The 144,179-nt window shown below is 31.3% G+C and overlaps 9 protein-coding genes, 2 non-coding genes and 1 pseudogene across 14 annotated transcripts; 7 read left to right on the top strand and 5 right to left on the bottom strand.

The window, feature by feature from the left end:
* Positions 1–12,058: 12,058 nt before the first annotated feature.
* LOC148313440 (GILT-like protein 1) lies at positions 12,059–12,923 on the bottom strand. Its single transcript, XM_088263403.1, has one exon. The coding sequence runs from the start codon at positions 12,891–12,893 to the stop codon at positions 12,267–12,269; it is 627 nt and encodes a 208-aa protein (XP_088119529.1). The 5' UTR covers positions 12,894–12,923; the 3' UTR covers positions 12,059–12,266.
* A 2,021-nt stretch (positions 12,924–14,944) lies between these two features.
* LOC148313439 (GILT-like protein 1) lies at positions 14,945–18,342 on the top strand. The gene has a single exon (XM_088263392.1). It carries the CDS (start codon positions 15,128–15,130, stop codon positions 15,758–15,760), a length of 633 nt encoding a protein of 210 aa, XP_088119518.1. The 5' UTR covers positions 14,945–15,127; the 3' UTR covers positions 15,761–18,342.
* Positions 18,343–42,333: 23,991 nt separating this feature from the next.
* Positions 42,334–42,449, top strand: LOC148313438 (5S ribosomal RNA; annotated as a pseudogene).
* A 62-nt stretch (positions 42,450–42,511) lies between these two features.
* On the top strand, positions 42,512–42,630 carry LOC148313437 (5S ribosomal RNA). The gene has a single exon (XR_015837844.1). It is a non-coding gene; the product is annotated as a 5S ribosomal RNA (ribosomal RNA).
* Positions 42,631–42,697: 67 nt separating this feature from the next.
* Positions 42,698–42,816, top strand: LOC148313436 (5S ribosomal RNA). The gene has a single exon (XR_015837843.1). It is a non-coding gene; the product is annotated as a 5S ribosomal RNA (ribosomal RNA).
* Positions 42,817–43,508: 692 nt separating this feature from the next.
* Positions 43,509–48,595, bottom strand: Vps28 (vacuolar protein sorting 28). Its single transcript, XM_088263146.1, has 6 exons — positions 48,517–48,595; positions 48,103–48,166; positions 46,819–47,014; positions 45,066–45,167; positions 44,830–44,964; positions 43,509–44,031 (listed from the first exon to the last, which is right to left on the bottom strand). Exons 1-6 carry the CDS (start codon positions 48,521–48,523, stop codon positions 43,900–43,902), a joined length of 636 nt encoding a protein of 211 aa, XP_088119272.1. The 5' UTR covers positions 48,524–48,595; the 3' UTR covers positions 43,509–43,899.
* Positions 48,596–49,835: 1,240 nt separating this feature from the next.
* elg1 (enhanced level of genomic instability 1) lies at positions 49,836–56,898 on the bottom strand. Of its 2 annotated transcripts, XM_088263134.1 has the most exons (3): positions 55,613–56,895; positions 52,759–55,522; positions 49,836–52,175 (listed from the first exon to the last, which is right to left on the bottom strand). In XM_088263134.1, exons 1-3 carry the CDS (start codon positions 56,649–56,651, stop codon positions 51,920–51,922), a joined length of 4,059 nt encoding a protein of 1,352 aa, XP_088119260.1. In that variant the 5' UTR covers positions 56,652–56,895; the 3' UTR covers positions 49,836–51,919. The 2 variants fall into 2 exon arrangements, with proteins under 2 accessions (XP_088119260.1, XP_088119252.1); XM_088263126.1 differs by having other exon boundaries at positions 52,759–56,898.
* A 631-nt stretch (positions 56,899–57,529) lies between these two features.
* Alr (Evr1_Alr domain-containing protein Alr) lies at positions 57,530–59,711 on the top strand. The gene is made up of 4 exons (XM_088263382.1): positions 57,530–57,722; positions 58,077–58,246; positions 59,170–59,357; positions 59,451–59,711. The coding sequence occupies exons 2-4, from the start codon at positions 58,079–58,081 to the stop codon at positions 59,611–59,613; spliced, it is 519 nt and encodes a 172-aa protein (XP_088119508.1). The 5' UTR covers positions 57,530–57,722; positions 58,077–58,078; the 3' UTR covers positions 59,614–59,711.
* A 1,404-nt stretch (positions 59,712–61,115) lies between these two features.
* Positions 61,116–76,024, top strand: E(z) (histone-lysine N-methyltransferase E(z)). 2 transcript variants are annotated; one of them, XM_088263087.1, is made up of 15 exons: positions 61,116–61,321; positions 61,396–61,615; positions 62,276–62,479; positions 63,020–63,377; positions 64,220–64,383; positions 69,259–69,359; positions 69,448–69,607; positions 70,199–70,279; positions 70,366–70,496; positions 72,084–72,241; positions 72,542–72,648; positions 73,582–73,756; positions 74,304–74,494; positions 74,933–75,098; positions 75,382–76,024. In XM_088263087.1, the coding sequence occupies exons 1-15, from the start codon at positions 61,247–61,249 to the stop codon at positions 75,440–75,442; spliced, it is 2,352 nt and encodes a 783-aa protein (XP_088119213.1). In that variant the 5' UTR covers positions 61,116–61,246; the 3' UTR covers positions 75,443–76,024. The 2 variants fall into 2 exon arrangements, with proteins under 2 accessions (XP_088119213.1, XP_088119221.1); XM_088263095.1 differs by having other exon boundaries at positions 69,268–69,359; positions 75,382–76,016.
* Positions 76,025–76,258: 234 nt separating this feature from the next.
* Positions 76,259–78,346, bottom strand: LOC148313431 (mitochondrial carrier homolog 2-like). The gene is made up of 2 exons (XM_088263112.1): positions 78,220–78,346; positions 76,259–77,591 (listed from the first exon to the last, which is right to left on the bottom strand). Exon 2 carries the CDS (start codon positions 77,566–77,568, stop codon positions 76,666–76,668), a length of 903 nt encoding a protein of 300 aa, XP_088119238.1. The 5' UTR covers positions 77,569–77,591; positions 78,220–78,346; the 3' UTR covers positions 76,259–76,665.
* Positions 78,347–79,865: 1,519 nt separating this feature from the next.
* On the top strand, positions 79,866–91,407 carry HDAC1 (histone deacetylase 1). Its single transcript, XM_088263075.1, has 11 exons — positions 79,866–80,037; positions 82,576–82,688; positions 82,773–82,890; positions 83,525–83,625; positions 84,194–84,437; positions 85,298–85,474; positions 86,091–86,428; positions 87,035–87,124; positions 87,998–88,181; positions 88,538–88,827; positions 88,997–91,407. Exons 1-10 carry the CDS (start codon positions 79,989–79,991, stop codon positions 88,609–88,611), a joined length of 1,488 nt encoding a protein of 495 aa, XP_088119201.1. The 5' UTR covers positions 79,866–79,988; the 3' UTR covers positions 88,612–88,827; positions 88,997–91,407.
* A 1,007-nt stretch (positions 91,408–92,414) lies between these two features.
* axo (axotactin) lies at positions 92,415–143,878 on the bottom strand. Of its 2 annotated transcripts, XM_088263051.1 has the most exons (31): positions 143,562–143,878; positions 118,341–118,558; positions 117,262–117,444; positions 114,682–114,910; positions 113,394–113,533; positions 112,354–112,569; positions 111,617–111,901; positions 111,386–111,492; positions 110,682–111,305; positions 110,402–110,582; positions 110,209–110,326; positions 109,797–109,945; positions 109,499–109,701; positions 109,202–109,416; positions 108,904–109,118; positions 108,648–108,821; positions 108,320–108,545; positions 107,989–108,236; positions 107,088–107,516; positions 104,477–104,677; positions 103,152–103,369; positions 102,900–102,979; positions 102,651–102,763; positions 102,148–102,351; positions 101,839–102,029; positions 101,594–101,746; positions 101,379–101,513; positions 100,375–100,627; positions 99,026–99,195; positions 93,486–93,528; positions 92,415–92,706 (listed from the first exon to the last, which is right to left on the bottom strand). In XM_088263051.1, exons 2-31 carry the CDS (start codon positions 118,483–118,485, stop codon positions 92,537–92,539), a joined length of 6,018 nt encoding a protein of 2,005 aa, XP_088119177.1. In that variant the 5' UTR covers positions 118,486–118,558; positions 143,562–143,878; the 3' UTR covers positions 92,415–92,536. The 2 variants fall into 2 exon arrangements, with proteins under 2 accessions (XP_088119177.1, XP_088119188.1); XM_088263062.1 differs by lacking the exons at positions 92,415–92,706; positions 93,486–93,528 and adding an exon at positions 93,893–94,151 and having other exon boundaries at positions 143,562–143,860.
* Positions 143,879–144,179: the final 301 nt, after the last annotated feature.

Below are 144,179 nucleotides of genomic sequence, written 5' to 3'. Positions count from 1 at the left end.
TGCATTGATATTCATTTTCTTGCCAAGCAAGTGACTTGAATGGCCCTCCTGAACATTTTACGGTTTGTTAGTTGATTCGTTTCTCCTGTACGACTACGATATATCAAATATTAAAAATCCCTTTATTTATACTTAAAATACAGATTCCAAAACATTTTTAGAAATGTCTATAACTTTAAGACGTGCCGGGAAGAAATTGTTTGAAATATTTGTGTACATATGTTAACGATATATGTCAAGATTAGTTAAAATGTGACATGGAGTCATTTTATATTTTAGAGTCCCTAAAAATCTGATTGCTGTACAAGATTATTACACATATGCACAATATACATACATATGTCAGGATATTACAGTCTACAGTGTGCCCTGTATGGTAATTGTATGACGGTTGGGCATATGGAGTTAAACCTCAAAGAGATCCTAATGGCAAACACAAATTGGACCGCCGACATACACGATGATCTCTAGGGGTTTCTTCGTGATCTGTAAAGCTACTGTGATTAAATTAAACTCTTTAGGTATGCCCCTTATATTACAGCGATATGCTGGTCTCAAACATAGATATTTGACCCTAGTTCGAGCACTTTTATCGAGGAAAACGTGTTTTTTTGGAAATTACAATTTATTCCTGTTTCGTTTTCGTATATGGTATTTTATGTTTTTTTAATGGGAATTGCATTTATTATTTACCTTGCTTATTATGTTCAAGGTTTAGAGATCATTAAGTGGATTTTTGTTTCTTCTAGCTAATTAAATATGTTTTATTTGAATCTGTGTTGGGAACAGGAGAGATAATCTCGTGTGTGGTATTTTATGTTAATAGGTCCCCCTGCGTGGTGTCATGATCAACGTGTTTATCTACCATGCTAAAGATTCTGGGTTCAATTCCCAAATGGGGGTGAAAATAAATATTAGTGATTTTTAATGAAGTAAATAAATATTAGTAATAATAGGGTAATTTAAAATAATATTAGTGACCTTAATATTTATTTAAAATAACCCATGACTGGTCCCTGAAGCGCAGCAGTGATCAACTTGCCTGGATGTAAGTAACGATCAAGACAACACTGGGTCAATACGATGCAGTGCCCTATGCACCACTGAGGACCGGATAAGGTTAGAATATAATTAGAATATATTTATCTTAATTGAAATGTGAAAAAAATCGTTCATTGAAAACTTTTCGTTTAAAGATAACCTAAATGGGTATTCTTGCATCATTTCCTTAAATTACCATTCGAATATCTATTACATATTGTCTTACTGCACGTTCGTCTGAGAGATCGCATAAAAAATTATGAAAAATATGTATTCAATGTTTTTAAGTCATTGTACGTTTAATGAATTTCAATAAGTATTTTAAACATTTTAATTGGGCGTATTTTATATTTATTCACTGGAAATTTCAGCACTTAATGGTTTATTAATGATGGATTTATTTATTCGACTGCGGTTATAATAGTTTGAAGTGGCCCAGTAATTTGAAGAGGCGAACGGGGAAGGAATAAGAAAAGTATCCTGGAAAAATGAAAGGTAATGGCTCCATTGTTAGGATTAAGAAGCTTTCTCAGATAAAATGGAAAATGAATGTCGTAGAAAATCTTTAGCATTCTAAAGAAATATCTACCTTTTGTGAACGAACAGTATTTATGAGATATCCCCATTGATATATAAATATATATGGTACTTTACTTCTCTAATTATTATTTTCATCCCATGTACTCGTCATTTCAATTATACAAGATTATAGAAAATACGTTTAATTTAATTAGAAATTATTCTCTTAATCCTTGATAGAATAATTGGTGATCAGCCCTGCAGCTCAGTTAACTTCTTCTTCTAACCCTTATCCGTACCTAATGGTACATAGGGCACTGCATCGTATCGACGCAGAGTTATGTTGATCGTTAATTGCATGACGGTAAAGCGAACCACAGGACTAAAACTATTACTGCTATATAAGAGAGGAAATGGAGGAGGATAAACGGTCAGAAATGGAAAATGAAAGTAAAATTGAGGACACTTTGGGTGACATATTCGTACTAGAAACATGCATGAGTGACGTAAGTACTACTGAAGTACAAGTCTCGAAATCAGAAATGTCTTAAGTCAGAAATTATTTAGGTTTAGATTTCGTATTATATAAGTGTATGAGTCTTGAGTCAAAAACTATGTAAGTTTAGCGTTCGTATTTTACAAATGTACGAGTCTTGAGACAAAAATTGTTTAAGTTTAGCGTTCGTATTGTACAAATGTATGAGTCTTGAGACAAAAAATATTCAAGTTTAGGGTTCGTTTTGTATAAGTGTATGAGTCTTGAGACAAAACTATTCAAGTTAAGGGTTTGTTTTGTATAAGTGTATGAGTCTTGAGTCCAAAACTATTTAAGTTTAACGTTCGTATTGTACAATTGTATGAGTCTTGAGACAAAAACTATTCAAGTTTAGGATTCATTTTATATAAGTGTATGAGTCTTGAGTCAAAAACCTTAAAGGTTTACAGTTCTCACATAAGCACAGTAAGTAAAGTTCATACATCGTTTCTTGAACACATGGATGCAAGACTCTCCACTTGCTTTTGCATAAAATCATTCAAAACTGGTCTTTCGTTATTCGTTACGTTGAAGTTGCTCGCTGTAAAATGTGTTTCTAATAGAATCGCGTACTGACTATTTGTACGGCAAGTTGGGCCGACCAGGTGCCATTGATTGCAGTTCAAAAGCGCCGAAAACTTTCAATAGATCCTTTGAACATTTCCCGAATGCATGAATACTAATGGAAGACTGATCACTGGTCGCTATCATTCAAGCAGTGCGAAGTTTGGCAGACGTCATGTGAACTCGATCACATTGAAAATATACATTGCTCATATATTGCCACCTTTGCACAAAATATGAACAAAGATGGATGGATAATAGAGTTATCATATCTACTCTTTGTCGTTAAAAAATTCGTTAAACGTAACGAAGTCAGTTGCATTTGTTTGGTTTGTCAGTACATGCATACTGAACGTAACGAAAGTAATTTCCATGAGAGAAAAAAATTAGAGGATTTTTTTTTATTAAGAAAAACCTTTTGTACAACGTTTTCTTTACAAGGTCAAACTTTTAACAGGATCACAACATATATCCATTTTCGAGAGTGTATAAAATATTTACGATTGTACAAGTGTAAGCTTGAAATACATAGCGTATCTATTGTACAGTAGGGTACACTGTGTACAGTAAGGTATCAACATCTGTCAACATGTCCCTTATTTACTGAATTTATATATTTAAGGATAAATAATCAGTTGAAAACATTAATTTATGATATATTGTATTAACATATATAATGAATATGATGTCGTCATAATATGCCCTAGCAATAAACATCAGCCATGTATAAACTGTTTTGACAAATGTATTTAATTTGCTTTATAAAATAGCAATTTAATATAATAAATTATTTAAGAATTTTATTTATTATATGGGACACTGGATTATTTACCCTACAGATGTATTTTTTTTGGTATCGTAACTTTATATAATAATAAAAAAGGAATAAGCTTAATACTTCACAAATTGCTTAACTGATGGCGTAACAATCGGCCATAATTCATGAATGTATAGAAAACCTCACCGGTATGCGGCAGGATCTAAGATCATTACATAAATATAAGTTTAAAAAATTAGTGCAATATGGATGTTCACTAATGGGCAGAATGGTAAACCCTACACAAGTTTATAAAGTGATCGCTTAAACCAGCAAAAAGACAGGCGTAAGCCCTGAGATTCTCAGACTTCCATGCACATGTTTCATACAGTTGAAACACTTTTTTTAACATATATTATTTTGTGATAAAATTTTGCAATTCGTGGGAAAAACCTCGTACCCTGATAATATTTTATCATTATAAGTGTAATTTAAAGACAACATTTTGAGTGTGTCCAAATACTCCAAATACATATTATTTTTTGACATTTTGAGATGTCAAAAAATAATACGAAAATAACTTCTGTAATTGGAGATAATCCAGATTTTGTGAACAAGTATTTGGACACACTCAAAATGTTGTAAATAAATTATCTGGTCAAATTATAAGCTTAAATAATAAAAATTAAAATGTTTTTTTTTCTGGCGTTTCTCATGTATGTGATTATAATCCAAAATTCGGACCTCACATACTAATATAAGAGTTTCTGCTTGATAAAAAAAAGCTTCTTTACATCTCCCCAAAAGATGTCTCTAGTGAAGTTCTACTGATTCAAGAACAAGGTTTCTAAATTGGTTCATATATATATATATATATATTCAAATATAGAACATCCAAGAATTTGAGTAGTGTGGTTGTCAATAATAGGTAGAATTGGTGAATGTTACACGTGTAAAGTGATCACTTAAACCAGCTTATGACGGTCGTTAGCCCCGTAAATGCCCAGACTTCCATATTCTTCTTCATCTTTGATGAGATGTCAAAAACTAATATGTAATTTAATGATACTCAAGCATTAAGGAAAACATTGTCATAATTACATTTTGCAATTTGAATTCCCACAACATATAATTTGAAGTTTGTTTATTGTAAAAAAACGATGTAGGATGATAATATTTTACTTTTAAATTAATATTGAATTCCGAGTGAATGGCATCAAAAACAAGGACGAGACTTTTGTTCCTCAGTGTACACAAGTGTACGCGAGTAAAACTTTGAGATATCTTCAAGTTTATAAAGTGCAGGATTTGTATTATTGCTCTTGAAATGACAAAACCTTATCGAGATGTTGAAAAGTTACGTAAAGTGTCTCTCTTGTAAGCTTACGGAAATCGGTGTCGCGTAGCAAGAAACTTTACTCACCAATACATATGAATAATAAAGAAAAGTAAATTTAAAATAATCTCTTCTTAACATATGGTTTTAAAATAGGTCGAAGAAAAAAGGAATAAAAACTGTTTATATAATATTTTAAAGAAGGCTTACGACAGTAAATATTGACAATATTATGAAATGTAATGCCTACTACAGTCAATGTTTTTTTTCATCGCTTTTTTTAAAAAATCAAGAAAGGTTTTCCTTATTTTTAAGATGTTCAAATTTAACGCGACGGGCTTATTTGAAAATATGATGGAAATGTATATTGTGATTATAAAGACAATTTTCAATCAAAAATTTTTTTTTATTCAAACTAACATAGATTCCTTTGAAATCTGTATTATTTTTTTTAAATCATGTCACAGCGGAAATTATAAAAACATGATACGCATGATTACTAACACTTTATTTTAATTTTTTTTATTATTTTTTTATTTTATTGATTTGGCGTTTAATTTGTAGTACTCCATTTTAATTTATGTATTAATTTTCAATCAAACACAGATTTTTTGAGTCTACTAAGTTGTATTTTGTTAACAAAAACACCTTGTTAGGGTACAATATAAGGGTACATACCTACATCCCCCATTAGCTACTGTTGTCTCCCAAAAATTATTGCTGCACGTGTTAAAACTGTCACTTAGAATTGTATAGCTACATAAGGACCGTAGTCCATTTGATCTTCACATTCGTTTGATAATGCTCTAACAAGGCGAAACAATTGTCACAATATAATTTTTTATGTGTTTTTGTTAATAAAATACAACTTAGTAGACTCAAAAAATCTGTGTTTGATTTAAAATTAATACATAAATTACTAACATAATTGACCCTCATGATCCAAAATGAATTATATTGATTTTGTTGAATTGATTTAAATAAGTCAATTTATATTTTCCGATTTTTATCTTTAATATAGTGATATAATCACAAGTTTTTATTTTATTTATCATATCGTAAAGATTTTCGAATGAAGATAATACAATGCCTCAATCATTCCCAATATTCATGTTATTAATTCCGATACATTGTATTTCATACGTAGTTAAGTAAACGTTTGAAAAAATCACGTCCATGCAATGGACATGTACGGGTATATCATATTACACGCGTCTTACGTGACTGAATTATGTTATAACTGGAGATTTTGTGATTTTTAAAAATTAAAGCCATATTCTTTATCTCATGTGAAAAGGCGTCATTCATATCAACACAATAATATCGTAATGAAATGATGATTGATGAAAACTTTTTTTTGAAAATACTCTAATTTTACAGTTTTATTTGACACATTGGCTAGAAAAGGTTACCCATCTAAGATGAGCCCATACGTTCTGTCTATATCTACCCATGCTAAATAGTCCGATTATTGTAATTTTTAAATTCGTACTTTGAATAGAAAATAATGCATATAGTAAAAAAAAACAACTTAAGATTTTTTCCACTTTTATTTTATTTGACCAGAGACCGAGTTTTGACGTTAACGACACCGTCAGACCGGCGAAAGGCTTGACAAAATTACACCCAACATTCTCTTTAGGCACCCATTTAAAATGTTAGAGTTTTTGCAAATATACAAAATCTATTTATAAATATATATTTACAAAGTGTATATTTGCATAGCTCTTCTAAATTAAAACGTCAATTTGCTTTGATCAAAATTGAAATCTTTGATTTAAAATACATTTTGAGTGTTCGTTGAAGAATGAACAATGCTCAATTTTGTGAATTATTAAGCACAAAGACATTATTAATACATACATTAATAACTTTTAATTTTTTTGGATCGATTTGAATGGTGTATAAACAAGCAAAGCAATTTATTAAACAATTGTAAAAACATATTCGCTGAAACTGACAAAAATACCATCGAATAATATCAAAACAGTATTTTAAATATTGGCTTGCATTATTAACCAAATTATACCTTGATTTACATTTTCACATACATAGTTCTGAGAGAAAATTAACTCCTTACATCTTGAACTTGTGCTGAACTCATGTACAATTCAGCCATATTTCAAGTTATTCACAAGAGGCACAGGACTGGAAAAAGGTAAACGATCTCGATAGTAGGAAAATTTACCTACCAACATATATTAAATAACTTAATGTGTATATCGTACATACCGCTCACTCCTTTCAAGAACGTCATAAATAAAAAATCGTCAATTTTCAGTTGTGCATTGTTTTCGGAATGCCCAGAAAATGTACTATATCCCAGCAAAAGAGGCATATTTTTTACTTTATATTTACCCGCTACAGGGCAGAAAATGTTGTTTTTGGATTTTGAAAAAAAGGTATTGTTTAATTATTTATTTAAATATATTAAACATTTTTCAAATGGAGAAAAGACCTTCAAGTTTTACCCAAAAAGATGTGTTGCACAGTAAAAAGTTCAATAAGTGGCTTGATATTTATTTTTAAAACAATGTGTCATAGTTTTAAACTTTAAAAACGTTCTCCTGAAAAATCAAGTTTTTTGATTTATGACATTCTTGAAAGGAGTGAGCGATATATGTTTATAGGAGTGAATAAATCTGGACTGAAACAGATTGTACTATTATTGTATGGGTATTACGTGCAAATTATTTATTTTTAAAGCCATTTTTTTTAGTTTGACTATGAAGTATCGACTAATCATTTAAAAAAATCCTTGAATCGATCAAAAATTTTGCGTGCTTGTGAATTTTTGTTCGAAATGTTTATATTTTTAAAACTGAGTTCGCAGTTTAAAAAATTATGAGAAATTATCCCATTCTCAAATTCTATACGCGGTGCGCTCAAATCACATGGTTTCCAATTTTAATGTACTATTTTCATATGACAGAGGATGGCAAACTTTATAATATGTGACATGTATGTATAGTTAAATATTTTTTATCCCGAGTTATGTTAATAATATAAATATTTTGCTCCAGTCATTCTTTAATAAACTTTAGTAATTATAAACTTTTAATATTTTCTTTCAACTTTTTTCTAACCCTTATTCACATCCAACAGTACATAGACCATTGCATTGTATTAACGCAGTGAATCTTATCTTAATCATTACTAAGCAAAGTAATCAGTCCTGCACTTTATGTATCAACCCAGGGTTATAATGTAAATAAATTGAGTAAAAAATCAAATACTAACCCGCTTGGGAATCGAACACGGGGCCCTATGTAGCTAACGGTAACTTTAGTCTATAGTCAACTTAACCAGAAAATAATTATTTCCTTAATGATTATTTCGAAACCAGCAGTCGTGAAGTAAATTTTTGAGTGGTATTACACAAAATAAACCATGAATGATAAAGAGAGTGTTATATTACCATACCACTACCTTTATACTCGTAATGCATTTGAATTTCAAAATACTAAACATAGGTACCTACACATAGTATATCAATGTGCACCGACTATGAATGCATGTTTTTATTAAAATTTGATAGACAAATAAATAAACAAATATTCTAGAACATAATTTAGAAATTTAATGACATTCTTTCTTAAAAAAAAAGTCATTAAAACATCCTTATCTTCTCTCAAAAAATATTTATCCTTATTTTCTATATAATACAATAAAATACGGATAAAGGAGGTTTAAGAGGAAGGTCGTCAAAATTGTGACATTGTTCGTTTGTGGGGGAAAACAACGGAATGGAAATATGGGAGATATTGTACATTTACATATGTATGTGTGTGTATAATTTTATAAACAAACATTAACTCTCGTTATATAGATGCAAATACAAAGATATAACGTATAGTCTTCGAGTAAACGTTATTTATTTAATTATTTATGTGAGGCGCAAGTGGCTGTAACATAAGAATAACTCCCTTGTTCTCTGTAGGAAATGAATTCTTCGTCACGTTCCTTTTTATATTCAAGAAACCATTATTTGTTTCACAAACCATAAATAAATATCTCATGAATCGTTGTTCTGTAATCCTTTTAGTGTAACACAAATATACGAAACGTTTATTTTTCATATTTCATATTTTTCATACACTGTTCACTAAAAGTATCAAACTTTGCACCTAAAGCAGATTTAGATTTTTTTTTGTTTATCATGTCAAATTTTTCAATTTTATACTACAATTTTTTTTTACTATAGTGCAGTGGCTAGCGCGTTTTAGTACCATTCTGGAGGTCTCGGTTTCGATTTCCAGAAGGGTTACATAAATGTGGGGAATTTTCACTCTCATATCTATCCTAAATCACCCTGGAATGGTACGAAGCAAAAACCGATCACCTTGCTTGCATGATTAACGATCAAGATAAAACTGCGTCGATACGATACAGTGCCCTATGCACCATTGAGTGTGGATAGCAGAAGAAGAAGAAGAAGTTGAATTGAGGTGATTTTTTTAAAATCATCAGTAAATACTGTTTTACTAACATTTGATTTATCGTCGTAAATAATTATTGTAATAATAATAATTGTTCATCAATATGTGTACCTGATATTTCTGGACACTATCTGATAATGCAAAATAGCAAGGTTGTATGACAAGGCAAAACAGCTGTCGTTCAAACAGAGTTCAATTCCCGCCGATTGAAAAATAAATTCAAAAATGATTTATTTTCAATTTGTCTTTGTATGTTTGATGTGTTTTTTACATTTACCTTCCCTATCTTTACTTTCCTACTTGCAGACAAGCCTTTGAAAATAGAAGATTAACGGGTTATACATTAAAAAATTAAATAAATTAATAAAATATTTTAAAAAAAACAAATAAACAAATTCAGTAGAATGATAATCATGGTCTAAACAGTTTTTAAAATCACGACAGATTTTTTATTTTGTTTTTTAACGCTACGTGTGATATCAAAACTAAAATATTTGGTTTATTAAATGCGTATTTATTATGAATCATTTTTTAAAATTATTAAGAGTTTTCATTCGCAAGTTGTGTCGAAAATGCTACGAACGAAACACTTAATACTGTCACACGCTACTTTCTCCACCCATAGATAACTTTTATCCTCCAGTACTGCAATAATGCAAGACATCGAGTGGTATACTTTCATGCATATATTGTGCAGCAGGTTGCTATTCATCACCAAGAGGGTAATTGAAGCACTTATCCATTTCCTCTTCCGGCACGTTGACAATATTAACATTAGTCATAACTCACCTCTATAGGACTCTCATTTGACGTTTCAAGCATAATGCAGTCCGCCATCTTGTCTCGGTGTATATAAAGTAGCAAGGCACAAGACAGCATTTTATAACCAACTAACTTACCATTATGCCGCTTCTCCGCAAAGGTAGGCAGAGATAATAGAAAGCCACAAGAATCTATCTTTGCAAACAATCTTCCTCTCCTTCACATTGATGCATCACTTCATACATAAGCGCGAATTATTCCAACTCCTGACCTGATCACTTTCAAGTATTTAAAAACTTGATCATGCTAAGTTTTCTTCCATTTTCCTGTACTTCTATTGCTTCCTGTACTTCTATTACTTCTATTGCTTCTATGTTTTCGGAATGCCCAGAAAACGTACTATATCCCAGCAAAAGCAGCATATTTTTATCTTAATATTTACCCGCTACAGGGCAGAAAGTGTTGTTTTTGCATTTTGAAAAAAAGGTAGTGTTTAATTTTTTTTTTAAATATACTAAATATTTTTCGAATGTAGAAAAACCTTCAGGTTTTACCTAAAAAGATCTGTTGCACAGTAAAAAGTTCAATAAGTGGCTTGATATTTATTTTTAATACATTGTATTATATTTTTAAACTTTTAAAACGTTCTCCTGAAAAATCAAGTTTTTTGATTTATGACGTTCTTGAAAGGAGTGAGCGAAGTGTCACCTGTCAGGGAAACAATGAATTATGTCGATACGTTTATTATTTTAGATCAAATAAATATTTAAATCTTTTTTTGTACTGGGCTCAAGTAACACATCAATGTTCAAGTAGCCCCGTACATATATCCTTTTAGTATGCACGTATTTTTCTTTACAAAATCTTTCAAAAAAATGTTTCAGAAGAAGTACCATATTTAAAAAAAAAAAACTGATAACAACAAAAAAATATATCATGCAGTACGATGATTTTATATCAGTGCAATAATATGTTATGGAAGTATATATATGAGATAATAATACTAAATATTATAAGAAAAGGAAGGCCAAGAAGGCATGTGGAACAGTTAAAAGAGAGAACAGGTGTCATGTTGTATAAATCTGTAAATAATATCACTGTCTGTTGTCATAATATTAATATCATACAATATGAATGACAGCTTAGTTAAAACCAGATTATTGCGGGTACAGATAATATTATCTTTATTATCACTGAATAAAATATTGTCTTTATTTACTTTGTACTCTGTACTGTGCTTAATAAATAATAATAAAAAAATACGAAATAAATTAAAAACGTTAATAAATCCCAATTCCACTCACGTGCTATAAATATCTCAATTTTTAAATAAAATTTGCTCGAAAGTAATTCAGACCATTTTAATCTATTTGATGTATGCAGTGAAAAGGTCCACATATTAAATTGAAACAAATCGAAAGTATGCAGCTGAATATTCTGGTTCATGCATTTAATTATATCACTAGTTTTGAACACGCGACATTTTTTTTTATAAAGCATTTTTTAATGCATCAAAATGACAGAAAATAAACCATTAGTTTGATTTTTTTCATTAACCATTTCACGTATTTTTTTGGATTTATTTTCTAAAATCAATTTTAATGTCCCATAAATCAAATTATTATCTTTGCAACGCCCTTTAGTCCAAAGATGAATGTATTGTGCATTTTATAAGGATTGTTTTCAAGGTATGAATTTTTATGTTGAAATGATGGTGTACATACCCAATTCGTGGATTTTTTTAAGAAGCCGTGCGCACGAACGGTTGTCAAACTTGTACGAGTGTGGGTTTAAAATCCTGAATGTCCTTAACTTTACTGCTGTACGCCTTTTCCTCTTCTCCCTTCTTAAATAATAGATCCCATAATTTGTTCTTCAGATCCTTTCGCATATAGCTGTACATAGCATATACCTTTACCCTAAACTGTTTCATTTATATCACATGTATCCCTTCAAATATATTCTACTCCCGTATTTACGGAATTCAAGACTATAATGCAGTTATATAATAAATGATAACTTCACAACGTCGTTTTTTCATTAAATAAAGTAACTCGCACTGTATACTATTGGGATCAAAGGAAGAAGGAAAAGTGTATTAAATATAACTTTCATTGAAAAATTTATTATGATTTATTATACATTCAGATTTTTCGTCGGTTTCCTCCCTTATAAAGAACAATTTTCATTTATATTTTCCTTACAATAATTTTATTAAAAAAATATCATTTATATAAATAAAAAGGTTATATTTTGATAAAAATAATAGTCGTTAAATTGAATGGAAAATATTGATATTTTATATTATTTGCATTACTGGCATGCACTTGGGTCGCTTTGCTGAAGAACACTGCAAACGAAATTCCTGAAGTTGGTATATGCTGCGGATTGAATATTGGGGTCGTATTTATTATCATGAACAATTGTAGGAACAAACACCATAGTGATCTCTCCAGTTCTCGCTTCTGCATAGGCTTCCAGCTCATCGCCGAACATGGAATCATAGCACTGCTTAGCTTCTGAATCCGTGATTCCGACTTGCCTAACACAGGTGTAGTCTAAATCGACCGAAGACAGGGTCCTGAACTCGCAGTCCATGTATTCTGCCTGCTTGGCCTGATCTTCGTGGAGGATGAAGAGAGCGCACGACTGTAGACGGTTGGCCGTGCAATCGGTGGGTCCAAACTGGCAAGTTATGGACCCATCGCTCTCGCGTTTAGACTTGCCCCATGGAATGAACTCGACGTCCAGACTATCCTGGAACTCCTTGTAGACAGGGTAGAATTGGGTAGTAATGAACCACTTAGTGTCAGAGCAGCGACTCGTGGTGTAGATTGACAACTTCACCTTGTCAGCGCGAGATCCAACATCGTTTTCACCCAGGATGCAGCTCGTCCCAATGATGAAGAATAGAACCACACTTAATGCTTTGAAACTCATCTTTGCGTGTTTCTCTCACGGAATATTGACTTCAAATAAAGCAAAAAGAACGCCATCATAATTTGTAAGTATACTTGTATGCATGACGCTTGTTTTTTTTTAACAATGGAACAATCGTTTATAATATGTAATTAAGGAACGCAACGCACGTGCATGTTTTTATTCAATAACCTTGTTTAAATACTTTACGACATTATACGTACAGCCGCATTATACTTAACTACGAATCTCCATAGAGTTAGAAAGGGTCTTAAAATAGAAGAAGGTACAATACAATTAGAAAATATTGATACAATTAGAATCAATAATGAATTGGACGAAATTGTTATTTGAATAACTTTGTACATTTCTCGAACCTATTTCTTAATGATATTAGCAAAAAAACATATATTTCTTATTCACTTATCTAAACTCTTTGCATTTTGAAAATAAACCACATATTTAATAGTCATTTTAAATCAAATTAAGACATGTCTACCACTCGAACATTTAAGTTGCTAAACCACAATCACACAACCCAAAATAAAATATTAATTAAATATAAATAAAGTAAATGAAAATAACATTTTCAATAAAATGATGACCTCTGTATTTCTTCAACGTTATAACTCCAATGATATAAATAAAAGCATTCGCAATATATCTTATGTTATAAAAAATATTAGCAATATCATACACTCGTTGGGACTCATTTTTTATTACATTTCAAATACTAACTTCTCAAGTGCATGATAGCTCTAAATCTGGTACGTCATTCTTGAACTTATTGATTAAGATCACATTATGATCAAGATTACATGCTTAAAAAATACGTAATAATTATTAACAACAATTGATAAGAAATAATTAATTTGATTAAACCATTAAAATTATTTTTATAAACAAAGTTAACGTATCCAACTATCTCGTAAGATAACAGTATTTTTCAGTAATTAACAGTTATATAAATATATATAAATATATATAAATATATATACATATATTTATATATATATATATATATATATATATATATATATATATATATATATATATATATATATATATATATATATATATATATATATATATATATATATATATATATATATATATATATATATATATATATATATATATATATATATATATATATATATATATATATATATATATATATATATATATATATATATATATATATATATATATATATATATATATATATATATATATATATATATATATATATATATATAAATATATATATATATTTATATATATAAATATAATATATATATATATATATATATATATATATATATATATATATATATATATATATATATATATATATATACATATATATATATATATATATATATATATATATATATATATATATATATATATATATATATATATATATATATATATTTATATATATATATATATATACATATATATATATATAGAAAGTGACCAAAAGCATTGTTTTACAAAAACGTGATCATTGACAATTTAATATCTTACTAGGTTAATATTGCCCTGAAAAAATCGATTTTTAACTTGGAAGTATAATATATTGACTTGTTAAAAATGACTAACTGCATTGATGTTTATTTTTTTGCCAAGCAAAAGTGACTTAAATGGCCCTCTTGAACATTTTACGTTTTTGTAGTTGGTCACTTTCTCCTGTACGACTAAGATATATATATATATATATATATATATATATATATATATATATATATATATATATATATATATATATATATAAATATATATATATATATATATATATATATATATAAATATATATATATATATATATATACATATATATATATATATATATATATATATATATATATATATATATATATATATATATATATATATATATATACATATATATATGAAGTATGCTATAAAAAATAAACTAATTGAGCCGAAACAACATGAATAACATCGTGATCTTATCTTGTAATAAAATGTTTTATTACAATTTAAATACGGTTAAAAATTATTACTTTACACATTTTTATTAACAGAGAATATTACGCAAGTGATGTATGTAAATATTGTTATTTTTGTTTGCTATCAATATTGTTCCACTAACCTATCTTCATATCGTTGTGCCCTGAAAAAATATTATCGAATGCAGTTATCAAAATATCATACGCGAAAAATTCTTCACAGTATAATAACCGATCAAACGAGTAACATCGCGAGTTCATCATAAAACTAATACAATGGCTTTAAAATTAAACAAATTTGCATCTGCTGCTCCTATTTTCCTAATATTAGTTCTGTTTTTAAATTCTTCAAATGGTTTACATATAATTAACGGACCGCAAAAGTTAAAAGTGTCTATTTATATAACTAGTTTATGTAAGGATACGAAGAAATTTCTGATACAAGATTTTTACCCTGTGTATCAAGAGCTCAAGGGTTACTTGGATGTGGAATTTATTCCTTGGGGCAAGGCGAAGAGGGATGAATCCGGAATAACCTGCCAATTTGGGCCTGCAGACTGCAAGGCCAACAGAATCCAGTCTTGTGCGCTGCATTTAATGGGCGACGATCAGCCGAGGCAGGTGGAATACTTGGCTTGTGAATTTGTCAACTTGTTCTCCACAAAAGGCAGCTTTCAGTGCGTTGAGGAGGCTGGCATTCCGTCGGGGTTGTCACAGGAGTGTGCCCACTCGGGATTGGGAGACAACTTGCAGAGTCTAGCTGAGCAGAAGACGGGCACTATACCGATGAATTTTGTCCCGACAATTGTTTACAATGACCAGTACGACGCTGTCATACAAGAAAAGGCCTTTGGTAATTTTGCGAAGACCACTTGTGAATTTCTTCCTGGTGTATGCAGACCCATCTGAAGAGGAATCCCTTATAATTTATTTTTAAAATACTATTAAAAACATTCAAGAATTATAACATTAAACATCTCATAGTTATAAAAAATAGTATAATTATTCGTATTTCAAATACTTGAAAGTGCTCAGGTCAGGAGTCAGAACAATCGTCGTGTATAAATGAGAAGATGTATGAATGTGGAAGCGGCTAAGATTGTGTGCAACGACTAATTGGTGTGGCGTCCTATTCTCATTGCCTACCCCTACGAGGAAGCGGCGTGATGGTTAGTTCGCTAGTAAGTTAATTAGTTAATAAAATTATACTTCAAGACACTTTTGTATTTACATATTTGTGCCAATGCATTTCAGACTAAAATTCGATTATACTTCATATTATGTAAGTTTTATAACAATACTTTTCAATATTTTTATTTAAAAAGAATATGTAGCCATAATAACAAAATGATATAAGTAGAGAGTTTTTATACGTATTGTATAAGTGTTTACTATGCATGTAATACTGTTATGTCGTAATATTTATTATTTATTTCTTTAATTAGACTCATATTGCTATCGCAAAAGGTCGGTCAAGGGGTTATAATATGTTTTTAACATACATAAGAATGTGTACCAAAATATGTGTAGGTTAGTTCGTATATTATAAACGCTTGTTCTCAAATAAACTAGGTCAGTGTACCACAAATGATATCATAAGGTATTCTTAAGTAACATGACAATAAAAATCATATAATGAATAAGTTACATTTGATTTTTAACTTTTTAAACAAACTCCTGTCGAAGTAGTCAAATATCCAGTCCAAATCTTTGTTCACAAATCCGGGTTTGTCACTCTAAATATCGTCAAATAATTCAGGAAGAACTTTATTTACATTTCATAAATGTCTCCGTTAATTGAAAAACTTACTTAACTCAACTATAGATGTTGCCAAGAACCATCATGTGAAAAAAGGTGTCAATTGAATAATATAAATATAAATTACGAAACTAGAGTACCTAGTGTGATTGCCAACCACAAGTATATAAAGTGATTACTCAAACCAAGCCTATGAGAGATCATAAGCCCTCTAAAAATTCAGACTTCCATAATCTTCGCCTATGTTGAGATATAAATATAAATAACCCATAAGTGGAGACAAATCCAGATTTAAGAACGAAAACTTGGTCACACTCAAATTATTTTCAAAGCATTATTAGAAATAAAGAGATTAAAGGTAAATATACATTGTACATACTTTGAACTTGATACTATATACATATCGCTCACTCCTTTCAACAACATCATATATCAAAAATCGTTAATTTTCCGTTGTGAATGTCTTCGGAATGCGCAAAAAATGTACTATATCCCAGCAAAAGTGGCATATTTTTTACATAATATTTACCCGCTACAGAGCAGAATGTGTTCTTTTTGCATTTTGAAGAAAAGGTATTGTTTTTTTTTTTTTTAAATAAACTAAATATTTTTAAAATGGAAAAAAAAAACATTCAGATTTTACCTAAAAAGATCTGTTTAAGGTTCCATTAATGGCTTGATTTTTATTTATAATATTTTTAATTATATTTTTAAACATTAAAAACGATCTCTAGAAAAATCAAGTTTTTTGATTTATGACGTTGTTAAAAGGAGTGAGCGATATGTGGTATATAAAATGTTACTTAATAATTTATAATTTTTTGAAGTAAGGGAGATCATATTCTTGTTTAATATTCTTCAAATCGATGCCAAGCAAAACCCTACCCTGTATCCTTACGAAGCAGGCAATTTCCTGAAACATTTACATCGGCTTTAAAGTTAACACTCTGGGAGAAGTTTATCTTGCAATACGTCGAAAGTATAAGGTTCATGTTAACCGGTTACTCTATGTTACAGAAATATGCCCTTAGTTTCAGGCAACTGGCATACATCTGATTACGACAGAGATTTCTAGTTCCCGGGTTTGCAAAATTCATATACTGGGGCGTGGTCACTTCCTTATTATAAAAAAAAAACATTACACAAAAAGTATTGGCAGTATGGATTTAATTATTTTTTCTATGTACAGGGACACACTTAAAGTTTTATTTCATTAGGTTTTCAAAACGACATCTTAAAGATTGTCACCGTTCTCGTTAATACGCTGAGTTAGTCGAATATTGACATTTCTTTCAAGTTTTGCGGCATATCTGTGCCTTTATCGGCAATAGCGCCACGAGTATATATATATATTTTTAATTACCTAACGTTCAAGTGACTCTGAAATCTAACTACGGCTTATGCAACACCGCTTATTGTGACCCTACTAAGGCTTCAACTTTTTAAGTTTCATAGCCTCTGCCTACTTGTGAGTGGATTTACTCTTTATGTTTGAAGTAACTATAATTTCATGTAATTCATGAGTGAAAATTCTAGGCAAAAACACTCGCTGTCTCTCTAGAGCAGTGGTTCTTAACCTGGGTTCGATCAAATCCAACATGGTTTTGAACCACTGCTCTAGAGGCATAAGTTTATAATATATCTAAGACTGTCTGTTTGTTTGTGTTGTTAATACTGTGTGTTTGATAATGTCTTAATAAGACGAAACGCATCATGTATTATCATATAAATGTAAATAAAAGTAGAATTCAATCCAATAACCTTGTTTAATTTAGGAAATATTACCCAAAAAATCAATTTTTTATGTCTGTAGGAAGGTTGTTGAAGTACTTAGTTCCCAAATATTTAAAGTTCTGTTGGAATTGTTTGATATTGCATTTTGGTATTGTAAAGTCATGTTTATATCTCAAAGATGAATATATATTTACATTAGAATATATTGTTACATGGCGTGAAACAGCGTCCGGAGTCAAACGTATTTACTAATATAGGGCTTTATTTAAGCTGGTGGATGCAAACTACGGTATTTTTGAATGTTGGATCCACGAATATTGAACCATTTCGGTCTTGGAATACAATCTATATTCCTGACATGCCCAACAACGCTTGGCTCGGGAATCTGAGTGAAAATCTGGATGACGTAAATTGACTGCATATGTTAAAACATAAATAAACCTAGATTTTGATATTGTTTTTTATACATACAAAAACGTACAATTCAAAATTGGTTTATTTAATTTTTTTTAAATACGTACACATTTTCTGTAAATTGAAATGTTTTCATATTTCGTTAGGTGTACCCGGTGCTGTGACTCAGTCTGGTTAAATGAAAAAAATAAAAGAGAAAGCACATATTTCTAATGTTTAATAATTTGTGCGTATAAAATATTTTAGCAGCTGCGAAGGAAGCACGTTGTCTGCCATGAGCAACGATTAGTATCAAGTGTATTGCTATTGTGTTAAACAGATGGCGCTGCCGTTCCCGTAAAAAAGCTGATATTCAAAAAATTTATTTTCACTTGTCAAAGCTACAATTTTTTAAAGATATAAAAACACGCGCGTATTTGAATCCCAGATTTTAAGGAAACAAATATTTTTTTTGTACATTATTTTACTACAGACGCCGTGGCGTACTTGGGTAGATACTTACTGAGAAACTGGCATCACGGATTCGATTCCCGCCAATTGCAAAATAAATTAAACATTTATTTTTCACATCTTCCTTCCCTATCCTTACTATCCTACATGTAGATAACCCTCCGAAAGTAGAGGCTTTGTGATTCCTTTTTTAAATTATTATTTTTGACATCTCTGGAATATGAATTGGTGAATATGACACCTGTATAAAATGATCACTTGAACCAGCTTAAGACGGTCGTAGGCCCTGTAAATGCCCAGACTTCCATACTCTTCTTCACCTATGTTGAGATGTCAAAAATAATGTAAAAAATAACTCCTAATTGGAGATAATCCAGATTTGTGAACAAGTATTTGGACATATTCAAAATGTTTTTAATATGTGGTTAGACTGAAAAATACATAGGTATATTTTTAAAGTGACATTCTGAAGATACAGTAATTCATTTTTGTAGAGTTTATTTAAAATGTATGATGTCAAAGTTTCAAAACTCTCTTCCATTTAAGTAAGGTTTATTCTCATTTCTCATTTCCTATTCAAAGCACTTTACTCGGAGAGCATAAGTTTACACAAAGAATAAGTAAAAAACAGCGACAATGATTATTATTATCTTCAACTGAGTTGGAAATTGAACTGAGATTTTTAGTTCTCTTTCCCACTGAGAGGTTCTTAACATTCCAATATTCTCCAGCGTCTTAACAAAAGATCGCTGTCTTTAGCAGGAAACAGGTACAAATAAATTCCGTACACAATTTCAATTCTTCGATATGAAGTAAAATGGAACTGCATCTGGCATCTGCAGTATGCAAATACGAAAATAATTTCTGACTGCCGATATGAGAGAATATTTCCATTGCGATACTACTGTACGTACTCGCAGTACTTCCAATAACATCGCAGACAATATAAAACGCTGATGTATATTTCGGCAATTTTATTTTTCAGATTCCATTTTCTGGTAACGTGGTACTAAGCGGACATGTTTTATAATCCCATATACGTATTGCAAATTGATTCCGCGGAGTATCTATGGATAAAATTGAATTTATTTATAAGTTTACTACTACTGACCCTTCTCCGCACCGGATGGTACATATAAATTAACAATTTCATCGTTTATTATATGAAGGTAAGGTAATCAGTTTTAAGAGTTTAAGTTACCAGTCCAGGGTAATGTTTAATAAATATAAGAGTGATCAAGACAGTTATATTTATTTTGGCTCACTTCTAATCGAACGCGGTGCCTTCAGCATGATAGCCAATGTGCTAACCAGTACATTTTTAAGACGGACATGGTGCATACAAATACATCCGTTGTCAACTCGAACATTTCGTAAATGATGGTAGGGTAGATCAGATTTCGTGACACTAAAGACTTTAAGATATGCGATAATACTACTTTCTAAGAAGGGAAAAGCAGGAGGATTAGTAGGTGGGAAAAGAAAAATAGTAGCAATGGTTAAGGCATTCGGGGTCGCATACCCGTCCAAGACATTTGCAATTAATACCTACAGTATCTTTGTCCGCCTCCGTAGTGTAATGTGCTACCGCTCTGGAGGTCCCGGGTTCGATTCCTGAGGGGGGGTAAAATAAATATAAGTGATATTTTTCACTGTAATATTTATTAAATATTACCCTGGACTGGTACCTGAAGCGGAGGGCTGATCATCTTTCCTTCATGTGTAAACGATCAAGATAACACTGCGTTTATATGATGCAGTGCCCTATGCACCATTGAGTGCGGATAAAGGTTTTATTATTTTATTATCTTAAATAAAAGAATTAAATCATAATAAGTATATAAATGATTACCTTTTATTGACGTTTCTTGAAAAAAAATCTGGGACTTCGTACTTAACAATTTTAACCTCTCCATTAAAAATTATAAAGGATAGGTACTAATAATGTACATTTGTATACCTACCTACCAAAAATGAAGTTCCGGAAGATTAGAATATTTAAATTTTCCATGAATAATATAGGTAGTATCAGAAATTTACAGCTTTGAAATATGATATTAAATTAAATGATTACCATCGAATATTGATTATTCAGTTTTCTCAGCCTCGGGCCTTGCTTCGGTCTGATGGGGAATTAAGGTAGGCAAAAATTGGGGGCATTGTACACGAATGGGCCTGCGGTTCATTTGAGCCCGAAGGTATCCCGAGCATGAAATGACTCGACCGGTTCCAAAACTACGAACTGCTTCACCCTACCAAGCATGGCGTGATATTAGCCCTGTTCCGTAACGGAAATCTGGTCGAAGGTCGAGCAATTCTTACAAAGGGAAAGTCAATCATGAGAACCTCGCCCGACACTCCACAATGTGTTCCGACCTTTCAGTTTATTCCTCGAAATATAATAATAATAAAACCCTTATCCACACCCCAATGGTGCATAGGGCACTGCTTCATATGAACACAGTGTTATCTTGATCGTTTACACACGAAGGAAAGGTGATCAGCCCTCCGCTTCAGGTACCAGTCCAGGGTAATATTGAATAAATATTACAGTGAAAAAATCACTAATATTTATGTGACCCCCCTGGGAATCGAACCCGGGACCTCCAGAACGGTAGCCGAGCGTGCTGACCATTACACTACAGAGGCGGACAAATCTGGTCGAAGGTCGAGCAATTCTTACAAAGGGAAAGTCAATCATGAGAACCTCGCCCGACACTCCACAATGTGTTCCGACCTTTCAGTTTATTCCTCGAAATATGGGTGACCCAATACATGGGTCCATGCAATGAAAACGTAATGATTTTATATAAAGCTTGTGGTTTCTGGCAACGGTTGTAGCGACCTTAATTTTTACGATGGTTTATTTTCCATGCTAGTAAACTGAAGTCCGTATTAATGTTTGCAATGAAACACTTTGGCCCTAGTTAATTCATGTGTTCCTGGGAGAGCGTTTGATTTTTATGTTTAAAATATTCATAAAAATTTATGCATTTAACTTATATTTCAAATACTAACTTTATGGTAGCTCATTTTAATTTTATCATGTTTTTATATTCCATTTATTTTTTAAGACGTTCAGTTCCAAAGCGGTGTCAATTTTAAAAACAAACTGATTTTTAAAAATCTCAATATTTAGGGTTTGTCAAAATCATTGTTGACGAATCTGGGTTTTTCCACTTAGGAGCTATATTTTCTTTATAACATCTCAACATAAATTGGGAACAGTTTAGAAGTCTATGTATTTATTGGGCTTATGACCTGTCATTGGCTAGTTATCTGATCACTTAACACACGTGCAACATTCACTGTTCTACCCATGGTTATTCTTTTTCTGACAGCATTTACTTCTACTTATTCTAACTTTTGAAGTTCATATTTAAAATATTTCATAACTCTTTTCAAAATTATACAATCATGCTTTAAAAAATCATAAAGATAATAATAATAATAAACCAAGACCATATATGTGGTAGTAGTGTGCAGGTATTAAGTAGTATAGTAGTCCGCGTCCGTAGTGTAAAGTTTAGAGTTTTTGCTACCGTTCTGGAGGTCCTGGATTCGATTGCGACAAAATAATATCAAGTGATTTTTCACTGTTACATTAATTTCATATTACCCTGGACACATACTAATGTGAAGCACAGATTTGATCACATTTCCTTAATGAATTTAACAATTAAGATAACATCACTTATGTATAATAAAGCATTCTATAAGGATTTGAGAGTGATATAGGTAAGAGAAAAATAAAAATAAAGGTGAAGAGTAAAGATAATGAATAATGAACATAGTTAGAAATAGAAATAAACCTCATAATTTTAAAATAATAACCTCCATTTTGAATCATTTAATAATATCAGTATGTTTTAAAGTATAAAGAGTTGCAGTAATAAATAAACAAAATATTTTTGCTTTTAGTATAACTCTTTGTACAAAGTTTGATACCTTGTATAAAGTGTTCTTTTTTGCAATGCACCCTTAATTGAGTGATACATAGTTAAACATAATGGAGGTACAATATTTTGTAGTAGATACATTTGTTTCTGCTTATTTTACATTTTCTCAACCTCTTATTTATATCATTCGTTTTATTAATATTACTTTTCTATCTTCCCAATACCAAATAACGTAAACTTTGATGACGTTTACGTTTCGAGCCCAAAATGTGGCACAATGAATTTACCGCTCCGCGAAGAATAACGTAGATTTTTATGTATCTTCGACTTAACGTTACGTTACGGTGAATTTATTACCACACAAGAGACATTACTGACGTTAATCTGTTTATTTAGGATCTGATTATGTATGTTTGTATTTACACGGAGTTAAAAAGAAAAACTTGATAACGAAAATCAATTTAAAAATTCACGTACGAAGCTTAAAATATTGAATAAACGTATTTTTAGTATTTCCTCTGGCATGAGAATCAGTAGAGTATAAAATATATATATTAGGTTTAAAAAATACTATGGGTCATCATTTTTCCAGTCTTGCATTTTTTCCGTATTTCATCATCCGAACATCCATTATTTATTGTCTTGCCGCACAGTCATCTGAGAGATTGCACTTCGACAGCATTCATTCTATTTTCATTCTTCTTTTGCAAACTTCACACTTTACTTCCATACATAAGGGTTAGTAAAAATAGTTTTACGTATCAGGGAATCGCACCCCAGACCGTTTTTTACGGTAACCGAAAGATCTAAATATAACACTACGAAGCAGGACATTTAAAAATAAACTTTTAAATCGTTTTTTTTTTTTAAAAAGAATAACCCGCAAAGCGTCTATTTTTTAGATGCTTGTCTGCAGGTAGGATAGTAAGGATAGGGAAGGTAAATGTGAAAAATACATCACAAATTCCCAGACCAATTGAAAATAAATCTTTCTTGAATTCATTTTGCAATTGGCGGGAGTCTACCTAACTACGCCATAGCGCCTGTGTAAAAAAGTTTTTATTTATTGATTTGGCGTTTGATTTCTGACTGATTTAACACTGATTTTTAGGATATACTTAGTTGTTTAATTTTTTTTTTAAATATAGGAAATAAAAATAAAAACTTAACCTGTGTGTAGTTTGATAATGCCTTAACAAAGCGAAATAATTGTCACGATTTCTTTTTAAATCAAATATATGACATAATACATCCTAAAAATCAGTGTTTGGTTTTAATATTTAAAAGATAAAAAGCTCTCTTTTTAAAGGAAGATATTATATTTTATTTATTGTTTCGGCATTAACTTTGCGGTAAGACAGGTTACAATGATTAAGGAAATACTTGTCTATATACCACTTATATATTATATTATTTTTATATATTATGTTATTAGTTATTATTCAGACCTGACGATGGAAGTTTAGCTTCCGAAACTAGTAGTCTTTAATAAAACTCAAGTGGTATAAAAACAAGTGTTTCTTTAATCATTGGAAGATAATATAATGAAAATATTAAAATTTCAATCATCAAAAGAAATGTTTAAAAAAAATAAGGATGGAAAAATTACTACAATACATTGGTTCACATTACCCCTTTTCCATGTTATCGTTTGAATACATATATTTCCCGATAAAGCCATGGGGTGAAATTTAGCATTTGACATCCACTTATTTGCAAAATTTGACATAATATTTAGTCGAATAATCATCTGCGAGGGTAGACATACCCTTTGATGAGCCGGTGAATATTCCTACATTTTCGCAAAGAAAACATGTTTCGCCAGTCCGCGACACGTTTGCCGGGCTAATTGAAGCGCGAAACATAATTCAGTAGCTCGCCGCCAGGGCTGGAAACCGGGAACATCATTCTATTTTTCTAATATTCCTTTTATAGCGGGTTTCCCTTCCACTTACATGATATGTAGAATAGTCCGTCAGGGATGGATAAATCCTTTAAGAAGCTTTATAAAAATTAATAATCGCCTATAACATTACTTTTTGTTTTTTTTTTAGATTGTTAATAGTTACATCAATCAAGTCATTCACATGAATGGGTTACACAAAATAAGTACTTGTAGTATTCCAGTTACAAAATTCCACATTTGTAGGGAGATTATTATATAGATAATATCGGTTGTTATCAAAACGAAGGAAAAATTATACATGTATATTAGTGTTTGGAATTCAAACATGAGGTTGGCAAAAGAAGGATGAAAGTAGACTGAATACAGTCGAAAAACATTCTCTCAGACAAATGTCCTGAAAAACGTTGTTTGATAGATGTTCGAATGGTGATATCAGGTAAGAATGCAAGGCTGATATAAGCATTATTGATCAAATTAATTAGAGTTGAGATGGTTTGGGCATGTGAATCAAATGAGTGAAGAAAAAATAGTAAAAAAAAATATGAAGCGAATGTGGTTGTTAATAAAAGCAGAAGAAGGCCGAGGAAAGCTTGACATGATCCAATGTTTCAAACACTCGAAAGTAGTCAGGTCAGGAGTTGGAATAATCAGCGTGTATGCATGAGCAAAAAGATTGTGTTCAAAAATAGATTGGTATGGCGTTCTATTCTCTCTGGGAAGCGGGGTGATGGTTAGTTAGTTAGTTAGCTAATTAAGGTTTATTAAAGTATTTTTAACATTGGAGGAAGTAATAGTATTATATTACTAATCTCTGTTTGAACCCAATGATACAAAGTACACCCCATCAGATCTACACGGTGATAGTTTGATCAATAATAACATAAAGGCAAGTTGATCAGTCTTGCGCTCCAGTTCCTTGGATCTAGGAATGGAGTGTATTTAAAGGGATACTGATTACGTAAATGAAAGAGATTAAGGTAAACGATATTGAAGGTGAAGAAAAAAATAGGGCAGAAATAATATACTGCAAAAAGATGACGTCGCCCACCTTATCAAGCTGATATACCTTGGGAATATTAGAAGGAGGGGTAGGGATATGAAAGAAAATTCTGCACAAAAAAATATACTTAAATTAATTTAATCAAAATTATAAAAATTATACGAAAGCGACTTTAACTTAAACTAATCTTATCTGCTATCTTAGATTAGCTTAAAATTAATTAATCCTATCTTAAATTACACTTATTCTAACCTTTGGTGGAAAAGATGCGCCGTGATGCTGGGGTGGCCGTGATCCTTTGTGAAAAAGCTGCGCCGTGGGATGCTGGGATGACGTTCTTCTTATGACGGGCCGCCGTGCGATGATTCTTGTTTCTTCTCTGTGTAGAGCGATCTTCTCCTCTTCTTTTCCTAGTAGAGCTTCAGCTCTTAATTTGAGGCTTATGACCCGGCGTGGGTTTGCTTTTCTCGCAGCGTTTTCTGCGTGGGATACTCCGGATGAGTAACTCCCTTTTTTTCTATCTTCTTTCTCCCTGTGTAGAGCTCCCGCTCTTCTCCTCACTTAAGTCTTAAAACCTGGTGTAGGTATGCTCCTTCTAACTGATTTCTCCCGACTGCTCGATCCCCCTGATATCTCTCGACTGCTCCTTCCTACTCCTCGATCCCACTGATTTCCCGAATGCCTCTTCCAATTGACTATTCCGACCAGTCCGACTGGTCGGTCTTCTCTGATCCGATGGATCCCTTCCAACTGATCCTTCCAATTGTTGGCTTCCAAGTCCCCGATCCCACTGATTTCTTCCCGTTATATTCGGTTTCTCTCCTTGAAGATCTCGAAACCATTTTTCATTGGCTGACGGTACGCTTGTATCCACCCCCAAAATTTTCAACGTCTAGACATTTCAATTAGCAAACTTAATTTTATTTGCGCTATATAATAAAAAATGCTCTTAGTATAATAATAAAGACCACCGGCAAACATCTATTATCCCTTTACAAAAGCCAGTGGGTTGGCGACAGTTTTTATGATTCAAACCTTTTAAATACATTTTAGTTTTACGACAGGTAAATTATAAAAGGTTGGAGCCATAAAACACATTTCCGCGCACAGAAAAAAATGTATCTAAGACTAATTAATTAAATGGATTGATGATTGATTTTTTTAGCCAGCCTGAAAGGATAAACGTGGTTTCACCACGTCAAATAGAACAACAGCATAATTTATCTGGCAGCTAGAGTAATCTGGGTGCACATTCGCACGAGTCTCTAGAGAGAAGGATGTATGCTTTAGAGAACATATCCAGCATTCTCCGTGTGTAATAAATTTGATCCAATATATTTTTTAATCCGTCGATACGTCCATCTTTCAAAGGACTACTTTTTACATGGCAGTGTCTTACATTTTCCATGCCTCGACCACAAATAGAATCAGAGAATTCGAAAGCGCAGGACTAAGAACGTTCTCGTTAAAGGAAAACATTTCTATTTCCAGTGTAGGCGGTGAAAGGTGCCTACGCTGAGGCACTTCTAGAAAATAGGTGGCGTTTTCACAAATGGATTTTTGTGTTTTTTAACAATAAAATACAACTTAGTTTACTCATAAAATCAGTGTCTGATTTAATATTCAAAACATAAATTAAAATGGAGTTCTACAAATTAAACGCCAAACCTATGAATAACTTGTGTTTGTTTAGATTGGCAGTGACAGGAGCATTGAAAGCTTTTAAATGTATATTTACAATTAAACCGAGATATAATTTTGTGTCACATTTTCTATAATTTTCGCAATAAAGAAAAAAACGAAAATTTGCTTTGAAAGATGTCTGTCGGTAAGCTTAGGTGCTTCTGTATCAGATCAGGGAATACGGTTGGGTCAACTTTCAATTTCTTTTTCCATCGATATCTTTACCTCATCTTCTGAGGTGGCGTCTATTTTAATCCGAGCTCCCGAGTATTTTAAGGAGGTGACATCCTTAATTAGTACCTCTAACAGTGAACTGTGTAATGTTATTAATCTTAATTAAATATAATATAATATAAGATATTAATCTTAATTAAATATCAGATAAAATCGTGGTAAAAATATACTAGGTATATGAAACTATCAAACCCTTAAATGAAAATATTTGTAGTTCATATTTTCACTTTTAATCTATTTTATTTCAGATAACTATTGTACTCTTGCCAGTGCCCTTTATAACTTAAAATAAAATGTATACCCATACACAGGCCATGCCTTTGTGGGTTTTTTTTTCATTTATATTTTTTCGTACTTGTAATTATAATATATGTATTGTGAAATGCAAAAGAATTTAAAATAAAGAAAAAAACAGGGCGCACAATGTGAGCAAACGTTTTACATTGTTATATGAAGTAATATTTTCCAAAAATTATAATAGACAACATAGTACCATAATATTAGTACTCCCTTAAAAAAATGGATGTTTTTTTATGGAATTATGTTCCGCAAATATTTTTAACAGAAAACGAGTTTCAATTAGGTAATCCGAATCAGCTTTCGAGGTATTTTTCTGTTTTGACGTTCTGAAATCGCAAACCCTGGCGATAATCCATTCGTCTCCCAGTCCGTCCCTTTCTGGCGTCACGTGACCCACTTCAGCATATTTTTCTCCCCCTCCCACTAACTCCAATCGATAAAGCTCTCACTGTTTCGCCTCTGCTATCGACAGCGAGGGAAGCTTTTCATATCTGCTATTTTAAAATTGGTATATTGTAATCTAATTACATCAAATAATTGTTTATCTTCATTACCAAAGCAAAGTCATTAACTTGTCCAACGTATGTACTTCTTCTTCTTTTAACCCTTATCCGCACCCAATGATGCATAGGGCACTAAATGGTATTGACGCAGTGTTATCTTCCACGAAGGCAAGGTGATCACTCTTGCACTTCAGGTACCAGTCCAGGGTAATATTTAATATACATAAGAGTGTGAAATCACCAATATTTATTTTCAACCCCTCCCCCCCCTCTGGGAATCGAATCCGGGACCTTGGAACAGGCTTAGGGCGCTTGTGCACTACATGGAATTTTACTCTCCGGCAGTCCGGTTAGCATGATACAACAGATGATTGGCTTGGATTGGCTTGTGCTTTTTATCGTCTTTCTTCAGATTGGTGCGCTTGATTGGTGCGTGATCACGGTGCGCGTAAATTCGATTACGCTAACTGTCGTAGTCGCTTTTATTTTTAAAAACCGGACTGCCGGACGGTAAAATTCCGTGTAGTGCACAAGCGCTCTTCGTATTATACCACGGAGATGTATGTATACTTGTATGCCTACTTATTTACTTATAATATTAATAACATTTATCAACTTTTTATTCCTTGAATGCAATATAAGGAAGTGGTTATAAATTCCCTACATTAAAGCTCTATTAGCCATTATAGGTACGTTGGACTACATTTCGTAAGCTAGTCACGTTCCTTCTTCAGCAATAGTTCCTTCCCTGAAACTTACAAATGTTAGTTTGGTACTATTCGCTTAAACGTATCCCGCTCAAATGCATTATTATTCGTATTTTCATGATCTGATCTCAATATTGCATAAAGCGTTGCATTAGATATTCGCGGAAGTCATTTTTTCTATTCAATAATTAATTTATCAATTACCCGACTCGAATTTACACCCAGACCGGCAAAAGTTTCTCAATGCAGACTCTACGAAACAGGACGGGTCACAGTAAATCGGTCCGACCCATATACGTGTATTATACTTATGTGATACATTCATTCTCGTATGTTCAGCCATTGGTCGTCTGATATGGAGAGAGAAGTTGTCTCAAACTAGATGCAAACATGTGAACTTCTGGCAGTAAGATGTGAATATTGAATAAGGAGGTCCACCATCCGAAATAAACGCATTTTAAATAAAAAGGTTAATTAACAAAGCATTATTTTTTGACATCTCATCAAAGATGAATAAGAATATGGAAATCTGGGTATTTACGGGTCTGATGACCGTCATAGGCTGGTTTAAGTGATCACTTTACACACGTGCAACATTCACCAATTCTACCCATCATTGACAACAACACTACTCAAATTCTGGGAAGTTGTATATATATGAACCAATTTTGAAACATTATTCTTGAATCACTAGAATTTCACTAGAGACATCTATTGGTGAGATGAAAAGAAGCCTTTTTATTGAGCAGAAACTCTTTTATTAGTACGTGAGGTCGAATCCTGGATTATAATCACACACATGAGAAACGCCAGAAAATGTTATTCAATAATATGAAAATAACTTATATAATTGGAGATAATCCAGATTTTGCGATCAAGTATTTGGACACACTCAAAATGTTGTTAACAAATCATTCATCAATTTTTAGTTTTGACCACCACAAGTATTTTTTCATTATTTTCAAAGCTTTTTGATAATTATCACAATTTTTACTATAAGCCCTGTAAACTCTCAGGTATCTGTGTATCTGGTTTCCACAATGATTACTAGAACTAGAATATAGTGAAGAATTGTGATAAAAAAATATCGATGGGAGGATGACATTTGTATTTAATCGTTAAATTTGTATTTAATAGTAAAGCTCATCATAAACAGAATGAAAGCCCAGATTTTGCCTCAATTTTTTTCCCTTTTTCGTTTAGATTAAAAAATACATTTCATGGTGATTTTTTATTAGCTCATTTCTTTAAATACAAATTTTTATTTTTGTATAAAATTAAGTATTTTCGTAAATAAACTAAATTCAGTGGAGTTTTTAGAAAATATTCAAGAAAAAATAAACGGTCAAAATCTTAAATGGTGAACAGGTATTTTTTTAAATAGGTGATTTGTCTACTGTTTTGTATATCGTTATTACCGTCAATTAGTTTTATCGTTATTTCCATAATGTATCAAAAAAATGATTTTAAAAAATCTTTCAAGCGAAAGAAAATTTCAAGCTTATCTTTTATTAAACTTTCAAACGAAATAGGATGATAAATTCGTTCTCTCGTACATGTATTGCTCAATGCGTTCTTATAATACTTATATATTTATATACGTATGATATAATAATAATAACAAAACCCTTATCCGCACCCCAATGGTGCATAGGGCACTGCGTTATATAAATGCAGTGTTATCTTGATCGTTTACACATAAAGGAAAGGTGATCAGACTTCCGCTTCAGGTACCAGTCCAGGGTAATATTGAATAAATATGACAGTGAAAAAATCACTTATATTTATTTTACCCCCCTTGAGAATCGAAACCGGGACCTCCAGAACGGTAGCCGAACGTGCTGACCATTACACCACGGAGGCGGACAGATATACTATACGTATGATATACTCAAATTTAATATTTTGAATAGCAAACAGCGATCTGCTGTGCAGGTTCATCAAGTCTATTCCTCGCAGGAAACTTTTTACCTTCTTGGGAGTATTTTTCTTCCATAAATATCACGTCTTTATGGAACCAAAATATTTGTTTTCATGATAGTACGTATGTAGGTACTTGTAGACTCCTTTGCACATGCACCTAGTTTCGCTTCCATCGTACGTGTAGGTGGAATCACAGATTCGCAAGAGAAACTTTTCATCTACGTGTGTTGTTTATCTATGGGTTGAACTAGAAAGCTCAAAGCTACACAAATGGAAGCAGGTTTAAGCAACATGAGGTGGCGACTGTCGGACTATTCATACTTATTCTCACATAATATCTGCATACTTATGAGCATAGGAATTTTATTTATGTCCCTATCTAGAGAGTGTTTCGACAAAAGAAGTTCTTGTCCTGATTCTACAAAAAGCGCGATACAAATTTGTAATTTAAATTTAATCAAATATCAATACCGATGAAAATAAAACCGATAGCGCACCTTTACTCAAAATCTATAAATTTTAAACTGATTGTTTTATTAATAGTAAAAACATATTGCGAATTAGTAGAAATCTGCATCATCAAAAGAATATTTTAGTTATTAGGTTTTGATATTTGATAATTGAATTAGAAATGTAGTTATTCTTCTTTTTTTAAATATACTTATAACTGTTTTAAAGGTAGGGGCTGATTTTACACTTTTTCTTATGTATTCATAATTATTTTTCAGATATAATAATAATAATAATAAAACCCTTATCCGCACCCAAATGGTGCATAGGGCACTGCATCATATAAACGCAGTGTTATCTTGATCATTTACACATGAAGGAAAGGTGATCACCCCTCCGCTTCAGGTACCAGTCCAGGGTAATATTGAATTAATATGACAGTGAAAAAATCACTTTTATTTATTTTACCCCCCTTGGGAATCGAACCCGGGACCTCCAGAACGGTAGCCGAGCGTGCTGACCATTACACTACGGAGGCGGACAAAATATACGTATTATTAAAAAGGTTTGACACCAAACCCATTTATATAAACATATCTATAAATATCATAAATAATATATATTGTGAGTATATATAGTTTGATTTGAGATAATATGAAAAGTTTTTTTTTTATATTTATTTAATTAAGCGTGTTGTACGATATCAAAATTCAAACACAGAAAGAGCTTACACTAACGTTAAAAACAAATGTACAAAAATATAATGCTGCTGTTTGATATCGATGCGCTTGCTTTCAGTAATCCAGCTTTAAAAAAAAATTAATAGTAATGAGTTTTATTTGCACTTTTGAAGTTTGCTGTTTTTTTTATTATAATTAACACTGTAAATTGACGAAAATGCGTTTAATACGGTTGAACTTCGTTGTCTGACGAATAATCAATAAATGTTATTAGATCGTCGAGATGAAATCTTACTACTGATAACATCATGTTTTGTCTGTCAAATCCGAAGTTCGTTAAATACAGGGCAATTTTATCGAGGTGAACTTCTGGCAGTAAGATGTGAATATTGAATAAGGGGGTCCATCATCCGAAATAAACGCATTTTAAATAAAAAGGTTAATTAACAAAGCATTATTTTTTGACATCTCATCAAAGATGAATAAGAATATGGAAGTCAGGGCATTTACGGGTCTGACGACCGTCATGGGCTGGTTTAAGTGATCACTTTACACACGTGCAACATTCACCAATTCTACCCATCATTGACAACAGCACTACTCAAATTCTGGGAAGTTGTATATATATGAACCAATTTTGAAACATTATTCTTGAATCACTAGAACTTCACTTGAGACATCTATTGGTGAGATGAAAAGAAGCCTTTTCATTGAGCAGAAACTCTTTTATTAGTATGTGAGGTCGAATCCTGGATTATAATCACACACATGAGAAACGCCAGAAAATGTTATTAAATAATATGAAAATAACTTATATAATTGGAGATAATCCAGATTTTGCGAACAAGTATTTGGACACACTCAAAATGTTGTTAACAAATCATTCATCAATTTTTAGCTTTGACCACCACAAGTATTTTTTTATTATTTTCAAAGCTTTTTAATAATTATCAAAAATTTTACTATAAGCCTTGTAAACTCTCAGGTATCTGTGTATCTGGTTTCCACAATGATTACTAGAACTAGAATATAGTGAAGAATTGTGATAAAAAAAATATCGATGGGAGGATGACATTTGTATTTAATCGGTTTTTAAGTAAAGCTCATCATAAACAGAATGAAAGCCCAGATTTTGCCTCAATTTTTTCCCCTTTTTCGTTTAGATTAAAAAATACATTTCATGGTGATTTTTTATTAGCGCATTTCTTTAAATACAAATTTTTATTTTTGTATAAAATTAAGTATTTTCGTAAACAAACAAAATTCAGTGGAGTTTTTAGAAAATATTCAAGAAAAAATAAACGGTCAAAATCTTAAATGGTGAACAGGTATTTTTATAAAATAGGTGATTTGTCTACTGTTATGTATATCGTAATTACCGTCAATTAGTTTTATCGTTATTTCCATGAATGTATCAAAAAAATGCTTTTAAAAAATCTTTCAAGCGAAAGAAAATTTCAAGCTTATCTTTTATTAAACTTTCAAACGAAGTAGGACGATAAATTGGTTCTGTTGTACATGTATTGCTCAATGCGTTCTTATAATACTTATGTATTTGTATGATATACTTAGATTTAATATTATGAATAGCAAACAGCGATCTGCTTTGCAGGTTCATCAAGTCTATTCCTCGCAGGAAACTTTTTACCTTCTTGGGAGTATTTTTCTTCCATAAATATCCCGTCTTTATGGAACCAAAATATTTGTTTTCATGATAGTACGTATGTAGGTACTTGTAGACTCCTTTGCACATGCACCTAGTTTCGCTTCCATCGTACGTGTAGGTGGAATCACAGATTCGCAAGAGAAACTTTTCATCTACGTGTGTTGTTTATCTATGGGTTGAACTAGAAAGCTCAAAGCTACACAAATGGAAGCAGGTTCAAGCAACATGAGGTGGCGACTGTCGGACTATTCATACTTATTCTCACATAATATCTGCATACTTATGAGCATAGGAATTTTATTTATGTCCCTAGCTAGAGAGTATTTCGACAAAAGAAGTTCTTGTCCTGATTCTACAAAAAGCGCGATACAAATTTGTAATTTAAATTTAATCAAATATCAATACCGATGAAAATAAAACCGATAGCACACCTTTACTCAAAATCTATAAATTTTAAACTGATTGTATTATTAATAGTAAAAACATATTGCGAATTAGTAGAAATCTGCATCATTAAAAGAATGTTTTAGTTATTAGGTTTTGATATTTGATGATTGAATTAGAAATGTAGTTGTTTTACTTTTTTTAATATACTTACAACTGTTTTAAAGTTAGGGGCTGATTTTACACTTTTTCTTTTGTATTCATAATTATTTTTCAGATATAATAATAATAATAATAAAACCCTTATCCGCACCCAAATGGTGCATAGGGCACTGCATCATATAAACGCAGTGTTATCTTGATCATTTACACATGAAGGAAAGGTGATCACCCCTCCGCTTCAGGTACCAGTCCAGGGTAATATTGAATTAATATGACAGTGAAAAAATCACTTTTATTTATTTTACCCCCCTTGGGAATCGAACCCGGGACCTCCAGAACGGTAGCCGAGCGTGCTGACCATTACACTACGGAGGCGGACAAAATATACGTATTATTAAAAAGGTTTGACACCAAACCCATTTATATAAACATATCTATAAATATCATAAATAATATATATTGTGAGTATATATAGTTTGATTTGAGATAATATGAAAAGTTTTTTTTTTATATTTATTTAATTAAGCGTGTTGTACGATATCAAAATTCAAACACAGAAAGAGCTTACACTAACGTTAAAAACAAATGTACAAAAATATAATGCTGCTGTTTGATATCGATGCGCTTGCTTTCAGTAATCCAGCTTTAAAAAAAAATTAATAGTAATGAGTTTTATTTGCACTTTTGAAGTTTGCTGTTTTTTTTATTATAATTAACACTGTAAATTGACGAAAATGCGTTTAATACGGTTGAACTTCGTTGTCTGACGAATAATCAATAAATGTTATTAGATCGTCGAGATGAAATCTTACTACTGATAACATCATGTTTTGTCTGTCAAATCCGAAGTTCGTTAAATACAGGGCAATTTTATCGAGGTTTTACTGTATAGTATTTTCATCAAATTGAGAACAAACTTTGCATTTCTTGGAGCGAGGTAATCACATCAATTTAAAAATACTCAAAAATCTATTTTAAATCGATTCATGTTATTTTTGGATATTGTTTTAAAATAAAGGGTGATTATTAGGTTCGGAAGAAACCACCTCATTTTCCTTTGCAACATTGTCAAAATTTTCTGTTTCTAAGATAACTCGTTTATATAAGTATATCTCCGACTGATAGTAACAGTCTTCGTCCACGTATGAACGTAGATCTACCCATCGCACCGGGAGAAATAACAGTTTCTAAGCAGTTCCACAAAACTGTTTACTTAATGAAGGACCTTTGAAGAGGAAGAACACATTTGAACTTTGCGTCGTTCTGTAACTTAATCGTTCTTAACTAAATCCCACATCTTGAAATCACAACATTACGAGACTTAAACAAGTATATCTACTCCTAGGTAGTATTTTATTTACTGTATAAAATAAAACAACTTTGTTTTTAACCACTTTTTTATTGGTACATTTTTTATCCAACCGGTTTCGACAAGAAGCTTGTCATCATCAGGGTTAAACATATACTCCGGTAGGAGAAAAAATGTTCCAATAAAAAATTGATTAAAAACAAAGTTATTTTTCTTTTTTAAGTTTATAAAATGTATCACAAAATATCTACGAAAAACATTCATCAAAGTATTTTATTTAATTATTATTTTATTATATGTGTCGGGTTGTGGTCCCGTGGTTAGTGTCGCGGACTCTTTAGTCAGAGTTTGTCGGTTTGAACCCACTTTACCACAATGTGATACCTATTTCTAATAATGAGCCGCTTAGGCTCAGAGAAATAGTATGGAATTGAAGTATTTTTATAAATAATAAAACACAGATTTTTGTCTTTTTTCTTATTTACTTAAACATATTACATACAGAAGTCACATATATATAATATTCCCGATGAGTAATTTCCATTACTCATTTTGGGACATGGGGTTTAAGGTTAACAATAATGAAAAATAATTAAGAAAGTAACAAGAAAACATAAGGCAAAATATAAAATAATGGAAGGTACAGCAAATAAGCATATAAAAACATTAGGTGGGAAGTATGTTTAAAGGAAAACATATGAGAAAATAAATCTTATCACTACCACAAAATTCTTACGTAAATAAACATCTCAAATCAGTAGCAAAATTGTATATGACTGCATAAAATGTTTTTTTTGCAGTCATGTTGGAATATTTTTAAATATCTCGGCAGGCAAGGTTTTTCATCTTAATTTAAATAAAGGGGGTTTTAATTACATTAGAATATTAGTTTTTCTTTTATTTCGCTACGTTCTTTCGCGCCAGTCTCTTCACTCGTTTCGTAGTAAATTTTCCAACCAGCAACGGAAATAATTTAATAGTGCCTTCAGGAAAGTGTAAATAAACATTTACATCAGTAAATCATATTACTAGACTATATTTTTTAAATTAACTAACTAACCATCACGCCGATTTCTCGTAGGGGTATAAGGAAAAAAAATAAACGCCACATCAATCTGTCTTTGCAAACAATCTTCGCCTCTTCCACGTTCATGCATTTCCTCATACACCTTATTCTTCTTAAAACCCTTATCCGCACCCAATGGTGCATAGGGCAGTGCATCTTATAAACACAATGTTTTCTTGATCGTTAACACATCATACATACCCGCCGATGATTCCGACTCCTACCCTAACCACATTAGGATATTTTAAATGCTTGATAATGCTATTTTTTTTCGGTCTTCCTCTGCGTTTATTTTCAATTACATTTTGATCAAAAATTTGTTTTTTATGTTACTTTCCTCGCCCGTTCGTTCCACATGTCCAAACCATCTCAACACACCATTCTTAATTTTATCGATAATGCTTATCTCAGCGTTGCATTATTTCCTTGTGCCACCAAACACTATATATCACCGTATCACTGTACTAAACCTTATATCATTATACTGAACATTATACGTCCATAAAATGTTTTTTGTTTACGTAATGTGTACTGGATGCAAGTTCGATGAGAGAGGCATTATCGTCTTAATATAAACGTTACACAAGTATAAAGTGATCACATAAGCCAGCCAAATGACAAGTCATAAGACTCGGCATGTCAGACTTCCATCTTCTTTCGTAATAAAAAAAATATATATATGGATGTTTTGTCTCGAGTTGAAACACCTTTTATATTTACTTTATAAAATAAACCCTGACGATGAGAAGGTTCTTGTCGAAACCAGTGTACCAATAAAAAAGTGGTTAAAACAAAGTTGTTTTATTTTATAAAGTTTAAAAATTGTGCCACAAAATATCTGCGAAAAACATTCAAGAAACCTTTAATATTGATATATTATACGATGGGTAAATGATCCTGTGCTTGATAATAAATAATAAATTGTCGTAAATGTTATGTTTACATTAACACTTGTAATTTAAAAAATTCACGATTAATGTACGTTGATATTGTATACAAATGGAGTCGATGATTTTAATTACTTTTAATAGTATAATTTTTAATGATATTTGAGTTGGCGTAAAATAACCTCAGCATTTTGAGTGTGTCCAAATACGTCACAAATCTGGATTATCTCCAATTATAAGAGTTATTTTTAAATATAATTTAGTTAGTAGTGTTTTATTTTGAGTAGTGTGGTTGTCAATCGTGACTAGAGTTGCTGAATGTTACACGTGTATAAAATGATCACTTTAACCAGCCTATGATGGTCGTTAGCCCCTTAAATGCCCAGACTTCCATATTCTTCTTCATCTGTGTTGAAATGTAAAAAAATAATATAGAATAACCTCGTCATTCGGTATATTTTTTTTACGTTAAAAGTGAATTATCACTATCTCATAATGTTTCAGACTTGCTGTTTTAAATTTGGTACTCTTTTACGTATTTGCATATACCTGTGCCTTGAAAAAAAATAAACGTTAGGATGTGAAATAAAACTGAAACTGGCAGCTTTTATCGGAGTTCCTACATTTTTCATCTCGGTCGTCCATCGTAACAGCATTCAAATGTACATTTCTGCCATTCCAAGCAGGTTATGTAAGTCCTCGAACCGAAATCTCCATTTTCACGTTCCAGACATAAATATTCATCGCTCATGAAGCAAGCACAGATGCAGTCTGAGTCTGAGTAGAGTTCGCTAGACATGGAACAAACCCCTTTTCCGTTATATTCTCCGCGAGTACGGACCCGGTACACAGCAAGTAGGCACCCACTTCTGCTCTGTTTTATGTAAGGAAATTACAGACAGCGCATATTTTATCCAACACCCTCAAATAAAATACAAAGAGTACAATATTTTGACTGAATTGTCCATCGTCAACTCAACACGTTTCAAATTTTACCCATAAACGAAAACTTCATTAAAATACGAATTTCATTGTATGTAACATGTAACATCTTTCACGAAAATGATTGGAATATTTCGTCACATCATTGTTTAATTGTTTATGAGGCCATAATCGAAAAAAAATGTTTTTAGTCCGCATAAATAGAAAATTATATTTTTATCAGTCTGTTTAAATTTATAATATAGTTTTAAAAGGTTTTATAAATATATAATGTGAAAAAATAAATACATTTATGTTAATTCGTTTTGGATTAGGTCATGTAGATAAAATAAAGTCCGCCTCCGTGGTGTAATGTTTAGCGTGTTTAGCTTTCGTCCTGGAGGTCCCGAGTTCGATTCCCAGGGGGGTTAAAATAAATATTAGTGATTCACTCTAATTTTTATTTAATATTATCCTTGACTGGTCCCTGAAGCGCAGGAGTGATCACCTTGCCTTCATATAAGTAACGATCAAGATAACATTGCATCAATACGATGCAGTGCCCTATGCACCATTTGGTGCGGATAAGGGTGAGAAGAAAATAAAGTATTCCTATTGAAAGCAATCCATGAAAATTAACATGTTTTGTTTTGAAAATAAATGCTTTGTTTATTGTTTTTATCAAATGCGTCATTTAAATAAAATATGTATTACAATTTTAATGATAATATTAAATAATAATAATAAAATTTCATTAAAAAAATGCAGCGTAAATGTAAAAACAGTATTTTTGACATGGTGTATTTTCTTTCACGCCGGCGAAATTAATGTATTACCTTGAATATTTTAACTTTTTTGTGACATATTTTTCTTCACGCCAAAAAAATATAACGCCGTGTTTATTTGACTTTCAAGCTTTAAAATAAATCATTTTCATTTTCCACTTAAAATTTATGTTTATGAAAATTATAATAGTGCTTGGGGGACCACTTATCTTATTCAGCCTCGCTGGCAGCAAAAAATGAAGAATTAAATAATTTGTTTTTTTACTTGCATAATGTAAGGTTTCATAATTGCCAGGAAAATTTATAATATTATATTTCAGGGTAGGATCTTATAAAGTTTTATATATTAAGTAAATTTATAAATATGTAATAATTTTTCAAGTCATTTATAATTGATATATATGTACACATTAAAATACGTGGAGTCATGATTTTTGTTCTACTTTAAAAATACAACCATTTCATAAAATCTATTAATTTAGTAATTTTATTCAATGCATTTTCAAACACGAAAACGCTTTATATGTTTGATTATGATGTTAAATGAATCGAAAAATATCTTTGTAATTTTTAAAAGAAATAGTTGTTTTGACAAACTTAATGTTAAATTAAAAATAAATGGATATAACCACAAAGTTAATTAATCACTGTTTTTATTCAAGTAAAACAAGAGTATTGTAACTAGTGTATTGACAAAAATTGCATAAATGTCTGAAGATTGTGAATTTAACCTTAAAATCTCAAATCTGAAGTTTACGATACTAACGCTGAGAATTTTTTTTACAGTTTTTCATTGATAAAAAATCTATAAATATTTTTGAAAACATAATAATAAAAAAAAGATATTAATACCATTTATTTTTACTATATTCACTCTCAAGAATGACTCTTTCCCCATTTCACTCCTTTTCCTCGAAATTCGACAATGTCACAGAAAACAAAAAAAATCACCACACACCTACATAATATTTAATAAACAATGAGATGACAAACCGTGAATTGTGTCAAATTCAGAATCGGTTTTTGGATTCCAATTGGAAACATAAATTAATTGGGGTATAATAGAAGGGAAATATTAACTATTTCATTTATTTTTCTTTTCATTTTAAACCCACATTTCATTTGAAAAAGAAAATCGAAATCAAAATATTAAAAAAAAATCAGGATTATTTTTTTTAATATTCTCAAAATTTATATAAAACTTAAGGTTACCTACATGACTTTTTTCTAACCATTTAATTAATTTGTCCTACCTGAAATATTTTGAAAAACATTTTACATATTTTTAATGATTAAAGAAAACACAAAGAAAAAACTATATTATACAGAATTATTATACAGACCTGAATGGTGGAAGTTTAACTCCTGAAACATGTAGTCTATAATAAAACTCAAAAGGTAAACAAGTGTTTTCTTTAATCATTGTAACATGTCTTACCACAAAGTTAATGCCGAAACAATAAATAACATATTTTTAAATTTAACTCAAGGATTTACCTGAAAGCATTCCTGAAATTCAAGTATTTTTAAAAACTTCTAGCTTAGATCTCGTTGCTTAGAGTCCTATTTTTAACACGGAGTTTTCTCAGTGTTGAAATGAAAGCATTCCTTTGAAAATTGAAGAGACTTGATATCATGGTGTTATTAGTTCATAGAAAGGTGACAGAGAGAGCAATCACATTCTGTAAACGAAACTAAGGAACAGATTAAACAACGAATGACATGTAGAAAATGTATGATAATGTCAGGATTCAAAACAAACAAAAAAATCTAAATTTTTATTATTATTTCGCCTTCAGAGCTAACGAACGCATTTTTATAAAAGGAATAACCCGCAAAGCCTCTATTTTAGAGGGTCTGCAGGTAAATACATTGCAAACGCCAAGACCAATTGAAAATGAATATTTCTTGAATTCGTTTTGTAATTAGCGGGAATCGAACCCGCATCGCTAGTTTCGCAGTCGACCTTCTACCCAATTTCGCCACGGCTTAGTTACTAAACATTATATTATATATTATTGCATATTCATAAATACATATTTACATAAGGGACGAGGCATCGTAAGTTTTTTATTGAATATTCGGTGCGTTACGTCTGTGTTGTTTTTTTTTACAAAAGAGAAATATTTTTGTTTTTATTGTTTACACAAATATTGTGAGACTGAGCGGCTCATTATTAGAAATAGGTATCAAATTGCGGTAGAGTGGGTTCGAACAGAGAAGCTCTGACTAAGAGTCCGCGACACTAACCACGGGACCAAAACCCGACCTAACGGTCAAGTGACTCTGAAATCTAGCTACGGCTTATACAACACCACTTATCATGGCCCTACTTAGGCTTCAACTTTGTAAGTTTTATAGTCTATGCCTACTCGTGAGTGGATTTATTCTTTATGTTTATAGTTACTATAATTTCTAGTAATTTATGAGTGAAAATTCTAAGTAAAAAACACTGACAATATATTACGTTCGGCTCGATCCTTATATTAAGACTACTTAGCGCACTGAGATTTACTTTTTACAGTCAAGTTAATTTTAAAAAAAACTAACCGATATTATTTTTTAAAAGACTAAGCCTAATATTCAATAAATTTTTGGTTCAAGTTTTAGTTGGTTTTTATTTTCATTTTTTTATGGAGGAAAATTACTACGCCTCACTTGCCAACGACCATACCATGTTGAATGCACCGGTTCTTGTCCGATCACCAAAGTTATGCAACATTGGACGCGGTCACTTGGATGGGTGACCGCTTGGGAACACCGCGTACCGTTGGCCCCCTTTTTGTTTTTATTTTTATTCTATTTTTTTTTATGAAGGAAAATTACTACGCCTCACTCGCCAACGACCATACCATGTTGAATGCACCGGTTCTCGTCCGATCACCGAAGTTAAGCAACATTGGGCGCGGTCAGTACTTGGATGGGTGACCGCTTGGGAACACCGCGTGCCGTTGGCCCCCTTTTTGTTTTTATTTTTATTCTCAATTTTTTTTAATTATGAAGGAAAATTACTACGCCTCACCCGCCAACGACCATACCATGTTGAATGCACCGGTTCTCGTCCGATCACCGAAGTTAAGCAACATTGGGCGCGGTCAGTACTTGGATGGGTGACCGCTTGGGAACACCGCGTGCCGTTGGCCCCCCCTCCCCCCTTTTATTTTTATTTCATTTTTTTAAAATTATTATGGAAAATCACTATACTCCTCCCACGTTTTGTTTAATTTAATTCGGTCCACTTCCCAACGACCATATAACATTGAATGCACCCAATTTTAGTTTTATCACCAAAAAAGTATTAAGAATGTAATATTCTTATTTTTTCAAATAAATTCTTTCAGCGAACATCCTTTCCAACATACATATGTAGTATAGGGATTACTGAGCTCTTACTGGGATATTGCAATATTGTGTGCGATATAGCACTATATTGCACTCCACATAATATAGTATGGACATAATAAAGCCACATCAAAGGTTCTACTTCAAGCGTATCTCCAGGAAGAATGAGAAGTCCTCTCACAACTAGAGAATCGTGCATCGAATGCCTGAAATTCCCAGGCGACATAACCCACAGCATCAATCAAAATTATGTGCAATATATAACTTAAAATGCCCATCACTATTTTCCAATCTTGATCACATCAGTGATTATGAGAATTATGGCAATTACCCCAGCCTTAGAGGGGATATTAGTTGTGATAATAGTTCAATAAAGCTTAATTTAAAATTGTCAAAACCCCATAGTCATTTTTTGTTTTGTGACTGACAATTTCGTTTTAAAACTATATAGATACATAAAAATAGTCAAAAATAATAATAATGAAACGCATTATAAAAGCAAATATTTATTAATATTTAGGAATCTAAAATATAAATGTACATACATAGATTATTTTATTTAATATAGAAATTACCACAGCTCTCATCGAATTAGACATTTATTATTTGTTCAATATTTTCTCAGTAAGCAATACATTAATTTTTGTTCCATTTGTTTGAATTTATTCATGAAAATCTTATATTTTACTTTTGTACTGGAAATTACAAAATATAAAGAGTCACAAATTTAATTTTAACATATTTAACAACAAAAGATACTTCTTTTTAACTTAAATTATTTAAAAATACACTTAAGTTTTCAGGAAAAAATGTATTGCGTACGTGATAAAAAAGACTTATTTATAAAAATAAACAAAGCATTATGTATAAATAAAAATAAACCCTTAGGTTTGGTGTAATAGTTTGTTAAAAGCATTGTATGAAGATTCCAAATCAAAAATCAGTTGCCGAACTTGTGTTTCAGAAAGTTCATCTGAAGCTTGCATCGCATTAAGGACATTTAGCCATGATTGAACCTGGTAAAAAAAGGTATTCTAATTAGTAAGTCAAGAAATGCTAACATGGTATTGAGATCACTTAAATCCTCATCGCTCACAGTGGGTTTTTTAGCTACCAGCACCGATTCAAGTTCTCTAAGATCTTACAGCTATCCATGTGGTGATGTTACATCCCAAGATGTCCCTCACTCGTTGGTACACTCTACCCTTTTCAGCATCCAAAGAAGGTGTGATGCAAGTTTGGATTAGGACCGATGCAACATTAAATCCATAATAATTCACAAGGAATTCACAAGAGGGTGGTATCATACATACTTGCTTATTATATCACCACAAAGTTGTAATTAAAATAATGCTAAGTATGCATGAATGTAGAAGAAGCAAATAATGTATATAAAGATAGAGTAGTATGGCATTCTATCTTCTCTGCCTGACCCTGAATGGATTTTTTAAGGTTAGAAGATAAAAACAGTATTGAATGTGCTGAGTATCGAACCGCAAACTGTCAAGTATTATCTGTTATAATATTAAATATTTCTGATAACATAATGTTCCCGTGTATTATAAAATTAACAATGATTACAAAATGTTTTTCATTTCTCCTCCCATGTGTTCCAGAACTTTATTAGAGTATTGTTAACACTTTTTTTAGAGTATTGTTGACACTTTCTACTTTATAAATAAACAAATCTTCAACTGAGTACTTGAGTGGGTTAGAATAAAATGATGAAAGAACGCGAATAGAGTTACCGTAAATATTACAGTAATGACCATAACTAAATTTAATACGTATAATATACAAATGTATGTACTAACTTTTACTCTTCCTTCGAAATCTTCAGGCAGAATGCTGAGTCTGGTCATCGTATCATAGAGGTCCCTTAACTCTGGATGTAAGTCATCCATAGCTTTAATTTCAAGACGTAATTTATCCATCAAAGTTATGAAAAGCTGGAATCAAGCACAACAATAATTTTAATGTGAGATCTGAATGATACTTAAAGCAAATATTACAATGCCAAAGGCGGCAAAAATATATTCAAATAACTTACGGATACAATATCCGCAATACACTTGCTCGTATTTCCCTTGTCATCTTTGATAGTGATTGGTCTATCTTCTTTAATTCTTTCTAAAGCAGCAGGGCAATCAAGCTGTAAAAATAAGATATATACAGACATAATTGTAGCTCATAATTTTAAATTGAAAGGAATAAATTAAAATGATGATCATATCAAAATCACAATTTAATCTAGAATGTCAAGTGAAATATTTTTTTGAAGTACTAATTAAAAGATAACTGTTTGAAAAATCGTTGCAGAGACCGCAATTTCGAAATGCTGTTCGAATTAAGTTGAAATCCCAAGTACAGTCGTAATCTAATCAATCAGTTTTTATACTGTACAATAATTATTAAACCATATCCGCTCCCTAGGTGGAGCATATGGAGTCCACAAACTGTCTCCAGGCTTTTCTGTCAGCTGCCAGCTCCCTTGCATCCTCCCAAGTCAGATCCACGTCCCGAAGTTCTGACGAGAACTGCCGACGAATTGTCAGCAGTGGTCGTCCTGGGCGGCGTGAACCTGATGCCTTGTAAAAGAGGCAAGTTTGATTAAGGCTCTCAGGAGGCATACAATAATATTTACATAAATTTTGTATATTTCACACATCCCATAGTCTCCAAACCAACTTCCAAAGCACTGAATGCTATGTGCAATATGAAGCCCTAAAGCAAGAATGTAAGTGTGTACATAATACTTTCGTGATTAACGAGACCATGCGATATAAAATAAATTTAGATTTTTTTCTACACAGTGTGCAGTCCACCTGATGGCCACAAAGGTCTCTAATATTAATTTGTAAATATTGATACATTTGAAATTTTTCTTTTGTATACTTTTGCAACTAGCCTCGGTTGTTCTAAAATTATATTCATCTCCTGCTAAAACACATAAAACGTTCAATAATTGTGCATGATCTCATATACGTACATAATAATATGCTTTCAATAGAAAATGAGATCAATTAGAACTTTTGTGCATGCAAAGTAATACTCGGTCTCTTAACAGTTCTTATCTACCTACACGTGACTAGTAATAATAGCTCCCAACTCGCGCCAGGGTATATTGTCTTCAGCATGTGGTGCTATCTATGAGTGGGCATGTGACTGAACATGCCAATTTTGGACTTCATAATTCTAGCACACACTGCGCACTCCGCGTCCTCGTCACTTCATTTGTGCCGGTAGCCGTGCACAGAGACCTCGTGAACACCGTTCATGGATATTATCCATCCATCTTTGTCTCTAGTCTGGGACTATCAGTCACTATTGATCCCCGCCAACCTCAACGTGGCTTAGTTCAGTGACTACCCACTGTACAGTTGAATCGCTGAAAATATTTTTTTTTGAAGGAATATCCCGCAAAGCCTCTATTTTTAGAAACTTGTCTGCAGGTAGGATAGTTAGGATATAATATAATATATAAAACCCTTATCCGCACCCAAATGGTGCATAGGGCACTGTGTCATATAAACGCAGTGTTATCTTGATTGTTTATACATGAAGTAAAGGTGATCAGCCCTCCGCTTCAGGTACCAGTACATGGTAATTTTCAATAAATATTACAGTGAAAAAATCAATAATATTTATTTTACCCCCCTTGGGAATCGAACCCGGGACCTCCAGAACGGTAGCCGAGCGTGCTGACCATTACACTACGGAGGCGGACTCATAGTAAGGATAGGGAAGATAAATGTGAAAAACACTTCACATATTAATTAAGTGTAATGCAAAATTATCCTTACCCGAAACTTTTTGACAAATGCATCAATCGTCGGATACTCGTCACCCTGAACTTGTTTAAATGCAACCTTGAACTGCACAAGTAATTTGGAACAAGCAGCCGTGTATTCCTGCGGTGTAACGCAATCGCGGATGTACGCCTTTTCCAAATGTTGTAACGTACTTACAACAGCATACAAGTCAGCCATGTTATCATGCCTGAAAGTAAATTATCACCTTTGAAATTGCTACTTATATATCAATGCTACATATATAAGTTTGTACGAGTATGGGTATGCAAGACCTAGTCCCCTAGCCATTGAATAGAACACATACTCAGTTGCTTGTCTTTTTCAAATGTTTTAATGTACTTACAACAGCGGCATTTAAATGTCAGAGAATGCCAATTGATACAATATGTTTCATTTCATTCATTGATTCGGCTGTCACTTTGTGGTAAAATCTATCCATTTTTAATTTGAGTTTTAAATAGTAAATACCACTTTTTCTTCAAATTTATTGTGACACGTGTTTCGATGCATTCCGCTTCATTTTCAAACACTGTATGAAAATGATGCGAAATACATCGAAACACGTGTCAGAATAGATTTTAATAAATAGTGGTATTTACTACTACTACTATCATCACGCCGTTTCCCCGCAGGGGTAGGCAGAAAGGATGGAACGCCACACTCTTCTGTCCTGACATACACTCCTAGCCTCCTTCACATCCACACATCTAGTCATACATGCCCTCCGATTACGCAGACTTTTGACACTGCGAGGTATTTACTAAGTAAAACTTAAATTAACAATATGTTTAGTTAAACATGAAAATAATATGTGAGTGTGTGTGTACATTAAACATGTTTATTTTACCGAGTGTGTTATAGACAAGAAATCTTTAAAAAATATATAAAGAATTTTATAAATTAATTTAAAAAAGGAATTTCAGTGGTTTTTGTCCCAAGGTCAAGAATAAGTCTAACATAATTTAAATATTTTATGGTGGTTACCAGCAAATAAAACAAATGAACAGCTCTCCTTTTATTCCTACGCAAATCATCAAAAATACATTTTGAAAAACTTATGAGACAAAGAAAAAAAGACTTATTTACATTGTTACTAATAATTTAATGAATTTAATATACTTATGAATGTACATAATATACATTCAATTAATGAAATGAAATAGTTTGTAAATATTTCTAAACAAGTAAATACTTTTACATTATGGTTTTTTTCTAAACTATTTTTGTTGAAAGCGGCAGGCAATTCAAAAGTTTATTTAATTTTTTTATACTTACTTTTCTCTTTCTCTTGCATTTTTATACAACTTCAGTTCTTCATACAACTCGGGGCGGTTGGCTTCTGAAAATTATCAAAACAAAGTAAAAAAAAAATCTTTCACAAATATCACAAATAGTGCCATAATAACTTGAATGTGTTTGAAGTTGAAGAAAAATAATATCAGATTACCATTTAAATTAAAAATAAACTTTAATGTATCATAACAACTACGACTATCAATAGATTTTAATGTCAATTGAACCAGTGCAATCAATAAATAAAACATATAACTGGGCATTAAAAAACAATATCCATTGAAAAAATGTAGTAGTTATGAGTCAGTTAATCACAAAAGTGTTCTTAAAAAATCTGAAAAACATATATTTAAAAAATTGACTATCAAAAAATCAATACGACAATAATAATTTTACCTTGCATGACTAATAATTAAATTTTTACTAGCCCCAGCGACGAACTTCTCACCGCTCAATCTGACAGCTGACAATGGTTGACAAGCATAATGTACGTCATAGATATTCACGAAATAACCTTAGCGCATACGTAACCCGATTCGGAATTTTAGAATTACGAATTCGGATGTTGCGTTCACTCGGGAAAAACATCGGATCTCCATATAATTTTTTTTTTATATTCTTTTCGGTTTAAAAAAATCATTTTATCAAAAGCCTAGATAACCGCAGGGCATGTATGACTAGATATATGGATATGAAGGTAGCTAGAAGTATATGTTAGGACAGACGAGTATAGCGTTCCATCCTCTCTGCCTATCCCTTCATGAAATAATATGGTAGTAGTAGTAGTTTTCATTTTTAGTAACAAAATTCGGTTATCGAAGAACATCAATTTGGTACATTAATATTGTGCAGCGCACTTTCATTGCAGAGAAGATTGTAATGGACGCTAATCTCTTAATTTTTAGCATACTTATATATGTATTTATAAATGGATGGAAGTGAAAATTATAAGAGGACCGGCAGAAAAGTCCTGTTTTCTGGTTTTGAAACCCAGGCGTGGATGACTTTAACTTTACCACTGGGCATTTATTTATATTGACTTAGGCGCTTTGAAACTGATCATTACTGTTAGAAAGCTAATGTTACTAAAAATAACATTTTCTACTCTACTCTTTCAGGGTATGTTTTTTTTTAATTAGAAGTAAATCTCAATTCAATTAAGATTTACTTCTAGGTTTACTAGGTCCTAGTTTACGCATTTATAATAATAATGCGTATGCATTAAATGGTAAATTTCACACTTAAAGAATATTGACCCTGTCGATATTTTTTTTAAACTCCAGTTTCATCAGAGAAGTAAATCATTTACATTATCAATGTAAATAATGTTTTAGTTTTTAAAATATGTATTGAAAAACTAAAACTGTAATTTGGAAATAAAATAAAATATAGATTATTTGAGATATTTGGGTAAAAATTATTAATTATCTGCGGATATTTTAATTTTTAAAATATATATTGTAAGACATCAACTATAAATATAGGTTTTTCCGCTTATTTATTTTACAAGCGACCAGGGTTCGATATTATCGGTATTAGTCTTTTTTTGTAAAATTCATTATGCTATGTAAAACTCCACTCTCTTCCAATAGACTTAAGTTTTTTTTCTTAAATATGCAGACAGATACTGAATAGGACTAAATAATATGTAAAAGAAAAGAAGGCAATACGAGTATTTGAATTTTATTTTGGGAAAAAAAATAAAACAAGATACAAGATAATAAAAATCTTTACTATTTCAAACTTTTAAACAATGTATACAGCAAATTCTCACACACTTAATATTACATAGATGCATTCAATAAAATCCCACATATCCTAGATAGAAGTTTTATACAAAATTTATTTTCTTGGCAGACTGCAGTTCAGCATCCAAAGGGCATTAAGAGGACATAAATACTAAGTATTTGAAAAAGGAAAACAAAGGGTTCTATACACAAATATAGTGCTAATATTGACATTAAGATTTTATAACTTACCGGAGGTTATGTACAGCAGAATAATATTTACCTTTGGATAATAAAAAAATATATACTTTCAACCTTAGTTATTATATTTTCGCAAATTGTAAATGGCCATATTTTTTTTTGTACAAACAAGTATGTCTTTTTGCTTAGAATAAATTCTATTTAATTCTTAACAAAAATGAAAAAATTACTTATAAAATTACAAATTTGTACAAAAAAAACCTTTTCATTTATAAACAATAAAGCAAGTGGATATACTAGATATTATTTCAATTCTCGTGGATCATTTATGTATATTTGGTGAATGAATTATGTATAGTACAAAGAATAAAAGGCACAATTATAATATGTATCTTGTATTTTGGTAGTCTTTTCACATAGCTACTTTGCTATAAAATACCCTTACATTCATGACATTGAAAAAAAAAAAAAAATTATTTTATTTCAGTCTTAATGTGTATAAGTATCTTAAATTGGATAGTAAATATGGAATTAAAAAAGGTAAAATATAATAAGTAAATTTCAATGCATAAGGCACAATTTTTTTATACATGTAATTGGTAGTAATATACATCAGTCCCAAATTACTGTCAATTATCAGATGTACCTTGCATTTCAATAATAGCCAACATTTAACAAAACTGTTAACATTTAGTTGATGTAAGGGACATATTAAAGTTTTAAATACAATATTGTATGGAGTGGAAAGTTTTGAATCAAATAGTATATATATAACTCAATTTAGTATGTTTATTTCTTATATAAATTCATATTTCCCGTAAGGATATGATAAAAAAGGAACAGAATTTTTTTATTTAAAAGTTGTGTAAATAAATTATGTATAACTTTCATTTCACTTATTATCAGGGTGAAATTTTGATGTTTTATGCTTCAAAAAGAAAAATCACATGAGAATAAACACATCACAACATAAATGAATATTCCCATTACATATTTTAATGAAAAAGTAAAACTACGGATTGAGTTAAGGTTGCCTTACATCTGACTCCGCGGCATTGTATCACCATGCCTCAAGTCTTTCCGATTTTTTTATATGAATTTCCATAAAATAACGCACGCTGTATTGTCAATACTTCGCCATCTTCGAAATTATAATGAATCAAGTTGAAGCATTGATAATACAGCGCATTAGATGTGTGAATACCTTTATTATAACTAAAGACTTATTAAATTAATTTATTGCAATTTATTGACAGTCAACGTTAGTACAATCAAAAATGTTTTTTCTTAAGCATAAAATGGATACAAATATAGTAGATCATTATTTTGATGATAAAAATGAATCACTTTGATTGGTCACTGAACCAGTACTCTACAATTGATTGAATCTATAGTAAAAACTAAGGCTTAAAAATGAATGTTACAATTCCGAATGTGTAAAATAATTCATACAAACATTATAAAAAACCAAAAGAAACTTTGTTTTTCACCACATTGATTATATACTATTTTGCATTTTGTTTTATTAAAGACTACATGTTTCAGAAGTTAAACTTCCATCATTCAGGTCTGTATAGTAACTAAAATATAAAATTGTTCTATAAATAAGGAGAGGGGAAAGTTAGGGGAAGGGGGTTAGTCAAGTGTTTTCTTTAATCATTGTAACATGTCTTACCAAAAAGTTAATGCCGAAACAATAAATAAAATAAAAAATTTATTATTATATTATTTTAAAGTGGTGAAAAACAAAGTTTGGGTTTAATTTTCATAGTGTTCAAAAGTGTGCCACAAAGCATCAGAAAAAATATATTATCTGAATATAAATATTTTCTAATAAATTATTAACTATTTTAAACAAATTACAAAGTGGGTTATAAATAATCGAGACTCAAAATACTACATGCATCATCACAAACATTGTCTTTGCTATTAACATTCAAGGAGGATAAGTAATGATAAAACCTATTGTTCCTTTTTAGATTATTTTTTGAACGCTCTTTTTCTGATCGACAAATTGTTCGAAGTGTTGCCATGTAATCCAGTGATACACCTCTCCGGTCAAGTTGAGATGCGCATGCTATGGCTTCGGAAAATTGGAAATGAGTTACAGCCTCCTTTTGAACGCATCTGAAAGAAGAATGACATATTTTATATTGCAAATTGCACCATTAAAACGACACTCCCAGTCAATAAATGTGACAAGACTTTCCTGCATGACTATCACAAATAATTTAGTGGATTCAAGATGAAATTTTTCAAAACTTGTAAAATAAATTGTAATAAATTTCCACTACAATATAGCTTATATAAATATTATCCATGCTATGAATTAACACACGTTCAACAATTTTTAAAAAAAAATTTTCATTATAGGTGTCTTAACTTGAGACGTAGGATCAATTGTTTTTTTTATAAAAAAGAATATAGAAAACTGAGCATGAAATGCTTTGTCGCAAGTAAAAACACCTGTAATATGTAATATATCATCCGTAAGGTATGTTATAAATAATAATAATAAAAATCTTTCATTCTGCTGTCATCACATAATTAATACTACCCTAAAGTGGTACATACTTTAAACACAGGACTGATCACCATGCTTTTGTTTTAGTGATTAAGTTGGCACTGGATCAATACAATGTAGTCTTCTATCCACCATTTGTATCCAATCTAGTCACAAAAGTAGACATGTCAAGTTCAATACAATTACCTGGTGTTTAATGGATCCAAAAATGTACCATAAGTTTGGGCATCATTCAAGTTATATAATCTTCTTGCGTATTTGGCAGAATTTTCAACCATGTGCTGGCACCAAGCGTTTGATATGTTTTGGTGATTATCAAACATGGAAAAGTTCTCGGTTTCTGATAAGCTATCTTTGGGTTCCATCAGCCATGGAAGTTTCACTTTACCAGTATGAATTTTACTACATGATTGCATCAAATCTACAGACGACAGATTATCACACAAATCAAAAATGTTGTTCAAATCAAATCTACATGAATTATCAACTGTTTTTTTGTTTGATTCTTTTTTTGTTTCTTTATAATGGAGCCAATTTGAAGTGGTAAGCCAAATATTTTCTAAATCGCAAGAGTGAGAAATCTCGCGAAATAAAAACCTTATCACATTATTCTCGCAGATTTTTTCAGTTCTGTTTGATTCGGGTGTATTTACTACGGAGAGATTTGAAATATATATATTTGATGAAGAGTTGGAATCATCATCTATCCATCCGTTAGATGAAACTTCACCACTGCCATGAGACTCGAATGGTTTAATCAAATCAACATCTCCGTCATTTATTTTGCGCTTGTTTCCTAAAATCCAATATTGCAATTGAAGTATCGTGCTTCGGATATCACCTTTGTTGATCTCGAGTAAACTCGCACATAGATTAGGTATTATCTTGTTACACTCTATCAACACGAGAACATCTAACCATGGACCCAAAATTTGTGAGTGGTGAGGATTGAAGTGAATAACATTAGCATCAATCATAAAACGTTGTAGATGAAGGCAGTTTTGATCTGATGCAAGTATCACCACTGGTCTTTTAGAAGACTGCACTAGCTGAGTCAAAGCTCCGATAAATCCATCATCTTCTTCAAACACTATATCAGCATCATCAATCAGCATTAATGACATAACATTTGTATCTATACTCTTCTGAGAACTTGTGTCATTATTGGTCACTTTTAGACTGTTTCGAGGTTTAATATTTTCAGAATTAGTCCTTAAAAGTGATACTTTCTTCGAAGGTTTATGTTTTTTATTGTTTTTATTTGAAATATCTTCCTTACAGTTGTCTTTATTCACCTTTTTATTAGAATCCAGAAAAACATTAATTGAACTATCTGAATTAGTTTTAGTGAGAACTTTATGAGATTGCGTAGCTTCTTGTAATTCTGTCAAAATTCTTTTGCCGGTTCTCCTGGAACTTGCGTTCACTTCTAAAACATTTATTCCTAGTTCATTAGCTACAGCGTACACACTCGAAGTTTTGCCACACCCTGGAGGGCCAGTGACAACCATCAAATTATTTGGGATTCTTGTACTATCTCTACTTCCCGAGTCAGAAGCACAGAAGTCACTAGAACTATCGGAGTTTCTTCTCGATCGTTTAAAAGTTAGACTAGCTGATAACTCGTTATATTCCTTCCAAGATTCCAGCCACTTTTTTAATGAATTGACACTCCTAAAGTTTCCTACAATATCGTGCGATGTAGCCGGCTTAAATTTCTCTGTCCAAAGAGAACTACTTAGATTTGGGGCATTTTCAGTTTCTGTATTCGAGTCATTACTCTTGTCACTATTAAATTTTTCCCAAAGTTGTCTAAACGTTCTGTATACAGGAAAATCAGGATTATAATGCTTAATTTTTTTTAGTCCTTTTTTATAATCAAATAATTCTAATTTATCAAATATATCAAACCAACTGTTGATACTATTTTCAGGAGTACTTTTAAGGTTTATAAAATCGCTTAATATACATTGTGTATTATTCATTAAGTCGTGTGTATCCAATATGGTATCGGTAAGGTATGTAGACGGAGGTAAATTCCAAATAAGATAATCATCATCAGAATCTTCAGGAATCTGTTGCACGTGACTTACAGATGGAAAAACATAAATTTGATTAGATATTGAAGTAACTTTCTCAACTTGAATTTTTATGGAATCGGGCACGCCACTTTGTAAAAACAATTTACGGGCTTCTATCACAGACGGATCGATTAATGGCTTCGGTAAACTCTTCCTAAAAAGAGGCGCAAGTTTTTCTTCACCTTTCGATAAAGACGTGATCCTTGGAGATTTACAACATTTTAATTTTCCGGGAGATTGCAAATTTACAATCTTTATCGGGGAAACAATATTTTCAAAATTTTTGTTTTCTTTATTTGGTTTGTTTGAAAGTATTTTTTCTTTATTAGTACTCTTGTTGTTCTTGCCTCGAATAAGATTTTTATCTTTCTTAGTTTTGCGAGAAGAAAAAATTTCTAAATCTTCCGAATCTGCATCAGAACCACTACTGAACTCTTGCAAGTATTTGACTGGTTTTTTGACATTCCTCTTAGGTCTTGCACTATCAATTCTTTCAGATAAACATTCCACTGGTAAACTATCTACATTCAGATGTTCATTTTCTTTAACTAAATTGGGATCTTTAATTGCATTTTCAAAATCATCGCCTTTGCGTACTTCATCAGTGATATCTTGCAAATCACCTGTATTATTATTTTCAACAGATTTAACAACTTTAGATATTTTCTTAGATTTTGCTTTTCTAGACTTTTTAGACTTTGATTTAATCTTTACTTTAATAATATCAGAGTTATCTGTTTTGAATTCATCCTCACTCGGATAATCATAGATAAGAACTTCAACTAATTTCTCACTGTCATCGAAGGCCTCTTTTTTGTCAAAGTAACTTAATACACTCTCAGTTTTCTTTAAAGGCGGAGATAACCCGGCTAGAAATTTATCATTAGTCGTTTTTTTATTGGAAGTTGAATGACCATTTTTAGAAGAAGTCCCTGCAACAGCAGGTACAGATACATTACCTTTCGGAGACTGTAGTTTAGTCTTCTTAACAGTGCCACTTTCTGATTCGCACTTGGAATCTCGAATCCTTTTCTTTACATTTTGGTTACTCCGCTTATTTTTCCCATCACTTGTATGGTCATCATTCCCCACATCTGAGTCAATCGCATCGGAATTTCTTCTTTTGGAGTCACTACCTTTACTGTCATTAGTCAGCATACTTTTGAATGACTTGGCTCGCTTCTTGAGAACCCTTTTTATGTGTTCCCCGTGAATTTCTTCCATTTCTCTTCTCTTACTAGCGCCTTTTTGATCTGCCCATTTTGCAAACGCCAGGGATCTTTTGGCTTTAATTTCTTTCTGAGCACTTAATTCTTTGGGGTCCTCGTTGCGGACGATCTCTTTTCCCGGCGAATTCATACCAATACTTTTCTTTCTCGACTCCATCATGACTTGAAAGAAATCGGTTTGAAAGACTTTCTTAGAATTTTGACTCGGAACATTACTACTGTTGCTATCTTCCGATGACAACTCAATGCTGGCAGACACATTATCATTCTTTATGATTAACTGTAATTTGTTCTTTTTAGAACTATTTTTTAGTTTTGTTTTAGCCTCCTGTTGACATTTTTTATCATTTTTTGAAGTATTTACACTTTTACTCGTGTCTTCATCAATAGCAATACTATGCTGTGCATTCGGTTGAATTCCAACTACACCGTTAACATCTTGGGTGAGCTGCTTAAGGAATGGTTTATTTTCAACTTTTTGAAAAAACTTCTTAGCCTTTCCTTGAACTAAACGTTCCTTACTCTTACTTTCATCTTGAAGTGTAGTTTTCTTTTTTGTCAGGATGGCATTAGTAATAGAACAATCGACTGACTTATCATCAGTGGTGGAATTCTTACCCCGCTGCGCTTTCTGAACATTTCTTTCATCAATTTTTCTGTCATCTTTTACTGGCGATAGATTCGAAGCCTTGATATAACTTTCCGACAAAGCTCCTTTGGTCCCTTCCGATTTCTCTAAGGTCTTAGTATATTTCTTAATTGAAGACATTTTCAACGAAAAGAGGACATTCGCGGATAATAAAGTAACACAAATAAAAACGCATAATAGGCACACGATTGAAATTCTTTTCAGTAGCTCAGTTCACTGTGGTGCATTATATAAGTTTATATATCATCTCAATTTCGTTGAAATATAAAACCATACGAAAATAACACTGTCTTCTTAAAACATAAAATAATATCATCTATTTTGACGTTCCCACACAGCTAAACTCGAATGCTCGAAGCGGGAAAATGACAACAATCTCACCATAGATACTTAACTTCACTCACAGCGAGCTACCAGATACAAAAAATACTCGAAGCACTCAGGTAGGTACATATCTTAAGGATTACATTTTTACAAAACTGATTTTCCACGTTTTTCAGCAAAATACGTTTTTATCGTACTCACCTTTGATAATACACATATCTTACACATGAAAAGCATCCTTTATTTTTATGACATTCTATACGAGTTTATACTTTTAAAAAACATATTATTCATATATACTGGGAATAAAAAACAAATGTTATTATATTAAAGCTTTAAGCTGTTTAGAGCTGTCCAAAACAAAAGCAATCACTTTCAAGTGAAGTCGACGTCGGGGGGACTTGACATGACATGCACAGGGGATAGATAACGTGTAGAAAGTGAAAAAAATGTTAAAACATCGCCTATAACTGATTTTATAATGATGAGCTTGATTTTTTAAATTAATTTAATAAAAAATAACTCGTAGTTGATGCGTTTTTCATCAATTTCTTTACGAAATCGATTTTATAATTTATTCGACCTATTGCATAATATAATACGTACATCATAGTTGGTTTAGTCATTTTATTAGTCATTTTGTTTGATTTTACGAACACCCTATCAGATGATCTACATTCGTATATCTGCGTATTTCCATATGTACATAATTTTAACCTAAAAAATCTGACGTTTCATTTCATACTTTTGATCTCTATTAAATTGAAGTTTGTTGAAGTTTTATATATTTTTTGTTTTCATTCGTGATTTTTTTTGTAGTTTTCCATTCGTAAATAATATTTTTGTAAAGTCTCTGAAATATTACCGGTAAGTTTTATGGTGTCTTATCTAAATTAAAATGATTTTCAATATCAATTCCCATAAATTTATTATTAAATGAAATATTAAAATCGGGATCCATAAAAATAAATGAAAAAGTTAACAATGTGTGTTAAAATTACATTTTGTATTTGTATCCTTTGACAAAACGCTGATGCAATTAATGGTAAAATTGTGTTAGCCTTAGCACACTAGAATTTTCTGAATTATTGAAATATTTTCTGAACTCTTTGAACTCTTTTGAAAACCGTGAAAAAATGTAGAACGCGGTTAGAAAATGAATGGTAATAATAAGGATATTCTATGTAATCTTGTTTTATTTGTTTCTCTATTTTTTCCAAGTAATGCTGACAAAAGGAGTGGCTGGCTCTGAGGGTGAGATTGGTCCGCAAAAGCCTTGTAGAGCATGCAGTGATTTCAAATCTTGGGCAAAAATCCAAAAAGGAGCTTATGAAGCTGGAACGTTACCACCACAGAAGTCGGACAGTAGCAATCCATCTCCCGGAGAAGAAGTATTGCTTTTATTATTTTTCGTTTTAAGAAAATTCTGTACAAGACACTAGATGATGATTGTGTCTGTTTCTTACCCATAATTTATTTCCTAGTTTTTTTAGTTAACTATTTTACATTCATGTTTTTCCACAGATTATTGCTAAATTAATGCCATGGTGTGGCAAATCATGTTTTATAAAAATAATAATGAAGTACAGCGCATTTTTTGTATCTTAAAATACGTTATTAAAAAAAAAGGATGTATTTAACTATATATTTTTTTTCAAAACATATCATTTTAGGAATAACTTTTTATTCATATCTTTATATTTTTGTTGGTTTTATTTTGAAAATGACCCATAATTTGAATGTTTACTTGGACTCTTTACTAAACTTAAAACAAGTTATGTTTATACCCTTTCTTAACGTCATTAACACCAGCTAGGTAAAGATTTTATTAATTGATTTGGCAGTCACTTTGTGGTAATATGCATACATATTTTACTTGGTAAATACTACTATTTATTAAATAATATATTTCATAATATTGGTATTTACCAAGTAAAACTAAAATTTGAAAATACGTAGAGATTGTTTTGTTTTAGCAAATGTACTCAATCTAATAAGTTATGATATATATATTCAAAAATATATATGATTAACAGAATTAAAAATCATGGTCTTCAAAGCGATCCTTGAAATATCCTTGAATCGCTCCAAAGTGTGTGTCTTTTTTCCAAATTATGTGTGTATTTATTTTTAGTAGATTCTTTAAACATGACAGTAAATAACTCATTTTTATTTATAATGTTTTGCTGGGAAAGGATTAATATGTTCACCGAGATACTGGCAGGCAGTTAGTGGTTTGTAATAGTTTTTCAAATGATAACACTTAATATGGTCATTTGTTACATCTTCTTATTATTTTTATTTTCCTTTTCAGAAACGACGTAGCGATTGCCCATTAGATAAAGATGAATTAGGAAAAAAAACCTGGGGTTTTCTCCATACAATGGCTGCTTATTACCCTGAAAAACCAACTCCAAAGCAAGCTGAAGATATGAAGCAGTTTTTTGGGATCTTTTCAAATTTTTATCCTTGTGATCACTGTGCACATGACTTCAGAAAAGAGTATGTTTATATATATATATGACAATTTTTTTATGTATTTTTTTCATATAAATTTTGTATGGCATTTGCATATTTTTTTCTTATTATTTGCAGAATAGCCCAATCTCCCCCAAAAACTGCTTCGCAGAGTGAGCTGTCTAAGTGGTTGTGTGATATGCATAATATTATTAATTTAAAATTAGGGAAACCAAAATTTGATTGTTCCAACATCAATAAGCGCTGGCGAGATGGATGGCCCGATGGATCATGTGATTGATGTAGTAAATAAGTACAACTATAAGACAGTATTTCACAATTTTGTATATAATGTAATTAAAACTTAGAGTAATAAAATAAATTGTTTTTTATCATAAATTTTATTTCATTCATCTCGCACATATCCATACCCAGTCATGAATAGGGCCCAACATTGGAAAGTGTTAATTTGACTGTTAATTACTTAATGACAAGGTGATCTCTTCGATCGTAAAACTTTTATTTAGGTGAAAAATTACTATTTTTTTCAATTTTCATTTTTATTGGACCCCTCTGGGAATCAAATCTCGTGCATGGTCCATGCCGCACAAGGACATACTAAAATTTAAAATGTGTCATTTCAATAATTTGAATTTTTTTACACTGTGTGGAATTTGAGTATCCTTTTGATTTGTATCAATGGAGACCATGCCGTCTAGGATCAAAAATATTGAGAAGAAAAAAGTAAATAGTAAAAATAATTTTTGTTATGTAGTATTTCTTTTTGCCAAGTCCATGTTTCACTTCCATACATTAGATTTGGAACCAGGACTCCGTTGTGCACTGCCAGTTTAGCTTACGCTGATAGGTTTTTATTTGCTATACCTGATTTCAGTGCACCATGGAGTTCCCAGTTGGAGTCTCAGTTAGAGTTGGCAAAAGAAGGATGAAAGTAGACTGAATGCAGTCGAAATGCGATCTCTCAGAAGAATGTGCGACAAAACGATGTATGATAGATGTGCGAATAGTGAAATAAGGAAGGAATGCAAAGCTGAGATAAGCATTATCGATAAAATTAAGAAAGGTGTGTTGAGATGGTTTGGACATGCAGAACGAATGAGTGAGGAAAGAACGGTAAAACGAATTTATGAGGCAAATGTTAGTGGGAAAAGAAGCAGAGAAAGACCGAGAAAAACATGGCACGATCAGGTATGCCAAATACTTGAAAGTGGTCAGGTTAGGAGTCGTAACAATCGGCGGGTATGTATGAGGAGATGAACGTGGAAGAGGCGAAGAATTTTTGCAAGGACAGAGTGGTGTGGCGCTCTATTCTCTCTGCCTACCCCTGCGGGGAAGCGGCGTGATGGTTAGTTAGTTAGTTAGTAATTTTTTTATTTTTGTAAAATACTTCCTCAAGAGAGTTTCCTCTATTTTTTTTGTGGTGAATGGTGTTGAGTGAGTGAGATTTACTGCTAAAAGAAGAGCGTAATTTTACGTACAAAATAATAATTTCAACTTTATTTGAAAGAATTCGAATATCATAGGCGAGAAGTTTTAAGTAAAAAGGTAACAAACATCATATTTATTTGGAATGTTTAGACGAAAAAAAAACAATTTTGATATTTTCGGCCAAGTAGTTTTTTTGGGAATGCTCTAATTGAAAAAAAATTATACGGGATTCGTGCATTCAGAATTCCGAAACATGAAAACGCCGGCAGAAAACTTACGTATGCTAGGCCTTTTATTTGATTATAGTTGTCGATGTTGACAGTTTGTCTTTGTTTTTTGTATACATTTATTTTTGTCTGTGGTATATTCGTTTTTCTGTCGGCTTTGGTTTCGCGGGCGGCTGGTTTCATCAAAATTTTCGTACACGAGAAAATATTACGATCTTCACGGTTTTGTAATCGGCGTCATATAAATGACTTAACACTATGTCAAAACCAAAAGTTACTGCCGAGTGGAAAAAGAGGGTGAAGTCTGAATACTTACGGTTGAGACAAATTAAAGTAAGTTATTTAATTGTGATTTTAATGAATGCCTTTGAAATTATATTTTTTTCTAATTATTTTCTTTGTTGTAGCGTTTTAAAAGAGCTGACGAAGTTAAAGTTGCTTGGGCTAAGAATCTTCGATCAGTCACTTCGTCATTAGAAGGTTTAAACAAGTGGGAAGGAATTTCTTTGAAAAATCATGGTGACAAAGAGGATAAAAAAGAGAAATGCGTTCCTCATTGGCCGGCATTGGGTCCAGACCCACCTCATAAGGATCACATGAAAAAAGCTGAAGTTGTATGCTCAGATGGTAATAATAATTTAGTTTTATTAAATCTTGAATTCTAAATATTGTACCTTTGTCATTTGCATATACAAATATGCATTATTGCATGCATGGTTCATGTTACAATGCATTGGAATTACACATGCCCAAAAGAAAATAACTTTTTCAAATGTTTTATTCAACTAGTTAATAAATATATTTTAATCATAGCCACTACTATGTTACAATCAATATTCACAAATGATTCCTTATAATGATCAATTCATTATGATAAAAAAGAGGACCACCAACTTAAGATAACTTTTTATCCAAGAAAAAAGTTGTAGCTAATGAAACTCTTTCATGTTGTGTTGTTATCGTAGATTTTGTTTCTTGTTAGTGAGAATGAAAAGAATGCTTAGTCCAAAACTATGTCTTTTTATTTAAACTACACATAACAGTTTTTCTTTTATTTCTTTGTAAAAAAAATTGCTGGGGGAGATGACTGTACGCATATTTATTGCAGAGAAAAATCACAAATCTAGATGAATCTCAAAATTTTTGTGGAATAGAAATGATTTTTTTTACCAAACAGAAGGCAAAAGACGTGATGAATGTCTGCAAAGTTATATATATGTTTAATACAATTATTTGTTAAAGAAATCCATGTTATGAAAGTTCAACAATATATTTCATTCATTTTAGGTTCAAATCAGAGTGTTCTTGTTCGTGTAATATATGCTGTGTCCCCCATTCCAACCATGTATACATGGGCGCCAACCCAACAGAACTTCATGGTCGAAGATGAGACGGTCCTGCACAACATTCCTTACATGGGTGATGAAATATTGGACCAGGATGGAACTTTCATCGAGGAACTGATCAAAAATTATGATGGAAAAGTTCACGGTTCGATTTCTTTTTATTAATAGCAGTTTTCTGGTTATATTCATGCTTTTATGAAGCCACACGGCACATTGAACCTAAAACATATCGCATTATTAATGTGTGCCTTTATTGACATATTTATTTGTATTTATGCCCCAAAAGGTATAAGTAAGACTGTTAATAAAAAGTTATTGTATAAATATTTAAAGGATATTATGAAGACTTACCGAATATGTACACCGTGTGGTGAAATATGAGCATATGTGTTCTATAATTTGAATCATTAAAATTAATGCTTAACAAGCTAGAAACAAGCGCAAAAATAAGTGCGTTTACACAATTATTTTTTATGGCTAACCTGGCAAGCACGGCATTGGAGAGTGTGTAAATGCACTTAAGGCAGAATACTGGTTAACTTTTGAAGAAGTCTATAGTGTGTAAATAGATTTTTTATTTCAAAAATTGATTTGTTAAATCTGCATTTTTAAACAAAATTTTACAGTGGAGTGAAATCTTTCATTTTTAAATAATTTTTTAATGTTTGGTATTTTAAATCATCAGGTGACAAGGAAGGTGGGTTTATAGACGATCAGTTGTTCATTGACTTGGTGCACGCTCTGATTCCGTACCAGACCAAAGATGATATAAGCGAGGAAAAGATCTCTAAACAAGAACAATCCACACCCAAGGAAACCAGAGAACTTAGAAATTCCAAAGATTCTTCTGAACCTACTGTAATTATTAAAGAAAAGAAAGTTGAGCCGCAAGAAATTTCTAATGCTGAAGAACCAAAGCTAGACATGAGTGTAGTTTCAGATGAGAAACAATCTGATGATAAACAATTCCCCGTTTTCACAATTTTCCAATCCATTAGCTCACAATTTCCTGATAAAGGCACACCTCAAGAACTGAGAGAAAAGTAAGTCCATTTTGGTAAATAATAATTAATGGACTATAATAATTAATAATAAATCATAATTAATGGAATAATAATTAATGGTCAGGTTAGGAGTAGTAACAATCGGCGGGTATGTATGAGGAGATGCATGAATGTGGAAGAGGCGAAGAATGTTTGCAAAGACAGAGTGGTGTGGCGTTCTATTCTCTCTGCCTACCCCTGCGGGAAGTGGCGTGATGGTTAGTTAGTTAATAATTAATGGAATTATCTGAGAGCTTGTCAGTTCAATAAACCACATTAATTTTTTTACTGTTTTGTTCTAAAGGATAGTTCATCATTTTAAAACAAATATTTATCTATTCTCCATGTCAATTTTACCGACTTGAATTAAAAAGTATATTATGTGTGAACTCCATTTTAAAAATAGTGAAAAATGGTCCGTATAAATATTTAAACGCTCAGGCAATGTATCGTCAAAATGTTATAGATATCTCAATTAGTAAAACTAGATATAGATAAAACTATGTGATAGAATTACTAATTGTGAAGTAGTACATAAACAGTATGTTAAAATAAGATTATTGGTAAACATAATAAGTAAGTAGGGGGTAGTTTTTCTAAGCACTCCATATTTAAGAAATTTTGGTACTTTTCATATAAACATATAAGTTTAGTTTGGTGTTTCGATTCGTAGTACATAAACAGTATGTTAAAATAAGATTATTGGTAAACATAATAAGTAAGTAGGGGGTAGTTTTTCTAAGCACTCCATATTTAAGAAATTTTGGTACTTTTCATATAAACATATAAGTTTAGTTTGGTGTTTCGATTCGGTATAATAATTTAATGTCAACCTTTTAAAGGTATATTGAATTAACATCTCGTGCGGACCCCAATGCCCTGCCTCCTGAATGCACCCCCAATATTGATGGACCCCTGGCTGAAAATGTGTCCCGTGAACAGACAATGCATTCCTTCCACACTCTATTCTGCCGACGCTGTTTCAAATATGACTGCTTTCTACACAGTAAGTCCTGATATTATTTGTTTTATAAATTAAAAATATTGTATTTTATCCTTTATATGTATGTGATACATACTTATTACGAGACATTCAAAATGTAAATTTAACATATATTTTTAATAAGATGTTTTATTATTTTTAATTTAAAAAGAATTCAAAATGAATCTAATATTTATAGATTTGGCGTTTCATTTGTAGAACTCCATTTATGTTTATGTATTTTAATTTATGTATTAAATATTAAATCAAACACTGATTTTTTGAGTCTACTAAGTTGTATTTTATTGTTAAAAAACACATAAAAATCACATTGTGACAGTTGTTTCGCATAGTTATGGCATTTTTAACGAATATCTAATATTACAACTTGGTTTGAGATAATTTTTTTATACAGGCAATTTTTCCCATCATTTATATTTATATAATATGTAAATACACACTTCTTTGTCTATTCTAGTAATGCATAAGAACTATAATATATTATTGACGGTGGCATATTTATATTTTTACTAACATACAATTAAGGTATTTCTGACTTTTCGCAGGATAATGTCACTGTTACAGCTTTGCAAACGTATAAAAAGTATATGAAATATGAGTAAAACATATTTTTTATTTGTCTAAAGATCAAGTTTTGTTTTTACATTATGTAAATGCATTTTTTTTTTATTCATTTTAATTTGTAAGTTATGTTAAATTTGAGGGTTTCCCACTTTTTTTAATGTCATTAAAATGTCTTATTGATATTATTTTTATCAGTTATTTATTAAATATTTATTATTTATACATTTTAAACATTGGACGCTGAATGAATGAAGCTATTGGTTAACACAATTATTATATTGCTCTGTTCTTTTTTATATATTTTTTTATATTCCCAAGTTTTTATATGTATCAATGCTAAAATAATATTATATTTAAACATATTTACAATAATATTTTTTTGTTTTTCTTCCAAAATTTGATAATATCAATGATGTATGCACAGTCGATTCTGCTTAATTGAGATTCATCCGGAGTGTAAAACTCGAAACGGAATATTTTATAGATATACTGATGTAATGTACTTTTGTTTTTATTCTATTATTGATACGATTTAATAATGAAAAATTCATGTCCACATTTTCCTCACTACTCTATTTCTGGAATATCTAAAGCCATTTTTCTGAACCCTCAGAGAACTTCATCAGTTACAAAATATACCGTTTTTAAATATTTCTTATATTTGATTAGTTGTTGCCAATGAAGCGTAATTTTTTCCCAGCTAATCGTTGTAAATTACTATTTGTTTCTTAGTTTGGTTTTCATTCCTTTAGATTCGGGGCAAACAAGAAAATGTCCAATTAAACAGAATCAACTGTTATATGAATTATTTAAACCCAGCTAATGCTGGTTTATTTTATTATTTTGGCAATCAGGAAGCCAGTCTCCAGGTAAGGTGATAAAAAATAAATATGGTATCATAAAATTTCATCACTTCAGCAAATTTATACTCATCTCATTGAATCATTTTCTCTGCAATTTCATTCCATTTTTTTTCAAAATCTTTCGTATTCCTGAATGTTGTTGTTTTTGTCTGGCCAAAATGCACCATATTTATATTTTTCGCCTCTATTAGGGAAGCGGTAAGCAAAAATATATGTTTAGTGATCATTTGCCATTTTAGGGCATGTATAGCAAGTTATTTTGCTCTTTATGTATTTACACATTTCCAGTTTCAATATTTCAACTAACTAACCATCACGGCGTTTCCTCGCAGGAGTAGACAGAGAGAATATAATGCCACACCACTCTGTCTTTGTGGACATTCTTCGCAGAAGCGAAGAATCCACATCCATACATCTCCTTATACATACCGCCAATTATTCCAACTCCTGACCTGAGTATTTGACATATTATTTGATCATACCCGGTTTTGCTCGGTCTTCCTCAGCTCCTGTTTCCAACTACATTCTCCCCATAAATTTGTTTTACTGTTCTTTCCTCATTCCAAACCATCTCAACACACCTTTCTTTATTTTATCGATAATGCTCATCTCAGGCATGCTTTCATTATTTCATTATTTGAACACCTATCATACTGCACATTCGTCAGAGAGATCCCATTTCGATTGCATTCAGCCTACTTTCATCTTACTCTTGCTAATCCATGTTTCACTTCCATCCATTAAAGATGGTACCAGGCTCTATTCTGTAGTGCCAGTTTAGCTCTCTCTGTTAGACTTTTATTTGCTATAACTGATTTGAGTGCACCATTCACTCTGTTCCCGATATTCACTCTCCTTTCAATATCTTTATCAATCCCTCTATCCCTAGAAAACATGCTTCCCTAATATACAAAATCATCTACTTATTCCATAGTTTCCCCATTTTCTAATATTTTACACCCAGATCTATGTTCATCTCTTTTAAAGACCATAATTTTAGATTCGTTAACCTTTTAAACGCGTTAACTTTGTTCCTAAGAGACGCTCGTGCGCGGCTGTATTTCGCCGTTTTTTAAATTATTACTTTTATCATGTATTTAGTTATGAAACGATTTATTTTCCTAAACAAAAACGTTCAATGGGATTCATTGTGCCTTTTTGGTACTCTATAATACACGTGTGTCACATTATTCTTGAAATATATCGTAATATAAACAAATTAGATCGTAACATAAATAAATCAAAGCACGCATCGTGTGTCACTCTTACCCACTGGCGATGCGTAGCGTCGAGAGTGAGACAGATATAGGGCATGATTATGGCGCGGACTAATTACCGACCGCAAGAAAAATCAGGGATCTGTTGTTTTATTTATCCTTGTGATATTACAAATTATTAGTCAGATATTTCAACAGATGTCATAAGGCCGAGGATTGACGTATTATTTTATCCAAAGTTCCACACCATGAAAAAATCCCTCCAAGTTGAACTGAGGTTCGAAACTTGGAGCAAAGTGAAAACACAAACGCTTATGTCAGCCGCGTATGGGGCATGTCTTGTAAAAACACAAACGGTTATGCGAGCCGCGTGGATCCGGTTAATATTCATTATCAAATCACTTTCTTTACACACAATATACACTTTTGTCACCAGCGCCTGCAGGTCTTCTCTGCTATTGGCAAGAATCACTGCATCATCATCATATAAAAGGCAACAGGCAGCCAATTATATTAGACAATATTATAAATTAAATTATCTATGATTGTTTTTCTTATATACATTCTCATACATTAGAACAGGGGTCTTCAATTTCAAGCAAAAGAGCTTTGGCCAATGATTTGTGTACTGCAAGAGCACTGTAATTTCAGAATAATTTTTTGTCAAATCATTTGCAGATCAGATAAATTAAGAGACAAATGTCTGGGGATCCCTGCTCTAGAAAAAATCCATCACACAATAGTTTTGTGTCATATTTATATTTATTACCCCAACAACAAAATTGGAATACTTCTTTTGTTGTTATAATGAATTCTTTATTTACCATGTTAGATAATTCTGTATAAATGTAAATAATATGGATTAACAGTTAAACTTCCATATAGCAAACTAATGTATTTTGTAAACTTTTTCCAACTATGAATATTTTTATCGATTTAAAAATTAAGGATATTGTTTGTGTATTTTGCGTTTTATGTAAAGAACACTTTTTTCCAAGTTTCGTCTCCCAGAATATCAGTTTAGGATTTCACTAAATAGCATACAATAAAATACTTCGTGTCCATTACTGCAGTTATACCCAATACACAGTATTTACTGTGAACTTATGTGTATTACAAGCAAAATAAAAGATATGTTCAATTGTAAACCTTTCACACGCACATTGATTGTCAGTGTTTAGTTTACTCCAATAGATGAAATCAATCAAAGCAGTTTGACAAAAACTATAAAATATTTCAGTATTTGCTTGATTAATCCACAAGTATATACATATCTCTCACTCCTTTCAAGAACGTCATAAATCAAAAATCGTCAATTTTCAGTTGTGCATGTTTTCGGAATGCCCAGAAAATGTACTATATCCCAGCAAAAGCGGCATATTTTTAGATTAATATTTACCCGCTACAGGGCAGAAAGTCTTGTTTTTGCATTTTGAAAAAAAGGTATTGTTTAATTATTTTTTTAAATATACTAAATATTTTTCAAATGGAGAACAAACCTTCAGGTTTTACCTAAAAAGATCTGTTGCACAGTAGAAAGTTCAATAAGTGGCTTGATATTTATTTTTAATACATGTTTTATATTTTTAAACTTAAAAAACGTTCTCCTGAAAAATCAAGTTTTTTGATTTATGACGTTCTTGAAAGGAGTGAGCGATATGTGTTATTATTCCATTTAATACTAAGATGATGTACATATAGTCATTACATATTAAAATTTTACTATATACATACCATACTTAACTCTTTTGGCTTGATTTACCAACTTCATAATATGGAGTTCAAACTGTATATGTAAGAAGTTTAAAAAACTGAAATACAAAATCACATATCACTAACTTACAATATAAAACTGTCATCCATGTTCCTTTGAAAGTTGGCAGTTTCATACATAAGAATAAGTCATTATAAGTCAGAAGAGGCCAAAGCATCGGAGCATGAGTCTAGATTTAGAATAGACTGCCTTCTCCAATTTCTTTCAATTGTTCCCGATGTCAAATATTAACCAACACTGCTTAAATACATTGTTATGAGAGTGCCTCAAGTTGCTAATGCTCTCATTTTCAATTATAACCTTAATCTTCAATCTTGCGCTGTTTGTTAGGTGCTTTCTAGTTTCGATGTTTTCTCTAGGTGCCCAGTAGTTACATGTTAGTATTTTTTTTTATGGGTGGGAAAAAATATTTATTAACATGTAAAATGAATTTGCAAGTTCCTGATGTGCATATTTTCAGGACTTCAAGCTTGCCATCCCGGACCTAACCTTCAAAAAAGAAAAGGACCGGACTTGAAACCATTCTCGGACCCTTGTGGACCTCAATGCTATATGCATTTGGTAAATATCTGTTAATATTTGTCACCATCTTTGATGTTTAAAGTTGCACTAACAATATGCTTGAATGGCTTTTTGTTTGTTTTTTTAGGATGGGATTAAGGAAAAACTAGCTTTGGAGAAGAAAGCACGGGAGGTGGCTGAGGGAGAGAGTAGTAAAGGGAAGGAAAAAGATAAGAAAAATACAATAACAGACTCTGGTAATGAAGCCAGTTCTGAGGATAGTAATGACAGCAATAAATTTGCTAAAGGTAAAACTGTTACTTTATCAGCAATTAAAAAATGCATAATATGCTGGCCTGAATATTATGCAGTCTTGAGTATAATGCACCATATAAATTTCAGACCAGAATATTAAAAAAAAATATTATTTTTGTTATTTTATATTTGCATGTCAAAAAACACACTGTCTTGTCAGCAATACCTATTTGTGGTAAAGAATATTGATGCTTCTTACGCGATCCTATAACATGACACTGAAATGCTATAGATTTTTCATTATCATTTCATTCAGCATCATATATGGATGCTTAGATTTCAATGTCTCGAATAAAAAGCAAATATCATGTCTGTTTAAAAAAACATATCAGTTTTATTGGACCAATATGATAATTCTTCTTCTTTCTGCTCAGTGCCCACCCCATGATCTCCTGGGATAGTCATTCCATCTCCATGATGACTCATAAAAAAAGTACTTTTATATTAATTTTTAGCTCTTTCAAAATATCTGCATCGTAATTAGTAATCAATTAAGATATATTCTTTAATTTTTTTAATATCAATATTTGAAGAGTTTTTGGAAATATTTTTGTACCATTACTATTATTTTTAAATGTTAATAGGTAGTAACAGTAATTCAAGCACTTGGAGCAATGGCAAAACTCCGATACAAATCACTCAGAACTCTCCATTTTCTCTGCTAGGTATGTCAAATTTGTTAATAATTTAAATAAATTATGACGCCTTTTATAGCCAATTCATAAGTATTGAATGAATATTATATTTTTAGAGTTGACTGCAGAGGACACGGGTCCTGAGTGGACAGGTTCCGATCAATCAATATTCCGAAGTCTGCATAAAGTCTTCTTGTCCAATTACTGCGCCATAGCGCAAGTGATGTTATCAAAAACTTGCCAACAGGTATGATATGTTATAAACAATGTAAATACATATTCTTTCTATTTGTGATAGGTACAAAATGAATGAAAAAAAAAAGGATTTATCATATGGATATGATATCTATAGTATAAAATGTCAAAGATAGTCTAAAATGCAACGTGATTGAGATAATCATTTTGAGGTAACCAGCAGCAACTTTAGCAGCCCTTACTGGAAAGGGATTACAAGTTTGTAAATTAATTGTTCGCTTCCGTAGTGTAATGGTCAGCACGCTCGGCTACCGTTCTGGAGGTCCCGGGTTCGATTCCCAGGGGGGTTAAATAAATATAAGTGATTTCTTCACTGTAATATTTATTCAAAATTACTCTGGACTGGTACCTGAAGCGGAGGGCTGATCACCTTTCCTTCATGTGTAAACGATCAAGATAACTCTGCGTTTATATGACGCAGTGCCCTATGCACCATTGGGGTGCGGATAAGGGTTTTAAAAAAAAAAAAAAATTAATAGGAACATTTTATTCTCCCCTTGTAAGTATTTTGCACCTGTGCCAAGTGAATATTCACAAGTCCGGCATTGGATGTAACCATACTTTTGTTACAAATTACTACAATCACATATTGATTATTATTTTTTGACATCTCATCAAAGATGAAAAAGAATATGCAAGTCTGGGCATTTATTCATATTCTTCTTTATCTTTGATGAGATGTAAAAAAATAATATGAAAATAACTCCTGTAATAGGAGATAATCCAGATTTTGTGAACAAGTATTTGGACACACTCAAAATGTTGTACATATTAATTAATTGTACAAAATACATATATTTTATAAGGATAACAGTATCGCTTTTTTAAAAAAAAGTATTTCGGCATTCAATAATAAACAAAGTACATATCGCTCACTGCTTTCAAGAACGTCATAAATCAAAAAACTTCATTTTTCAGGAGAGCGTTTTTAAAGTTTTAAAATATAATACAATGTATTAAAAATAAATATCAAGCCACTTATTGAACTTTTTACTGTGCAACAGATCTTTTTAGGTAAAACCTGAAGGTTTTTTCTCCATTTCAAAAATATTTAGTATGTTTAAAAAAATAATTAAACAATACCTTTTCTTCAAAATGCAAAAACAACACTTTCTGCCCTGTAGCGAGTAAATATTAAGTTAAAAATATGCCACTTTTGCTGGGATATAGTAAATTTTCTGGGCATTCCGAAAACTTGCACAACTGAAAATTGACAATTTTTGATTTATGACGTTCTTGAAAGGAGTGAGCGATATGTAGTTTGGTTAGGTTAAAGTTTTGTACTGACATTTCTTGGTGGACTTGCATTTTATATGATAACACAACAACTATACAGTTTTTTTCCACTTTTATTTTATTTGACTGGTGTTCTGAGTTTTGCTGTTGCAGACATCATCAGACTTTCACTGGTCAAATAAAATAAAAGAGAACACTATATATACTTGTTTTTTATTATATAAAGTAGTTGGAATGTAGTATAGATTGAAGACCTTGAGTGAAGAAAATCCAAGATGCTTAATTTTATTTACTCATACTGTTTTTATCTCAATTATGGATTATGTTGCTTTTTATTTTTTAGATTTATGAATATTGCCAGAGTTCAGCACATGAAGTGTCATGTGAAGAATGGGGTAGGGACTATACTACTCCTCCTCGCAAGAAGAAGAAGAAACACCGCCTTTGGTCAATGCACTGTCGTAAAATACAGATGAAAAAAGATTCGGCTTCCAATCACGTGTGAGTGAATCATTTTCCTTGTACTATATATTCAACCTAACTTTAGTATGCTAAATCATGTGATTTATTTCAAAATTAGTTACTACAAATTCAAACTTTTTTTTTATAAATTTAAATGTCATAGGTATATGACATCTGGGAAATTAATATAGACCTCCCCACTTTATTAATATAAAATACTAATGCAACTTAGTATGAAATAAACATGTTTTCTTACATGAGACTCTACAATTTAAATATTTTATATGAACGTAGTGGAATTAAGACCTTTAATAAATAAGATTTTTTCCATTATTTCAGATTTAATTTCACTCCATGTGATCATCCGAATATGCCCTGTGATAGCGCGTGTCCATGTATTCAGGCTCAGAACTTCTGTGAAAAATTCTGCCAGTGCAGTAGTGATTGTAAGTCAATTTCCTACAAAATGTGAATACATATCGTGGGTGTACTAGCAAAAAATGTTAACTCGAAAATATGCAATTTGGCTTAATGATGCAGTATTATACAATTTTCAATGTTCTATAAACTGGCAAAATACACTAAGTTGTTTGAAATGTCATGTATGTGGTTTTAAAAGTAAATTTAACTTCAAGTTTAACAGAGGGTATTTTATTCACGCTAAAAGCTTTAAATAACAGGGATTATTCCAACAGGGATTTTAGAGTTAATGTTTTTTGCCAGTATACCCACGATATGTATGTCTTATATAAGTACTAATAATCAGCAATCAATGAGTCGGGTTGTGGTTAGTGTCATGGACTCGTGGTCAGAGTTCCCAGGTTTGACTTCCGCCTCTGCTACTTGATTCTTAATTTTCTTATGCAACTTTATTCCTGCTTTCAAACACAAGCCACTTCATGCACATCTATATCCAAACATAGATAGGTAATAATGGGTAGAATTGGTGAATGTTACACGTGTGTAAAGTGATCACTTAAACCAGCCTATGACGGTCGTAAGCCCCGTAAGTGCCCAGACTTCCATATTCTTCTTCATCTTTGATGAGATGTCAAAAAATAATAGATAGGTAAGTATTTACCGATAATGGCTAAGTTTTTAGAATTATATATCATTGTACTTCTGTGATTTCGGGTGGAATATACCCATTTGTTATAATTACATCTTAAATTTCATGGGTTTTAGATACTCAATGATAATAATGAAAATTATTATACAACAGTATTTTAAAAAATTATGTCTTCGTGTTAGATATAAGAGTGATAGTAAAATAGTAAAGTGTTATTCGGTGATTCAATGTGTATAAATACAATAGATTAAGAGAGTTATTTTTTACATGAACCTTTTAGTATAAAAAATTACATTTTGTGTATATACAGGTCAGAATCGCTTTCCTGGCTGCCGTTGTAAGGCCCAGTGCAACACAAAGCAGTGTCCTTGCTATCTCGGAGTACGAGAATGCGACCCTGATTTGTGTACGCAGTGTGGAGCTGATCTTCCATTCAATGTTTCCCTTACTTCCGGCGTTTCCTGTAAAAACGTCTGCGTGCAAAGGTATAATATAAATATTATAACTGTTTTCAGCAAAATAATAATCAGATAATGCACATAAAATACACTATTATCTTATGTCTTCCGCTTATATTTACGCAGTGGTTATGGGAAACACTTAAAAGCGTCTTTTACATACTGTTGGTAGAGAGCGGGAGACACTTATAAGCGTTATATTTGCTTACTTTTGGTAGCACGCGAGAGAAGCCAAAAAGCTTTGTACAGATCGGAATTGAGTTTTTGGTTAGTATACGACCTTTATTAGTATCTTAATAAGAGTCGGGGTTGATGAAAAAACCACCCAACAATGTGTTGAAAGAGTAATCGAAGTATCAATGTTCATCATACTCTTTGATTTTTTTTTTAAATCATTCAGTTTAATTGAAGCACTATATGACCATTTGCTGCAAGTCTTTCAAATTCAGATGTGACTTTAAAATGGCACCATGATCTTTTTTGTAAAGGAGCAGGGACAAATTATACTTTTGATATTTCTCAAAAGCTTCATATTTATGGGAAAAAATTAAGCACACACAAATTTTTATTTTAGGGGATTACATAAACACTTACTGCTGGCACCCAGCGACGTAGCCGGATGGGGAATTTTTTTGAAGCAAGCAGCTCACAAGAATGAATTTATATCCGAGTACTGTGGAGAAATAATCTCACAGGATGAAGCTGATAGGAGAGGAAAGGTGTATGATAAATACATGTGCAGTTTCCTATTCAACCTGAATAATGGTTAGTAATATAAATTAATATTTAATGGTAATCCATTATCTACCAAATCCTACACTCGTATAATAATGTATGTATGCAGTTACTTATTTTGTATCATTAAAGTGAAGTCGATATCTTATTTCATCAATCATTTAACCTTCATAATTGGAAACATATTTTAAGTTTAAATTTATCAGTTATCTGCACTTGAACACAGGATTTGGCCAAACCGTGTGTGTACATACTATGATGTCGTTTGATTTCCATTAAAGTGTAATCAGTAGTTTCAAAATGAAGATTTGAAAAAAAGTTTATTCTGTGAGTTATAATACAATTTTTCTTATTCTGGTGATGAGTGAATGATATTTTTTCCAGTCCCCTCTTTTGTTTAAAAAAAATGTATTATTTTAATAACTAAATTAAATAAGAATATAATACAATTTTTTTTATCTATTTCAGACTTTGTAGTGGACGCAACCAGAAAGGGAAACAAGATCCGTTTTGCAAATCATTCCATTAATCCAAATTGCTATGCAAAAGTTATGATGGTAAATGGTGATCACCGAATCGGGATATTTGCTAAGAGAGCCATTCAACCCGGAGAAGAATTATTCTTTGACTACAGGTATGTATTAAATGTAACAGTGTATAATACATGTATACATTAAATTCTTGCAAACGTGTATAAAGAAAAAAGTATATTAAGTTTTAAAATTAATATTTGTGTAATGTCTGTAAGAAAAACTTAGATGTCTCCCTTGAACTTTTCGGTTATATACATATATAGCAAAATATTATATCATAACTGAGATGATATTTATTCTTGATGATATCCTTTATTCCCGAGATGCCATTAGCTAAGTACATACATACTGTAAAAATTATTTTTAAAAACTTTTTTTTTGCAGATACGGACCAACCGAACAATTAAAATTTGTGGGAATCGAAAGAGAAATGGAATTTTTATAGTCCGAAGAAACTTAAAATTAATAGGAATTATCAAAATACTCAGATTTTGATACATTTAAACTCTTTATTTAAAATAATGCCAACATTTATTTTAAATTATAACTCCTATCATTTTATATGGTTTATAATTATACACTACTGCCTATTCATTAGATGTTAAGTGAATATTATTATATTCAGTCGTTTAATTTTTTTACAAATTTAAACAGTAAGTTTTTAATGCCTTGGTAACATAATATCTAAATGTAATAATCTAAAAATTATAAGTAAAATGTGTGGATTTTTCCCCCAATTTTTGATAACAGATGAGACTAAACATAAATTGGTATTTATTCCCAATCACGGTTGATATTAAGTAAAATTAAAGGTTGCTAGCATAATACATATACATTAATATGTAAATATGCAATGTATCAACCCAAATTCTGATGAAATAAGACTTGAAGATTTAGATCAACCTTAAGATTAAATTTGCTACTAAATGGATTGTATTTTTGATGAATTCAGGATTTTGTATTTTGTACCCAGTAATACATTTATATATGATCAAATAATTAAATGTATAATAAAATAATGACCTTGTTTTTTTTATTTATTTATTTTTGTGTAACTGGATGTATGCAGATGCAGATGTAAATAACCGTACTTTTTTTTTAAATTAGAAAAACACAGGATAGTATGATCGGTGATGCATTTTCTTTGAAATTTTTCATGAACAAATTATATTGCTTTTTTACTGGCAGGAAGTTTTAAAAAAGTCAAAATATTTTAAAAATATAAATATATATAAATAAAGTTAAATACAAAAAAGACAAGTTAACGAGAAATTATATATTGGAACATTTTTGGTACTTTTATTTATGCATACATTTACATATTTTCTCTAAATTTATTTTTTTTCAACAATTTCACATTATAAGGTAGCTCAATTATCAATGTATGCATATTTTATAAATAAAGTAATATAATATACTGATTAACATGTAAAGTGAGTTAAGAATTTGAAAATAATCATTTTATATTGCTCAATTTGTATTATGTATATATTATAGTAATATATAGCTGTTCGAAATATTTTGTTTAACAATGTAGTACACCTACATTTTAACACTCAACTATTAATTACACATCTATAATTTTAAAAGTACACACTGACACTATTATAATTTTGTAAATGCTGTTGAACAAGTAGGAAAAGATTGTTGCCACTAACGAGCTGTAATTCAATCACTCTTTTCGGGCCAGTTAAAGGAGCTGGGGCCGACGTAGTATCGTAAAAAGAGGGATCCGCCGCGCTTGTGCTGGCGTCTCTGCAGGAGGTCGGAGAGGCACACTCTCCAGGAGGAGTACGCCGGCATCCGGGGAGGGTTGCCGGCCACCAGGCTGCTGCCGCTCACCGCCATACACGTCGACACTAGCATCAGCGGGTACGTTACCGTGCTCGTAAGGAATGTCAGAACTGGCAGAGTGTAGATTCTGCACTCTTTGGTGGTCACCATATACTTATTAACGAAAAAAGCTAAAATCACCGAAGCGCCGATGCAAGACAAATCTCCAACCAGTTTGGGTACTATCCCATTAAAGAATCCAGAAATTCCGTTATCTCGATAGATAGATGCGATCGCCCCGAACATTGATTGATAATTTTCTTCTTTTCCTACAAAAGATGCCATCATTCTCACGGCCACCACTCTGAACGGGTAGGAGACTACGATAGAAGCCGCGTGGAGAGTCATCTCTTTGCGGGCGTACTTGGCATAGTCTTCGGCTATCGGCACTGGTTCTGAGATTATGTCTGGTGGATTTTCAATTTCGGGCCAGTCCAAGTGAAGCGCAGTAACAACCTTCATGGAAAATGTGGCTGATGCGAAATTACCCAAAAGTGTGGGGAAAAGTCCATTAAAGCATCCGATGATTCCGTCAGTTCTTCTTATGTGTTTAATGTACTGGAAAGTATTGGGCAGAAATAGGGCTTGGCGACCTAATATGTTTCTGGATGGCCTCGGGGGAATCGGTTCATAGCCCAACTGCATTAATACTTTGGAGTATTCCATAGGGTGACACATGACACTGATTATGGTCTGTGAGAAATAATTATAGACTTGATCGTTTGCTTCTTCCCCCATTTTTAAAATATATTATTTGCTTTCTGAAAAAAAAAAAAATTATATAACTTGCATAAATATTACTTTATAATTTAATCATGGTAAAGATTAATGCACTGCAGTTGGATTTATACAAGTTGGCAGCTCTCAAAAATAAATATAATGGTGTGATGCCACAATTCCCTTCTAACGCTTCTGTGTAATGCCTGCTTGTGCCCAAAAACATCCTAGTTTTTATTGTAGTTTGTCAGCTGCGCCAAAAAATACAAAAATAAATTGACAATCCTTGGCTGAAGAAAAAATAATTGCGACAAGAAAGTAACCAAGCCAACAATTTACAGGATATTAGGGCAAAATGTACTATGAATACAAAGTAAATTGAGGTAGTATTTTACGGAGATGGCGCTATATAAACTATCCAAATTTATTATTATTATTAAATATATTTATATATTTGGGTTATTCATAACATTGCATTATAAAAAGGATTAAAGAACATTTAAAGATAAAAATGTAATTATTTTTTTAAATATGTATGTGTGAGTAAAATAAAGCTTTTATGTTAAAATGCATTATTTTCACAAAAAGAAAACTGAACAAACTGCTGCTTGGTAAAATAATAAAAATCATTACGGAAAAATATTCAAAGAATATAAGTTTAGTAATACGAACCTTGAATAAAATAACCTTATAAGGCAGTTTTCATGTGAATTATATAATAAAATGGGCCGATAACGCGTTATCGAACTTTATACCGAAAATCGTGAAAACTGACAGGTGCCAGATGAAATTCCGCTATCTGAAAAATACATAGAAAAAAATTGTCCACGGGGCTATGTTCTCTTCGCTTGGTACTTACTTACGTCTGACCAGACGTATGTAGGTATTTTGGGAGAGGACCCAAAGAACTAAAACAAATATGTTTATTTATATATATATATATATATATATATATATATATATATATATATATATATATATATATATATATATATATATATATATATGTTTATATATATATATATATATATATATATATATATATATATATATATATATATATATATATATATATATATATATATATATATATATATATATATATATATATATATATATATATATATATATATATATATATATATATATATATATATATATATATATATATATATATATATATATATATATATATATATATATATATATATATATATATATATATATATATATATATATATATATATATATATATATATATATATATATATATATATATATATATATATATGTATATGTTTTATTTAAAAAAAAATTATAAAATTCTAATTTATGGTATTTTTAATTACCTTGCTCATCAATCTTGTTAGAAAGTCAATTCCTGAAAATATAATCAAGTTTTCTTATTAGTCTTTAAAAATGAATATGGTATCGGAGTATTCACGAAATACGTTAATTCCGTACGAAATACGGCAGATTTTTGTCATGTATTATTTGTTACGTACTATTCCTAAGCGTGTGGTGCGTATATTGCTAAACGCGTTTTGTATAAACTGCAAGGATTACTGTAGGGGTAAAGTAATGTAAGCATGTACATAGATGTAAGAACACATAAGTAAATTCACTATCTGAGTAAAATCAAGAATTAAAATCATATACCTAAGTAACTTCTCTCTGATAATTAGAATCAATGAAATGTATAAAATCACGCCTCTAGCGAGATAGCGAATGTTTTTGCCTAGAATTTTCACTCATGGATTACATTAAATTATAGTAACTATAAACACAAAGAGTAAATCCACTCAAGAGTAGGCATAGGCTATAAAACTTGAAGGTTGAAGTTAAAAGTTGAAGCCTGAGTAGGGACATGATAAGCGGTGTTGCATAAGCCTTAGCTAGATTTCAGAGTCACTTGGACGTTAGGTAATTAAAAAAAACGGATTATCGTCATAAACTTCTACATTTTAGAATATTATTTCTTTGCGGGACTGAAAAGTCAAGTTGCTTTTTGTAAATCCGTACCCATTAGAACAGAATGTATAGCATAGTAAAATGTTTTTTAGGTGATATTTTACAAAAATAGTGCTTCATGAATAATCTATACTATGATGAAACATTTTGAAAAATCTGTCACAGTTATTATTACTATTTTCATTTATAAACACCTTTTAAGTTGTATGTAAAAAAATAAAATTTGTATTTCATCTTCGATAAAATGTTTTATTATGATGGACAGAAGAATTTTTAGATAAAGAGAATGAAATGAAGGTAAGTACTTACGAACATTAATTTTGTCTATGTAGTATATGGCCTTGATTACAGCGACTGTATTTCGAAGAGGAAGAGGATCAATTTGCTGACAAATCTCGCAGGCGGTAGGTGCGTCGTGCGGTCGCGGCGTCGTTTATTTTATACATCGGATTTTACTCTCGATTTTAAACATGGCTATGCAACCTCATAGTAAAAAGCGCGTGTGTTATTATTACGACAGTAAGTATGAATTTTTAAAATTTGAATTGCTTGCAACTATGTCGTTTGAAAATTTTGTAGGGAATGCCGGGAAGAGGTTCGTTTTGTGATTAAACGCAACTACTACTCTTTACCAAGTATATTGCGATATTACTTTCTTCATCTATATAATTTTTTGTAGATATGTATGTATTCTTTAAATATAAATAATTGTATTTTTGGTTTTACTGAAAATCTGCACGCTTAACCGAAGTATCCTTTGTTCACTACGGCGTCTGTCGATTAGCCGCTGTTCTATTGGTCCGCTTGTTCCCGCTCATCGCAATGAGCACAGTATACAGGCGTACGAAGCACAAGCGAGCGCGTCAACCGATGATTTTATAGTTAGACGTTCCTAAAATAATTCACGCTTATTTTTTTATTATTAGACATCTCAGATAATGAGGTAGCTCATTATAAAACTTGTTAAATATGATTATTTATTTTCAATAAAATATTTTTACTTCTTTTGGGTATTTTATTCCTTTATTTAAATGCCTTATTTTAGATAATTAGTTTATTATGATATAATTAATTTTTTATTGAAAAATAAATGTAATTTCACGTTGTCGAAGTGTGCCCCGCCGACTTTCGTGGTGCCCCCTAGCAATTGAATTCTAAAGGATATTGTGCAATTTTTCGATGAAGACTATAAAATGCTTTACCTTATGCACCAGTGGATGTTATAGGGATAGAAAGTATTACTCACTGTAGATTTTGTTTTAAATATCTGAAATATGTATAAAATCAATATCTCCCAATTTTTACATTTTTTTAAAAGTGCAATTAAAATAATCGAGTTAAATGTTTTTCATGCAGATAATAAGGAATTGGATATTGAAAGGAATTATTTCATGATTGATATTTTTCGCTTAATTTGCTTCCGTTTGCAACTAACTATTTCGTTTTTAGTTTTCTGATTGGGTATGCTAAGGAGAAATATGGGATTTAACTTCCTTCATGTCTAAGGGGGTTTTGAAATATTATGTTTATATTTCTCAAAAATCTGATAATTCAATATTTCGTTATTTCCATTTGCTATAAACGCTTGTTGAAAAACTGCATTTTACCATCTTGATAAGTAATACACTTCCTTATTAACCTAATCAAACGGAAAATGTTTGAAAAATTATTACGAATGCTGTTAAAAGAAGTACAAAAAAGATTTCACTCTCTTCTCAGTTTCCCATGGATTAATATGTACAATAAGTCCTCAACTTACGTGATTTCGACTTACGTTAATTCATACTTACACAATTTAAAAAAAATGTTTTTCTTGTCGTTTATTCTTTGATTCTCAAATTTATAACAAAAGAAGATATACCATAACAATGGAGACCAAAGTTAAAATTATGAAACAAATGAAAAAGGTGGCTGATATTGCATGCGGTTATAAAATGTGTCATTCTACGATTAGAACAATTATTAATTTGAATTTTGGATTTGGAAAAATATCACTATCAACGCAATCTACGATTATTACCAAAAATACAGGAATATTAATAATAAAAAAGTAGTTTGTACTTAAATGTATATGTACACAGAAATAATAATGTACTTATCTGATTAAATAATAACCTATAAAAATAATTATGTTTTATCAAATACATCTATGTAGATCTGTTCTGTTTTCACAAATGTACTATATCCTTTAAACTAGCGCATATTATTACATACCATATTTAAAATAAATTCAAAAAGATTTTTTTTTGACCTATGGGATTTTTCGACTTACACAAAAACCTTTGGAACGAATTCATCGCGGAAGTAGAGGTCGAAGACTTACTGTACTTGGAATAGGCTCTGCAAGCTACACTACTACCCCCGGATTGCAAGTTTATAAAGATAGTCAAAATCCTCGCTGACTCTCAATGACATCACACGTGATGTCCACATAATTAAAATTTCCTCACGTGTTTTAATAATCATAGTATTTATTTATTTAAAATGTTTCATGTGCATTTGTATGAAGCAATATCTTCCAACCAACCAAAAACTGGGTGGTGATGGTGGGTAAGATTTGAACTGCTGTTTAAAATGATTGGGTAGATAGTGTTTGTACAAATAAGTGGAAAATAAAACAGAATGAGAAATTGTATCATGTAATTGGAAAGTTGTAGTAAATTGATAATAGAAAGGAAAGCTTAGAGAGTATGTATGTATCTGTATGTATATATGTATATATATGTAGTTAAGGAGCTGTCTTGGATAGGGAGAAGATCCGAAAAGGAAGGAATGATGTGATGGATAATTTGGGATTCTAAGGACAGATGGTAATTAATGTTTATTTAAGATATTTCTCAAAGATTATTAGAGAGAGTGCATTTTTACATGGGAGGAGAAAATTCATTCCTGAATTTGGTTGGTCGTATTGAAAAGGAATTATTAATGAATGTTGTGGTGTAGAATGAAACGGAAAGTGTTCTCTCCCAAGAAATGCATTGTCAAATCATATAGTAGTAGACTCCAGGCTCTTTTTGCATTACAGTATTTTATGCTAATGTGTTTCTTTTTCAATAGGTGATATCGGAAACTATTACTATGGACAAGGACACCCCATGAAGCCCCACCGCATACGCATGACTCACAACCTCCTTTTGAATTATGGACTGTACAGAAAGATGGAAATTTATGTAAGTTCATTCGTAAATCATCCTCTTATTGAGATTGGTACCGTCGTTGGCAGACTATTATACTAACGAATGTGAAATTTCCAGCGTCCTCACAAAGCAACAGCGGATGAGATGACAAAATTCCATTCCGATGATTACATCAGATTTTTAAGATCCATCCGACCTGACAACATGTCGGAATACAATAAACAGATGCAGAGATGTAAGTATTCCTGTTTTGAATATCTTTTCAATGTTAATGTAGAATTTAGTCTTCAGCATTGCAAAAATATACGTGCGAGTTCTAAATGCGCGAAGTATACATTTTCCTGGTTAACTGTTCTTAGATTGTTTACAATTTTTAGGACTATTTAAAATCTAGAAACTGAATAAATTGTATAACAGATAGTATGTAGGATTATGTTCATGTCACACACATTGTTGTCGTGCGTTTTTTTCACCAACCCCAACCCTAATTATACTCACAGTGTGCTGTGAATTCACAGTTCTGTTTTCTTAGTATTTTGAAAAAATAGTGTTTTTTTTTCTTTCTTGCGAAAGTGTTTTTTTTAAATGTGTTTTTCACTACCTTCTCTTCAACCGGCTTTTTCGTTATCCGGCCCTGAGTCGGTCCTGTCTAGGTCGGTTAAGACAGCATCTACTGTAACAACAAACCCAATTCCGATCTGTACATTTTTTTGGCATCTCTCGCGCTCTACCAAAAGTAGCAAATAGAACGCTTATGAGCGTCATCCGTTCTCTACCAACAGTACGTGAAAGACGCTTTTAAGTTTTTCCCGCAAACAATGTGCAATTTGTGGATGACATATATTTAATGTTTTTATCATTCATTACAGTTAATGTCGGCGAGGATTGTCCCGTATTTGATGGGCTTTATGAGTTTTGTCAACTGTCTGCTGGAGGTTCAGTAGCAGCAGCAGTAAAACTGAATAAACAGGTTAGTTCAATATAATATGTATAGTAGTCAATAACATGTATTATTTTTCCACTAATTCAATGTAATATAGTAAAACCTAGTCAATTCAGACATATCTCGGACATTGAAATATCACTGCACATCACTCTGTATGTGAAAAATAAGATTTTAAAAATTTATTTATTAGGATTAGTTACTTAAACACGTTGACTGCCACGACGATTTTCAGAATTCCGGTTTAAAATACCAATTCTTTAAAAGTATTCTTTTACTTCTTGATTTTGAATAAATTTTTTATAACTATATTTTCTGTTCATTTATTAATAAATTTTCTTTTCATGTAAGCCAGGATTGATTTTTTGTTCTCTTCCGGAAACCATCTATCCATACTAGCACTGATATAATACTATTGTAGCTGCACGAATATAGCAAGTAAATACAATATGATATAACTCGTACTTGGTAGTCAACGAGTTAAAATTCTTTTTAAATTTTGACCGCTTTGATTTCAACTTGATGAGTCTTTACCATGTGTGTAATATGCAATATTAAAATATATGTTTTTATCTTCTTTTGTTTAATTTCATAGGCTTCGGAGATCTGCATCAATTGGGGAGGTGGTCTGCATCACGCCAAAAAGTCGGAGGCATCTGGCTTCTGTTATGTCAATGACATAGTGCTGGGCATTCTGGAGCTGCTCAAGTACCACCAGCGAGTGCTGTACATCGACATTGACGTCCACCACGGGGACGGCGTGGAGGAGGCCTTCTACACCACGGACCGAGTCATGACGGTGTCGTTCCACAAATACGGAGAATACTTCCCTGGGACAGGTAACTTCATGCAATTCACTCAAATATAATATTGGTTCCAAATTAACAGGGTGTCCTGAATCAGATTCTCAAAAAATATGTTTCTATTTTTTATTATTGCTTAACCTTTCCGGGAGTGAGTTATTTAATTGTATCCATTCTATGAGTGAAATAATTTTTTTTTAATTGGTGAACATATTATGAAAATAGAAATTTTTTCAAAATGGGTAAAAAAAATATTACAATTTCCACGTTTTATCTAAAGAAAACTGGTACCATTATCCAGGGTTTGCAAACTGTCAATTCACACAATTTTTTTTTCAACGTAGTACATGTACTCCATACTCCTGGAGAGGTTAAATCGATAGATCAACTATCCAAGAATATGTTTACGTTGTGACACCCATGAAATTACTTTATTTTTTTGTATTCGCTAAATATATCGAGGTCATACAGGAGAAAGTGACCAAGTGCATTTTTTTTACTATTGACTGTTTGATATCATACTAGCTTAATATTACCCTGAAAAAATCCCAAAGTATTTTAAACTTGAAAGTATAATATATTGACTTGTTAAACTAACTACATTGATGCTTATTTTCTTTGCCAAGCAAAAGTGACTTAAATGGCCCTGCTGAACATTTTATATTTTGTTAGTTGGTCACTTTCTCCTGTACGACTACGATATATAAAACCATACCTCAAAATGCAATAACTTCATTTTTTTCTTTCCTTTCTAAAAAATCACAAAAAGTGCTGTTTTATTACAACATTCTGATTCAGGACACCCCCTTCTTGTATCACACGTAAACACAATATTAGTGAAATTAATTGTTTTCCCTGGGGAACAAATGATTTAACTAAACTAATTTTTGTTGCAGGTGACTTGAGAGATATCGGTGCTGGCAAGGGCAAGTACTATGCGGTGAATATACCGCTGAGAGACGGAATGGACGATGAATCGTACGAGTCTATATTTGTGCCCATCATTTCTAAAGTCATGGAGACATTCCAACCTTCTGCTGTCGTATTGCAGTGTGGAGCCGACTCCTTGACAGGTATAGCTCTCTCATCTTTTTGATCATTATCACAACAGTTATCTTTATTTATTTATTTGTTTATTGAACGGCTAAAGCCTTTAACATACTACATTTATACAGTATCTAATATAAAAATACACTAATAGAGAAACAAAAAGTCTTAAACATAAAATAATAATAAAATAACAAATAGTAAATACTGGTAAATATACGTCTCCTTCACACACTATCAGCGAGCAGCAAGAGAGAGTGAAACACAACGTTTAAATTTATCCATTATAACATGGAGAAGAAATTCTGAGAAAGTACAGACTTCAAGGTGGATAACAATATATTAAATAAATCTACTATCAAAAGCATTGGCTAACATGTGAAGTTGTAGCTTATCAATTTGAAAATGAAGAAACCAACTTGGGAAAAATATTTACCATATTATTTTTCTACATCTCAACATAGATGAAGAAGAATATGGAAGTCTGGGCATTTACGGGGCTTACAACTGTCTTAGGCTGGTTTAAGTGATTACTTTACACTAAAATATTAAATTAACGGTGCTTAGACATACAATATGCATCTGTCACTTGTCCAGTGATATTAAATGTGAGGTGATTTTTACTTTGATTTTTTTTCTCAGGGGACCGTCTGGGTTGTTTCAATCTCACGGTTCGCGGTCACGGGCGGTGCGTGGAGCTGGTGAAGAGGTTCGGTCTCCCGTTCCTTTTGGTCGGCGGAGGTGGCTACACCATCAGGAACGTGTCCCGCTGTTGGACGTACGAGACCTCCGTGGCTCTGGGCTGCGAGATCGCCAACGAGCTCCCCTACAACGACTACTTTGAGTACTTTGGACCCGACTTCAAGCTGCACATCAGCCCCAGCAACATGGCCAATCAGAATACCTCAGAGTATTTGGAGAAGATCAAGAATAGGTTGTTTGAGAATCTTCGCATGTTGCCTCACGCTCCCGGTGTACAGGTAAACAAAAATGTAGCAGCGATGCCCACAATTTCAAAATACAGTAAAATCTCATTTTACATTTTCTACGCAAGCGCGCCCTTCATTGTGTGATAATTACCGAGTTTTGCTATCATGCCGGATGCCCCTAGTTCGATTCCAAGGGGTGGTCAATAAGTGTTTTTTTCATTCTTATATTTATTTCATATTACCTAGGACTACTAGTACCTACCTGAGGTGTAAGACTGATCACATTGCATTTATATAATTAAAGATCAACTTAAAATTGCATCAATTTGATGCAGTGCCTTATGCACCATTGGATGTGTATGAGGTTATGAAGAAGAATAAAAAATGGGAAATATTAATTTTGAAACCTTTAAAACTTATAAAAAAAGCAAAAAAATATGTGATGGGGAAGCCAAATATAAAGTATGCATATGCAAGTTTTCCTTTCATGTTTTTAGCTAGCGATCTCTTAAAATGAAAAAAATATGGAATGTAAAATCGGATGACTTAAAATTTGAGGAAATTTATGTTGATTTATAAATAAAACCTTGTTTTTATTTGTGAAAATTGAATAAATTTGCTTTAGCTGCTTTCTATAAGTAAAATGTATTTGTACAGATACAAGCTATTCCGGATGATGCTGTAAATGACGAATCAGAAGATGAAGACAAAGTAGACAAGGATGACAGACTGCCCCAAAGTGATAAGGTTTGTGTTATTTTAATACATACACGGGTTCAATTGGGATTTCGATAATTAAAGATCTTACTTTATATTTGACTTAAATTGAAAGAAAATTCAATTTGACATTAGCATTTTTTAATAAAAAATAATTCACTCCTTCCATACAAGCAAATAAATACAAAAAAATCATGGCATAATAATAAAATCACTATGAAATTGGTAATTATGATTATTTTTTAATATAGTTAATTTTTTTACAAATAGAAAAAAATTATAGTAACTTTTGAATTAAAAATTCTAGAGTATTAATGATTTATTTTTAGTAATTACGATTTTGTATTTCTTTTATCTTAACACATTTCGGGCGTGTGTTAAGATAAAAGAAATACAGGGATTTGATAATTGTGTACATATAGTTTAGACCTTAACAAAGAGATACAATACACGATACAATTGGTCGGTACACGAATCAATTGGTACAATCGACCGAAAGGGTAGAAAACCTTTCCTGTTCTTATTGTGTTAATTTTATTTAGAATTTGGGGCGAAATATTTTCTCAATTTAATATAAGAAATTGTTTTGTATAAACAACACCAAAAATTCAAAATATTTTAAAAATATCAAATTATCACCTGATTGAAAGAGATTATACATACAGTCTGTTCACAGGTATTTTACCTCTAGCTTTTTTTAAAAAAATTATTTATACTGTCAAATAAATAATTTTAGAAAATGTTCAGTTATTTTTACCTCTACTTTTTTTTATTTTTTTTTAAATTGTTTATACTGCCAAATAGATTGTTAAAAAAAAAAACTTGATGTAAAATAACCGACTGTAGTTCCATTATAGAGAGTCATACAATTCATTTTGAATTTACATTTATCTCATTTTTTAGGATAAGAGAATAGCCCCCGACAACGAGCTGAGTGACTCAGAAGACGAGGGGGCCGGAGGTGGGGCGGGAGGGGGGCGCAGGGACAACCGCTCCTTCAAGGGGACAGGAGCTCCCCGCAAGAGGCCCCGACTAGACAAACAGGAACCCAACACGCCCATCAACAGTGCCAAGGAAGAAGTTAAAAGTAAGTACACAATCTTTCAAAAGTACGTACGTGAAAAAAATAGATTTATCTCCAAATAATTCCATAATCAAAAGGAGCACGCTAATTCAATGTAAAAATCCATCCATCCCAAATAAAAGGATTTTTTTGGTATGTATCTCAAGATATAATGAAATATATACTTACAGAATATAGGATATCTCAAAATTGTCTATTTATGGATTATAATGGAGGGATTTTTTCACATAGCTCGATAAATATTTAAAGTACGAGTGATATTTTGAGTATTTACATATAGAAACTATAAAATATTGATTGTTTTGCGATTATTCATTCATTTTAAAAAGACATTAATGAGACGATAATGTTTATTCTAGCCGAAGAACCAAAAGACGAGATGAAGGTAAGCAGTGCGGAAGATAGTAAAAAAGAATCTGCGGCAAATCCCTGATGATCGCAATAAGTGAATTTTCATATTACCTCTAAGTAACTGTGCAGTATCCAATCAAAACTAAACCATTTATCAAAATTGAACTTAATTTTAAGTAGATATTTTTCCAATTATTTAATTAAATTAATGTGTGCACGTGCGTTGAGATTCCGAGGGACATTAATTGTATTTTCTGAAGATTTAATATTCTTCAACATTTTATGATTAATTTTAAAGGTACAAATCGGCTGTCCAAATTTAAAACACAGTAAGGGACATTTTTTTGTAGTAGGTTTTTTTTTGCATTTTTGGACTAAGTAGACTCTACTAAATATCCTCCTCTCTAATAAATGCAAAAAAAACCTACTACAAAAAAATGTCCCTACTGTGTTTTAAATTTGGACAGCCGAAATGTATGTTGATTATATGACAAACATGTAAATTATTTTAATACTATAACCACCTAGCCTTGTATGGTTATGGCTTAACTTGTGTGTTGAAATGCACATCACATAGTCACTTTTCTCCCCTACACGTACCATAGATCTGGGATTCTCTCGCCTGAATTGATGCAACATTATCTTGAAGGCAAACTACGGGAATGTCTCGTGCTCAATATTATAACGAAAGAATGCTATAAATTCAATTCCTATGTTGATCTGTACAGGAATCGAACGCAGGACCTTGTGCATAGTTGTCTAATGATTACCGCTGTAAGGGCATATTTGGAATTATACCTATTTTATTACTGGATTCAATCTCTTGTAATATGCAAAATAGGTCGCACGTTATACTGTGCGTCAATCAGTTTGATTTTTTTAATCAATCTGCTCTTTCTACGAAGTGATATCTCCGCCCGTTCAGCGTATTGATTCGTGCACGGTGATGAAAGAAGAGAAATAATTGATTTACACAAATATGTGCTCAAATAATTACATATATACTTATATGTCATTGAGAAAATTACTAACATATTATGAATAAGTAGGTGACTGGCCATACCGGTCAGAAAACATCACAGCACAGAAAGGAAGCATTTTTCTAATTAGTAATGTAAGGATGACAAAAAATTGAAAGATTTTTTTTTCTCCAATGCTAACTTTATAATGTGCTTTCCATTATGAAATATTAGAAAAGTTTTCCGAGTAATGTTTTTATTTATTTATAAATTGGTAAAATTATTTTGATCTGTACCAGTCGTATCTGAGTCAAGATTTTATGTATCGGAAGTTTTTTTCATTTGTGGACATTGGAAACAAGATCAGGTTCAAGATAGCCAGATTACATTTTTAATAAATAAATAATAATCATTGTGAAATTAAAACACCAAATTTCGAAACAGTGTGATATGAAGAGTGATTTTATTTTTAACATTATAATTTTACTTTACGCTGATTTGTACTTGTTAATTTTAACTGATGTTTATGCTGGATATTTCAATTAAATTATGTAGGTACTTGATTATGTATTTCAATGACTCACTAAAAGTTTATTAATTATAAATTTAGGGTATCGAATTTTGCTAAAAAAATCAAATTGCACCAGGTTATAAAGTGGCCATTTTTCCTTACTGTCCAAGCACTGTAATTTGAGTTAAGTTTTGTCAATATATATTTTGAAAAAAAATACATGTGGCAGTTATTTGAACTATAAAAGTTTATAATTAATTATTGGGGAATAACATATTTGAATCTTGAATTATTGGCACAATTTAATACCAAGATCAATCTTGGAACCTTCAAAGTGGTAATAATTGCATTATTAATTATGCTGATTGATTGATTTTTTAAAAAAATATTGCCTTAAGGAGAATAAATATATTGGCAATGATTTGGAAGACCTTCGGTTTTACTTCCTCATAACTTTCGCAATGTTGTAAATCATACAAATCCATTTCTTTTCAAAATATAATTGACTTATTAAACACATCTAAAACAATAAAGAATGATTTCACAAATGGCAAATTGTATTTTTTCATTAAATTATTTAAGCTTAATCTTCGATCCAGTGTGTTGTATGTAATCAACAATTATTTTTGCTTGAAAAATTAACTTTAAATGATGATATGTATTTTGTGTGACTGGTAACATTAGTACATATTAAATATTAAGGAAACATCTGATGTGTAAAAAAATACTAAATATTTGATTTTGATCTCAAATATACTTATATTAGAAAAATACGAACTATCACCCCCTCGAGTCTAGAAATATAATAAAGAGTTATTCTAACACAAACCACATTTTTTAATAAGGTGAAAAGGACACTTTCATAGTGAAAAAAATATTTATTGATTGTAAATGATAAAATATTGTCCTCTAAAAATATCATTTGGTTTTATTTGTTACGTATTATGAAATATGTATCAAAAAAATTGTGGATGTATATTACATACCAAATCTGGTTTTCGTATGTCAATAACAGTATTGTCTCGTAGAGAGCATTACTGTGGATTTGAATAATTTATAAGTGGACTATCATAAAAATTATATTTCCTAACAATCAGGGAAATATTTTCAATAAATTTATATGAAACAATTGAAGATAATTCCTCTTTTTACATCAGTTTAAGATCTACAAAAATTGCTGCACTAGACTCATGGAAATCAAATGTAGGATTACTACGGCTAGCACTTCCATTATCATCTAAATTTGAATGCTGTCCAAATCTTTGATTTATTTGTATGCTCTGTTAAAAATCTCAAGATTGAACAGCACCATGTAAAACATATGTAATGTATTGTGTATTATCTTCTATTTGTATAAGGATAAAATAATAATTGTAATTTTTTAAATTATATTTTATACTTCCATCAATTTGTTTTTTTATTATCATTCGACAATTAAAAAAGAACTTTACAGGTATATTTTATTTGATCTAAAAACAGAATATTGGCCATCTTCTTGAAATTGGGTGAATGGTTAACAAATTGTACACAAAAAAAGGAATTTAAAGGTGGAGACTGACCGGAGCATTTCGTCGTAACATCGCTCGCGGCGAGCATCACCGAGCATCCGAAAATATGAATGGAGCCCTCGGCTCGGTGTGCTGACTGCCTGAATGCTCGCATCGTAACGTGTTACGTTATGACGAAATAAGAAAGAAATTAACCCAATCCTTATCCCTGTGTCCTACCCTTATGTAAAAATCATAATTTTACCAACATCCCCTTATGCTAAAAAACTGAAGCAGACAATTTTTTAATAGAGAGATAACAATTCATTTTATCGGATGAGATTCTCTGGCAGTTGATATTTAGGAGTACTACCTGTAGTAAAAATAGAATATTTGGATTGTCTCTGGTATATCTGCTTTTTATTGGTTAATTAAAGTAATGCCGATTTATGTTAGCGGTCAAAAAGTAAGGTTAGGTTAATATTAGATAAAAAATATCATTTTACCTTTTCATTGACAACCATCACGTAATACCGATAGGAAAAATGCTAGATGATATTTGGAGGATGTGTTTTGTGATTGGCTGGTTTTTTACTGAAGGTAACTAATATTTCACAGATTATAAGAATATGGCCATAGATTTAATTAAAAACAGATTCAATAATAAATGGTAAAATTGCTAGCAACGAAGAAAGTGAATAAAATAAAAGATATCTGGTTAGTAAATTACATATTTATTAATATAACTAATTAGGCGTACTTCGGGGAGTATTCCTTTATCACATTTTACTAAATACATTATGTTACATAATATATAATTCTAATAAATTATTATTGCCATAATAAACATTGGTCATATTTTTGTATTATTGAAATAATAATCAGTTCAAAAAATAAATAAATTACCCAGGTATACAATATGGTAGAATATGTCAAAACACAGAGCTGCTCGTAGCTAACGTAGTGTAGGTCATTTTTTAACAAATTGATTTGGTGTCAACATTTTTTTGGGACTAGATACATATATGTTGCAAATATGAAATCACATTTTCATTCTAGTGACAAGATGGACTCTAAACTAGCCATTTGCTTGTCTGGTAATATTGGTCCTCCCAAGTAGCTAAGTGGGTTCCTAAATATTTTATTCTTTCCATAAAAATATGATTGGTTTGCTATGATTATCTTTCTTGGAGGCATCTTACTGTAATTTTCATTGGGATCTGTAATGGCAAAAGTTCATAGAAAATTATATAAATACAACAGATCAAAAATAAACATTTTTGCGATGAAATAACTTTTTGATAACAGATCTTTTTTGAGAAGGGAATTTGGCAGTATTGGCATTTAAAAGACTGGTTTACAGTTTCCATAAATAGCGATGGAAAGTTATTTCCATCTGATAATTATTTTTCCTTTTTTCATAATTTGATCTAACAGCAAAATTCAAAAGGATATTTTTGCCTATTTTTTTCTTGTTTGTACAAACTTGAATGAAGTCAATTGTGTGAAAAAATTCTGGTAAAGCTGGCCCCAGAAAATTTTACCATTAAACATAATATTTGCATATTCCTTTGTCATATTTTCTTAACAATTGCCTATTTTTTTATTAACTATACCTTACAACCAGGTCAAGTTGTGGCATTACCAACCCAATAAATAACTCTAATACTATTTATTAGTATTTGTAAAGTATCGTATTAAGGTATTCATAAGACAGCATACAGAAATATCTTACTTGATGTCTGCATGCTGCGAAATACATTCCTATAATATGGCAACAGTAAGTATGTAATCACCATTCTGTCCATGGTTAAAAATCGATATTTACTTTGATTTTAAAACTTTGACATATTTTATGTGACAAGGAACGAACTGAATGCGATTTCTACCGCCAATGAATTTGCTATCAAATTTTTTGAAGTGATAGCTAAAATAATATCCTCGTCATGTGTGATTAACATGTGAATCAATTGTACAAAATATGTAGAATTAATCTTACCTATTTTAATATATTCCGGGCTTTCATTTGTATTGTCTTCATCCTGTACAAAACATTTCAACACATTAGTTCACAATGCATAACTTTATACGGTTATCAAGAATTATTTTTGTTTATTTGTTTTGGCAGTAGTCATCTTTAAATTAAAATTTTCAAATAAAAAATCTTAATTAATATAATTATATTAAAAAATATTTGTATGTAATACTTTGTAATTGACCGAGGTTTGATTTCTAAACAAATTTAATCAAAATGGATTTTTTTAAAAAAGTTACACCAAACAAGAAGATTAACGGAACAATATTTGAAGAATATAGCCATAGTAATTATTAGTAACATCAATGAAAAGTATTCCCACCTGTTAATCCGTCAACCATTATGAAGAGACAACACAAAAGGCTTAGAAACGGAAAGAAAACTCATACATTTAATAGTAATAGTCCTTGGTAGAAGAAAAAGATAGATAAACTACTAAGTATGTACAAGGTTCAACCCGTTATAGAGTTATGATCAGAAGAGAGATATGATGGAGATGAAATGAGGGGAGGTCTCTTATGCGTTGGACGCGAGTAATTCATTGGATCCGTGCTCGTCGATTTTGTACGGTAAGGGCGTTGTTAGTGTCGGAGGCCCTCTCGTAATCTTCCGCTGGGGTCGCTGCGTCACCTGTTGTATAAATGCTAATATGGGTTAATTTTAGGTTTAAATATCACATTTACAACTTATAACTATAGTATATAATGTCTATGTTGGAAACTAAAAAGGGTCTATGTGATATTTGATAATTTGATACCTAGGGCTTGAAATGGAAAATTTAACAAACTGAAATGATCTACAATATACAAATCATAACTGCTTGAAATATCGTGCACCATCCACTTTTTCATATTCATTTTGCCTGGCACTAGAATTTTCAATCACTCGCTGGAGCATAGCTTGGAATAGTGTTAATTTCGTCGGTGATTCTTTAAATGCGAATTTAATCAAGCTTTGAATGCGTAAATTTGAAGAAACTGGGGACACAATGTCAACTGGGTGCAAAAGAACACCGAGGACGAGCTAGAATGCCGGCCTCGTTCGCCAGTCTGTTATGAACGACCCGCTACAGTCACTACGATTGCGTGTAGGTTCTTTAAATTTGTTCTTGTTCTTCAAAGATATGCATTTTTACACTATAAAATTGTAATTGTTTAACAAATGAAGCCCAATGATCCTACTAAACAAGTCGAATTTTGCAGGACGATGAAAAATCATTTTAGGAGTTTCAATAACATATGGTTTACCTATGAATCGAATTTTCGCATCAACAACCACGTGAATAAATAAAATTGCAGATATTGGGCTTCCGACAATTCACTAGAACTGCATCAGTAACCATTAAACTAGCCGAAAGTTATCAATTGGACTGCCAAATCAAAGCGAGGAATTATCGGCCCTTACTTTTTTTGAAAATGACCACGGTCGTTCGTGAGCGCTCAGACAGTTAATTCTGATCGATACTTATTATCAGGACTTTTCTGGCTGCAGAAATGCATTATCAGATTGACTACAACCGCAACATATTTTTCCAACAATATGGAGCCACTCTTCATGTTTCAAATGACCCCCTAGCTGCCCTACGCAAATTATTCCCTGAAAAGAGTAATAAGTCGCCTAGGAGACATCTACTGGCCACCGAGGAGCCCAAATTTAACGCTCGCTAATTTTTCCTATGGGGCAACTTAAAAAGTAAAGTTTACAACCCATTGCTACCCAACCTGGATGTTTTAAAGTAAAGAATCACTGGCGGAATTACGCTATTAAAAAAAAAAACAAAATTCAATATTCAAAATTTTAGTGCCAGGCTAAATGAATGTGAAAAATTGGATGGTGCGCAATACAATTTTTTTTATATATAATAACCAAAAACCTGCTCTTTAATTTAAAAGTAATTATATCAAATTTAAATGAATTCTGAGGTTTTATTTTTAAGTTTCAAAAATGAAAAACAATCTGAAACAGCCTTGTATGTTGGAACGCAAACAATATAATTTTGAAAACAAGCGTTGAGAACTAGATTTAGTATCCAGTGGTCAGGATTAAGACTGATAAAAATATATAAATGCCTTGAGTCTGTTTTTTTATGCTATTTCATGCTTATTTGGCTTTTTATAAAATTCCATATGCATATACATATTATACAAATAACATACTTTACTGTCTTATCTTATTTTTTATCTGTCATATTTTTAAGCAAATATGTTTTGCTGTCAATTGAAATTATTGCACATTATCAAAAGACATTATTACACTAGAATTATAAATAGTGTTTATCTATTTATTTTTTGTTTTTATTAAGAATTCATTAAGAACCTAAGAATTTTCTGCAATTGGATTACTGTAGCGCTAACTTGGTTGTAGATTATATGAAGTCATAGTGATTAGTCTTACATTTCAGACCCAATTTGAGGTACATATTTGATATTCATGAATTACATGAAATTATAGCAATTTTAAACATAAAGATTAAATCCACTCACAGGTAGGTATAGGCCAGGCATGGGGAACCTTTCTATTTCAAAAGGCCACATTCATTTATCTCATTCAACATGAGGCCGCAGTAAAGAAAACTTTGACACCCCCACTATAAACTAAATGTTTTAATTATATCACAATATAAATTGTTAAAAATGCAATTAAAAAAAATATGGAAAAAATGCCTATTTACAAAAATTGCCATCAGTCAAAAGGCCGCACTAGAATAGCCAAAAGGCCGCAGGTTCCCCATGCCTGGTATAGGCTATAAAACTTGTAAAGCTAAAGCCTAAGTAGGGCCATGATAAGCGGTATTGAATAAGCCGTAGCTAGATTTCAAAGTCACTCGAATGTTAGGTATTTAAAAAAAACTAATTAGGAATGCTCTAATCAACTTACTTGGTCACTTGGAAGTTGGGTAGTTAAAAAAAAATCAATTTATGTCAAAGTGTGACATTGTTTGGCTGCTAATAATGTGCACATGCAATAATTGTAACTTTAAAGACAAACATAAAATTATTTGTAAAAGCATTCAAGCGAGTAATGCAATAATTGATGATTTTAACTTTTTGCTTATTATTTTACATTGATTATGAAAACATCACGATCATTTTGTAAAATATACTTACAGTTGAATAAATCTGGACCTTAGTGTATGAAGTGCTAATGTCGATATATGTTTTCCATTTCAAATAATCCTAAAGGGTATCTCAATGCAAATTATGTTAAAAATTATTTTGACATACCCGTGCTTGTATAATTGTACCTTATTCGCTTTGTAATAGTTGAAAATAGACACTTCCAGCGCTAAAAATCTAGGAATTAATAAATATGAATAAATTTTGACGTGGGCACTTCTTTTACTAAGATCTAGAAATATTCTCACAAATCAGTTTGCAATTATGTTTGCAAATCAGCTTGCAATCATGAATTTTGAGAATTTTTTTTATTATATTTTTTCATTGGACATCTGAAGATATCTATTCAATACGGTTTACATCTATAGTAGTACATAATAAGGAAACTGGACATTCTTGCAGTTTACATATTTAATTCAAGGATATTTTTGAAATATACTTTTCCATGTCAAAAATTTGTATTCAATTTAATTGAAGATAATAAGTAAATTCCTTGTGTATTTCTTTTACACCGTACATACAAACCTTCACTAAGCGTATCAAGATATCAATTAGGACTGAAGAATCTCGACTTGTTCTCTACAAACGGTGGCCGCAAGTTTGATTTTTTGTTTTTTTAATTATTGGAATGTTAAGTAACATTAAATAAAATAACTAAATGTTGCTACATGGAATTGTACCAAAAATTGTCAAAAAAACTAGTAATATTCCTACCTATTAATTTTTAGGTTCTTGGAATTTTTTTGGCGAAGCAATAACGGTATTTATTTCATATTTTGAGACATTATTATACATTTCTGGGTATCGACCAAGATTTAGATGACCATGTAGATGTTATTTGGCATTATATGACCATTATTATTTCAATTTAAAATAATAATACAAAATAAAAATAATACCATAATTTAGAAGTTATATTCAAATGATACTTTGAAAAGGTTCTAACTTATTAAAGATTCCTATAATATTTCAAGGTGATGTAATGAGTTGTGTGAGAATGATAAATAGGGAAGTGTTAATGAAGCATGTTAGTTGGCTAAAGAAAATCTGTAATGGTTCACAAACCTCAATTCACGTAATAAAATCAATTACGTTACGAAGGATTTCATTTTCATGCCAGAAAACTCATTTATAGAATTTTTACAAATAATTTCAAGAGTGTTTAATTACATTTATTGGCATGGATGTTTTGTTTTATGTAGTGTTTTTGGCCTTTTATAAAATAATTAGTGGCAACATTTTTAAAATAACATAATGGCATAGGTATATAACGTATTGAACACAAATAGACAAACACAAATAATAAAACTTCAGCTTGCTGTTCATATTTTATTATCATCACTGACAAAATAATGGCAATGTTATAAGCATTTTTTAATGAAAATTATTGATATCATTGAATAAATAAACAGTGTACTTAAAAAATATGTGCAAAAATGCATTATTTTAGATAAATTAAGTACTTTGCTTAATTACTGTTATAACAAAATGAGTTTCTTTATTTTTATTAGTCACAATAATTTAGTCCATCACCTTACCAAATTATGTATTTTCAATGTTAAAATAACTTATTTTCGTTAAATAAAATTACAAATAAGAGCTCATTAAAACCACCAAAATTTATTAAAAATATTAAAGAAAATAAGTTTAAATATAATAATTAATTATGTATGCAAGTTTAATATAAACAAATATTATTTATAAATATTTTGTATAAACTGATTAAATAAAATAATTTTACAAAGCAGAGAATTGGATTAAAAAAAAACATTTCAATACTAAAAAAATAAACTTAAGCACTTTGTACTTTGCATTAATTTAAGACTAGATTGATTTTGTAACATAAGGATATTATAAAAAATTTGCTAAAATAATCTAAAACGATTGTGATCCTATTGTGAGCTTTTCATTTAGATTGTGACTATTAGCAATAAAGTTGCAGTTTAGTGACCAAGGGTAAAGCATTGATTTTACTACTGTCCAGACCTTTTCTATTGTGAACATGAGGCGTAAAAGTATACGCCCTGATGATTTGGATGAAACATGGTCTTAGTTTTTGAAAGTTTTCATGTTTTGATTATACTATAAATATTTTCTATTCATTACTTGTTCACCTTAAATTAGAATTATCTTAATTCTTATCGCCAATATATTACTAAAACTAAATTTAAGTGTTTGGATGCTTTAACTACAGCGGGTTTTAGGATTGCGTAAGTGCAGTTTCTTAGGACTAGCAAATTATTTGATAAAATCATTTGTATTTATTTTTAAAACTATTATAATTCAATATTCATCATCAAACATATCGTAATGCATGCTCGGCTTTCCGAAATCAAGTTTGTCAAGAGCGCATTCACTAATAGTGGAAAGGGGTGCTCTCTTGCTTACCGCATGAGGAGGTTGTGTTGTGTCTCCGGGGACTGCTGAGGAAAATAATTCCGGATTGGAATTGCTCACAGAGTCTCCATCTTCTCCTGTATCTTCGGTTATTTCTCGTTCGGGAGCTAAGAGCTCTGTTGATTCAGTAAGTGGTTCCCAAGCCAGTTCCTGTTCCGTATCTAAAAGATAAAAATACAAAACATACCACATATATTTTATATTTATTTTCATAAATATGAAGTTCATTTCCTATTTTTTGCAAAGTTAAAATGATTTACATATCGCTCACTCCTTTCAAGAACGTCATAAATCAAAAGTAATAAATTTTCAGTTGTGCATGTTTTCGGAATGCCCAGAAAATTTACTACATCCCAGCAAAAGAGGCATATTTTTAACTTAATATTTACCCGCTACAGGGCAGAAAGTGTTGTTTTTGCATTTTGAAGAAAAGGTATTGTTTAATTGTTTTTTTAAATATACTAAATATTTTTCAAATGGAGAAAAAACCTTCAGGTTTTACCTAAAAACATCTGTTGCACAGTAAAAAGTGGCTTGATATTTATTTTGAATATATTATAAGCATTGAATATATACATTGTATTATATTTTTAAACTTTAAAAACGTTCTCCTGAAAAATCAAGTTTTTTGATTTATGACCTTCTTGAAAAGAGTGAGCGATATGTACATCATTTAAACTATCGATATACAAAGTTGCTAAATTTTAACTTGTCTCTTTCATCGATTAAAAGGCATTTATTTAATAATATTGTTGCGGAATTGATTTATATTTTCATTAAATAAACCTCGGCATTCTTTAAAATACAATTTTTAAAATGTTCACTAAAAATACGTAAAAAAAAACCTTGAATATTTTTATAGTATGCAATCATAAACATTCGTCGATACTAAAACATGAAATAGACACAATTTTTTACTAATTACTTTTTGTATGGTAAGTTTTGTAAAAATAACATTTTCGTTTTTCTGTGAATCCCAGAAAAGACATTTTAAAATTTACTGAATGGATAGGTAAAAATTTTTACTTAAAACTAAATAGAAAATGAAAGCATGATTCATAAATATGTATAGAAAAACGCTTATGTACACTTTGTTTCAGGTTTGTACCAAATAATCCAATGATAATTTCATTTAATCTACAAAAAATTTATGACATTTTTCCAAAAGCATTTATAACAATTGTCGTCTTTCATAATTTAATTTCACTTTATATTTTCATAAAGCATCATTAAAAATCACAAATCATCCTTAGAAATCAATTATTCAAATAATTCAGTGTGACCCTGAAACACTGTATGGTATACAATGTGATTGTAAATTAAACTGATCATATTTTTACCTTTGAAACTTATGCGTTTTCCTTGGGGTGAAGATGGTATGGCCCTTTCACTTTCCACGTCTTTATTAGGGTCTGTTGAGTTGATGACAACAGCTGGGACAGTGGGTGTAGATAAGCCATTTGATTCAATGTTAGGATTAATAATTGTAACAGCACCATTTGTTTTAACTCCCGTGGACGGCTTGACACCATTTTGTACCATTATAGTAACAACTTTCTTAGGCGTTGCATTACTTTCCTCCTCGGGTGACACCTGTCCAGAAGTTTTTAAATTAGTAACTATGAAATTAAATCAGAGCTGTCCAAACTACATATGATCCCAGGCCCATCCAAGCAATTAAATAGATTGAAGAGCCATACAAATAAATACTTTAATTTTTAAAAGAAAAAAATAATCATACAGGGTTGTCATTGTTATAATATAACTGATTAATTAAAATAAATATTTTATTCATATATTTGGGATGCCATAAAAATAAAATAATGTTCTACAAAACTAATTTTGTAAAAGGAAAATGTTAATATTTGCAATAGATCGAAAGGACGTCGCAGGCCACTTATAAGCCACAATATAAGCCATGATTTGGACAGTTCTGAACTAGATACATTTATCCACTTTTTTTTAAAACTTGTATTTTAATATGAATGTATTGTTATAGAATAATAATAATATAAAAATATGGGTGGATAAAAATATAAAAATATTTTTATCCACCCCCACAGTGTAGTGGTGAGCACATTTCGCTACCATGCTGGAGGTCCTGGGTTCCACTCCCAGTAATAGTGTTTTTTTTTGCTTTGATATTTATTTAATACATATTACTCTTTACTGGTACTTGATGCGCAGGACTGTTTACCTTGCCTTCATATAATAAATGGTCAAATAAACATTGCATTAATTTCTTATACACCATTGGATGCAGATAAGGGCAGGTAGCAGTTATTTTCCCTAATAAATAAATAGACTAATGAATTAATATTAATTAACTAAAAAAAAATCTTACCGCTTTATATGTATGAGATCGTAAACCCAACCCAGGTGATTCATGAAACTTTGTTGCCTGTTCTTTACTCCAAATAATACTTTCATCTGTTTCTCTTTCAATACGTTTTTTATGTTGCTTATTATTCCTCCAAACCTGTAATAATTTGGTTCCATGATGTAATACTTGGATACCTCTCTTATAAATCATAATTTCAATTAAAATTTGGTAAATACCTCATAGGAACAGCATATCACTACAATAACAAAGATTGTTGCGAGAATTATGAAAACAATGTTGGTACTTTCTTCCTCTGTTGATGCATCAGAGTAAAGAGATTTATAAGAAATTCGCGCTGGAGGATCTTCAACCCATGTTTTATCCGTTCCCTAAAAATAACCAGTCAATACTATTTTATTTACCATGTGTCATAAATATAACAGCTTTTTCTTTTATTGCATTTGTGATAATTTGTACAAACCAGGCTGCCATTGTGAATATCTGGGTATGCATTGAGTAGCTGCGAATCGGGTGAATCAAACCGAGCTGAGCATTGCGCACTTCGAACTCCATGAGAGTTAGTGACGTTGACCTTTTCCGCACCACTTTTTGTGAATAACATGTACTCTTCCAGTGGTTTCATTGTATATGAATTTACAGATAAATAAATATCTAAAAGAGAAAATGTAATTAACAAAAATTAAGAAAAGCACGCCTCCGCATGTTATTTAAATAACCAATTATAGTGAGTAAAAAATAAAATATATTAAAAAAAAACTATTTCACTTACTAGATAGACAGCCACTGTAGCCTTTGTAAATGGCAAACCGAGGATCCGTTGTATTGAGACCTCCTATTTGAACTTCATTTGAACCCAGTTCCGTGGAGGATATTAGACCCTGAATAGTGACTGAAACAAGTTGAACTTTTTCCCTGTCTATTCTTAGTGAAGCGTCTGATCCATTGCGCGTATAGTATAAAGAATGACGGGCACCTAAATAAAAGAAATTAAAAGTATATTAATCGGTTGTTGGAAAGGTCATAAGTGTGTAGTGAGGTTGATTTATTCGGATGTACATATTGAAAATGTTCTTCAAGGATCAGAATTTGGTACATTATTATGCTTACTTGAACTTTCCTGGTTATCAAATACCGAAGATATTGTTATTATTCAAAGAGAAAATTATCATTTTTCAATAAACTTCAAATACTTTTTATGTCTTTTTATTAAATGGTATTCTTAATGCCATATTACGGCACTAAAGCCAAAATAAATTTAAATGATCAACTTGCCATTTAGGAAATTACGTCCTTTTATTTCAGCACCATAAGTTGAACCTTCTCTGTCTTCTTCGAATTTTAAATGGCCGTCTGGAGTAATAGCAATCAAAAGATAATAACTGCGCCTAAAAGAGATTTTAAGATTTTATTTATTACATCCAAAGTATTGAAGGAACAAAAATATCTAGCAATCATTGTTAATTCTTAAGTTTATTTTGACTAGTTTTAAAACTATTTTATTAAGGAAAAAGTAACACTTACTGATTTTCTGTTTGCAACAGCAAAAGAACTGTATTCTTTTGCCTTAGATCATTGCTAGAAAAGGCGAGCTGCACTTTGACCTGTGGATGTAATAATAGCAGTTAATTATTGTCATGCCCATGTATATTTTTTTAAACCTCTTAATTCATATGTTATTATTTGATAAAAGAAGAGCAATATTTTGAAATATATTCATATTTTTGGGTGATTTTAGTATTCATTTTACTCAATTTGAACGAAGAAAAACCAGACCTTTTCCACCGGTCCCTCAAGCAGAAATTTTCTTTGCAGTACACTCTCCCCACTAAAGTCAGCTCCTTTTTCTTCCATACAGTTGTCTCCGAAGTAACTGGTATGCTCACAGTCACAGGAACTCTCCTGACGACTAAAGTCCTCTGTACAGATTCCGCCATTCTTACACGGCTCCAGGTCACACCTCATGTTGCAGTGGGGCAGTACTCCAGTAAGATCTGAAATATAATGCGGAATATGTTATTCAATATGGAAGGCTATAGTAAAACGACAAATAAAACACTGAAACACTGATCCGAAATTTGTCATCGTACCCTTGTATTAGAGTTGTCCCCAGATACATATTGTGTTTTCTAAAGTTATTCTGTAGTTTGTTTTTAGACAAAGCTAGAAAGCATTATATTTTTCTATTTACAATACATTTTAAAATAGGATGATACTTGATACATCCATTTAATTTCGTTTGCCAATTGTTGAAATTTGACCCCTGTTGGTAGTTATATCCTAAATATTGATTATTACTATCTTAACACTTTGACTGACTTGTTACTACTTCCGTCATGCCATTTGGCTGCATGGAAAGGGAGAGAGAATGGAGAGCCACACTCATCTGTCTTAGAGTACTCTCCTAGCTTCCTTTACATCTAGTCATAATGTCCTCCAGTTATGTAAACTTTTGAGACAACTGGATTTTAGGTTCCGATTCACTTCTAATTCTGTTATGTGACAACCCACCAAGAACAGTCATATTAATGCCATCCAAGACTTAAAGGGTTAATGATAAATAAAGAAATTTGCACTTATTTTATAATTGTTTTAAAACCCAAAAAAATATGATACAAAATCTCTCAATTAATGGCTTTAAAAAAATGTATGTTTAAAGTGGCTCTTTTGTTTAAACTTTTTATAATACAAAAAATATTATTACAACAGTGGAATGCAATCATTACCAGTATAGTTTTCACATTTTGACTAACACTTTCCATAGTTTCATGTCATCAGCTTCAGTAAGCTTTAAAAGAAAAAAATATTCTTATAAATGGAAATTCTGATTAATTATTACTTAAACTAACTCATAATTAATTACATTTAGGATTTTTTACGGAGTGTGTGGAAATTTTTGGTAAGGGAATGTAATTAATGATAAGTATTTTAATGTTTTAGAACTTAATAAACCCTGATGATGACAAGGTTCTTGTCGAAACCGGTAGGTTAAAGTGTACTAATAATAAAGAAGTGGTTAAAACAAAGTTGTTTAATTTTATAAAGTTTATAAAATGTGCCACAAAGTATGTGCGGAAAACATTCAAGAAATTATTGCTTACCTTGATCTATATTTTGCTGGGCTTTCAGTGGTAGATCTACAACGTGGCTGCCTATTTTGAGCCCCCTGATGCATCCCACATACCCCCTCACTCCCTCCGTTCCTCCTGGAACCGGGTGGACAGAGTGAGGATCTATCCCTCCTAGATTTAGCATGAAGTAGTCGGTTGGAGGAGCTGGCGGTCGCTGGGGGCGGAGAACCTCTAAAAAATATAATATCTTTTTATGTCACGGATAGCACTGCATTTATTCTGTACATTGCAATGATAAATAATTACTTTTTCTATGACACAGCAGTTTAAGTACCGTAGAATGGGGGTACTTGAACTTTAATGAGTTACTTGAGCCCAGTACAAAAAAATAATTTGATCATGGTATCGATCGAAGTATCCTGACAATAAGTGTCACCTGTCAGGGATACAATGAATCATGTCAATACTTTCATTATTGCAGACCAAATACAGATTTAAATCCTTTTTTTTTACTGGGCTCAAGTAACACATCAAAGTTCAAGTAGCCCCATTCTATGGTACTCTGTATTTTATACTGCTGTAATGTAAATATAGAAAGAGTAAATGTTTCAGTTTTAAATAAATAATACAGTATGCAGGTACTTTGGGATAGGTTAGTTTCAATAACGATGAACGTCCAATAACATTAAGTAGAAGATATAATAAAATATATTTTTATGCAAAATAATTATAAACAATATGATATTTTACATAAATATAAATATATTATGCGACTTTCATTAAAAAATATACATATGTATTAAAAAAATGCTAGTTGTCATCTGATTTTTATTATAGTTTGTTATAAACAGTTTCTGTTTAAAAAAATTGTCATATTTGTAATACATTTTTCTCTAAATTGGAAAGCCTTTTTTAAAAACGCAATTCGAAGTTATATTTTTTTTTAGAGAAATCAATAAGGTACATATTTTTATTTTATTTTATAATATTATGTAGCTGTAAACTAAATATGGCTGGCTAAGTATTGTCAGAATAAAATTATTATCATTATAGATATCTACATGATAGTAAATGCCTAGACTTCCAGGTCTGTGTTAACCCCTTACTGCATGATTTTTTTAAAACTTGTAAAAAAAATATATGATGTGTAAATTATGAAAAAAAAAGACACGTATTTTTTTATTTTACAAAAAAATTATTTTTACCCATTTAAAATACAAAAAATTATTTTGGTCCAAATCTGGCACGCCATGCAGTTGTAGTAAAAAAAATACTAGAGTACATGACATGGCTTGGAATCGAAAACCACTATTCTTCATGGAAATTTGTATGGCAATTCCTGTCTTTATTCAGACATAAGTTTGTTTTGCATTTTTTGCAGATGACAAAGAAAGAATCAGCCTAAAAAATTTGGCCGATTAGGAGATTTTGACCCTCTTTACTTTCGTAAAGAGGGTCAAAATCTGGAGAATCTGGAGTTGCCATTACAGAGTTGTCGGCAAAATGCAGACATTTTTTTTATTTCCTCCCACCTATTGCACGTCATGGTTTCGGAAATTAATGGGTTACCTAGATCAGGATTCTAATAATGGCGTATAGAGGGTAACTGTACTATAGACATCATCATATTCCAATGAATTGTTCTATATCATTTTTCGACATTAAGATTGAAATGTCTGGTCTTTGGTTTGTCGAGTACAACCGTGATTCCAAAACTATCATTCCAAGATGTCGTCTTCAAAAAAATATTTAAAAAATTGAAAAGGAGAATCTATATCGTCAAAGTCATTTGGAAACTCTAGATCTTCCAAAAATGCAATATCATCTGGTGATTGACACATATTTCGACTTCCCCACACAAACTTCTTGGTAGCAGAAGTTGAAGGAGCTTCTTGGACTTCGTTTTCTTCATCAGAACTGCTCTCATCGCTTTCTAGAATAATTACATTTTTGGGAGTACTCATTTGGGGGTAATCCTCATTATCTGACACATCATCCTCGCTGTCAAAACCGTTCTTTGGTATTTCTCTTGCATATTTTGTAGTGTTGTAGAAATTACGAGCGTCCATATTTAAAAAATAATTAAAATCGATAAAAATACACTTTACTTGATTATTGGCATTATATAACTTATTTGACCGTATGTGCAATTTTTTTTGACTAGCTGCATGATGGACCATATATGGACCAAAAACATTTTACACAATATTATCCATAATTTTATATAAAAGTGATCATTTTATTACTTAGCTGATGAAAATAATATTACACCAGTGTATTATAATTTTTATAGCGCTTTACAAACAAAAAACTTTAAAAAAAAACACTTTTGAATATCACGTTTGTGCAGAAAATCATAAACCGACAGTTGGAAACAGTCGAACGCACATCTAGTACAATCAGATACATCTAGCAAGAAGTTTGACAACTAGTAATGCGGATCATAGATAAAACTTAAGTATTATTGCCGGAAACAATAAATATTTTATTATTTTGTTGTTTTTTAAGGCGAAAGATTATTTTGGATCATATATGAACCAGTATGCGGTAAGGGGTTAAGATATCTGTACTATTTTGATAATAATATCATGAGAATTAGATTCAATTTATGTAAAAAAGATTGACAAAATAAGTAGTTTACCGGCTTCCGGATTGATCCATGGCTTGTTTGAGTATTCAGTCAGCAAAATCGAAGATTTGTTAATTGTAGTGCTTGTATCATTAACATGTAAAGTTGTCTCATTTTCATTGCGTACAATCGCAAGTTGAATACTATCACCTCTGTTCAATCCTTCATAGTGCACTGTAACATTGACTATTTCATTCCCTTGATTGAACATGTAGACCACTTTGTTTCCTTGCGTTATGTAGAGATGGAAGAAGTTGTTTAAATGGTCATTGGCGTACAAAACCAGTGCATCAGTATCGTAAGTTCTTAAGTTTATCAAAAGATTTTCGTGCATTATTTTCTTTAACCGATTCTTTTCATCGGCGGTTGTATTTGCCGTCAGGTAATTTTTCCTCAAATATGACTCCGGAGTGAGAAATGTTAAAGCCTTGCTATTGATATCTGAAACAAAACCCCACTTTTTTAATAATCCTTTTAAAAAATTAAGAGAGTCATCAAACAAAATTCATCCATTTTATCACTTGAAAAAAAAATAACTGCCCGGTTTAGGTTAGGTTAGGTTACTTGGATCTTCTGATATCCATCATTCATCATCTGGGCATCATCAAAGGAAAATAGTTACTATTTTTGTGGTAGATATTGTATTGCATTAGGGATGGAAAAAATGTTAGACTACTTGGGAATTTTGCGAGATGAGAGGAACACAAGTAATACATATTATCTTACAAGACAAAACAAAAGGTAAACACAGCACATAAAGAAAATTTATGTCAGAGCTTAAGAACTTGAAAGTGGCTCTATTGTAGTTCTAAGTTGCTATTTAGAGCGACTGAAGATAAACTAAATATTGACATAATGATTGCTAACTGTCAGCATGGAGTGGCATAATAAGAAGAATAAAATAAATTTTTACCTATTTCGCAGTAAGTGCCATAATGCGCCCACGGATTTAGGCAAATACATTGGAATGTGGACCATAATTCTTTACAAGTGGCTTTATTTTGGCAAGGATTAGGCACACATGATGGTTTGCAGTCTTTTATGATTTCAGATAGGTGGACAGACATGTAACTATATATATCGAGTATCTCTCCATTAACTACAAGACCTCGGAAACACCCAATTAGTCCTTGTTTTACTGCAGATTTTTTCAATAGATCACTATAAATAGAAAGATAAGGACAGGTTAGTTTGATTTAATAAATACACTTTTAAAATACAGAAAAATATCAATAAACTTATACCCAGTAGCTCCTCCAATAAACATTGAGCCTTCAAATGGACCAAATTCTTCTTCTAGCAGTAAGTCGACCATCTGATATTCTGTGTTGATCATAAATCTCACATGGTAGAAGTTGTAATCGATCCATATTTTATGCCACTCTCCACCGTTAAGTTTTCTCTTTGAGTTTATCACTATTCCCCTCGAAGTTCCAGTATTTAAAGTAAAATTAAATGTCAGTTGGTAGTCTGCAAAAAAGGAAATAAGATTCATTATAGTAAAAGGTATGGTGTAATTCGCCTTCTTTCATAGTTATAGTATCATAATTTATAAAGAGAAAAATAACTTACCACTGATTAAAGCCACCATGAAGGAAGGATAATTAGGCCTGATTGGTGGTTGGAAAAGTAAAATGGCACTGGTCCCTGTTGTTCTAAAACTGAAGGCTATATCTCCTTTTCGCCAACCCGGAACTTCAATATAAGATTGAGATGTCGTAAATGTTACAACATATTGTTGAGTGTCTAAAAATAACAAAAATATAATCAAAACATAGTGTAAGGATAAAATAAATTAAATTATCTTATTATAAAATATCTTCCTTACTAGTTTCAACACACTCAAGAGGGCCTAGTGTTATACGACCCTGGGCATTTTCATCTAAATCTTTTTGTTGCAAAAATACCATTTCAGTGATACCCAAACTGTGAGGTTGAATGTAATATCCCTCATCAGAATGCCATTTGTTTTCACTTATATCACAGTTACAAGACATCGATGGATCAACGCAGGTTCTATTAACTCCACAAGGGCATGATCCTCTAAAACAAATATTTTCTATTTATGTACATTAAATTTATATCAATTACAATAAAGCAGATTAAAATTTATAAATTTATTTCACCTTTTAACATTTCCCAAGTAGTCGACAGTATCATTTCTTGCACTGGATATGAACCATGTAGCGCTATGCAGTTCTAGTGGTGCCAAATAACAGTCATACTTAATGTGTTGACTGCAATATAGAGAATGGGAAATTAATTCTTGAAGCATTTCTGCTGAAAATTCTCTATACGTAATACTGAAACTGAAATCCTCTTCTGACGCTGATCTTACATCCTAAAACATAATAGTTACCATAAAGAATTTGTGCAGCGTTTTTTTTTTATTTAAAAATATTAAAATGAAACAAATAACTTACTACTTGACTCGGTAGATTATGTTCGACAATTGTTTTAGTTGCATCTTCTAATGTTTGAAATTCACATTTGACATGAGCAGGAGGAAACCTCCCATTTCCATCAATGTCTATTAAGTAAACATCAGGTTGTGTATAGCCGAGAAGTGCTAATTCTTCACATGTTTTTCTGAATTTAGCAAAATGACAGTTCTTGCCGATGTACCCTAAAATGAAAAAATTGAAATAAGATACATGGGTATAAAGTTGTGAACATAACGGGAACAGAAAAATATTGGAAGTTAATGTTTTGTTTACAAACCGGTGCCACTGCAGTCACAAGCGATACGGTCATCTCTGACAGAACATCGACCACCATGTTCACACGTGTTTGGTCTCAGGCATGGGTCAACAAATTGACAATTATCAATTGCTACTTCTCCGACAACTCTTTCAGTTTTTATAACATATCTGCGTGAGGGAAAAACATAATTAAAAACAATAACAGAAATTAATGTCATGTTATTGAATACAAGTTAATATGTAAATAAAACAAAAGCAAAAAATTGCACAGCAAAAATGTTTTTAGCAGAAATGTGGTGGAACATCATTTTGAAAATTCCTTTGATGTCGAAATTGTATTTCTAAAGTAATATTTGTGAATTGGCAGAAGTTATAATCAAAATTAATGTCTTTCTATCATATAAAAGACTAAGATATTTAAAAATAAAAACCTTGGTTCAATGAGCACGCCATTCACTGTTATATCTCTCATACAGCCGACGAGACCGAGATTTGCAGATTTTAATCCGCTCCCAATAATAACTGTGTCAGCTAATTTAAACTTCAGTCCTAAAAAAAACAAATTGATTTTACTTGCTGGAAATGTGTTGTATTAAATGAATATAAAATAATATGTATCCTTACCAAACATTTGTGTTTGCTTATTCTTAAAGTCCACAATTAAATTTATTCCACCATCTTTGTATTCCAACTCCACTGTGTGCCATGTTCCTCTTGTATCGAATTTAACAGAAGTCAGGTGAGTAATATTCTGCCCTACATCCGGAACGAGCTCAAATCGTATTTCTTCTTTGACAACTCTCACCTAGAGATTAGTAAATGAGTTGAAAGAAAAAAAGTGTTGAGCATTATATAATATTTATATCAATATATATTTTGATAATATGAATGGAAAGCTACCAACCTCCCAAAATCCCATTCCAGTGGGAGTAAAGACATCGCTGTAAGCGAGCACTGCCATGTTACGACTTGATTTAAAGTCAAATGATAAATTGAGACTATTTTTTGTATTAATCGGCCACCAAATATGTGAAGATGCAAAGGGGTATGTGATTGGTATAACATCAACGTCACTTTCATAAAACTCTGGTTCCAATACTCCGATGTAATGAACTTTAGGATTGCCTTTTTTTAATTCATATAAAATGGAAACATCGTTATAGAACACATATTCAAAACTTCCAACAAAATTATTGTCACTTTTTAGTCCCTTTTTCTTATTCAACTCTGGACCTCCCCCGATGTATATCTCTGGGTCAATGTAGAGGTGATATGATGTCCCCGGTATTTCAAAAGATTTCGTTTCATGGTCTAGAGATATGTCGACATTTTTGTAGTTGTGGACGATTGTGAGATTATTCCAGTGGTTCGAATCCACTTGGTATCCCAAATAGCAATTAATAGGGCCATCTCCAAAGTCCATTTCAATATAAACCGATCTATTATGAAGTGAAGCTGCAATGTAATGGTGCTTTAGTGAACTCGTCTCTCCGCTTGCGTAAAACAATGCAGAATTATCGTATCTAGTCTGTAAAAATAAACATTTATTTTAACTGTGCACTATGGGAAATAAAACCTGCAAATTAAATAGATAAAATATTATATTACCTTGAATATCATGCTGATTCTATTTATCGCAGAGTGCACTCTGTCCTTCCAATCGTAAACTCTGTATGATACAAAACTAGAACCTCGTAATGTTAAGATCGTTGCAGCTATAAAATATAAAAGAAAGTGTCTTCATTATCTGCCTTTATTAAAAAAAATTAAACACAGTGTTCAACAAAAACTATTAATGCGGTTTGTTAATTTTATAGAATTTACTATTTTCAAACTTACTATATACATCACACTGTTCTCCTTCATACCGCATTCCAAAACAGTCACATGTGTAATCATTATAATGATTTATGCACTCTGATCCAACAAAGCACAGATTCCTTCTAGTACGACATTTATTGATGCATCCTTCATGCACATTTTCATGTTTGGTGGCGATAAGTGGTTCAATTGGCAATAAATCTGATGCAGCTTTGCCAGAACTTAAAACTACATCACTAATGCATCCAACAAAAGATTCTATTATATATTTAACACCATGGAGTTTCTCCTCAGAACTTAGACCTGAAATTTAATAAAAAAATAGTTGGTTTGTTGCACATATTGTTAGGTTTGATACAAAACTGATCTTTCTGAAACTAATTTGTGGAACAAATCTGAATTAATTGTACAATTGTTATAGTGTTTTATATCACTCAGAAAATAAGAGCCTCAAGATTATTTGCAGATAAAAAGTCAAGTATTGATAGTATTCCATGGGAGGGTGGAGTTCTTTCAAGGCCTGGTTCTAGAAGAAAATTACTAATCATAGAATACCAAGTGGTGGCAAGTACCAGTACTTCAGGTGATTTTCAGAGGCAAGATATAAGGAAGATATGGCATGAGAAGAAGCCAACTGTCCCGGCTTTGAATTGTATACATCTAAACCAGGATTGGATGAGACCAGGAGTTGTTTTGTATAACGCAGGAAAGAAAGATCTTTGCCATGGTAAAAAAATATCAATTATTTTCCATACCTCCTACTAATACAACAGATGTCAGGTTAGTAGATATGCCATAGTTGGTATCATGGTTCAGTCCTTTCAGGTAAACTTCTTCCTGTTGTTGGTCCACTTTGGCTATAAGACGTGCACCGTGAACATCAATTCTCACAACTACATTGTGCCATTCATCTCTGTTCAAACCTTGACCGACAGTCACAGAAGTCAAGTGCTTGCCAAAAACGTGAACGACTGAAACAGAAATGTTAAAATATAATATAGAATTGAAATTGGAAACACATTATTAAAAAGTTATGTAATAGGTAGAATGGTGAATGTTACACATGTGTAAAGTGATCACTTAACCAGAGTATAACATGTCATAAGCCCTGTAAATGCCCAGACTTTCATATTCTTCTTCATCTATGATGAGATGTCAAAATATATATTTATATAATTATCCAAATTCATAATATCTCACCAAAAGAGTATGAACTCAAAAAAACTGTTTTTTCAGGAGATACGAAAAACGTATAGTGATGTCGCCTTATGTAATAAAAGTTTCCTGTTTTCTTTTATGAACGGACAATGTATTTAAAAGATTATTTATATTAAAACATTTCATACTAACTAACTAACTAACCATCACACCGCTTCCCCGAAGGGGTAGGCGGAGAGAATCGAACTCTTTTATTCGCCAAAAGGAACATTTTGTGCTATATTTTGAAGAATATTTAAGATATTGACAAATCGGATAAATTGATATATGCATCATCGTTTGTAGAATCCGAATAAGTGATTATCTAAAAAATCAAGTTTTGAGTTGATGCTGCTTTGATCTGGTATATTTTATGAATAAGCATTAAAGTCAAATTGATTACGCCTTCTCTTCTAAAATATTTTGTCTAAGGATGGACTTAGAAATTTCTTCATTGCCTCAAGCTTGTACTTAGTATAAAATATAAAATATATATTTTATAAACATTGTTTTCATATAATTTTTTGTTTGGGCTTAAATTTTATGTCATTTGATGATATTGATTTATATTTTTTAATGTGACTGTTTCGTTTCTTACCTTTGAGTTGTCCTTTTTCTACTATAACGTAGAGAGCATAGGGCTGCATTTTAATTCCCGCAGGATTCTTTACATTATGATAAACTAATAAGCCATGGGGAAGGCGAGTTCGGAATCTAAATGATATCTCTCGACACAATCTGCAATATAAAATCAGAAATTGATTAAAACGCAATTTAATCTAGAGTTTGACATATTAACTATATATCTTGGTGATTAAATCTCTGATAAGACTTGTTTTTGTGCATTTAATAGTACACATGTGGAAAAGTATTTTGAAGATTTACATATCTTTGTATGATCGAAGTGATCTTTATCTAGCGATAAAACCACATTTTAAACTTTAACACTAGGTTCGAGAACTACAGATGTTCCCATCAACAGGTGAAAATATAAACCGTTTCTATTTTTACCCATCGGATAGATATCTGTAGTTGTAGAAACTAGTAATTTATAGATCAATAAACTGAAGAAGTGGTCTTAAAGATTATTTAAATAATCATTTTATTCCACAAAGTTTAGCCAAATCAATAAATAATACAACATATGACAATAATAATAATAATTTCATTAATTGATTCAGCAGTCACTTTGTGGTAAAATATATACATTTTTAATCAATGTATTACTTAATAAATACCACTTTTTCTTAAAATCTACTGTGACACGTGTTTCGATGCATTCCGGTGTTTGAAAATGATGCGGAATGCATCAAAACACGAGTCACCAGTAGATTTGAGAAAAAATGGTATTTACTAAGTAATACATTAATTAAAAATAACAATAATAATAATAATAGCGTTGACAACATATTTATACTGTTTTTTTGTTGTTTTTCTTTTACTTTGTCCCTTTTTTAAAAATATTTTTGCCTCTAATTTCATTTTTTTGGAATCATCTAAAGTTTTGTAGATTTTTTTGGAGGGAACTGAATTATGTAATTATTAAAAAATAAACAGGTGTATTAGACTAATTGAGTTTTATTTCACACGACTAGTTTCATGGTCATCGACAAATGATTACAAAAAAAACTATTCAGTGTTTTTTTTTTGTGATCACCTGTCGATAAAAACATCTGTAGTTATCAAAACTAGTCGTGAGAAATAAAACTCAATTAGTGATCTAAAACAAATGTTTAATTTTTAATAATCAACATGTCGTTCCACAAAGTAAATGCCAAATCAATAAATAATAGAATTATGTAATGTATTTTGATTGCGTAAGGCAAAGAAAGATACATACATAGGTTTATTAGTATTCGATACCATTTGAATTAAATTATAGTTACCTGAGTTGAAATGTTTGAATAATTTCTCCATCCAACTGAATAAACGTGTTGTCTTTTGCAAACATGAACGTCTTATGATGTCCAGTCTCGGCGAAGGTCAGCTCCTTGCCCCTCTCATGGCGTGGGATGGGTGCGGGGGTGGGGGCTGGAGGGATGAAGGTCGGCACCATGGTAGTAGTACTCGTAGTGGTTTGGGCTGACGACGATGTAAGGAAGGGTGGCAGGGTAACTGGAAAATAATACTTATACACATAAATATTTAATATGATTCCATTATATTATTTTACATTATTATTGGGTTGATGCAAAAGTTTTGACCGTTTTTTACATATATTTTTTTTAAATTTTTTTTTCTTGTGTATTAGTTATTTAATAAATTATATAATTTCCATCAGTTCTTATAACCTTCTCCCATCTTTCTATCAACTTATTAATACCAGTAGTATAAAATTCCGTGGATTTTAATGCGAAAAATGAAGTAAGGGATGTTTTTACCTGCTCTATTGAATAATTTTTTTCATCGTTTAAATTTTTTTGCAGTGATCGGAATAAATAAATATCAGAAAGAGCAAGATCTGGAGAATACAGTGGATGCTTGATAACATCCCAATTTAACTCATTTAGCTTGTGTTGGGTCATCATAGCCACATGTGGTCGCGCGTTGTCGTGATGAAACACTGCCCCTTTTCTGTTTACCAATTCTGGTCTATCCTTTTGAAGGACCATGTTCAATTTGGATAATTGCTGACAATATCGTTCTGCTGTACTTGTCTTATCGTGTTCCAAGAGTTCAAAATACACAATACCCTTATTATTCCACCAAACACAAAGTATAACTTTTTTTATGGGTTTCGGCCTTCGAAGTTGTTAATGGGGCTTGTCCAGGTATAGTCCAATGTCTTTTTCTTGTCGCGTTGTTGTACACGACCCATTTCTCATCTCCTGTCACCAAACGATGCAAAAAAGGTTCATGTTTTTGTCTCGCACTCAAAGCAACGCGCGTTGAAACACGATCCAATAAATTGGCAGCCGACAATTGATGAGGTATCCAAACGTCGTACCGCGAAACCATTTCCATACGCTTCAAATGTCTTAATACGATTGTTTGGTTAACTCCCATCATTGACACAATCTCCCTGATGGTTAGACGTGGATTGGTGTCAATTATGACTTTTAATTCGTCGTCATCAGACTTCAATGGCCTCCCGGTACGTGGTTTATCAATGAGTGAAAAATCTCCAGATCGGAATTTTGCAAACCATCTTCGTACCTGTCGAACTTTGATGACATCTGCTCCATACACTTCACAAATGTTTTTGGTTGCCACACTCGCTGTACTGTCTTTACGGAATTCATAAAGTAAACAATGACGTAAATGCACTTTATCGAACGACAGTTTGAAAAAATACAAGGGGTTATTACTGTACTCTGGCCAGGCCAAAACTGAATAGAAAGTAGAGGGAAAGCATCCTTTATACAATGGAATCATAAAAAAAGAAGATACTATTCATGATTTTTGAAAAAATTTTTTTTTACCTGGGATCATAAAAAACGGTCATTACTTTTGCATCAACCCAATAAATACTTCTTGCCAAGTAGAAACTGCTGAAATGCGAATGCTTAGATGGTCAGCTGGAGTGTCCCTTAGAGATAAAATAAAGAGTTCACGCAATCGTGGAAGTCTGGGTGTAACTGATATCATTAGTTAGATAGAGGAAAGGCAATTGAGATGGTATGGGACATAGGACATAGAGAACCTGAACATATTGAAAACCAGGCGATCGCCATGGATCTTCCTCGAAAGACAACTAGTCCTCTAATTTTATGGTCTTCCTTGATTAAAAAAATTCATGGATACTACAGAAAGATAACATGATTTGAACACATGACCTAGGTGTAGTTGTATATGATAGAAAGACCTACAGTCTGAGGACGTGGAGAGCTAACGCTAACAGTCTTCGAAGACGATAAGTTGGTATGGAGTCAGGAAGAAGAAGCTATGTGTATTATTAAATTTGTCGTCTACGTGGGTTACAATCTGTGTGATGACAAGTTAGCTCCTTTCATGGTCTGTCACCACCCATATCTATCATCAACGTATGTCAGAGATAATTTGGTCCATACAGGTTAAGCGGGGTCGTCCTCTGTAGCTTGTGCCTTCGTATACAGCAGGCCTGGGTATATTATGGCCTATCCATTTGGCGAACAGTTATGCTACTTTATTTATTAAACGCGTGTGCTATTTTAACTACACTTGGATAGCTTGACTATTGCAATATCTGTACACGACGGATTCTTCAGTTCTTTGGACATGTTGCACGTGGCAATAAAGATAGCCTGAAACGATTGGTTGTGATTAGTAGCCTGGAGCAAAGAGAGGGAGAGGAAGATCCCCACACGATGAACCGGTCAAGTTAAGGTAACAGAAAGGCACCTCGGTGGTTGGAGCGCTACGTGCAGCGCAGTCAAGGGATAACTGGAGAACAGTCATTGCTTCGACAAGGGTTACAACCGTCAGTAATGAGAGTAAGAATAAGTAGTAAGATAAAGAGTTATTTTAATTAGGGTTTTCCTACTCACATGAATCTCCGATGCAGTGATGCAGACATTCCGGTTCGGAATTGAACCTGTTGGCGGCGTTGCCTCCGCAGCCGCCCCACACGAACATGCTGCAGTTCCCGGGACCCCCGATCGTGCCCTGGTAGTGCCATTTGTGGACGAAACTCCGGCAAGGACCTACCTCTGGTTGACCCGTGCATAGTTCTAATAATAAGTCAAATAAAATAAATATTAAGACTCCTAACTGAGGAAAAAATTATACCATTAGCCACTCTGCTAAAACATGATTTTTCATCCAATAAAAATCTGTGTATTTTACCAAAATCTATTATTATTTTTATTATTATTGTTATTTTATTTCATAATACAATTTGATACAATTTCTATACATTTATACGTTTATACATATGGCAATCTTATCATTTTAGTTTTGCTGTGCCTCTCCAAAAAAGAGAATGAGCTCTTGTGCTTGGAGAGGGACTTACTATAATAGTATTTTTCTTTTCTTTTACATATATTTTTTAAAGATTTACACGTAATGGGCATGATTTTTTTCTAAAATACAATAAATAATATTTTATTTATTGTTTCGGCATTCACTTTGTGGTAAGACATGATAAAATTTAAAAGAAAAAACTTGTTTTTTACCACTTGAGTTTTATTTATTTTATTTTAACGACTAATTTCGGAAGCTAAAGATGATTCCACCTTTGGGTCTTAATATAAATTCATAATGTTTATATTTATACCCGAAAATGGAAACATCTGTAGCTCCTAGACTAGTCGTTGAAATAAAATAAATATAACTCAAGTGGTAAAAAACAAGTGTTTTCTTTTAAATTTTACGGTAAATAATATTGATTATTAACAATCAAACACTTGTACTAGACCATTAATTGAGTTTTATTTCACATGACTAGTTTTGAAAACTACAAATTTATTCATCGTGAGGTGATTACAAAAACATCTGTAGTTTTCGAAACTAGTCGTGTGAGTTAAAATTCAATTAGTAGTCTAATACGAGTGTTGAATTTGTAATAATCAACATGCCACAAAGTTAATGATAATATAAACAATATTAATATATTTTTATTGTTTACCTCTTTCTTCGGGCTGTGTATCCAATGGTAAGCTCGGGGATGCATGAACGTACGTGAGGAGTGTGAGGGTAATTAGTGCTACGATAGTTTTGTGTGTAATTTGTCTAGAATCCTTGTGATTGCCATTGTACTTCATTATATTCATGCAGGAACTTCCTGAAGGTGTCCCGATGGTACCGCCTTATACTGCCTAGCGGCCGCATGAAGAACCACCCTTTCTGGAATAAATAATAAAAAATAATGAATAATAAATAATAATAATATAAAATTAAAAACAATAATAATATGGAAGAATTGTAAAAAATGGATTTAAAAATAGTAAAAAAATGCTCCGTTTCTCTTGTTCTCTTACGGCTGTGAAACATGGCACCTTACAAGGGCCCAGAGCAGCCGTGTACTTTTTTTTTAACCAAGAGAAATATTTGTGTTTTTATTATTATTTACACAAATATTTCAATTTCATAATATTTCTGTGAGCCTAAGCGGCTCTTTATTAAAAATAGGTATCAAATTGTGGTAGAGTGGGCTCGAACCGAGAAACTCTGACTTTGAAAGAGTCCGCGACACTAACCACGGGACCACAACCCGTCTTAGCTTTGGAAATAGGTGTCTGCGAAGAATTTTAGGCGTACGGTGGTTTGACTTTGTGAGGAATGAAGAGATAGGGCGTAGGACGCAGCAAATCTTGGTCACAACTGTCGTCAAGAAAGGGCGATTCAGTTGGCTTGGCCATGTACTCCGCGTGCCTCCCGAGAGCCTTAATTAAGCTTGCCTCTTTTAGAAGCCATCAGGTTCGCGTCGGTCAGGACGACCACTGTCGACAATTCGTCGGCAGCTCTCGTCATAACTTCGGGACGCGGAATTGACTTGGGAGGATGCAAGGGAGCTGGCAGCCGACAGAAAAGCCTGGAGACAGTTTGTGGACTCTTTATAGGACTGTTTATAATAATAATAACAAAACGATAGAATAAAGTTTAAAACATTTTAAGTGTGTTTAATACTTGTTCACACATCTGGGTTTCTCCACTTGTTACGAGTTATTTTGAGTTATTTTTACGTTTTTGATACCTCAACATAGATGAAAAAGAATATGGATGTCTGGGTAATTTGCATGGCTTATGATCTATCATATAAGAACATGATTATCATGTTTCTAAGATCATATGTATGTGTTGTCATCAATGTTAAGATGGCAAAAATGATAAATAAAGGACGCGTAGATGCTGTTACGAGTACAACTGTGATTAAATCATAGGAAATCGTAATGTGTGTATTTATAAAAAGTAGAAAAATATTGAAATGTTTTTTTTATGTTTCTATAAAAGTTTATTTCAATTTTGTATTTTATGTAACTTATTTATTTCCTCGCCCAAAATATCTCCACCCGAATAAAACATATGATATTAACATTTTCTTAGAAATGATTAATCAATGTTAATAAAAAAAAATATATTGACCGCTAGTCAAGTAATAGAGGACAACAAACTAAATCTTAGTTTAACTTTAATCTATGGATTGAAAATATTTAGTACGTACTACTATACCTAGTATTATACGATGTTTTCTTAGAAACATGAGAATCAAAAAATATATAATATTAACAATTTATCTGGCGCTGATTTGATAAATATCAATTAATTACTTTGATAAAATATTTTGAATTAAGGATTTCTATTGATCACAATATCTGAGCTAAAGCTATGTTTGCATAGTATGAGTATTTTAGACATTTAATATGACAATTCCGACATTTAATATGTCCGCCTCCGTAGTGTAATGGTCAGCATGCTCGGCTACCGTTCTGGAGGTCCTGGGTCCAAATAAATAATGACTGATTTTTTCACTGTAATATTTATTCAATTTTACCCTGGACTGGTTGGCACCTGAAGCGGAGGGTTGATCACCTTTCCTTCATGTTTAAACCATCAAGATAACACTGCGTTTATATGACGCAGTGCCCTATGCACCATTGGGGTGCGGATAAGGGTTTAAAAAAAAAATATGACAATTTATTTATTTGAATGCTGTTGAAATGCATTTGCCCAGATGAATGTGAAAAAATCATTGTATGACCGAAATAAAAATAAAGATATCAGAAGGAATGTACTGTTGAGCTAGGGATAGTTGAAAAGATTAAAAGTTCTTTAAGGTGGTATGGACACATGGAGCGAATGGATGCCGAGAGAATGACTAAGAAATTACCATATATTTGGCAAATGTGAACGGAAGAACAGAACAGGGATGGTAAAAAAGAATTGGTACGACCAGATCAATCAGAACCTAAAATCTGATGGGGTCAAAAGTCTACGTAATCGGAGAGCATGTATGACTAGATGTATGGACGTGAAGGAAGCTAGGAGTGTATGTCAGGACTGAAGAGTGTGGCGTTCCATTCTCTATGCCTACCCCTGCAGATAAACGGCGTGATGGTAGTAGTAGTAGTAGTTTATTCCAAACCTTGAAGTAAGTGTGCAAGGCTCTAAGGTTCATATGTCACAAACTAAATATAATATCCTCATCCCTTATCCGCACCCTAATGGTGCATAAGGCACTGTATCGTATAAACGCAGTGTTATCTTGATCGTTAACACATGAAGGTAGGTGATCAGCCCTCCGCTTCAGGTATCACTCCAGGGTAATACTGAAGTAATATTGGAGCGAAAAAATCACTTATATTTATTTGACCCCCCCTGGGAAACGAACCCGGGACCTTCAGAACGATAGCTAAGCTTGCCCACCATAACACTACGGAAGCGGACAAAACATACAGTAAAAAGCATAACATTACACACACATACATAAATATACATACAAAAATAAAACAGTAGAAATTTTGAATGGTAGGTAAAATATATTTGTTTTCATGAAATAAATTATTCATTTTATCAAAATACAAAATACCTTAGATACAACCAAAGATATCTCGAATAATGAATTGTTCAAATGGTTACAGAAAAGGGTTTGGGATATTTGAGATTTTCCCTTTTCTTCCGCATTGTTTCAAAACTTCTGTAATTATTTTAGACCAAAGTAAAAAAGAGCGTACACCAAAATTTCCCTAATGTTTTATTTCAATCCTCAGTGAAAACTCTAGCTTCTATTATGAATTTTGCAGTTTGTCGTAGGACGGTAAATTGAATAACTCTTTAATCTTGTATGTATTGCTCACCGCCAATTAGGAACAATTTAATCGGGCGCGTGATTCACGGCACATTTTCGATTGTAGTAGATAATATAATTCATTTTAAGAAAACAATTTAGGTTAATCAACTACTTAGATACATAACGACTTGATTGGTCGTAAAAATTAAAGTATAAATTTGAGCGTCTTAATATGACACAAAAACAAAGGCTGGAGGTACAACGAAACTGTCTAAAAACATTGCAGGGAAAATATTGAATTTATTAAAAAATTCAATTTTTGTTTTTTTTTTTAATTTTGCCCTACGTTAGTTTGTTTAATTTTAATTTTAATTTTATATTTTTAATTTATGTTTTAGTCTTGTTAATCCTAATCCCATGACCCAAAATCAGAAATGAAAATTACTCATTGGCAATAATATATAAATTCATATGACTTATGTATGTTTTATATTTTAAAATAAACAAATAATAAAATTTGTTATTTTTTATAATAATATGAGTATAGATCTTTACTTATATACTTACATGTAATTATAAAATACGGCATATTTCTCTTTAATTGAAACTAAAATAAATTTTATTTATTGATTCGGCAGTCACTTTGTGCTAAAATCAAACCATTTTTATACATGTTTTACTTATTAAATACGACTATTTCTAAAAAAATACAAATACAGCGTTACTAAATACCACTATTTCTAAATCAAAATATTACACAGTCTTACTAAATACCACTATTTCTAAATGAAAAATTTATACAGCTTTACTGAATACCACTATTTCAAAACTAAAAATTTATACATCGTTACTAAATACCACTATTTCTAAATAAAAATAATTATAGAGCGTTACTTAATACCACTAATTCTAAATTAAAAATGTATACAGCGTTACTAAATACACCCATGAAGCTGCCAGAACTTGTGGTTGAAGCCCTCCAGTCACAAGGCCCGGTGCGCATTAAGCTGCCAGGACGACGAGGTCTTTAGTGCTCTCGAGTACGCGCGCACTCAGCGACAAGTGGCTGCGGCCGATGGTTCGAGTACTGGTCACAGCGGTCGTCGCCCAGTGTGTGCGTACCCTAAAGGCCCAATGTACGATAAATCGCAACTTAATTTTCTTTACCAACTCGCAATGCAATCGCAACTAAACCCAGGTAACATTTGACGTAATTTAAAGTGTTCCGAGGTAGGGGTACGCATAATGCAAGAAATTTAAGTAGGACAATGTGTGGCCGAATGTTAATAGTTTTTGAGATATTTGGAATTTACCGATTTTATGAGAATATCCATTTTTGGGCGTTAGTGACAGAATAAAAAAAAATGAGCTAATTGAATGCCATAAAAATATATTTTTATTGGTGGTTGACCTAATAAGAAAGCTTAATAAGCTATAAAATACCAAAAAACAGTTATTGTTTGATTACTATGACTAATAGTGTTTTTCATTTTAATAATATTTTTACGTTACTTGCCAAAAAAATTCATACAGTTTAAAAAAAAACACTATGACATTAAATGTACAAATTACTTATAAACATCCTCGTTTCGTAAGCTTTCCAAAAAGATTTAAAAAGGTATATTTTTATTAGAAAAACGCATTAAAAACTAATTTATTATAAGAGGCAAGCTTGATTAAGGCTCTCGGGAGGCATGCGGAGTACATTGCTAAGCCAACTGAATTGCCTTTTCTTGACGACAGTTGTGACCAAGATTTGCTGCGTCCTACGCCTCATCTCTTCATTCCTCACAAAGTCAAACTACCGCGCGCCTAAAATTCTCCGCAGACACCTATTCTCAGAGCTTAGTACACGGCTGCTCTGGGCCCTTGTAAAGTGCCATGTCCCACAGAAATATATATGTATAATACATAATCATATTACGTGGGTAGTAAATTTCACAGCTTTGATCATTGTACCTGCAATACAGATTGATAGCTATTGGCAAGTAATCATTGAAGCAGACGGCTGCCCCTCTGACTACACGTTGGCGCTGATTTCCTGATGCGTAAATCCATTATATTCCATTCCCAACAAACATAATTTCGGTACTACGTCATATAATAAAGAGTAACAAATTGGAGAACCGGTTTTCCTTCAATCAGTTCATAGCTTACATAAAAAAGGTAAATAAAAACTCAGATACGAGTCGCAGAAGCACAATTACTACAATTTGATTGCAAGAAATATTAAAACGCTCATTAGTATTGAAAAACATTTTACTTTGTAAAAAAAATGGTTTAAATGACCGGGAAAATCCCAATCGAAAAATTTCGTTGAGCTCCGGTTTTTTACTGAATGTAAACATATAGGTACATATTATACACACTTTTAAACCTCGACCTCCAATGGTCGGACATTAAGGTTTATTGTGAACGAATTTGTAAGGTGCTTAAAACTAATATCCAGGGTCAGATAAGGACTGCACATAATTTTAAATAAGAGAAATAATAAATATTAAAAAAACAGAAATGGTTGTGTTTTTACTATTTACAAAAATACTTCGATTTCATATTATTTATTTGAGCCTAAGCGGTTCATTATTAGAAATAGGTATCAAATTAAAGTAGAGTGGGTTCAAACTGAGAAACTCTGACTCAAGAGTCCGCGACACTAACCACGGGACCACAACCCGACACATTTGATTTTAAAGTTGTCTCAACTTGATATAAAACATGTATAATTTTTCTCTTTCTTTTATGAAAGGAGATGGATTTTAGATACCTAACTAGGTATCAATATGCAAAAATTTTAACACAAAACAATTGTATTTAATACACAATTTCAATTTAATGCAACTAAATATATTTTTTTCAGAATTACTATCACTATCAAGTTTAACAGTGTGAATAGCTTTAAAGGATAAACTTATTTTGTTAAACGCTTTTTAATGGTTGTAAAAAGTTTATAGAAAAATATCTGTGATTTTTTCAATAAGTACACCTACTTCATTGCGTAATAAACTTAATGCTGTAAAAAAGTACCTTCATCACTGCGTAACATTTATAATTACCACTTAAATAATATATTTTACACGATACATTTGATGTGTGTGCTAGAGTAGTTTTTACTTTTTTTGCTAATTTGGTACCAGGATGTATGGTAAGTGTCTATGAGATAATTATTTAGTAGGCGTCGGGTCTATCTGGAGCCTAGTTTGAAAATCATGGAAATGTCTTACCTTATTTATTATGTCTCGTTTAGAACCTTAACAAAATCTAATATCATAAACTTGAAAATGTTTATTTAATTTGTATAAAGAGCCACACTTCAAATCGAAATGGACAGAAAATATACAAACACAATGTTTGTTCTATGTCCATTTGTATGTAGGAATATGTGTTAAACATAAAATACATATATAATTAAAATGTAACTTTATTTTAAAATCACTATAAACATTTTATTTTAACTTAATTATAATGCCTACCGGTTTCGAAGCCTAACCGCATCAAAATATATGAATATTTTTCTGAATTTTGTTAAGTACATAGTGTTTTAGTATTAATCGGTCTAAATAAAGATGCGGTTAGCTTCGAAACCGGTATAGATCAAAATTAACTTGTAATAAAATATTTATAGTGATTTTAAAACAAAGTTACATTTTAATCACAAAATGCTTCAAATTTAAATGATATAATACACATATTTTATATATTATGATTGTTATAAATAATGACCGATTTTCTTTTAAAATAAGAATGGAAATATATGTATGAGTATGTATTAACATCGATTCGATTCCCAGGGAAGATCAAATAAATATAAGTGATTTGTTCACTTTAATATTTATTCAATATTATACCCTGGACTGGTACCGGAAGCGGAGAGCTGATCACCTTTCCTTCGTGTGTTTACGCTCAAGATAATACTGCATTTTTATTATGCAGTGCCCTATGCACCATAAGGGTTTGAAGATGTATTAACATAAGAGGCTACTTTGTATTATATACAATTTATCGGAAAGTTTCACATGTAATAAAGATTTTCATTGCTATTTAAAACTGAATTTTAAAATGGATATATCGCTCACTCCTTTCAACAACGTCATATTTAAAAAAAAATTCAGTTTTGCATGTTTTCGGAATGCCCAAAAAATGTAGGTTCTATATCCCAGCAAAAGCGCAATATTTTAAACTTAATATTTACCCACTACAGGGTAGAAAGTGTTGTTTTTGCATTTTGAAGAAATGGTATTGTTGAATTATTTTGTTAAATATACTAAATATTTTCAAATAGGGAGAAAAATCATTCAGGTTTTACCTAATATGAGCTGTGGCACAGTAAAAAGTTCAAAGAGAGGCTTGATATTTTTTATTTCATTAATTTATTTTCATTTATTTTATTTCATTATATTTTTAAACTTTAAAAACGATCTCCTGAAAAATCAAATTTTTTGAAAAGAGTGAGCGATATGTATGTATGTACACATATAACCATTCCTCACTCTAGAGATCCTTACTCTTTTCATCCTACCCTCACCCAATTAAAACCCATTTTTCTACTTCATTACCGACGTTATGTGAAAATTGATACAAACGTAACGTGATTCGTTATGTTAAGCCAAATTCCCAACAACACTATCGAAACATTCCGAATATTCTTTTAATTAATTCCCACATCAAGTTTTGTTGACAAATATTAAATACAAAAAATATATATTTTTTATCTCTGTTAATGCAAGGGATATCTTTACTGTGAATTGAGAATTTTGACAGAACGATGACAGTAGCGAGTGTTTTTGCATAGAATTTTCACTCATGAATTACATGAAATTGTAGTAACTTTAGACATAAAGAGTAAATCCACTCACGAGTAGGCATAGGCTATGAAACATAAAAGTTGAAGCCTGAGTAGGGTCATGATAAGCGGTGTCGCATAAGCCGTAGCTAGATTTCAGAGTCACTTGGGCGTTAGGTAATTTAAAAAAAACAATGACAGTGAGAAAACGAATGACATAAAAGTAGTTATGTTAAGAATCGATCGTTATTTTGGCCGTATGGATTCAATATACATAGTATGCTAAAAGTATTAATATACTTATTTAGAATCCGGCTGTAGAATTAACAATACAAACCCAAGCAGCCTCCATTTAGTGTTGGCTGTAAATTGAAAAACTAACAAAACCTTTTATGTCTTTGTTTATACACAGATTATTGACGTCATAAACAGTAGTAAGCTACAAGTACACGAGTACGTATCTATAAACCACGTAAAACCTATTTTGTTTGAAGAGTTTAAAATTACAATCTGTTTTGTACGTTTGCCTTTGCCTACCCAGAATATTCGCCTCATTAAAAATCATACCAGGTTTTAACACAAAATTATTTTTAAAAAGTAAATTTAAACACAGTACTCCGCCTCCGTAGGGTATTGGTCAGCACGCTCGGCTATCGTGGTGGAGTGCCCGGGTGCGATTCCCAGGGGGGTGGGTCAAATTTCATAAGGTGTATACTACAATATATACATTATAACAACTTTGTTTTAACCACTTTTTATTGGCACACTTTATCCAACTGGTTTCGACACGAACTTTGTCATCATCGACAAGAACGTTGATAAGTTTCTTAACAAGTTTCTTGTTGAAGCCAGTTGAAAAATGTGTACCAATAAAAAGTGGGTAAAACACATTTTTATTTTATAAAGTTTATAAAATGTGCCACAAAATATCTGCGAAAAACATTCAAGAAATATATACCATATATTTGTAATGATTAATTATATGTACTTTTTAAAATGTATATTAAAATCAGATTTGATAATAAAAAAAAATGGCAGGGAAATATATGTTTCAAATAATTTCCTACTGGAGGTGCCGGGTTTCATTCCTGTGATTATATTAGATTACATTCCTGTTTCAGTCACTAAAAATATAAGTGATTTTTCACTCTAATATTTACTCAATATTACTTTGGACTGGTGCCTAAAGCGGAGGGCTGATGACCTTTCCTTCATGTGCTAACGATTAAGATAACACTTCATTTGATGCATTATGATGCAGTGCCCTCTGTACCGTCTTGTGCGGATAAGGTTTTTCAGATGTTAAAGATTTTTTTTATTATTTGTATTTTATGAGCACGCATTTTATTTTCGCCTGTTTATTGCGTACAGTAATTCAGTAAAATTTATCTACAACTGCAGTATGATAAGACAAGGTTGTATTGTGCAAAATGCATTGTAAAATAATAATTAGATTAACTGATAATTTTAAGATATAGAAATGGAAGTTTTAATTTCTCAGGGTATCTGTTGTGCCTGTCTTCGTAATGTAGTATAATGAGTAAGAGCATTTGATTACCATGCTGGAGGTCCCAGATTCAATTCCCAGAGGGTCAAAATAAATATAAGTGACTTGTCATTCCAATGTTTATTTAAAATCACCTTGGACTGGTATACGAAGCTTAAGACTAATTATATCGCCTTGATGTAATTAACGATCAATGTAACGCCGTTTCGATGGATTGGAGTGCCCTATGTACTATTTGGTGCGAATAAGGGTTGGAAGTAATGATCGCTATGCATTATTTAGACCCCCAGAACTTAGTATGGGAAAACTGACGTATTAGCCCTTCAGACTGATTTTAAAAAAATGTGCAAAACAAACAATTATCATTTCCGCCATGCTATTTATTATACAAAAAATACGGTTTTGATCGATTTTACCAACAGTAAATTATAAATTCACCATATAATATTATTTTATTTTATTTATTTTAAAATTTCGTTAAAATTTCATTTTTATTGGTGCTTACTTTGGCTGGTCAATCTAATTTTACAGAATTAACAACATCTTAATAAATATTAAATGAAACGAATACGGATAATCGATATATTTCAGATTTAATTTTAAACATAAAACAGAATAATTGTATGGGTTTTTTTTAATAAAATGAAATGTTTTAAGAAATTAGTGTAAAAAAATTGGTCACGTGTATTTATTTATTGCCATACAAAAATACTCATATATATTTATATATATATAAATATATTTATATATATATATATATATATATATATATATATATATATATATATATATATATATATATATATATATATATATATATATATATATATATATATATATATATATATATATATATATATATATATATATATATATATATATATATTTTATTGTTATTGTTATTGTACATTTTAATATATTTAAAATTATATGTACAAAATGATTACAAACCGGTTACAGATTTATAAGAAATAATAAAAATTAAAATAATGTAGCAAATCTGTTATCAAAGTAAATTTGACTTATTAAATTAATTAAAAAAAAACATTTGGAAAACGATAAGGAATTTGAAATCAAATCAAGATCAAGACATATATTATTTAGAATAATAATGAAAATAGAAATTGAGTTATATTTTCAATTAAAAAACATCAAATTTAAATAATTTTATAAAATTAATTATGAATTTAAATTAGCTACGAGTTTAGGATAAGGGAAAGAAATAAATATGCGTTTGGGTGGAATTAGGATAAAAGTTATGTGCATAGAGGATTCAACTTGATACTATTGATGTTCAATTACTGTTTATTATTCTATTCAGATTGTCCAACACGTTTTGCAGTAAGTAACATCACATGACCTAGGACAAGAATTGCACATAGTAATGCAAAATAATTCAATGCATTTTCCTCATAGTGACTATGTTTCGGTTCTATGTATATTTTAGATAATAAAATGATCTTCCATGAACTGCGTTATATCTACTCGCCAAAGATAAAATCCATTACTAAAATAATACTTACAACTTTATACTAACAAAGTAAATGATTATATTGTTATATTATTATTATACTATCAATAAAGCATGCTTAGACAATTTACTACATGTTTCATCAATTGCCAGTCATGCTAAAAATTAAATGCTTTTACATTTGAAAACAATGTGTCTACTATCGTGTGGTGATTAGTGTTTTAATCAATAAAATATGTATTATTTCGAGAAATAAAAATACATTGTGTTTTGATCCACTCACATTTTTATTAACCAACTAGTTTCGGCAACAACCTGTTGCCCTCTTCAGGGTTTAATTAATGACCGTATTTAATTAATAAACCCCGAAGAGGGCAATAGGTTGTTGCCGAAACTAGTTGGTTAATAAAAATGTGAGTGGATCAAAACACAAAGTATTTCTATTTCTCGAAATAATATATCAATATGATCCACAAAGTTAATGCTTACAATATTCAAAAAATAAAATATGTAATTGTGTGTGACAGTAGTCAAATTATTAACAATAATTTTCCTTAATTTTTTACCCTTAAAAATATTAAGAGACCCTTCTAAAATCTATTAAGTCAAGATAACTGAATTAATACAAAAAGTGGGAATTCAATGTAAGACATATACAAATTTATATGTTTATATATTTATATATATGTGTATATATATGTATTTATATATATATATATATATATATATATATATATATATATATATATATATATATATATATATATATATATATATATATATATATATATATATATATATATATATATATATATATATATATATATATATATATATATATATATATATATATATATATATATATATATATATATATATACATTTATACATTTTTCATTTAACTTTCAGTACACTGTTATTGCTTTATTAAATGCACACAAAAACGCACCAATAATTTTGTATATTGGTTTTATGTTTCTTTCATTGTATTTTAAATCATCCATATACCGTATGAACCATAGAGGCTTCCACTCTTCACCTTAGGGTTTGAATTAAAGTTTAATAACTTAATAAATAAAGGGCACATAAATAAACAGATAAAAGTATAAAACCAGTAATTTGCTAAAGTTGGCCCTTCAGGCTGGCATTCACCCATAAACTTTCTGACTCGTACTGCATTCATTACAAAAAATGAAAAAAAGTTTCCGATACCCCTTATAATGTAAAAAAAATTATACAGTTTGTGCAGAAATAATAATAATATGCGATGTTTTAAAATAATAGCCAAAGTGAAAGCGTTATTCAATATTGCAGGAAAGTTCGGTATAATTTTTACAAATACAGGAAACTTTTTATTTTTATTTTTATTGAACATAAAAATATGTGGCAATATATTTCAAGATTCACAGAATGAGATCAAGGCCGATGCTCCATGTCAAACGACATGGTTGACGATTAATATCGCCGTTATGGAGTATGGGGTAAATTCTATGAATCATCGCTACTAATCTAGAAGCACATTCCGACTACATAACGCGACTTTAAATTAATTTCATTCGCGAAACATTAAAAAAACCCGTTTGGTAAAAATATTGATACGTATTACATCGTAACAGTCAGCGTATTAAAATGGGGTCTTTCCATATCAGATGACGTATTTTAGCGATTTGGAAAAAATACGACATCATAATCATAAAATAAAAAGTAATGGTTTGTACCCTGTCACCAAACCGAGTCTTAGTTGTATGCATATGTACAGACACACACACACACATCGCCTTTTTTTGTTCTTCATTTTTTAATATATTTCACCTACTGTACCAGGCCATGTGCTGCTGTGGAACGGAAAAGAAAGAAAATGGTAATCCCACATTTCTAATGTTCCATTTCACAATACTTGTGAAGCAATGAAAATCTATCAAAAAATAGTGTAATCGAAAACAAATAAAGTGATACCAGTGACGAGAAGCACGCTGCCTGCCGTGAGCAATATTTAGTTGAGCATATATTGCTATTATACTCAACAAATGGCGCTGCCATTGGGTAAAAAATGCTAACTAAAAAAACTAACTAACCATCACGCTGCTTCTCCGCAGGGGTAGGCAGAGAGAATAGAGCGCCACACCACTCTGTCCTTGCAAACATTCTTCGCCTCTTCCACGTTCATGCATCTCCTCATACATATCCGCCGATTGTTACGACTCCTTGTTATTTTGTAAAAAAATGCCGTTTAAAGAAACACGTTTTTTTCTGTCACAGGCAAAAACGCCTATCATGGTATTCGAATGCATCGTTCTGTGAAAATTTTGAATCAATCGGTAAATAACTTTAAGGGATTTAAAATTTTTAACAAACGAGCATCATTTTTTGTTTACAACAAAGATTTAAAAAAATGCATTTTGTGCCTTTGAGCGAACTGATCATGACAGCTACTTTTATTATTCCCATATTTTTTATAGTTAGATGCGTTATATGTTGCATATTTTGTTGAATCCATATGTGTATCAACGGTCGATACATTCGTTCAACAAAATATTGCAAGTAGTGCATTTGCCTGGTAAAAATATTTCAATTATTAAGATTGAATTTCAATAAAATTACTAGATTCAATTAAAACTAGATTCACAAATTTAAAAAGGAAAATAGAAACATCCAATTAGACACATATCGTTCACTCCTTTCAACAACGTCATTTATCAAAAATCGTCAATTTTCAGTTGTGCACGTTTTCGGAATGCCCAGAAAATGTACTATATCCCATGAAAAGCGGCATATTTCAAACTTAATATTTACCCGCTACAGGGCAGAAAGTGTTGTTTTTACATTTTGAAGAAAAGGTAGTGTTTAATTACATTTTTAAATATACTAAATATTTTTCAAATGGAGAAAAAACTTTCAGGTTTTACCCAAAATGACCTGTTGCACAGTAGAGTTCAATAAGTGGCTTGATATTTATTTTTAATATATTTTATTATATTTTTAAACTTTAAAAACGATCTCCTGAAAAATCAAGTTTTTTGTGAAAGGAGTGAGCGATATATATCTACATATTATTTTTATTATCAATAAAACTGTTTTCACAGACAATATTTTATCTACATTATATATGGGAGATAGGTAGTCCACACGAGGAGATATAATTTCGTTAGTTTTATAAAAACAAAGCACGTTATAAAGAGCTGATAATATCAAATTATCTTACATAAGATTTCATTACACTTTCCTTGACATACAATGACACTTTAGCCGTATAAATGGCAATGGTTTGACCCCACTGGACAGTATTAATACTGAAATTATGCGAAACTCAGTCGAGTTAAACAATTTGTATAACGCCTACACTGAGATGTAGCGGCCAACTGAAGAGGTAAATTTGTGTTAAAATTGTTCTTCATAAAAGGCATTTTTGCAGTAAAATCAGTGGTGGAATTAAGCCGGTTCGCACCGGTTCGCTAGAACCGGTGTCTAACCCTTTGTTGTCACACAATATTTTGATTGAGATCATGTATCGGAGCTAATTTGATGACGATTGATTTGATAGGTCCCCCATTAGATACTTGAGACCCAGTTCCATCAGTACAAACTTCGTTAAGAAAATGTAACCACACAGCTGATGACACTAGGATAAAAAAAGGAAAATCAAAGCATCAAAGACGACAACCAAAAGGAAATTTGAAATATTTAAATAAAACTGACTGAATTATTTTTTAGTATTTTCTTTTATGTACTCTGTTCATTATTATTACTTTTTTAGTTATTTCATGTAGGATTTAGATACCTACTTTGTTACAGAACTTGTATATCTATTATGATTTATGTTCTACAACATTGTTACATTACTTTTAATTGACTTTTAAAGCTGTTCCTAGTATTATAGAGCATTCTCAGTTATTATGCGAATGTACTGTTTACGTGCAGAATAAAAAAGAAATAAATGTAAAAAATATTTTTTTAGGGGGGGGGTGTAGGGGTAGTGCCTAAAGGGCAAACCGGTTCTTGAAAATTTTGAATCCCATCACTGAGTAAAACACTAACTGAGTAAAACAGTAAAACATTAACCATCACGAATTTCACTAGTCAATATTTTTTTTTTGTATTGGTAAGTAAATACTATAAAATATAATCCTTTTATCGCAAGTAAAACATGTGAGTGAAATATTGATAATGACCCCAGAAATCATACTTATCTGGAAGGAAATTGAAAATTGTCGTATGCATAGTTATACGACGAGAGGTTATCAAGTATCAAAGTCATTTGATGATTCATGGACATAATAGATAAATAAGAACCGTATAGTTTAAAGTTATACGAATTACGTACATTTATTTACTACAACAATTTCTTAAATAGCGAATGGATTAAAAGTAAAACACGTTACATATGATTAAAATAAATTAAAAGCAAAATATTTTTACTATTAGGTACATATATTATGAATCTGATGAGAATTATTTATTTTTAATAAAAGTTTTGCTGAGTACTTACCACTATTTCTTAAAATCTACTGTGATACGTGTTTCGATGCATTCCGCATCATTTTTAAACACAAAATGTTGCGGAATGTATCGAAACACGTGTCACAGTAGATTTTAAGAAATAGTGGTATTTACCAAGTAAAACTTTAATTAAAAATGGATTGATTTTACCACTAAATGACTGCCGAATCAATTAATGAGAGAATTATTTATTATTATTTTTTATTGTTTATTATGGTTACTAAAGTTTAAATTAAAAAAAATCTGATAAATGTTCTAGACATTTCTACTGAACATAACTTCTACTAACCGCTCTAATTCATAATGCATATAGCATATTTTAAAAATTAATCTGTAGATATCACTTAATACCATAATATGGATATTATGTATGTTTGTTTTAAGACTTATTTTTAAATTGTATATTTTTCTTCTAATCTTTATCCACACCCAATGGTGCATAGGGCACTATATTGTATCGACGTAGTGTTACCCTGATCTTTAATTACACGAAGGTAAAGGATCCGACCTGCGCTTCTTATACCAGTTAAGGGTGATATTAAATAAATTTGAGAGTGAAACTAACTTATATCAATTTTCAGACCCTTGGGACGAACGACATGGTAGCCAAATGCGCTTACCACTGCTCTATAGAGGTAGTCTTCTTTAAGTATACTAAGCTTTTTAAAAAAAATCAAACTTAAAATGAAGGTGCAGGTAAATTAATTAAATATTACAATAAACCCCCTAAAGAAATTTAATAAAAAATCTTAAAAAAAATGAATGCCCATTTAATATAAATCTTGAAAAAATATATAAAAAAGACTGTTATACCATTGATTATATAAAACATTAAACCATGAGTGTCCAAGTCCCTCTCCAAGAACAAGAGCTCAGTCTCTTTTTTGGAGAGGCACAGTGAATCTAAAACTATAAGTTTGCCATATGTATAAAAGTTTAGAAATTGTATTATGTTGTACTTAAAAATTTTACTATATTAAATAAAATAAAAAAAAGGTATGATACAAAGATATTGTTATCAGAGGAGAGTTAAAACCACGTGGTTTCTGGATGAGTATGTATACCTTAAAAGTCAGTAAAAATAACAACGCTAATCGCTTTGAATTGTAAATAATGAATGCATATCCAATCACGTGAGAAGGTTTGTTATTCCTCACAGTAATCTGTTTGACCGTATTTGTGTTGGCAAAAAATGACCGCCGGCGAGCGACCTCAAAGTCACTTCTCCAAACCCTTTTGTTCAATTCAGAACTTGTAAAAAGCGAGATAACGACGATATAATTGGCAAAATAACCTAATATAACGTCTAGTTATCTGCTATTATAAAACTCATGATTTGATTCGATAACGATTCGGTTGTTTGTTTCAACTCCTTCGTATCATGTATCATACATTATTTACCATGTAATACGAAGTAGAGTGAGCATGCATATAAACGAAAGTTTGTACAAGAGTAGTTGGAATGTACATAGTTGAGCAGAGAGCGTATTACCGTTTCCGTGTTCAAAAGGATCCACTTATGTCTCCAAACTAGCATCGATTTTTAAGCAATTTAACTTTCATGTTTTAAGTTCACGGCTACACCACAATGAACTCTTTGAAATCAATATGATGTATCAACTAAAAATGTTTTTTTGTCTTTGCTACAAATTCGTCGCCTCTTAGCTCCTGCTCACGTCATTTTACAAAAACACTCTCATTACTATGGTGGTTTCTAAACAATGCCAAAAATCTTTTATAAGAGCTTTGTACTATGTACTACGAATTTCTGTAGGATTACGAGTTATTGTGGTGTAAAAATGCAAAAGTTGTTTTTCCAAAATACATTTATTGAATATAATGATTCAATGTTTTGTTGCACCTAAAACATATGCATATTTTGCTTATATATAAAAATAGTTGAACTAAACTACAAAAGAGTCCGAAATGCAGGGACATTTTTCTCTTACAAAGAGGTCTCTTTTATATCCATAGTTTCTTTTAAGAAGGGTTTAAATTACGGGCTAAGCAAGGCTTTAAAAAAAGGTTTTTTCTTTTGTCCAGGTCTCTTAAATCCAGGTACCTACGACAGTAAATTAAAAAAAAATTCAAAGTATCTGCAAAACTTAAAATGGAATAAATACTTGAAATAGAGATGATTTAGTGGCACTCAATCAAAACGTATGTAATATGACATACATGTTGATTGAGTACCACTTAACAATCTTTATTTCAGGTATTCATTGCGGGTATTTAGTTTTACTAAAACATTACAGAGATTTTTTTAAAATTAATAGTTGAACCAGGATCTTATATCTATATATATATTATATTATATAGACTTGGACATAAGAGAAACCTATTTCTCAAAATAGCTGGCATTGCTCGTCATTTTAATGATATTTGTGGAGGTCTTCACCAAAACTAAATATTTTCATTATAAATGATTTTAAGTCAGGATTTCTATGGTAGCTTGTAAAATTGTTATGTTTTGATGCGATTCAATAGTTCAACACAGGATTTGTCACGTTTTGTCGCAACTTTAATTAAGATTTCGATAGAATACAGTAAACAGAACCGATTTGAATTTAAAGCATTATTTGTGCTTTATTGGAAATGTAAGTTTTTGGTGAAAACCTTCATATTTGTTATGAAAAACCAAATGACAGTGCTGAATTCACATTTGTGAATTCAGCATGGTTTCGTAAAGTAACTATTAGTTACTGCACCGTGCTGGTTTGGTGGCACTACTGTCTCCTTTTGAACACGGAATCGGTTATACGCAAGCTCAACAGTCTTAATATAATAATCATCACAATAACCCCTCCCATTCAACTAAATTGACTGATTCGGGCGGTCAATCAATTCAAAGCATTATCTATTAGAATAATGATATTTGAATACTAATATTTTGAGTGTGTCCAAATCTTTGTTCACAAATATTTTATATTGGGATCTCAAGATGGATGGAAAAGAATAATGACTTTTATGAAATGTATGTAAGATTTTTCTCGAATCTTTTTATACTTACAAACATTTCATAAATGTCTCCCAAATAAAATAAACTTTCAACATTAGATGATGCCAAGTATTTCACTCACATGTAAAACATGGTGTCCATTGAAGGATATACACATACAACGTCCGAAATCTGAGCTGTGTGGTTGTCGATCATGTGTAGAATGGTGAATATTACACGTGTTTAAAGTGATTATTTAAAACAGCTTAAAAGTCGTAAGCCTTGTAAACATTCATACTCTCTTATTCTTCTTCATCTTTGTTGAGATATCAATAGAAACAACTTTAAAAGTTTAAATAGATCTCTAATGTGTAAAAAAAATATCCTTCTTTAAAACGCCCTTTCATATCTACCTTATTTATTGTAGATTAAATTAATTTGGTACATAAGAATTTTTGTTCAGTTATTTCAAAATCACTCATAATTAAGGGCCAATATACGATAAATCGAAACATCATTTTCATTGAACCCAAATAAAATTTCACGTACCTAATTGATTTTTTTATTGAAACACCGTATTTGTAATAAAAAATAAGTTTTTCTTCGAAATAAATCTATGATATCGAAAAGAAAAGAGTAATTGAAAGTTAAGCCAATTAAAAAAATATAAACAAGTATTATTTCAACATACATATATTCTAAACAAAAGTCAAAATCCAATATAAGCACATATTTTTAAAAAAAATAGCGCAAAGAGACGTCAAGCTTCTAGTGCAGCCGAACACGATCTTATTTTAACGTTCGAGATCTCAGTCTTAAGGCCCAACATCTACATATGAGTATGACAAAGAGATAAAATGAAAATGGAAAATATTTTCACGGTGATCTAAAGGAGGCGCGTTTACCATTGAACTAAGTGTTAACTTTTAAAAACGACTCAACATTTTGGCTCTCGTACTGCACTACGGCGACTAAATTGTCAACATGATGTCCATCTTGGTAGTGCGGCCGCGGTTGCTATGTGCATGTCCAATTGCCACATCCTCGAATCATTTTGTATCTTTCACGCTGGTGGCTTTCAGTTGATACGTATCTCGAGCAGGATGTGCGTCATAAGTCCTTGATCCTGTCGCGTGGTTGGATCGTAAAAGTAACATCATCCTTGATATAACAATATCGATATGTAAATCATAGAAAAGAGTTGTCAAGGAAAACTTATCTGATATTTCGAAGCAATCGCGAAAGATAAATATAAACACTATTTCGATATTATTTTTTGACATCTCATCAAAGATGAAGAAGAATATGGAAGTCTGGGCATTTACGGGGCTGACGACCGTCATACCAGACTTCCATATTCTTCTTTATCTTTGATGAGATGTCAAAAAACAATATGAAAAATAACTCCTGTAGTTGGAGATAATCCAGATTTGTGAAAAATATATTTGTAAATATATATATATATATATATATATATATATATATATATATATATATATATATATATATATATATATATATATATATATATATATATAAATATAAATATATACACAAATATAAATATATATAAATAAATATATATATATATATATATATATATATATATATATATATATATATATATATATATATATATATATATATATATATATATATATATATATATATATATATATATATATATATATATATATATATATATATATATATATATATATATATATATATATATATATATATATATATATATATATATATATATATATATATATATATATATATATATATATATATATGTATGTCTGTGTGTGTGTGTGTATGAACCTCATTTCATAGTTACATTAAAGGTAACAATTGTTTTCAATGTCCACATTTTTATATGATTTAATTAATGTAGATGGAATAGTTTATTGTATACTTTCCTTAATGTCAGATAATTATTATTATAGTGGTTTTATGTGTTGTTGATTCTCTGTCACCTCTTATATCCTTTATTTATTATTATTACAATGTGTTTTGTTTGTTAGAGCTAAAATCATTCGTAAACGAGCGGAGGCTTAAAAAAAATATTTCCTAAGGTGATTGGCATATGTATGTACTAAAAATATTGTTAATCATTGACTAGCCTAAAAAATGAATAAAATAGTGTTTTTTTTTCTGGCGTTGCCTAGGTAGGTGGTAAACATACAAGTATTTGAATATATGTCTTGAAAATTGAGTCGTCTTTTCTACAACATATTGACTGTATTTGGTATTCTTTGGTAGTATTTGGACACACTCAAAATGATAAAATAGTAAATAAATAAACTGGTCAATGGCAGTCTGGGCATTTAAGGGGCTGACGACCATCACAGGCTGGTTTAAGTGATCACTTTACACACGTGTAACATTCACTTATTCTACCCATTTTTGACAACTACACTACTCAAATTCTTAGAAGTTCTATATATATGAACCAATTTCGAAACGTTGTTCTTGAATCACTAGAACTTCACGAGAAACGTCTATTGGTGTGATGAAAAGAAGCGGTATTTTATTGAGCAGAAACTCTTTTATTAGTATGTGAGTTCCGAATCCTGGATTATAATCATATACATGAGAAACGCCAGAAAATATGATTTTCATTTATATTATTTTAGCTTATAATTTGACCAGTTAATTTATCTTAAGACTTCAATATTCTTCTTCATCTATGTTGAGATATCAAAACATAATGTAAGTATGGAAGTCAGCCAAGTCGTAAGTTTTGTCAACGACCTAAAGGTTTTCATTACCTATTTGGAGAGCGGGAACCTCTCCATAAAGTTCGTCGTCTCTGTTGAGATCTCAGTAAAAATAATAATATTCTTTACATCCCGTAAACTTTACGGCTTTGAGATGTTATCGCAGGCGTGGGGAATTCAACTGTTAATCATTCACGATTTTGAGTTCAGAGCTACAAACCGGACTGAAGAATATATTATTTTATCCCTCTTATGCTGTTTCATGTATGTATATCATGCATATGTTTATACACACAATATGGGCCCTCTACCCAAAACAAGTATTGGGTACGGGATTCCCGTGTAACAGCATAACTTATGGTAATTACGCACTTGTATTTTGCTTTATATAAAAATATAAGTGAAAGTTGAACAAATTCGATGAATTTTCCTTAATTTATTACGAAAGGTTAGGATTCATATCTATTTACGTATATTATTGTAAAGAAAATAGTAAAATAAAGTAAAAGAAACAATTTTAGTGGGTTTTAAGGAAAGATATAAGCGCACAGCTGTAATATTACAGCCCTGCGCTTCAAGGCTGTTATATAATAAGTATCATAGTGAAAAATTACATATTTATTTGAACAATCCGCCTGAGAATCGAACCCGGGATCTCCAGTATGGTAGCCAAGCATGTCGACCATTACATTACGGAGTCGGTACATATATATATATATATATATATATATATATATATATATATATATATATATATATATATATATATATATATATATATATGTATATATATATATATATATATATATATATATATATATATATATATATATATATATATGTATATATGTATACACACACACACACACCCACAATAATAATAAAAGTAACCATACTAACATGATATGCGGGATGTTCAGACGATAAAAATACAAATTCTACTATGTTTTATTGTCAGACGGTACAATTTTCTCCTTCATTGAATAAACAGGATGAATAAGGATATCCGTAGCATCCTTTAAGACTCTAACCTTTAGACGCGAGAAGTAGCGCTGTCGGTAAGTTGTGATATAAAATTTGCCTTATGAAGAGAGTTTTTTTTTATTTATTTACGTAAATAGGTTGATTTTTTTTAAATACATAATTTTTTAAATTGTTTTAAAGGCGTTTCATATTTTTAAACTAATAAAAAATTCGAGATGTTTTTAATTAAAAAGATATACATTAAAATCAGTTGTCGCATTGAGTTTACAAAATTGAATACATTAAATATTTGTATTTTGCAAAAAATGCTCTTCAACCGCATTTTATTGTTATATTTTACTAAATGAAGTTCAGGTTACATTTATATATTTGTAGTAACAACTCATATGCTTGTCATGTTTAAGTACATTTATACTTTGTACATATTATGTTAATTGACGATGACTTTGCCTTATTTACGTGAAATTAAATTTATAAGCTTTTATGATTGATTAAATACTCAGTTGTGTCAGTATGATAATCGTTGATACGAAAAGGATTAATGTTATAATTGCAAATTATTTAACACAGCTTACACTTCAGTGCAGTTCGGTTTACTCACAAAGGACTAATACAAATTAGCATTGTAAAACTTAACGTACTGGTACGAGTACGAGCATGCAACCACAAGTGCCCTAGCCATTCCCGCAATTCTTATTTTCGTAGGTAGTTTACCATCGTTATTACTTTTCCCATAAAGCAGTAATATCCTTCACATAGAAGTCTTTCATTCACGTCATTTTCCATATTCATTATCATGTTATTTTATCAAATAATTGCCATGAATCTGGAGCATATGAATGGTCACTTTGTCTTGAAATAATTATGATAAAGTTGACATCCCGTTGATTCAAATTGGTGCTACATGCACCATTTAATATGAATTTGGGTATAAGGAAAAGGAATGTTTTGTAGTATTAAAAGGTGCTAGCTTAATAATTTTTATGTAAAATAATATAAAAACTAAAGTTTAAACGGTGGAAGCACGGGACAAATTAAAATTCTCTTCATTAGCAGAATGTTCTAGCACTTAATAGCAATTAAAAAAGATTTTGGTGAAAACCCAGTTGAGATATTATTTTTCCCTTTTATCCCCATTTTTTGTGTTTTAAAAATACGTATAATAAATATAAATATAAGCGATATAACATGGAATCAATATTAATGTAATTTGCGTTATCGAAGGATAAAAAAATCATATAAAATCACAAATTGGCAATATATATTGTCAATTCCAAATTACCAACTGCGATTGAACGATGGACATCTATGATGCTTCTTTTTCATGTTGGATATTACTCTGATTGAATAGAATTTGAGATTATTATAAAGTAAACCATATCCGCTCTCTAGGTGGAGTATATGGAGTCCAAAAACTGTCTCCAGGCTTTTTTGTCGGCTGCCAACTCCCTTGCATCCTCCCAAGTCAGATCCGCGTCCCGAAGTTGTGACGAGAACTGGCGACGAATTGTCAGCAGTGGTCGTCCTGGGCGGTGCGAACCTGATGCCTTGTAAAAGAGGCAAGCGATGGCGGCTCTCAGGAAGCATGTGGAGTACATGGCCAAGCCAACTGAATCGCCTTTTCTTGACGACAGTTGTGACCAAGATTTGCTGCGTCCTACGCCTTATCTCTTCATTCCTCACAAAGTCAAACCAATCTGAATCTGAGATTACCATATAATTAATGTGAAAATGTTAATTATATTCATTCGCGAAAATAAATATCACAAGTCTTTACAAAAAAATGCTTTAGGTACATAGTACACACATTTTAATTGAAGTAATAATATATATCATTGTTCGTATTGCTTAAAAAACGATATAGAATAGTTTTAATTTTATAAACACAGACGATTGAGATTAGAGATATGTTCATTTATTTTAACAATACTAGAAAGGCTTAGATAATGATGAATTGCTTGACAGAAATTAATAAATTTCCACCAATTAATAACATATTTGATTTGATGTAATCCTTGTTTAATATTTACATAAGATAATACAAAAAAAATACGGAAATGAATAAAATATATTAAAAAAATCGATTGTTTAATAAAATATGCAGTATATTAAAAAGGGTTATATTTAACTAGTTAACTAACCACTACACCGCTTCCTTGTGAAAGTAGGTAGAGAGGATAGATTGCCACATATATCCATCTATCTTTGGAAAAGTTCTTCGCCTTTTCCTCATTCATGGATCTTCTCATACACATATGCCGATTAATTCGGCTACTGACCCGTCCACTTTCAAGTATTTTAAGAACTTGATATTGCTTTCCCCGGTCTTCATTTGCTTTATTTATACATACATTTACCTTATATTGTTTTACTGTTCTTTCCGCACTCATTCTTTCTCATCTCAACACACATTTTTTGACTTTATCGATGATGATTTTGCCGTCAGACTTGCATTCTTTTATTATATCACTCTCCGGACATCTCTCTAGTCCCACATTCATCTGAGTGATCACATTTTCTATTTTACAGTTTTTAAAACACTTGTAATATATCTAAATAATATAATGCTTTTCCTATTCTTAGAAGATTTATTTTATTTTATTTACTTGACATTGATTTATTATTATTATTATTATCGTTGTTAGTTTGTTATTTTGTTGGGTATACAAGCTTACAAGCAATTGATACATATGCGAATTTAAACAGTATCCTTTTTTTGCTTTTATTAATACACTAATGGATTCATTTATATGGATTTATTATTTTAATATTGTTGTTAGTATGTTAATTTATTTCATTACAAACATAAAATAAGGAACCGATATACATGTATATATCGCTCACTCCTTTGAACAACGTCATATATCAAAAATCGACAATTTTCAGTTGTACATGTTTTCGGAATGCCCAGAAAATGTTCTACATCTTAGTAAATGCGGCATATTTTTAACTTAATATTTACCCGCTACAGGGCAGAAGGTGTTGTTTTTGCATTTTGAAGAAGATGTATTGTTTCATTATTGTTTTAAATATACTTATTATTTTTCAAATGGAGAAAAAACCTTCAAGTTTTACCTAAAAAGATCTGTTGCACAGTAGAGTTCAATAAGTGGCTTGATATTTATTTTTAATTGATATACATATGAACTACACAATTATAAGAAAAACATTAATAACAATATCATTTAAAATAATGAAAGAGCTCGTAATACTTACAAATCATGAGAAGGACTCTGAGAAGTCGCCTTAAAATTATTCCTTGTTTATAAACTGTAAAGGAACTGGAACTCTAAACGAATTGCGCTGGAATAATTTCAAACCCGGAGTTCTTAGGGCGTGTGGTCCTGATCCGATAGAAAAAAATCAAAGGAAACTTAGGATCAAGCCAAGTTTTCGGTATTTTATTTATTATAAATGAAAAATTTGAAAGAAGGCGCACTCGCGTGTCTCTCGTTTACGTGAACACGTGTTCGTGTACCGCGGCGTCTCGTCTGACTGAAGAGTCTGAGGACTGTAGAAGGAAAATGATGACTAGTTGTTATCACTCCCGGCGCGGCTGATAGTGGACGGGAGGGGGGACAGAGGGGGAGGCTGGTAATCCGCCAGATTGATCCACTCGACGGATGTTCATCTGAATTAAGATGCTGGGCAGCAAATGAGACGAGTGTGTTTGACTGCGTTCTGTGACTTCTTGTAGCGCCCGTGTGTAAGCAAAACTAATAAAATTGTATCAAAATATCGCTTCTTTTTCCTTCAACTATGGTTAAGAAAATTATTTCAATTAATAAATTGTATCTATGTTTAAATCAAAGTATTACATGAAATATTTAATGA

Source organism: Brachycentrus maculatus, unplaced genomic scaffold (assembly GCF_059751285.1).
Source record: "Brachycentrus maculatus isolate JH-2025_06_01 unplaced genomic scaffold, ASM5975128v1 h1tg000012l, whole genome shotgun sequence".
NCBI classification, from domain to species: domain Eukaryota; kingdom Metazoa; phylum Arthropoda; class Insecta; order Trichoptera; family Brachycentridae; genus Brachycentrus; species Brachycentrus maculatus.
Note: the sequence above shows the minus strand (reverse complement) of the source record. Positions and strands in the feature narration are given on the sequence as shown.

What these genes read in the sequence shown, in the direction of transcription:
- Alr (XM_088263382.1), top strand. Translation starts at nt 58,079, where the DNA reads ATGCTGACAAAAGGAGTGGCTGGCTCTGAGGGTGAGATTGGTCCGCAA. An exon ending in ATCCATCTCCCGGAGAAGAA is followed by an intron (nt 58,247 to 59,169) that starts GTATTGCTTTTA and finishes TTTCCTTTTCAG; the next exon opens with AAACGACGTAGCGATTGCCC. An exon ending in GCACATGACTTCAGAAAAGA is followed by an intron (nt 59,358 to 59,450) that starts GTATGTTTATAT and finishes TATTATTTGCAG; the next exon opens with AATAGCCCAATCTCCCCCAA.
- LOC148313431 (XM_088263112.1), bottom strand. Translation starts at nt 77,568, where the DNA reads ATGGGGGAAGAAGCAAACGATCAAGTCTATAATTATTTCTCACAGACC.
- LOC148313439 (XM_088263392.1), top strand. Translation starts at nt 15,128, where the DNA reads ATGGCTTTAAAATTAAACAAATTTGCATCTGCTGCTCCTATTTTCCTA.
- HDAC1 (XM_088263075.1), top strand. Translation starts at nt 79,989, where the DNA reads ATGGCTATGCAACCTCATAGTAAAAAGCGCGTGTGTTATTATTACGAC. An exon ending in CAGTAAAACTGAATAAACAG is followed by an intron (nt 83,626 to 84,193) that starts GTTAGTTCAATA and finishes TTAATTTCATAG; the next exon opens with GCTTCGGAGATCTGCATCAA. An exon ending in GACTGCCCCAAAGTGATAAG is followed by an intron (nt 87,125 to 87,997) that starts GTTTGTGTTATT and finishes CTCATTTTTTAG; the next exon opens with GATAAGAGAATAGCCCCCGA.
- LOC148313440 (XM_088263403.1), bottom strand. Translation starts at nt 12,893, where the DNA reads ATGAGTTTCAAAGCATTAAGTGTGGTTCTATTCTTCATCATTGGGACG.
- elg1 (XM_088263126.1), bottom strand. Translation starts at nt 56,651, where the DNA reads ATGTCTTCAATTAAGAAATATACTAAGACCTTAGAGAAATCGGAAGGG. An exon ending in TTGGATCCATTAAACACCAG is followed by an intron (nt 52,176 to 52,758) that starts GTAATTGTATTG and finishes TTCTTCTTTCAG; the next exon opens with ATGCGTTCAAAAGGAGGCTG.
- axo (XM_088263051.1), bottom strand. Translation starts at nt 118,485, where the DNA reads ATGAATATAATGAAGTACAATGGCAATCACAAGGATTCTAGACAAATT. An exon ending in CTGGAATGGGATTTTGGGAG is followed by an intron (nt 110,583 to 110,681) that starts GTTGGTAGCTTT and finishes ACTAATCTCTAG; the next exon opens with GTGAGAGTTGTCAAAGAAGA. An exon ending in CATGGTGGCTTTAATCAGTG is followed by an intron (nt 108,546 to 108,647) that starts GTAAGTTATTTT and finishes CCTTTTTTGCAG; the next exon opens with ACTACCAACTGACATTTAAT.
- Vps28 (XM_088263146.1), bottom strand. An exon ending in CATTTGTCAAAAAGTTTCGG is followed by an intron (nt 45,168 to 46,818) that starts GTAAGGATAATT and finishes TTATTTTTACAG; the next exon opens with CTTGATTGCCCTGCTGCTTT. An exon ending in GTATTGCGGATATTGTATCC is followed by an intron (nt 44,965 to 45,065) that starts GTAAGTTATTTG and finishes GCTTGATTCCAG; the next exon opens with CTTTTCATAACTTTGATGGA.